This window comes from Falco peregrinus, chromosome 13, assembly GCF_023634155.1.
Source record: "Falco peregrinus isolate bFalPer1 chromosome 13, bFalPer1.pri, whole genome shotgun sequence".
Taxonomy (NCBI): domain Eukaryota; kingdom Metazoa; phylum Chordata; class Aves; order Falconiformes; family Falconidae; genus Falco; species Falco peregrinus.
Window position 1 is genome coordinate 24268573 of NC_073733.1, and position 132281 is coordinate 24400853.

Below are 132281 nucleotides of genomic sequence, written 5' to 3' on the forward strand. Positions count from 1 at the left end.
TTTTTAAGAGAGCGTCATTCATTTCTTTCATACTGGTGAATTTCAAACAGGACTGATGCCACTGGGGCTGCAGTCATCATCATAACTAATTTCCTACAAGGACTACAGTTGTGTTGAGGAATTTCTGAGGCTCTCAGCTTAGAAGAATCGCTTGAAAGGAGGGAACTGCAGAAGAGGAAGAAATAGCATTTGAGATTGTGTTACCTCTTTCCTAACAGTCAGAAACTGAAAAGAAATGGGAGAGTTCCTATCTGGGAGTTTCCAACACAGACTACAACTTCCTACAGTTTTTCTTTTCTGCTGCTAGTTACTTAAATTAAGGAGCATCTCTTCAGGTTGGAGAGACTCCAGCATTAAACAAACGCAGCTTCTCTGAGGGTTTATATTCCCTTTGGTCATCACAGCTCATACAGCAGTTGCAGCTGTCCTGAAATCAGCATGGGCTGGGGGTGAGGGCAATTCTGGAGAGTCAATTAATCTGTTAGAAATGTTGCTCCCCATTCACTTCTTAATTATTTGATTTTTGACTCATTACAACTTTACTTTGCAGGTCTGTGGTGACTTTGGAGTTGGTACATGAGAGGAATAAGGGAGGAATGAGCAGAGCTGGCCAAAGTCACGAGCCACTCACATTCTGGAGAAGTCCTGGGTCTCTTCAAGTTCACGGAAGAGAAAAGAATTTGCATTCAATAAAACAGGAACCATGTGATTCTTCTCTGAAAGAACTCTCCTGCAGCCTGGGCACTTGAAGAACTGCTTGCTCTCTAGCAAGGCTTCCTCTACAAAATTGCCAGTTAATTATTCATCTCCATAAAATGAGCGCCTGGGACTCTCTTCAATGTCTTAAACTAAGAACAGCTGTGACTACATTAGTGGTATTGTAAGTGGCAGTGTTAGCAACAAAAAGGGGGGTTTGGAAAGGTGCAGTACTCTGCCCTCAGCCTTGGAGCTGCTCATCTCGCTGGCTGTGGCTCTGCTACACCAGGCACCATCAGGATACCACTGCGGAGCTGGGCATTAGGGCTGGCAAGGTGTGCTGCCTTAACGTGCTGCTGCTGCTGGCACTGAGGAGATGGTGACTGGAAGAAGGAAGATCACCTGGACAAAGGTGACTTATGTACTTGCTGTCCTGTACAGGTTTCCTTTAGCGCAGTTGAGCTGGAAACTGTTTGCAAGCATAAGACTAGTTGCAATGATGTCCCAGCAGCTCAAACGATGCTGACCAAGGATGAAGCCAAAATCCAGAGAACTGCACCTAACTTCACAGAAGTAGCTTAGAGGTGAAAGCTGTTATTCCTTTCTTTACCTCTAATCCTGCTCCCTTTGAAATGAATAGCATTCTTATTGTCTGTGCTTTCCTAAAATTTCCCAGAATTCAGCCCCACGGAAGACAAAAAATAATAATCTGGCTGGGAACAGGATGTCTTATTTTGTATACTTGAAACAACAACACCTCTAACACTGGCCAAAAAAGATTTTATGTGGCTGACCACTGGCTGGGGTGTATCCAATTTGCACATAAATCTTACCTCCAGAAGGTATTATGAATTTTTAATTATAGACAATCTGAAGCAAAGTAGCTCTGGGTTACATCCAAACTTCTCCCAAACTGGGCAGAGGGTTCTGTGCCTGGCAGACTTGTAAAGCCCTTCAGCCAACTTAACAGGATAATGCTCAAGCAGCCTTGAGAGTCTTGAATGGGAATGGCTATTAGTACAAAGTTATTATTACCAGTAACAGCACCTTAAGTTGCTGAACCTCAGATGCTAGTACAGAATGTCTCCATAATTAAATATCAGCTCTTTCTGAGTCACATTGGAACATTTGCTGTGAGTCAACCTGAAGCAAAAAAACAAGCCCTGCAAACAAAGGATGCCTTTTTATCCCATGATCCATGGCTGTGCCTTGACATGTGTTGGGCAGTACACTTCTGGAGCAAATGAGGAGTAGCTAGAATTGCTGGAACGTAAAGCAGTAATAATCATGGCCAAATTTTCAAGAATGTTGGAAAGTTCCCTATGTGTATGAAACAGAAATCAAAGAAAGTACTTCAGCATAAACATTTGTTTAGGATTTTTATTTGGTTTAGTGCCTTTTTGCTATAGAAAAAACAGGCCAAGTGAAGACAAAACCAGCCCTGAACTTCTAGTTTCCACCTTGGTCAGTCTGTTACTAATTAGCATCTTGGAAAATAATGATTTTTTTTCCTGTTTTCTATGCAGCCAACTTCTCAGAGCTGAAACACAGGGCTTGGAAGGTGTACTGATGTCTGTCTTAAACTCTTTGACAGCAATGAAAACCCTGCCTTCCTGCCACTGAGCCACCTCCTTGCTAGTGTACAATCGTGCCTAATAACACATGCTTGCCAGCAGGTATCTTGTACTTGCCCATATGAGGCATCTTATCCCTGCCTGACTTGATTTTTACTTAAATATTAGAGAAGGAAGAAAATATATATAGGAAGGAGATAAAGCAGCAATCTGTAGGACTGTGAGATACATCGTAAGGTTTACACCTTATCTAAGCTATGGTTTTGCTTCGTAAGTGATCTTTGCCAAGATGCTGCCACCCATCATGACAGGGGGAATCTGCACTTGGGTTTCACTCACCGCGACAAGAAACAGAAGTCTGGGAGTTCAGCACTTTCCCTTATCTCTGTTCTGACACAGCTGCCTAGAGCCCAGAAAAGGGATAAAACAGTTTTTCTAGAGCACATTCCTCACATTAATATGTTGCTAAATTTTATTCTGTTCCTTGAAAACTAGAAACAAAACATGTATTTGTAAACCGATGGCAACTGATGGCATGTTTTGACTAGCTGCAAAACTCAGTAAGTTCTTCTTTAAAACATGATCTTCCTTAAGTAGCAGCAATCTTCTCCTAACAAGTGTAAGGAATCAGTCATTCCCTCCTCTACCAGACCTAGAAGGCTCCTCAGGAGCTGGTCAAACACCAAGCCATGATGGTAGGTGCGGAACCCGGCTTCCCCAAGCCATTTGCTGGTGTCTGATCTCTTTCTAGGAGTCTTTATGTTTTGGAGGGGAATCCTTGGCTTCCTCCGCACATGGCTTTGTTTTGGGTACTTGCATCTGGTAGCTGATGACACTTTGCCAGCAGACGATGGAGTGGGCCACCTCACAGGTGTCTCACGGATGCATGAGCTAAATTAAAATCACTCCTTAGGAGAGGTCTACTTGGAAGCCACGCAAACAAACTGCAATTCATATTTCTAAGGCTCCACCAGCAGCCTCCTTCCCTTCTAAAACTCCTGCAGGCTTTCCCTCAATTAATTCTCTACTTTCTGCCTCTCTGAACTGTGCTCTGCAGTTTTGCCTAATTAGTTTTCACTAATCCTGTTTTGCCACGGACAACTGACTGCTACTGTAACACATAACTAGGGAATGCCAGGGAGGAGCTTACTCAGCAGTAATAAACCAAATTGTTTCTGTATGTCCATAATGTTTTAGCATCCAAATGCCAAATGCAACAGGTAGATGACCTCCTGAAGAGATTCTTTTCTATCACATAAAGCAAATATGAATCTCTCAGAAGCCCAGCTGGGCTCTGACACTCGCAGGATCGTGCCCTGCAGCGGGGAGTTCGTTGTGCTGGGCAGCCCAGTGCAATGAACCCAGCTGACATTTGCTGTCTTTCCATTCCACAGGGTGACATTTATTTTCCATTACCTTAGAACAAAGCATACAGGAATCTGCTGACTCTCCTTCATTCAGTTTGGTAATTTACATATCTTTAGCCTACAGAAAGCTGAGCAACCACCTTCATCTTGCAGTCTAAGGACAGACCCCAGAAAGATGCAGATGAACATACGTCAATCCTCAGGTGGGGTTCATCCAACTTTAAAATTACCTATTTCCATCTCCCCTGAATGGCTCAACCAGCTGTATCTCCAGGCATAACGTCTGGAGCAAGCTTTCGATCATTATTTTGGGTAGAGCATTCAGGTCTATAGCTGGTTTCCTAGGAGGAGCGCACAGGCTGGTGTGTGCAAGATGTGTCTGGGTAGGCTTTAGCATTAGGCTTGATCTTCGTGTAATGGAATAGAAAAATCCACCTCCATGGTTACCTTTGTAGCAGCAAGCATTTCGTACACTTACAGTCTTACTGTCAAGCAGCGTGAAATCTCAGCTGCTGCCAGGCCCTGGAAGTCTGTAGTGCTTGTTAGAACACACGCTTTGCAATCACAGCCCAATTACACAGCAATGCTGCCGCGGCGTCTGGAAATGGCACTGGCTGAGCAGGCAGGCGAGCGCCTCAACAGCCATTGCTGCTTGAACTTTTAAAAGACTTCTCACCAGCAAGGGAAGCTCATAGCTCATTGCAGAGCTCTTAAGAAAAGGAATTATTCTTGACATGCTCTTCTGCAGAGTCACCCGTGGGTTGAAATGGCTGAGAACAAATGGCAGGTTCCCAGGCTGCGCTGAACATTTATAAACGACACTGGTTTCTGCATTAAGTGAAAGTAATCTAAAAGCAAGCACCAGAATAAATATGTATGGCTTCCAGGTGAGCTGATGGTCTTACTGTGTTTGCAAAGCAGTGAGTAACATGTGAGAAAAATGCCTGATTATCCACATTGTACTGTGGAATAGAAAGAAAATGGTCGAGTGAATGAACCTGGGGCTTCATTAATCCAGTCTAGATTTAAAACTTTCCATTTAAGTGACAGCTAGATAAGGTCTGAGAGCTTAGCCATCAAGAGGCAACAAATTGTCTCCATTTCAACTGTGGGAGAGAGAATCTGCATCAGCAATTGTTTCAGAGCTGTTAGAGGAATTAGTCTGGCAGGCAGAAAGTGGTTCTGTTTTACAGAATTCGCTTGACTCCTCAAGAGCTGGGCAATACTCATGGCATACATCACCAGCCCTGGTCTCTCTAACACATGCTTTGATAACTTCCTGGACAGTGTGTGAGCACACGTGCATGCCCTGTGCCATCAGCACCATCATCCCCTCCACTGACCGCAGGCTCTCAGGGTTACAGGAAGGCGTCCAGCTACAAACAGGCACCTAATGCATAATTGAGGGGAGTCTCATTTTCCCTGATTAACAACATACACTTCCCAAATATTTACAAAATCATAGATGTGGCATTGTCATGGCAACACGCTTTTAAAACAAATATGCTATTTTCCCAAGACTTACAATTTAGAGAGAAAAGGCAGGAAAGCTTGACATTACAGATGACCCAAAGAGCCAGTTCAAGGTGCCTGTAGACCATCAGCAGCCCCTGGGAGAGGTGGTCAGCGAGGCAGGACCTGGTGGGTACACAGGGGTGGAAACCACAAAGCAGCACCGAAGCAGTGAGGTTGTGGAGAGTCAGTTAAATAAAGCAGCAGAAAGCAGCCCAAGAGAAAAGCATTACCAGGGAAGCCATACTGGACCGTGCTCACCTCACTGAAGAGCTGACAGAGATCATAGACCAACTGCAGCGGTTGCGTGGCTCAGGAGACAGGTATCTGATGGTTACTGAATTATTGCTCGCAAGACTGACTGAATATAGGCAAAATCTGAAAAGGTGTTTGGTTTGATCAGGTTTGATTTGGGCAAACTGGAATGAGAAGAATTTTAAATCCTGGTTCCATTTCACTGGACTATTCAAAATCTGCCAAATCATGGTGTGGTTTTTGTATCAGCAATACTGATGTTCCCCTGAGTAAAAATGAAATTGCTGTCTGTAACACAGCATGAAATGCCAACATTACCTGTTTAAATTCTTAGAAAATAAAGCAGCTCACAGCAATATAGTCCTGAAGCCTTGCGTAAGCTTTCAAGATGCCAGCTCACTCCTTATAGTCCCCTAGGTTACAGCATGTAGGCTTAACCATCACTTTAACTAGACTGGTGCCCCATGGCATTTCCACCCATTGCATTACCACGGCTGAGCTGCACATTTCAAGACTCCCTTCCCCACAACACTTCCACTTCTGTTGTGAGCCTTGTAGCACCTTGTGAGCCTTGAGTCTTCAGGCTTTCAACACGCCAACTTACCTTGACAGCGATTTATCAGAGTTCCTCAAAGAGGTAAAAGCTGTGGCCTTGTCTCACATACTGAATCAGTGGTGACAGCGGTTGGATGCTATGATGGATTACCAGCCTTTTGGGAATTTGCTGACTAATGAAACGCTGTAATCCGTTTTATCAAACCTTTGTACAGCTTCACCCAAGGGAAATCATGTAACTCGGCTATGGCACCAGCAGCAGATTCCCCAGAAGGTTCCTTATAAAGCAACAGTAAAACCTGGTATTTATTACACCTACAATTCGGAATTTCACAGCAAACCTGCCAGCCTGCAGGTCCCGCTCATTCCAGGGACAGAACAGCACCCATGAGCAAGCCATTCCTGAGCTGTGCCCTGGAGTGTTAACAAAGGCATAGAAGCCATGGCTATGATACCCACAGGTGGTTCATCACACACTCGGCTTCTCAGGCTGGCAATTAGCAACATCAAGGGACCCCAGCTAGTTCTTCCAGCCTGATTCATCATGAAACACCTCCAAGCTGACGAGCTCTAAAGGCTGCAGAGAGAAAACCCAAGAGCTACAAGCTATCCCAACACAAGGCTCGCTGCCAAATCTTTCAGCAGAGCACAGGTGGGCAAGGAGGTGGCAGGAGGGGCGCAGGCTGATGAGGAAGGGGCAGCCCTTGTGCCCAGACAACAGCTTTGCCTTAAAATGTTCCCTGGCACTGCCCCAAAGGCTGTCTTGCTTTTGTGCCAATGGCTGCAGAAAGGGACAAACTCAAGGCCAAGCTGATGTAGGCTCTAGCCCTAGCCTGACCAGCTGACTGCCTCTTTGACCATCAGCAAGTCAGGGATTTGTTCCTCAAGTAATTTTCTGGTATGAAAACAGGCACGTGTGTTCCTCCTGCCTTACGGTTTGTTTAGATAGCCAGCATTTTTAAATAAGATACACGCTTACTCTCTAAGTTTCAGATGACAGGAGGGATTGGGTAAATCTCCAGAAAGGCAAAAAGGCAAGAGATGGGGGGGAGAACTTGTGTCAAGACTTTATAGATCTGTTTTTTTGAATAGTTTCAGTTATACCTTGCAAAAATCACAGGAAACATTCCAGTAGCATCAAAACATCTTTGTAAACTGAAGGGTAATTCCCATTTTCCATCACAAACACCTTTTGAAAGAGAGGTCATAGTTTTGACATAGATCTCCCTCGGGATTTTAGAAATCAGAGCTGGAATGTCTGTTTCCATTTTACTGAAGCAAACCCTTTCAGTCAGGAACTGACTGCATTGTCAGTTGGCTACTTCTGTGAAACAAAGAGATTACAACTTAAAAGCATGCCATGCCTTGAGAAATGGGAAAAGGTCACACTTGCTCAGCTTTACAGGGAGCTGCACACATGAGAGCACGGCAAGAACTTCATGCAGGACAGGAGAGTGCCCAGCAGCCAGGGGGAGGGCGGGGGACAGTGAGGACCCTCCACTCAGGGCCAGTGCAAAAATGAGTGTTTGCCCATCAGCATCTGTGCACAGGTTCACAGACATGATGTGGAACGTCTAGGCCAAGGCCCAGATTAAATGGAACAGCAGCTCTCTACCCAGGAAGGATGATTTCTTTTGCACTGAAAAAAAAGGAAGCAGAAAGGATGCTTTCTGGGGCCCCATGCTGTTTGTGACCTACTGACCTGTATGCTCACAGAGTATTGGTGAGAGAAGGTTGAAGAGTATTTCAGCCTGATGCACCACTAACGAGTTCCTCTAGACCAGCCAGAGCACGGCAGCACTTGCAGTTACATGCAACCCAGCTAACAAGCCAGTGTTTTAAAATCCACCCTGCTGTTACACTTCAGGGTTGAGTTGTTTTTTTCTTTGATGTTTAACAAATTGAGAGTTTTTACATAGGACTAGGTTAGGTTTTGCACAGCCCACCCACACCTCACTATAAGTTGCTCAGCCCACTGCGTCCCAGCCACGGCGATGGCCAAGTTCTGTACAGTGACCGATGGGCAAACACCAAGGCTGGAGTGGCTGAAGCTAGGAGGGGGCCACACTAGTGGCCTCTCCTGGCTGTTACTTGTGACTTAGGACCTTGCAGTATTTTGCACTGACAAGCAGAGAAGGAACCTCCTCACTGACAGCCTGAACCTCCCTCCTGCAGCAAGTGTTCTGGACACGGACTCCGGCACCCCGGAGGGGGGGGGTGGGGGTGGTGGTGCAGGGACACACTGTGCTCTCTTGGCATCCTGAGCTTCGGCCTCTGTTTCTCACAAAGCAAGTCAGCCTGACCGAAAGCAGATGACTGTTCTTTGCTTACCTCTAAAGCGAAAGCTTTTATTTGAAGAAAATAACCTCTAAATATGAAAAATAAGGATCTGACAGGAAGGTCTTCAGGCAGGGTTTTCTGTAAGCTCCTTACAGTGAGATCCCAATACTTCCCACTACATCAACATCCTTCAGCACACAAAGACATCATTTCTTTGTTATTCATGATGACATTGAATAAGAGAACTTTTCTCTCCTGTGCCTGTCAGACATGCTGCCAGCAGCACCACACCTATTTAACTGTCCCTTATGCAACAGGATTTTTGCCCGAACCGTCTCATGATGGACTGAATTACCCCCTTAGTCTTCCTCTAGGACTCATCTGGGGTAGGTGACTGTTCCACCTCTCCAGTCCTTTCCGGGGTTAAAGAACGCAAAATGAAACCTGTCTCTCAAGAACACCAAAGGCTATGAGGTTTACAAAGAACACCTGCTGAGTATTAGATTTACTTTCCCGAAAACAGAAGCAAAATGACGAACTGATTTCAAAGACAGCCTGTCTTTGAATTTTAACACCATAAACACTAATTTCCAGTAATAGCTGTTTCATCAGTCACATGCCCAGTCCTGCTGTCCTCACATTGCCAGAATAGTCTGTGACTAAATTCACCGATTGTTTCTGAGGCTAATGCTTTGGCAAGTTTGGTACTTTGTGTATACGTATTGCCTTATTCCTATATTCCATAAGCTGGAAGCCAGCTTTTACTTCTACTCAGACCCATCCCCTAAATGTGATCTGGCAGATTTCGGCAGCTATTGTGCTTAAATTCCTTTCCCACGGCCGTATATATGCACATAGCTCCAGGCTTATAATCACTCCTGTAAGTCACCGTGCCAAAAAAATTATAAAGCACTGTAAACAGTCCATATGGTAATTATATATTACAAAGCAAGCTGCACGTTAAGCCACGCATTTAATTCAGGACCAAAGACTGTATTACACTTGAAAAACATTCAAATCCTTTTACTGACAATTACCAGTATTGGGGGGGGGGGGGGGAGGGGGTGGGGTTATGGTGTGCCTTAGGTTAATTTGACATTAACTTTTGTGTTTTGAGAAGAAAATCAAGACAGCATTTTATAGTTCCATGGGCACATCCAAAAGGTACCCTGCTTTTGACTTGCACCTCTCTGACACCCACGGCATGAGTGTGAGCATAAAGGAATGTCAGCTGAACACTCGCCCTGCACTGACGTGGAGTAAGGGCGCAATTGTCTGCCTGCTGAAGTAATGCAGAGCTGATTGTGCCCATTACTGAGCAAGATGACAGCACTAATAAAGGGATTTTCATCTCAGCCCCGCTGCAAACATCCAGCTGCTGCCACATAAAGGAGTAACTTGGCTTTGCAGTCACCCAAGACAGCTTGGAAGAGCAGGGGTAACTTTAAGTAGGTGAGTGATCATCTAGGTAAACTTCTGAAAAGTTTATCACATCTAATTGGGGCCTAGGAGGGATGATACTAGAACTGCAGACAGACAGCCCTACCTGAAGTGAATGCAACAGGAAATACTTGCTGCTTCTTACCTTTATCCCATACAAAACCTGGGAGACTAGTTTTTCTATGAAGATAAACATCCAGCAGTGTGTATCACAGTGGGGCGGGCTTTTGGGGGAGGTTTTCTTGTTTCCTATAGCAAGTTACCTAAAAGCACATAATAGATGTATTTTTCTCCTTCTGTCCCTACATAAGCTGAGCCACCCTAATAGATTACCCAAGCAATACTAATCTTTTTCAGTGTGTATTATTGCAAACAATTTATCCTGAACCACCAGAGGATGGAGTTTTACCTCAGCTAGTTTATGTTGCACTAGCAAAAGAAGTGGGAACACTCGCATGATCTGCTGCCTCTGCTCAGCATGGGAGCTTTGCCGTCCCAGCACCTCCCTGGGGAGCAGCAGTGCCAAGACCCCCCTGTCACCTTGCTGCCTTCTGAGCAGGTGATTCCCTGGCAGCCATACGTGCATCAGTGATAAGCACAAACAAGACACCGTGGGATGCTCACAGAAGGCTTCGCTGCCAAACCAAACATTTGTTCACAGGCTCCAGCTCAGAGTCACCAGAACTGTGAAGCATCTCTCCTCCTCCTCATACCCCCACTGGCTGGGAGAGCCAGATTCTGATTAGAGGCAGTTGTGAAGTTGCTGATAAACTGTTCTCTGTCACAGTTTGCTGCCACAGGAAGTTTTAGCAAAATCATCTGATTTATCCAAAGCCTTCCCCTTCAGTTTTCTCAGTCCAGGATGGAGCCGCTTAGCAGAGGACACAGCCCTCAACACAACAGCCACTCAGCTGAGGCCCCTGGAGCGCCCTAGCTACCAACATTGCAGAGACCCAGCCACTGATGCTACACTTGGCCCAAAACAAATTACACTGGAGGAACTTTGGCAGCCTGCTGTTTATGGAATACATGCAAATTTGGAGACCCAGCTCCAGTCCCTGTGCTGCCCTGCCTCAGAGCCAGCGCTGAACCCAAGACCACCATCGCCCAGCTTAGTGCCCTAGCTACTGGCTGGAGAACTGGACAAAGGGTGACTTCCTTCTTTCTGCTTTCTTGGGAGAAAATAAATACATTTACAATAACTCTGTTGTCTCAGCGTGGGCCGAGTACATTCTTTAATCTATGTTTTCACAAGCCAAGGGACACGCACCCCCCTAAAGGTTTCCTGCTAGGTTCTTTCTTCTGATGACATAACTTCTATAATCCACCCAGGACAGGTGAGCTTATAAGTCTCTGGTTTGCAACAGCAGCTGAACCAGGGCTGACAACGAGCAAAGAGTACCCACATTCAGAGCATTCAACAGCCCTCCAGTTCCTCACCAGGCTTAATGAAGTGTAATGAAAGGAAATTAATGAGCTTTGTCCCTATTGCCAAAGGAAAGGACAGCTGTAAATATGCAGGGACCCAATATGAACTGAGCATGATTAAGTACATTATAACTATTGTTCTGAATAAAATGGTGCTGTTATACCCAAATACCCTACAGCAGAGTCCCTTGTCATTACAGCTACTTAACTGGCTCTGCTTTAATTGCCTCTGAAAGCCACTCAGAAATGATTTCTCTTACACCCCTTCAATTTAAAACCAGGAACAGAAATATGTAAGCACTAACCTGCATCCATTTAGATAATGGGGGTTCTGTGGGTGAGCCAGTAAGGCAGATACTTTATAGGGAACCGCTTGGTACTTGGAATGCGGGGTGATGTGAGCACATGGGCACAGCTGCCACTGGAGGATGGCTAGCACAGCCTGCAGGGTGGACTATAGAGCTCTGCAGTTCGGCAGAGGATGCACCACCCACCCCCCCGAATGTGACTCAAGGCCGCAGGCACCAGAAGCCAGACCCCAACCCAAAGGCACCCCCGGGCCAGAGGGGAGGCACTGTGTCCCACCCTCTCCTGGCTGCAAGCTGGCTCCCTCCAGCACCCAGCTCCTCTCCCCCTGTGGACTGTCATTAGCCACAGACAGCTGGCTCAGTAGACATTTATTTATCAGCACAGGCTTCTCCATCTCTAACACCCATGACTCTGAGCTATCTAAAAGGCAAGGGTCCCCTTAGTACAATCCCTCATTACAGCAAGCCACATTCTCAAGCCACACTACCTCACACTCCACAGACTGCAGCTAATTTGCTCCATACTGCTGAATTCCACCTGAACTTCAGCTTTCTCCTTCACTGTTGCCACATTTGCCCAGACAAAACTGCCATTGCACCACGATGGGGGAAGCAGTCCCTGCCTTTTTCTGTCCCAATGGTAAACTCCAGCTCACACAGGACTGCATCCTTGGCTTAGCTCACAGCAATAACACAGCAACAGCTCAGCTCTAGTGATAACTTCAATAAAATTTATTTGAAAGAAAGAGCAAACCACACCACAGATCACCACAGCATCCTTGACCCTGTCGCAGAAGGAGCTGCACAGGTGCTGAGTGAGGTACAGCCCTTCACACACACAGACTGAACTGCAGTGCAGGGAAGTTACGAGGACACTCTGCAGCACTTGGAAAACCTCCTAGCACAAGACACAAGATGTCCAATATCAAAGCACATTGCCTGGGGTGCAGAGAGCAGAAGGATGTGTCACAGCAAGGCTGATGGTGAGGCAACAACAGCCGTTGTCATGGTCCTTGATTGAGCTCTCACACCATGACATGTACAGCCCTGAATTTGTGTCTGTCCTATTACTCATCAAAAACAGCAATTCAAATCTAAAATAACATTTTCTTTTCTGTATTCACAACTGATTCACAAAAATGAGAAGATTATCTTTCCCCTTTAAGATTAATGATTTTAAAGGCTCACAGTTTCTTGGGAGACAATTCCCAACTCTGCTCTAGCAATGGAGCAAGACTGGAATCTGGCCTAAGCTAGTCTGCTGAGAAAGACCAAGTGGAGTTTTTCCTGGAGAGAAGAAAATAGAGTAAGTATCTCCTCTATCTCAGGGAACAGGAGTATTTTTAGAAGGACCTTTTTACTCTTGTTACTTGTCTTCAGACAGTTCAAAGGCTCCTTGGATCTTTCCTGGATGGATTTTTCCTTTACAGGGTGCTGAGGAAGACATATGAAGAGGTCAGTGCTCCAGCCTTCCCTCGTCAACTTCTAGAATTACAGTGTATGACTGAAATGACGCCGCCAAATCTTTGCTGTAGACAGTAATCCAGCCTCTGCTCCAAGCACACAGCCCAAAGTTTGTACATGGCTTTTATAGCTCTGAATTCTTTTTAGACATGAGTTTGAATCCGTCATCCAGGATGGACCTCCGATTGCGTCTTAACTTCTTTTGTCTCTCGAGATAGACAACTACTCCCAGGAGGAAGCAGGCGACCAGCAACAGCACTATTCCTGCAACAGCTAGAGTGATGACTGTGGCCTCAATCTGCCCTGGAGCCAACTTAGCTCCAAAAAGCATGATTTTCTGGGACTCATCCTTATCCTCAGGTAGCAACTCTGAGAAACAAACAAAAAGACAGTTCCAATGAAAGCCAGAAATACCACAACTGAAATGTTCCAAGAAATAAAAAGGGAGTCATAGAAAGACCTAATGCAATGAAAGCAAGTCAAAGGAGACCCAGCCACCATGCAGTAACAGATCCTCATCCCTGAGGTCACACAGAAATTTGAGAATGAATGGTTCTTTCCCTGAGCCATTCCATCCCAGGACCTCACCATGTCTCACAGGTATTCAGCCCAATCAGGAAGGCAAATTGAGGCTGTATGAGGAATCAGTGGCTGGGCTTGGAACAGAATGGAGATGAAAATGTGCATCTGGACCAGAGCTGCTCTGAGCTCCCCACACATGGCTGTTGTCCTAATCATCACTTTTTAGAGTGCACTTGCTCAGTCATGCCAGTGGCGAGTCACTTAAGATCCTGAGCTCTCTTGTATTTCCACACAGAGGCAGCAGCAAGCTCTTGAGAGAAGTGGCTATTTGCACAGGTAACAACTGTTCATCAAGGCTTTTGCCTGGTAAGCATATACAGGTTGATGCCCGAGTGTGGTATAAAACCAAATTATTTAATATTGTCACTACTGCTCCAAGACATTTCCTACTCTTCTTTACACTCATTTTGAGTGACAAAAACATCACAGGGAAGGAAATGACTAAAGTATCAGTAGAGAAAGACTGAAGACTTGTAAGGCTGTCTTTTCATCTGGCCCAAGCTGGCTCTGAAATCAGCTCAGCTGGATTTATTCACAGCAGCTGAAGGAGTTGTGGAAAAAGATGAAAAATCAGAAAATAGATCACCACCATAAACTATTCTGACTTTTACCCCAGAAAACTTTAAAGGGTTCTTATCTATTACTCCCCTTCTCCTTGATGCTGCTCAACCAAGTATCTTCTCACATCTGTTCTTTAAAATATCTGAAAGACCCAGGGCACGTGCTTAGGCTCTTTTCTTGGGGCAAGAACAGACCAGAAGGCAAATGTGCTTGTTTGCATGCTAACTGAGCTCCTTTAACTAGTAATGGTGAATGTTGAAATTCCTTAAACCACAGTCACTGACAGTCCAGGAAGGGAGGACAACTAATCTAAGACGCCCCTTGGGTTTTGAAAGGGAGAAGAAAAGTCTCCTCCTTTGCAATGCCATCCTTTAAAACCCTCTGAATCTCTGCCAGTTTCTAAGCTTGCACTCTCCTCTGAAGATGAATCCTTCCATCCATCCATAGCACATCTAACAGGATGCAAGACCACTAAACTTTTTCATCTAACATGGTCAAACAAGCCCAACAAGTGCAGCTTCCTTATTCTTATCATCAGAGCACAGACATTTGGAGGACAGAAACTAAACTGGAACCCTCCCTGTTATCCATCGGCAGCCAGGCCTCAGACTGACCCGCTGGCCAGCCTGGGAGGGGAGAGGCTGTAAGCAGCATTGATGCTCCTCCCTTCTCCTACAGATCTGAATCACCCTGCTGAGCAGAGATCTCCCTCCCTCCTCCGCCTCACACACACAGACAGTATTTAGCAGGGCAACACACACTGTACCTGCGCTGTAGTGTATGACTTCAGGCTCTGGCTCTGAAAGGAAAGAAAAAGGGGGTGAGAAAGTGTTGGGCTGAACAGGTAAAGTCCAGAACATGGCACATTTGGCAAGGATCAGATCCAGAGGCAGCATTGTTTTCCAGGGTTTGCAGGTTTTCTTTTCTCCTGTCAATGCTTTCACTCTCCACATTACATCAAGAGTGGTTTTGTATTACCTGCTTCAAAAGCAGGCCCACTTCTGCTGCACAACCCTTTATGGCTTTCAAAGAAAAGCACAAAGTCTCTGAGCACGTGGTGGGCTGACGTGGCTGGCAGGGTTGCTCGCTCACCCCTCAGTGGGATGGGGGAGGCAATCAGAAGGGCAAAAGCAAGGAAAAAACGTGTGCGTTGAGCTAAAAACAATTTAATAAGTGAAGGGAAGGGGGAACAAACCCAAAACAAAACCCCCAAAAAACCCAAGTGATGCAAAAGCAATCAGTAGCCACCAGCAGACCAATGCCCAGGGAGTCCCTGAGTGACAGCTACTTTGGAAAAAGTCCCCCCCTATTTTTATTGCTGAGTATGATGTTATATGACATGGAATATCCCTTGGTCAGTTCAGGTCAGCTGTGTCCCTCCCCTGCCTCTTGCCCACCCCAACCCACAAGTGAGAAACATAGACCTTGATGTTGTGCAAGCACTGTTCACCAACAGCTAAACACTGCTATTATCAATTCTGTTTTGGTAACAAATCTAAAATACAGCACCATACGGGCTTCTAAGAAGAAAATTAACTCCATGGCAGCCAAACCCAGCATGGAATGTCACTCACCTCTGAGCAAGTTTCCTGGTGAAATGAGAAGCCTTAGGATGTGCATTTAGATTGCAGGTAATATTCTTTGTAAGAAAAGTTACTAGCTGATGACTGAACATTGTTTCTCAGATACAAGCTAAAATGAAACTCATAATAATAATGTAGGCAAAGTAAACCCCAGAAACCAATTTGTTATTAATTCCAGCTGCAGGTATTACCATATTCAAAGGGAACAACTTCAATTAGTAGTAGTTATCTGCTCAATTAAATGGCTACTTACAGTATGTAAAAGAGGTGTAAGTATGATGCAAACACTCAGAATTTAGCAGCAGTAGTAGAAAGTGCTGTTAGATGTTTTATGGTAGCAATCAGTGACAGCTCCTTACCTGGTCTAGGCAAGACTGTGAAGAGTATCTCCATACCAGCATGAATATGATCAGAGACATGACAGTGAAGCAGCCACGTACCAGGGTTCCCAACCAACATCTCCACCATCTCAAAGGTCCCAGGGAACAGATCCACAACATCTGCTCTGTAGCTTTTCCCATTCTGTCAAAGGGAAGGGAGCCTGTCAGCCTGCAGTGCTCTGTGCATCTTTTCAGAAAGAAAATCCTGTCAGTGTCACTGGAGGCCACTTCAGCACTACTGCAGTTTTTAAAGCTCAAAAAAAAAAAAAAGATTTCAAAGAGCAGCTCCAGGGCTGTAGCTGGGAAAGCAAACACACTCTTGTAATCTCTAATCCTAAAAAGGGTTAATCTAGACAGCACAGTACAGAGGCTCAGTGGGTCAGATTCGGATGTGTAAAATCACATCCCTTTCCTAACTGGGTGAAGGCACTGTAAAGACATTCAAGAATTCAAGTCCATCAGAGTCAGTGGTCAGCCTCTGCTTTATCAGCAGCAGGATATTCTTACCTTGTATATGAAGGTCTCAGCATGAAAATGGACTGTGTGGACATCAACCTCCTGACCCAATCCCAGCAGGTACCAGTTTACCCACTCTCCCTGGAACATGGTCAGCCCAGGCAAGTTCGCATAAAGCCTCCCATTGATCGCTGTGCAGAAAGTAACATACAGGGAGAGTAGAAAAGGCTGTTACTGAAATGGTAAACATGCTGAACCATCTCAGAGGAAGAACATGCAGGGCAAATTAGATGCTACAAAGCTCACACAACACCAGTGCATCAGCAGTCCCCATATGACAGTCCCCCAAAAGTTTGCCAGTCTCTCTCCAGCTCAACTGCTTATCCGCTCTGTTAACAGATAGCAAAAGACTTGCATCCAAGCCATGCTGTAGCTCAGCTCAAATAAATCTCAAAAACTACCCTTTGATGAAAACCTGCAGTCAGTCAGCACAGGTGGTTGCTTCTACAAGTCAAGATGCATAAAACCAGCCTTCTTAGCCCTACAATAGGGAAATACATATCTATATACACATAAACCTTTGAACAATTTCCTTGCTGAACAATCAAAACGGGTAAATCCTGCCAAAGGGCAACCCTGTCATTCTATGTCTCATGCTGGCTGCACTCATTACACTCTGATCACTGATAAAATCACTACATGGCAGGACTTTATTTCACAATTAGCACAGCCAGAAGGAAATGCAGAAAAGGGACTAAACAGTGAGTGAGCTGATTGCAATGGCACATACATGGAAGCTTTCACACTCTGGTGACAACAGAGGGAATAAAGCTGAAAGAGACATGATCTGAGGGCAGCAACACCCGTGTTTTACTCCCATATCTGCCATAGGCACTTCATGTAGCCAAAAACAAGCATTCAACTTCAGCACATTGGTTTTGCTAGCTATAATATTGGTTAACAATTATAACTTCATGGACAAGTACAGCTGGAGATTCTTTATATCACCTGTACAAAACCAGTAGTAATAACAGTACACAACGCATTCTTGTCTCCACAACTGCCAAGGGACTTGTTCTGCTGAGAATATTTAAATAGATCCAGATAATAGTATGGAGAAAAATAATCATAAATAACATATTAATTTAGAAAAGTGTGCTCACCCTCCTATGGTAGAAATAGCTTTTTGGTAATCAGCTAAAACAATTGAGCCATGTATTGCAGCCACATAGTTCAGCCAATTAATTTGAGATCTAACATATTCTAACGGTCCCAACACAAACAGAATGAAATTAATCTGACAAGTTAATTTCACATTTTATTTCTTGCCCTGAGTTACTCAGACACATCCGAGAATAACCTCTCTAATCTGTATCTTGCTATTCCTCCCAACAGGGACAGCCATAACTATTAGCCTTCATTGTAGATCAAAGATTTGTGCTGTATACATGCTGCAATACGGAGAACAGAAGACAGCTTAATTCTGTTTGTGCCACTGACAACAGGAAAGGAGGAGGGCATTCACTAGAAGTCAGGCTCCTGGCTTTTGGGTGAATGACTACTTATAGACATCACAGAGTCAACATCAACTTTGCATAGAGAGTAATGGGTCCTCAGGTACCTAAAAGGCATTACCATGCATTTTGTTGCTTTCCACAAATTTGTCATCCAGCAGGTTGATGTCCTTGTGATTTCCCTTACTGTAATGTTCCACATTCTCCTCCAAGTACCAAGACTTATTTTCATCAAAAACCAGGAAGAGCAGAGCAAACTCCCTCTTTACATCCTTTCTGATCCCATTGGACTGCAGTGCCCCTCTCCGGCAGACCTTCAGGGGTCCAATCAGACCGCTGTACATATCCTAATCAGAATGAAGGAAAAAAATAATCTCTGAGGCAAAGATCTTCTAATCCTCTCTTTTGTATGCAGCTCTTTGCCTTTCAGCAACTGTATTTTCTGTTCCCTGTATCAGCCCTCTTAAAACAAATGGTGCTACTGCGCAAGTATTCTCACTTGAACATCAGCAACCAAAGCACAAGAACAGAGACTATACATGCTTGTATGAATGCAAATCCAAAAGTCATAAATATGAATGGATCTGTGACTGCAAAAACATCTGCAAACATCTGCAACTTGAGATAAAAAGGGAAGGATCTCTGGGTTGAATGTGATTGTTTATTGCAGGATCCTCCAAGGTTGTTTCCCTGTGAAATCAATGCTATGACAACTGATTCTAGCAATGCTCAAATCTTCCTGCTTTATCCGTGGGGCCTAATTTTGGGAATTTTGGATAATTTCTGCCTTTCTAGTTTAGCCCTATGGCTCTCACCAGTAGAAACCATGACTGACTGGGAGATGTTCTCAATATCCTGCAAGTAACTGAAGGAAGGCTATTGTCAATGCAACAGTGGAATTGTTTTATGAAGGCTTGTGTTAGGAAAAAATAAGGACAAACATCCACACAAATCTGGAGGATTTCCTCTCCCATTAGAGTGTCAGACTGCTACCTTTCAGCTGGACCAATCCCTGAATTATATTCAGCTCACATTGTTTTCTGGAGGGCATTAAAAATGGCCTAATTGGGCTTTTCTGGTTCTAACTTCTATTTTACCTTTACTGGGTCCACCGTGGAGTAGTAGATCCAAGGAACACAGGCTGAATCATTTGGCCCTGGACCAGCTCTCTCAGGAACTTCCCATCGGTAGGTCACAATGTTGCCTGTGCGACAGAGAAGCACCACTAACACCAGTGTGATACACACACTTGCCGGTCTGCTGAGCAGCATGCAAAGCAAGACAAAACAAGACCTCGTCTCCAAAGTGCAAATTCAATTCTGCTTGCGTCAGACATTGCATCTTCTTTCCCCAAACACTCAAAGAGCAGGATGGAAGCTCCCCTTTCACAAGCAAAGCAGAGGGGTCACAGGATGCACATACTATCTGGTATCAGCACAACTGTTTTATCTGCCATCTCTGAAGGTGGACCTGACCAAGGAAGTTCCACCTCTTCAGTACAGATGGAGCTTGATGATCTTTCCTCTTTGAGGTATATCTATGATGCTCATTCAATTTGTTTTCAAAATTAATATTTTGCACATTAGCAATACGTGTCAAAGACAGGGCCCAACTGAAAACCTGTTTGTTGCTTAGACAGCCTGTGCAAGTTGAAGGGGACCAAAAATCACAGTCCAGATGCCAATTTCTGTAAAACAGAGCTATGATTTCAGTCAGAATCCTGGCATTCCTCCTATTCTGTACTATTTTCATGCCATTGTGCACATCACAAAAAAAGCATAGGTCCCAAAGAAGAGGGGCAGCTTCCTCCACCATGGGCAGTCAGCCCAGAGCTACCAAGGACTGACTGAGATGTGAACTGCCACCACCTCTCTTCTTCCTGCAGACAGGCCACACTCAGTCAAGGAGAAAAAAGCTGCACACAGAAAAGTTTGTGCTACACTTATCCTAGAAGTCAGAGCCGAGTATGAACTTCCAGGGCTGCCAATTCCCACACAAATGATACCATTAAAACTATGGTGAACCTGAAAGACCAGTTATTGTTAAGTTCCAGTTCTCTACCATAAGAAAACAAGTACTTTAAGCCTACTTAGGGAAACAGTCTAGCTACAGGGTAAAATTAGCTTCATAAGCCCATACAGGCATACAGCTGGAGACCAGTGACTTACCAGGGTTTGCTACTTGCAGCTGTCCTGCCTCTCTCTCCAGCACCCCATGTGCATGAACAGAGTAGGGCCGAGTGGCGTTGTTCTTAAACACAATGTTGAGAATATCTCCTACTTCTGCCCACAGAAAAGGACCTTGAGATAGGAAGAATGTACTCTGAGACAAGCAAAATCCATCAACTTATCTCCTGAGGATATTCCCACCTCTCTCTCAACATCCTCTCACCACAATATATTCCCTTATAATATTTATGATGTTCCCCTCCCTCTTCTGGACCTTATCTCTACCCCACAAAAAGAACTGGAGGACAGTCCCAACTCAAGCAAGTGTTAGAAAACCAGACTGAGTTTCACAATGAGGTAAATGAAGGTTGTTATGCATTTTTAACTGTGCCCAGTACATCTAAGGCTTGATTTCTGAATACCACTATGCTAAACTCCGTATCTTGATCATTCCTTGCTGCTGGTTTCACAAAACACAGTAATATTCAATCTGGTCTGACAGCATCACAAATCGGAGCTGCAGCCTATTTTGAAGAGCATATACTGCCTCAGCCTTGCTGCTTTGCACCATAGTCCTGGGTTCATAACAGAGCTGTGCCTCCACAGACTTCCATCAGTCATCATAATGGGCTCCCCCACTTCCCAAGGCCTGCCTCCTTTTGCCCCAAAAGCATTTCTCTCACAGATTTTCACCTACATCTCTCAGACTGCCCTCTAGAAATCAGCAGTTCTACAGTCAGAGAAATGCAGACGTGAAAAATGCTTTGTCTGAGACAAAAGAAAACTAGTGCAAAGGCAGGCATGAGCAGCCAGCCTTTACTACAAGCTGTGTTCAGGGCTCTCTTCACTGCTGTCTCCAAAGCTGGCAGATGTGGATAGAAGACAGTCCAAGTTTCTCCTCGCTTGCAAACACACCAGATGCCTAATATCTAGGAGGCCTTCAGATTACAGCCCTTAGCCACTGAAGCTCTACAGTCCAAGTCCCACGGCTGTGTGAGTGGAAGATGTACCCTCTGCACGTATCCTTACCTAGTATCCCTAGGTGTTCATCACCATTTATCCTGTCCTTGGGGGTCTGGAAAGTACCGTCGGTGTACTCCCTGTAAACTGCTTTCTTGTACCTGGAGCCAAGCAGTCCGTTCTCATTGCTCAAAAATACATCGGCGTAGCTGAGAAATGCAGAATAGGTGCTGAGATACCCAAAAGCTCATGAGGAATAAACATCTAACTTGTGGCAGGGGTTCACTAGTTGAACGGGTTTCCCAGAGACCTGCCCTGGCTGCACAGGTGGGCACAGTGGTGCTGCAGCTCCATCAGCAGCACCTCCAGCAGGATCATGTGCACCAGGTCACAAGATGGCCAAGATACCCAATAGGCTTCACCAAGGTCTACTGAGAAACTCTGCCAATGGCTTCCCCAGAAGATGGGCACTACCTCTTTGCAGAATGGTTGTGCCGTTCCCTCTCCCAGCTTCGGTCAGGCATGTAGTCCCACACCACCTCCTCTGCCACAATGTAGTATGTCCGCACCCTCTTGTACTGAGGGGCAGGTGCAGGATCCCTTTTTCCACACTTGGAAACGGAATAGTGTTCCCTCATCCCAGCCTGGTAGTGATTGCTTGTCTGGCAGTAGATCTCAAAAATCCCTGAGGGAGGCAGCACAAACAAGGAAATCGGTTACTGTTAAAGGTTCTAGGAAACAGCTGCTTGCCATGCAGCACTTGTGACTTGGCAGGCTTCAGTATGTGTGTTTGTGTATCTATGCGTTTGTTTAGGGAGCTTGGTTGCCACAGGCCAAGATTAAAAGGGGTTGTTAAGAGAAATGAAGCAGGAATAGCACAAAAAAGTCCTACACAAAAACCATCTCTGTAGTCTTTCTTCTGCAATAACCAGCTTGAAACCAATAAAATGATATAACTGTGCTACCACTGCTGAGATGCTGATTAAGTAAAAGATCTAGCCTGCAAATGCTGAAGGGGAGGAGACAACTAGCAGCTGAGTCAGTCCATCACATTGTGTGATGACGACACAGTATTGTGTGCCTGTCCTGCAAACTGGGAAGACTGGGGCCTGTCAAACATGAATCTCTTCAAGCCATGGACAGGGGAATTAAGCTCTGGCAACTGTCTGCTACTTCATTCTAAAATACCTATTTGCATGTTTCTATAGGTCACAAGCAGCAATGTCCATCGGGGCTGTTACTACAAATATTTAATAGAAAGTGTCAGCCGAGAGAATCAGTCTGGGACAGTATCCTTTTATCTCCTGTTCTTCTCCAGAATCAGATGCAAATATAGGAGCTGTGACCTTGTAAATGGGACCAAACAGGATGTTAAAGCACAGCTCACCCAGTGAGAGTTTACACTGTGCTTAAGAATCAGCCACAGGAGCAAATACTACAAAGAGAGACTTTTCCTGCTGCTACATTAGATGTGCAGGCACTTACCATTGTTATCAGGTTGCATGAATGCAGTAGCAAATGTGTGAGGGAACAGGTTTACTGAATCTGTCCGCATCCCATTCATCTGCAGGGTATTTCCCTGAAACACAGCTCCATGAACATCTGCTTCACTGCCCAAGCCCAGAAGGTGCCAGGACACATTGTCTCCTTCACACACATTCAGCCCAGGCAAGTTACCAAACATGAGTCCATTGATAGCTGCAAAGGAGAGAACAATTAACTCTCTGCAGGTAGGCACCAGCCAAGAGATTCATTTTGCGCATACATTTTGACAGGGCAGGCCTGTCAGTGGAGATGCAGCTTGCTTGTAATTCACCCCCGAATATACTCAGAACATGCTTCCTGAGACAGCTGCGCTTCTTGTCCCACATCCATCCCACACCCCAGCCACTGCCCCCAGCCTCACCAGATTTCAGGCCAATACAACACAGCCATTCCAGCTTCCCAGCTCAATCTTTAGGTGAAAAACTGCCCCATGTCCTGCAGGTGCATTCCGGCTATATGCAGAACAGCATCAGGCCATACCATGCATCCTGTTTGATTCCTCGAAGCCATCATCCTTTTTCACAGAAGTCTCTTCCATCCTCAAATAGTACCTTATGTTTGCATTTAAATACCAGCTGAGGTTCTCATCAAACACGCTGAAGAGAAGGTAAAATTCTTTGTCGATCCCTTTCTATAATTACAATGATGGCTGTTAATTTTTAAAATGCACCAGTTAACTATCCTTACAGTTAAATCTATTTTGCCCAGTTCTCATGTTCCCCTTTATCTTAAAACTTGACTCACTGAAGGCCAGGGCTCCATTCTTTTACTCATGTTGAATGTTCCTCTTTTGTTCCATGAGAGGCACCACTTGTGTTTTTTGTTCCATGATATTTCATGAGTAAAGTGATCAAAATCCAGTCAAGGATATGAAATCATTGCCTCCTTCCCTCACCACCCCTACGCTAAGGTGCAGGTTTCACCGCCTGTCCAAGCCAGAGCTGAGATCAGAGCCCAGCCCACGAGACAGGCTGATGACTGTGTTCCACCCTTCTTTCTCCTATCACAGGCCTGGATTGGGAATTTTTTTGTTAGCCTAAATCCTTGAGAATGTTAATTCTCTTAAGAAACACATTCTAAAGCCTGGTGTGTTTCCCACTAGAAGATCACTGGTGCTGTCCAGACTCTTGCTCTGGCATCAGCTTCCTCAGCTGTGCCCAGGATGACAGCCTGCAGTGAGGGCTAAGCCACTCCCAGCCCACAGCACTTGGGTGCACAAGGAGTGGCTGTGCACCTCTCCCAATTAAGCATTCATTAAAAGGGTTGCCTCAAACTGCAGTCAGAATTGCTGCCCCAGGTAATTTTTTCCCCCCATCCTACCTTTACCAACAAGTCTTCCTGTTTTGTTTACATCCTTTCAATATCTGCAAGTGTTTAATTATCACAGCTCCTTCACAGAGTGGCCTGTGTATATTCAGGATCCTCTCTGCTCACATTTCTGCCCTGTGTAACATGCTGATCTCTTCTGCACTCTTAATTTAGCCACATTGTGCCACCACTGTAAGTAAACTCCAGGGAGGTTCTCCTGGCAGCTGTTTTCAGCTGTCAGCCACTCCCTGATCCATACCACAGGCTAGCCAGGATGGCAGCAGGCTGTTTTTCTGCCGCCCACTGTCTTTCACAATAAGGCTCTACTAATCTGTCTTCCACTTCCCCAGCATATTAATTTACTGTCTTCCCTAGACTTACCGCCATGAGTAGACTATCCCTGAGTGAAAGTCCAGGAGGAAGCTCTGGCTGCCCTTCAGATTTCACCTCTCTTTCATCAAAAGCATAAAGACTGACATGCATTTTCACATGCTTTTTTGTAGCCAACTCTGCTTGAAAATGAACTGATCTTGCAGGAGAAATGAGGTTCTCCCAAGCCTCAAAGCACTGTACCACTCAAGCAAACCACCCGTAAGTGAAAATGTCTTTCCAATGTTTTCAAGACTGCATTTAATATTCCAGATGCATCTGAAAGCAGCCTGCTATCCAAGTCTCAGGACAAAAGCAACCTATAAAAGTCACACCCTAGATACGGCTGTTCAGTCAAGTTAGAGTTTTAAAGCTGAGCCCAGAAACCATTTTAAAGGGCAGCCCCTGGGAGCCCAGACCACCAGCCTTCCCCATGAGACCCGCGCACCAGCTGTCCTGATGTTAACCTGCCTCGTGGCTTTGATTCGACTCTCCCATACTCATGCTATCGTACGTTTTTCTCATCAGGTTCCCTAACATTTTCCTGATGCTTCCTTTCTCTACAAGAAAGCAAAGAACCTGATAAAAGTGTGGCGGGAAAACTTTTACCTGTTTGCCGTTGCTGTCCAAAGTGCCGGGCTTGCAGATGACCAGAGGCCCTACTAAGCCCGAACTGGGGTCTTTGATGGGATTTGCAGCTGAGCTGTACATCCAGGTCAAGCAGGGAGGGTCACTGGACGTGGGCCCAACATGCTTCGGCACAGTCCAGCGGTATGTGAAATTGTGTAGTGGTGCAACAGAAACTCCATTCTGGGACAGACCTTTAAAACAGAGGTTGGCATGGTTATTCTCAAGGTCTCTGTGCAAACTTGGTTACATCTTCTCACAAGCTGCATTCATACTGGGCTTTACTTCATTCATGTCACTAGACTACTGGCATCTTTGAAGTGTGATGTGGGTGTGTTTATAAGGCACACGCTGCCCTCAGTAAAATCCCCCAGTGCCATGGCAGAGATGGGCATGGCAATGGGAAATAGCACAGCAGATCCAGCTGCACCTGGCGAGATGAATGTTGGAAGCACATGGAGTGCACAGGGCACATTCCTCTGTTCATGGGGTCTACAAACAGCTAGAAATGGTCTGAGCTTTGTTTTACAATTTTCATCTGAAAAACAGCACCCTCCAGCACGCTCCCTGGGCACTGATTCAGTGGAAGGTCTCCATCAGTGGGGCCTCAGGCAGGCTCATAGGAGCAGTCTGGCTTCCACCCAGCTCCTGAGCACATCCAGTCTTTCCTGGCTGCAGCAGGGGCCATGGAGCTCCTCCACCAGCACGAGCATTGAATCACTCAATAAAAAGGAGCCACAAACCATCATGGTACCGCATCCCTTCCCACGCCTTCCCATAGTACACTCCATGAGGCTGGATGCTGAAAGGCCAGGAGGCTTTGTTAACAAACGTCACCAGGATGGTGTCTCCAACTTCAGCTTTGATCACTGGACCTGCACAAATAGGAGAGAGCACGTCAGCCACAGAGCGACTCCCCAGACGACCAGGCAAACCACCAAAGCCGGGGGGAGCCTAAGACACAGGAGAGGGGGAAGTGCCAGCACTGCCGACAGCCACTCAGCCCTTACAGTGGGAGCAGGGCGCTGAGCAGAATCAACTGAAAGCTTTGGATTTGTGGCAGCAGAGGCTTCAGACCTTCACAGGAGTAACAAAATGGCCAGATGTGCTGAAATGCCCTCAGGAAAGGGCTGTGTCTCTCACAAAGGCTGAGGGGGCCTCAGGTTGAAGGCGTGTGCCTCAGGCAGGCACATAAAGAGGGGTGCAGGATGCCCTAAAGCCCACCACTGTCTGTAGGCCACGGCCGCAGCCAGCCAGAAAGGAGCCATGAGTCTTTAATAAGCCAGTCAGTTCCCACCAGCCTGCAGACCCCCGGGCCCACAGCCCACTCCCAACAGCCATGAGAGGGGATGAGGAAAGCCATGCTGCTGCTTAGCTAAACCAGCAGACCCATGCCTGGATATGCACATCATTTAGGTTGGAAAAGACTTTTGAGATCATCAGGTCCAACCATTAAACCAGCATAGCCAAATCCATCACTAAACCATGTCCCTAGGTGCCTCATCTATGTGTTTAAGCACTTCCAGGGATGGTGATTCCACCCTCTCCGTGGGCAGCCTGTTCCAGTGCTTGACAACCCTTTCAGTGAAGAAATTTCTCCTGATACCCAATCTAAACCTTCCCTGGCGCAACATAAGGCAGTTTCCTCTTGTCCTGTCACTTGTTCCCTGGGAGAAGAGACCAACCCCCAGCCCAGCTCCAGCCCCCTCAGGCAGCTGCAGAGCAATGGGGTCCCCCCCGAGCCCTGTTTCTCCAGGCTGAGCACCTCCAGGGGCTCTCCACCAGACTGTGCCCAGCCCCTTCCCCAGCTCCATGCCCATGGCTGGACACACTCCAGCCCCTCAGTTTCTGTCCTGTAGTGGGGGGGCCCAGAACTGAACCCCACATTCACGGGGTGGCTCCCCCAGTGCCAGGCACAGGGGTATGGTCACTGCCCTCATCCTGCTGGTCACCTATTTTGGATACAAGCCAGGATGCCGTTGGCCTTCTTGGCCACACTCTTGATGTGCCTCCACATGCTCAGGTTCCCCAGTGGAGAGCACCTGAAAGCCACAGGTAACCATGGTGTCCCCCAGCCCTGCACCCCAGCAACTGCTACCTCGGGGCTTAACATCTCTTTTGCCTGGCACCCCAATTCCTCAGGGGAACCCCAAGCTGAGCCCTTTGTTAATGTACCACTCTCCTTCCACTGCAGGAGAGGGATCACCTCTCTGGCCTGGAGCCATGTCCCTCTCAGCTCCAGCAATTAAGACTTAGGGCTGGACTGCTCCTCACAGTTCAGAGGGACCCCATTAGCCCACTGGTCTACCACAGGGCAATCCCACTGCAACTGTTGCACCGATGAGGCTCCCTCTTCTTCTTCCCCATCTCTCCCATCCTGGATGGCCCAAACTCCATCCCCACTGTTCATTAAACACCTTGGGCAACTGATGTAGGCTGTAAAACCAACAGACTGAGAACAAAAGGCAAGCAACCTGCTGGGTGGTTGGTGGCCTGGATGGGCTACCCACAGTGGCTGGTAAGCACACAGGACTTTGGGCAGCACTGCAGCCAGCCACTGCGAGGGAGAGCACAGGGCAGGCTGCAGGGGCGAGCTGCAGGGTGATGGACAGTCAGGTGCCCACAGCTGGTGTGTCTAACAGCCTCATGAAGAAAAACAACAATGCTAACAGCCGACTACCCAGCCTTCCCCACAGTATAGCTTTGTGTAGTTTAGGGCAAGAATGGGCAGCATAAGCCACCAGTGCATGCCCATGCAGCATGGGCTGTCCACACCATGCCACATCACATTCAGCAGCTCCCTGTTCCAGAGCCTCATATCTCTTCTAGACACCCTGACCACTTCACCAAGTCTGCTTTAATCAGCCAGTTCAAATGAATTCATGTAACTCCAACAGATGTAACTTGTTTATCTGACCAGGGGTTTTAATCAATTAATCCTTCAGTGGTTTGTTTGTCAGTAGAAAATACCTATAATTTCTTTCTGCAAAGTCATATCTAAGTTTTCCCTCAGTCACCTGTTTTTCTGTAAGAATGTGGCTATTCCTGGCAACACTAACCCTTTTATCCACCCCGCCCCCCCCCCCCCCCCCCCCCCGACTCCCAAGGTCCAGCAGGATGCTGTCAGCTCCTTATTGTGCTGCATCTCTCCTATGCAAACTCCACCATTTAACTTTTATTTAGCTTCTTATACTTCTTTTTCACTTTTCTCTGCTACTCTCTCCCCCATCTCCCAGTCTGTATTTTACTCCACATGCTCTCTCCCTTCTGTGGCCTCTGCTGGAATAGTTGTTGCTAATTTCTGGTGTTATTAAGTTATTAGTCACTGCTGATGCAGGAAATTGGACCACACCTATATGCCTCTAACATGCACATCACAGCCTTCACACACAATTTGTTTGCCTCTGCAGACTCCCCGTTTTCTTCTTTCATTCTCCTTCACCACCTTCCCTGTTAGCTATAATAAAGCAAGCAGCTGCTTAGAGGATGAAGCTTTCTGTGAGAAAGTGGGGTTTGTTGCATGCCTTGAAGATGTTCAGTCAAAAAGACATAACCAGGGGCTACTACTGGCCATTTAGCTCTATTTACAAATAAGACACTATGTCCCTCAGCCCTTACTACCAACCTCTGAAAACTGCCCTGGCAGAATAGTGGTTCTATGCTACCTTTCCACATCCTCAGTCTGCCCCCTCACCTTTGGGTGTAACTGCTGCAAAACACCTCCTGTGCCACTCACTGCACCACAAAACGAGAGGACAGTTACAGCTGTCTGGCACTCCTGACATTAGCACTGTTCTCACTGACACTGAAAGAGGATTTGTGTTACTGGATGATTCCTACCAAGTATCCCAAGGTGCTTCTCCTCTTCTGATTGCTGCTTTTCCTCACGGAAGCTCTCATCAGTATACTCCACGTACTTTGCCTTCCAATAGACTCCCCCAATTCGGTAAGTGCTACGCTTGAAAAACTGCTCAGCAGGTCTAAATGCAAAAAGCAAATATCAGGTCATTTCTATGAAAATCAGTCCTGTTATTCTCCTGCTCCCTTCCCCACACCCCTCCCCTTCAGCAGTGCCAGCAACATCTCCAAATCAAGCAGCTTTTCAGACAAGGACAGCATCTCTGGTTTGGAAAAAGCACAGCTTGTCTCTGAAGCTTTTTCATCCCACAGGCTCATCGACCCGTGTGTTCCGGGAGCACTTCTGACATGCAGCCCTCTCCCAGCTGAAACAGCCAGGTTTGATGGCACTGGTCTGAACAGCATTTCTATAGAAGATGTGCAAAAGAGGGCACTGAACAACAGTGCAGTAAAGCAAAAGGCAGTGCTTAAACACAGTTCAGAGGCCAGGGGACAACTGCAATCATAACTGAAAGAAAACCCCACACAACAGCTGGAAAGAGAGATTTATTTCCTCTGCTACCACCCTCTCCAAACATACAGACAAATGTAATATGCCTTGCAGGAAAGGAAGTTTAGTTACAAGGCCAGCTCACTGGTCTAAGGAGCTTTCAGTTCTAAGGTCTGCAAGAGAGTTGCTGCATGACTTTCAGTAAATTAACCTCTCTGCATTTCTACTTCCCCATCTGAAAGAGGCATATCCTCTCCCAACAGCTTCCCAGGGAAAGGAATGGAGGGAGAGGAACACCTTTGTTTCAGTTACTCAAAATCTGAATGGGGAAACCACTCACCAAGTACTATCACAACCATCTGACATGTGGGATGGAAGGTTGTCATCCAGGTCACTACGTCTGATTTCCTAGAAATTGCTTGCTGCAGCAAAGCTACACTGAAGAGTATCTGCAGGCTAGCTCTGCCACCCTGTGTCTTCTGCAAGATGTGCTTTCTTAATGGTTCATCAATCATATGGATCTGTTCCTAGCTCAGGCACAGCAAGCAGAAATGAAACGTGGTGACAAGTGTGGCAGCTCATGTTCTACATAAGCTGGGACTCCTGGCATCTGTGGCTGAGACTACAAAACACAGCATGCTTCCACATGAAGTCCCTTGAGGTACCTAGTACTGCTCTTGGTACAGCCTACCTACAACAGCCCATGCTTCCAGAAGCGATCCACCTTCCCATGGAATGTACTCCATGTGAACTGCAGGCATGTATTTTGGCAAGAAAGAAATTCCCTATTTTCCATAGCAGCCCCCCAAATACTGCCCTAGCCCATCAACTGCTGGCTTACCTGCCTGCCTCACTCAGCAGTTTCCCACTGCTTTGGTCGAGCCCTGAAGGTCCATAGTCCCACTGCACTTCCTTTGCAGCTATGTAGTATTTCCGAACTCTCCCTTCCAGGGTGGATGCTGGAGCTTGTCGAGAACAGGGCCGGACTTCATAGAGTGCCCCCATCCCAGCTATCCAAGACATGGCAAAAGACACATGCTTAACACCTCGCAGCCAGTCTGGCTAGGCAATGAACACAGTCCCACCTTCCTTTTCTATCACAGACTGGCTGTTTCTCCTCTGTTGTCTCAAAAGGCACACAGCTGGGAGAAGGGAATTGGGTGGTTTCCCCAGCAAGGAGTTTTTTGCATTAGTGAGCAGAGCCACTTACCTTGCATATTGGATGCTACGGAAGTATGGACAGAAAGCAAACAGAGCCTTCTGCTACTCTCAGATGTACCATACAAGTGCCTCTCAGAGGGACTAGAGCTCTTCAGGCACTGCCTCATCCTAGCTTTCAGCTGTACCAAACTTACTGTCTTCACCACCTATCAACGTGGAACATCACACAATGGTGCAAGTCATCCCCAGTAAGCCTGGCCTGCACATTAATAATCAGTCCACCGCAATTTATAAAGACATATCCCTCCATTCACCTAAGGATGTTTTTAGTGGGAATGCTGCCCAAGGCACTGTCCCCTAACACACTGTACATCACAGGACCACACTGGGGGGGCGGGGGGGGGGGGGGAAGCTGCAGGGTGCAGGACATACTCCAGCCTCTGCCTTACCTTGGATGTGATCATTGATCTGACAGCTCAGTAGCCATCTCCCGGGATTACTGGGGATCATGTCTGCTGTAACAAAAGTGGCTGGGAAGAGGCTGGCCACATCTGTCCTATGGCCTCGAATATTGAGTGTTTCTCCATGGAAGTAGGCTGTATGGACATCAATTTCATTGCCCATCCCAAAGAGATGCCATGAAACATAATCCCCAGCACACATCGTCACCTCAGGGAGGTTCCCAAACACATAACCATTAATAGCTGCAAAATCAAGCAAGTCAAAATCAGAGATTAGAAAAGAGCTTTTCAGAGTACAGATACATTTGGAGGATAGACCTAACCAGAAATCCTCCTTCTCTTGTTCTGGAGAGCCCAGCTCCACAATTCACTCCCAAAATTAAGTGTATTCAAAATCTCCAAGCAACTTAACCAAGTCTCACTCAAGCCAAAGATTTATTGTGGTTTACACTTCTTTCTGGAGTTGTTGCACTGTCCCTGTGACACAGTTTAGCATGTGATCTCAGAGCTTGCTATCTCCCGTTTACCCACACAACAGCAGAATGCACATTTCAAGATACCAGACCACAGACACCCCTGGAGTGTCTGGGCAGAGTCAGCAGCTTCACAAAGGTGACACTGACCATGCATTTTGTTGCTGTCTTGGAATTCCTCATCTTCTTTGTCTACAGAGCCCGGATCTGTGCAGAATGATGCTATGTTCTCATCCAGGTACCAGCTTAGGTTCTCATCCACCACACTGAACATCAGAAAGAAATCAATGTCCACATCCTGGCGCCTCTGAGAACTGCCAGTCAGTATTCCTAGGGTGAAAAAGACAAATGAATACTCACCTATGCAGAAAATCAGACATCAGTCAAGGGCTCAACACACCAATAGAAGAGTCACTCTTACCACACAAGTTAGAGACAGATGCTTTCCCCACCATCCTTAGCACAGCTCACTGCAGAGTTCTAGCAAACTCACTTCTCTAATATATCCCTGCTAATACATTTCTCACTCCCAAGCATTTCTGCTGCTGCATGGATGAACTGCAACACCTTCAGTGTTCTTACTCCTGCTGAAATCAAACAGTCCCCCATTTTTTTTTTTAAATACACAAACTAGGTCTTGGACAAGATTCCTGCTTTTAATATGGATTCAGACAGCTCTCAAATCAAGATGCCTACAAGCCCACCTGCCCAGCCACTAAGGGATAAAGACAACATAACAACCAGAACACAGGTACTGAGGGCTGCATTTTCCCCTGAAGCTGGGAACTGCCCACCAGAGTATCTTATCCTATCCTTGTTCCAAGTCACCACAAAATCTTCACAGTATGAAACTGCAGCCCTCAGCTGCTTTCTATTTGGAGTTTTTACCTTTCTTACATGTAAGTAATGGCCCAATTAATCCAGATGCAATGTCCTTTGGTGCATCAACGTGAGAGTGGTAAATCCAAGTCAAGCAGTTTGGGTCATCAGCAGTTGGGCTGTGATCTTTAGGGACAGTCCAAGTATAAGTGTAACTCCCTCCTGGGAAAACAGCATCATCCTTCTTCTGATCCTGGGGGGACATATCAGGATACAGGGATCCTAGAACAATTGAGCAATCACAACATCCATTCAACAAAAGCAGAGATGCCCACACACGTAATCTTATACTGAGCTGCTCTCACTCAGAGCACTGCACATATACACTTGGGTAGCAAATTTCAAAGTGAGATTCACCATCCCAAGGCTGAAATAGTATTTAATCATCATTCCCTCAAAGAGAAACTGAGGCACAGAGCCATTATAAGGCAACCTGCCCAGTAAATAGTTCAGCACAAAGTCAGAAAGATGATTCCCATTCTGCCTATTGCTACTTTGCCTTCAGCTCTGCAGTGTGCCACAGTCAGCTCTCTACAACTGTCAGCTCTCTTGGGTTGCTTCAAACAGCAGTTCTTTGATCTCATACTTCACCATTCTTGTGAACTCCCTGAAGCTCATCACATTCATGACTTCTACTACAGCACTTCAAAAAATGAATATAGCTCTCTTCCTCCTGCACCTCTCTCCCACTAGCAAGCTTTGGAGGTTCTTCTAAAATCAAGAAATCTGGGCTGTGTACCATATTGCCCAGGTCAGAAGACTACTCCCAGAGCTGTGAACCTGCCAACCCAACATCAGCTGACTTCACTAAACACCTAAATGCAGTTGCTGGAAAGCTTTCGGCTAACCAAGTCTGTGGCTTTACAGTGCATATACTCCTAAGCTCCCATCAAGAAAAAATTGTCTCCTTTATGGCAGTGGCTCATTTACCTTCAGAGTCCTTTTCATAGAAAACACCATGAGGATGGATTGTATACGGTCGACTAGCAAAATTTTTTAAGTGTACTTTAATGGTATCCCCCACTTCTGCTCGGATGATGGGCCCAAGGAACCCCAGCCAGCCAGGTTTGGGAATCTCAGTGGTGTACGTGGAGTCTGTGTATTGCTTATAGACAGATTTCTTGTATGTGCTTCCCACCCTGTCTTTCCCAGGATGGAGGAATGTTGAGGCCCTGCTGTTAAATTCAGAAAAGGGAGAGACACCATGAGTCATACATTATATAAAACAGCTGGTCAATAACACAGTAGAGTGACAACAACACACAGCTTTTCCAGGTAAGCCCAAAGGCTTTGGCAGTACAGAGGACCATCTGTGCTCTACCCTAGCATGCTTTAAGTCATGAACTTTCTCCTCCCACTCCTCTGGCTGCTGTGACACAGGTAGCACAGCCCTCTTGAGAAACAGGCAGTACCAGCCATTAGGCTTGTCTGCCTTCCAAGCATGTGAAACAACAGGGAGACATCAGCATGTTACCACCTTGGGTAACACCTGGGACCACAGCCACAAGTATGGCCAGACACCTGCTGCCACGCACAGCCCCATCCCCAGTTCTCCACAAATAAACAAAGTGCACCCCTGAACTGTGCCATTCCTTGCAAACAAGGAATGGGAAGGATGGTGCCTCCCTGACATTCACATGTGGTTGTCACAGGGAAGACCAAAGCCCTTCTCATGCCAGCTTCAGCCTTCATTAGGCTTTTAGAAACTTACTTCAACACCTTCATGGCATTCACAACTAAATCACAAGAGGCACGGGGCGGGGGGGTGTGTGTGCAGATCTCCTGAGCTCTCTGGCCAGAATTCACAGTCTAAAAGATGATTTTTCACTTAACAGATTCTGAGTTACTTGTAAAATAGCAGACAAGTCAGGCAGGCACGTACCCAGCACATAACCAGCTTCCAGAGTTAAAACCTCATACAGGTACTAAAGTTCAACTCATGAGCGTATTTGCTCTTTATGACTAATTCTTAACAGATAAAGAGATGAATCATGGTCCAGGCATGAGTGGGACCAGCTAAATGAGAGCTGAGGTTACTCCTCCTACTTGCCCATTACTGTCAATCACTGCACAGTAATACAAGTAGCCCTGAAACAGGCAAACTAAGCGCGTACCGCCAGAAGATGAAAAGTGAAGACCAAAATATTAAGCATTGCCCTTGCCATTCAAAATCGCGAAGGGCTGGGCTCTAGCTATACAATCCCTGCAGCCACTATTAGGCAAGAATGCACAGATAATTCATACTTCATTTTATAGATGTGCCTCTTTTTCCATCCCACATAGTCCATTTCTTCCCCCAAAAAAAACTTCAAGCATTTTTACTATCTCTGTCATTCATATCACCATCACAACTTTTTCTTATTGCTAGCAATTTGGTTTCTACAATCATTGTACAAATAAATCTCATTAGCTAATTGTTTGCTGTGACAGAACAGCTTTTAAATTGCTTTTAAGTTTAATAGCCTTGAATTTCATTTCCTTCTCTTCATGTATTATGAGATACAGCAAACAAAACCCAACGGCATTTGTTATCACTGCAGGAGTCAGTGATAACATCTTCATTAATCTTGAATTCTGGGGGGTTTCCTTTTCTGTGAACTAATTTAAGTCTATTCAGCAGCTTCAGAGAACTAACTTTTCCACACTAAATTGACAGACCTTGATGTTTTTCTGTGAACCCTTCCTACTCCTGCTGCGCTGTTTCTGAAAGGTATGTATAAATCCAAGTGTTATTTATTACAAAGAGGTAAATGACTAAGAACAGGTCAAGAAATACAGGTTATTTGCCAGAGAGAAAATTTGGGGGGCAGCAAGTAGGGGTGGCAGGGAGAAGCACAAATGCCTTTAAAAGGCTTTGGAAAGCTATATAAAAACAACCAAACAACAGCCACCAAAGAAAAAGGTTTGGCATTTTGAAACCTAAAACCAAAACCTGTTTTTGTAGTGACTCAAAGTAATTATTGCAGTTTCCAGATTTACTTTTGCAAAAAAAACCCCCACAAAACATTTTTCAAACAACCCCTAAAATTTCCAGCAGAAAATTCCATTTAAACAAAAACAAGCCAGCTCTGTAAAGTCATTTACATCAAGGCAAAAAGTCATCATGCCCCAGGATACACCAGCTAATCACCAGCTGGAACTAAGAAAAATGAAACCCCAGGGCAGTGTATTGCACAATCTGTTCTATTACAGAGCATTGGTACTTCTCTCTCGAGTACAGGCACTGGATGCTCCACTAAACTGACCATTTATTTTCCCACTGATACAGTTCCTATGTTCCTATCGTAAAACAAATTAAATATTAAGCTCAAAGATCAGGCATCTATCAGATCACGTCTCTCACTTGCTTAGATGCCTCAGAATACTTGCATGAAATTACTCACAAAATTCCTATTTTAAGCCAGTACCAGATTCAACTCCGACAGAACTAAACATACAGGTTATGTGCAATGCTCTGGTTAGAGAGTACGTTCTTTCCTGTTGGAGCATAGTTCCAGTCCACCTCATGGATCCCCAGGTAATAGACTCGGGTGACACCTCCAGCAAACAAGGGTCGCAGCACATGGATGTAAAGCAGCAACAACCAAAACAATCCCATCGTAACCTGAAGTGAAGGCACTTTTGGAGGTTACACCTATTTGGGAGAACAGAACAACAAAGGTAATGAAACACAAGTAGAATATGACCAAATGGTTTGAAGGTACTGGACATTCTGAGAGGGTCTGAAGAAATTAGGTAGAAGTCCTATTGGGATCATTATTCAAATATCCAAGAAAGAAATCACTCCCATAACAAAATTAATGCACAAGGTGGGTGAAGATAATGCCTTGCTAATCAGCCCCCAATACAAAACATCCTTATCTCGTAACAGTTTAATTAACCTTTGGTTTTGTCTGTAGTTGTCTTCCAAATGCTTTGCTTCATAGCACTAAGAAGATACTGCTCATTCAGTAAGCTTTCACACCGTAGGAGACAAGGTCAGCAGATTCACAGCAAGCACTATGTTAGCAGAAAAGGCACCTGTACTAAGACCAAAAGGCACTTGGACTAAGTACCTTCCAAACATGCTGTACTATCCTCAGAAGCTATAGTAATAAAGTATTACTTATTCCAGTCATTAAATTGAGAAGTTGAGAGACAGCAACTCTCAACTTGGAAAAACCTTTTTTCCCTCCTTTCTCAAAAAGGGGCTGTAGGGATCTCTCTAAATCCACAATGGTTTTGATCCATCAGCACAGCATAGCCCTGCTCCAGCAGCAAGCCCTTCAGAAGGACCTGTTGCACACCTGAAGCGGCTCAGGCACAGAACAGCCTCCTCCCATGCAGTGCACTACAGAGCAGTGATGATGGCAGTGCTTGCTCTATCCTGCTGCTACACACTGTCTGCTAACCTCACCAACCTCATTCCCCGCTACCGCTGCTCCAGGAACCAGTGCTGTTCAGAGAGGTGAAATACCTGCACAGACCAAACTCCATGCTTTGCGACCTCTTTATTGGCACAGAACGAGTGGGAGAGCTGTGCTCATGATCTTTCGCACACACACACCATACTAGCAAACGGCAGCGGTGAGAGCAATGATGAAAGACAGAGCCAGTGGCACCAGCCCTCAGCCTGAAACCTCCCATCCTGCCAGCACACACCCTGCTGGGAAGGGCCACAGGGATGCTTCCAACTCAGCTGAAGCAGCAGCCTTCTTGTCAACGTAGGTCAAAGTACATAGGAGCAGTTTTCCAGGGAAAGCACACCCAGCACAGCCAGCCTCAGGGACTGGTTGCCGCTGAGCCCTGGGGGTCAGTGCAGGCTAATCTTTATGTTCTCTTACATTGACAGGTTTTGTAAGCAACACCAAATCCTAGAAAAGGACAAAGCTTAGACTTTATACCAAGGGCGAACAGTGAATCTTAAAGTTGGTTGTGAAAACTGCCTACTGAGACAAATTAGATAAATCAGACAAAACCAGAAGTCATGGCAATCTAAATGCCTTGTGAACATGCTCTGGTGTTGAAAAGAAGTCTTTGGGACAGCCTTATGGAGGCTTTACAAAAGTTCCTGTCCGGACCTCAGGCTAGAGGTGGATCACAACATTTCATGTACCTCTGCAGCAATTTTAGGGAACGGCAAAACATCACTCAAGGAAGGCTCAACAGGCTAGACTAATCCCACTCACACATTCTCTTCACAGACTAACGCCATTTAGTTACTCTACTAGTGCAAGATTAAGGAAATCAAGTTTAAATTATTTTCCAAAAAGTCAGTTTTTCTTTGAAATATCACAGAATGGTCAGGGTTGGAAGGGACATCATCAAGAAATATATGGCTTGATTAAGGAAAAAAAGGAAAAAACCCAAACCCCAAACTCTGTACTACATTCGTCCCTGAACCTTAGTACTCTGTAGCAGAATCCTCACTCCCAAGACTCGCCTTTGCCGATTCACTGACAGCACAGGAATTGCGAAAGCAGCGCTGCAGGACGGGGAAGATGCAAATGAGTGAGACACAAGGGACCAACAGGAGACCCCACCTCTGACCACCCCTCCAGGCCCACAAAACCCCTCAGTGCCACCCTCTCAGAACTTAGTTCCTCCCTGTTGGGCTTTTTTAATACATATATATTATTTTTTTTTTACACGGCTTAATAGTTCCTTTGACTAACCAGCTTCCATGTTACCAAGGCAGACAGGCTGAGGGGCGGGTTCTTGCCCGACCCCTGACTCCAGGCGAACCACTGCCCAAGAAAGAGGGGAGCAAAGTGCTGGGGGGGGGGGGGGGGAAAGCACGGCCCCCCACCTGCCCCACCTCACCCGGCCCCCTGCCCGTCCTCCCCCGCACCTGCCCCCCTCCCCTCACCCGGCCCCCTGCCCGTCTTTCCCCTCACTTGCCGAGCGGGGCCGCAGCCGGCGGGCATCCCCGGCGCGGGAGCTGCAGGGCCGGGACGCACAGGTGCCCGGGGGACAAAGTCTGGGCTGCAGAAAGGGCCGGCGCGGCCCCGCCCGCTGCCCCCGCCCCGGTCGCCCCCACTCCAGGGCCCAGCACCGCCCACCCCCCCCGCCCGCCCCGGGCGCCCCCGCTCCAGGGTCCAGCGACCCCGCCCCGGGCGCCCCCGCTCCAGGGCCCGGCGACACCCCAGCCCCAGGCGCCCCAGCCCCAGGCGCCCCCGCTCCAGGGCCCGGCGCCCACCCCCACCGCCCGCGGGGACTGGGCCGCCCCGCCACACACCTGCAGGCCGCGCACACGAAGCCCGGGCCGCGAGACACCCACCAGGGCCTCCCACGGCGCGCGCCTGCCCGGCCTAGCCCCGAGCTCAGCGCCCCGTGGCCTGCCCGGGCGGGGACTCAGCCCCCCGGTACGGTGAGCCCTGGCAGCGCGGGGCAGTGCCGGAGCTGCGGCACGTGGGTGCCGGCACCTACCGACGGGGCGGCTAGGGCGGGACGCGGGCTCTCCCCAGGGACACAGCAGGCGCGGCGTCGCGCGGCGGCCCCTTTAAGGGCGCCCGGCGGTGTCACGGGGCCGCGCTCCCCGGGGAGCACAACAACAGTCACGCTCGCAGTCGCCGGGCCGGGCGGCGAGGGGGCGGGGCCAGGGGTCGTGCACCAATCAGCGGGCTCTCCGCGCCGGAGGCCCCGCCCTGCGTAGCGTCACGATCGCCGCTGCCTGCCCCGCCCGCCCTGGCCCGTTGCACGGGAGCGCGGCCCGGCCCGAGGATGAGGGAAGGGCCGGCGCTGGCCGGTGCGCCTCCGGTGCCCGGCTTCCTGGCCAAGCTCTGGGCGCTGGTGGAGGACCCACAGAGCGACGATGTCATCTGCTGGAGCCGGGTGAGGTGGCCCGCGGGGCCGTGGCCCGGCCGGGCGCTGCTTGCCGGCGGGGCGCGAAGGCGGCCGCGGGGGGCGGCGGGGCCGGCCGGGGTGTGCCGGACGCGCCGGGCCGCAGCGGCGGGGCCGGGCGGGTAGCGCGGGGGGGGCGGCCCCGCTGCGGGGAGCGGGACCTAGGCTGGCGGCAGGGGAGGGCCCTCTGTGTCCGCCCGTCCCCCCCGCAGAGGCCGGGAGCGCGTCGGGTGGCGGCGCGGCCCCCACGCCTGATCGGGCGTTGCAACGGCGCAGCGCGCCCGGGCGTGGAGATGTCAGGTGGCACCCGTTTAGCTCCGGGTGGTGGTGCTCCGTAGGAAAGACAGTGTCAGAGGTAATTAACTTTTAATTTTTGTCTCCTGAGATTGGGAAGAGCGGCCTGGCTGGCCCCGTGAGCTCTCAGGCACAGGACGCTACACGCATTACAGGCTAGTGAGGTGTCCAGCACAAACCCCAAGTTTATTTTTGTCCCCTCTTACTCTTTAACCTGTAGGATTTTCTTCACTTTTTCCAGAGGCTTGGCCTTCACAGGGCTAAAGATGGAAAGAGACGTAGGATTTTTGTTCTCTATGTGAACAGCACAAAAATGATACAGAGACCCGCCTGGTTTCAGGAAGTTTGAACTTGATACTACAGTCAATCTGAGATGGCTTGTGTCACAGTTACCCTCGGTCACCGCTGGGTAGTGCGGTCTGAACTTTTAGTAACTGCAGTGTTGCTCTGTTATTTTTAGTGGTGACATAGTACGTACAATGGAAGAATCTCGTCAGGAGCTGGGCAGACTGATCAAAGCAGATAAAAGCCCTCCGGTGGCATGAATTCCATTGTGCTTGAGCAACATTTAGGTTTCCTGTAGATGAAGAAAGCAGCAGATACACAGGGTTTTAGAACAATATTTCTTTGGATTGAGATCAAAACCTCCAGGCTTTAAAAAAATACCCCATTCAGTAGACGTGTTCCATCCAACCATCTTTTTGGATGCAAACTTTTTAGTACAGTCCCAAGTACTCAGAAGTGCTCACGCAGACAATTCCCTCTGCAGAGTGTTTTGCCTTTCCCTGTTGTAAAAACTGTCCCTGTTGATTTTGATCTTATGAGCAACACCTTAGAAAAACTGTGCTTATTCTCTGACTGTTACTTTTGCTTATTTCCTAGAATGGTGAGAACTTCTGCATTCTGGATGAGCAGAGGTTTGCCAAGGAGCTACTCCCCAAGTACTTCAAACACAACAATATTTCCAGCTTCATACGACAACTTAACATGTGTAAGCATCAGCTGTCCTTACGTATTCTTTCTGCCAAGTTCATTGCTACTTTAAATGAACCAATTGACTTAGTGGGTCTTTCATCCCTGAAAAGTGGAATTCTGGTCTTGAGCTTGCTTTGCAAAAGAGAAGAATGACAGCAGAGCTTGGCTTAGCCTTTTTTTTTCTGTGTTTCAGCTCTGAGTACTTTTGAGCAACAACTGTAAAAATATTGTTTCATGTGCTGGTACCTAAAGCTTGCGTAGAGTTCAGTGCACTCCAGGGGTAGCATTAATGGTAACAACGAACGAATGTTCACCTAGAGGAGCAAAGGCTGTATCTATGCCCATGCATCTAGTATATGAAAAAAATTGCCTAGATCATGCTGTTGCCTGCATTGCTGTGTTGAAACAAGATTAGTCATGCCGATGGATCGAGCTGGACTAAATTTCTCATTGTGTTTTCTGTGGTCAACTTGTGAGCATCATGTAGCATTCTGTATGTAATGTGTACAACTTGTACAGGCAAAGAAACTGGAGTGAGGTAGTAATTCAAAGATACAGTGCAATGTGTGGGGCCACAGCACACAGCAGAAACAGCTGTTTTGCAGCAGACAGCTTGTGGGCTGAGTGAAGGTACAAACTTCATAGAAGATGGCCACCTCATTTAATATTGCAATTCAGAGTAAGGAGGAGGAGTCTCTGTCCTTGCCCACTAGGTTTGCCTAGTCTCTCTAGCTGGTGCCTATTTAGATACTGTCAGACATGATAGAGAAAGCATACATTTAGCCTCTTGACACAGGGTGGATGCTGTTGTTTGTGTCAAGTGTTGAGACTCCATCACTTGAGTGTCAAAGGATAATGCAAACAAACAATTGTCAATTGCCTTGTAGCAAGGATAAACACTAAAATGCAAATATTGCTATGAGAGATGCAATGCGATGGCAGCCTCCTTTTCCTGCTGGACCTATACTAGCTTCAAGTAAAGTTTTCTAATCATAGTGCAGTGAAACTGAAATACATTAACTATGTTACAAACTTGAAGGAGGAGAGGGATGGAGCGGTCTGTCAACTGTATTTTGCGTCTACTCCGTAGTACTTGAAGCAGTGACAGAAACAAAGCCAGCAATGTCTTACTTCATGGAGGCAGTCTGGTGTGGAGAAAGTACTCCGCGTGTGTGCGTTTGCATAGGCTGAGAACTAACTTCTCTTCCTTACTTTATTCTGTAGACCCTGGTGGTACATGACAGCGTTTGTTTTGATATGTGGTTGTCTGGGATTATAGGCACGAAAGGGAAGGTGCGCCATTCCTCTGCTTCCACTGGGACAAAATTGTATTCAGGATGTCTTAATACATCTCACTTCTAACTAACTGTGTTTATTTGGACTTCACTGTCTTGCTTGCAGACATAGCTGACTTCTGCCATGCATGCTGTTCGTACAGCCTGCAAGGTCATTTGATGGCATTGTGCATGTGTTCTCTAGCTGTTGAAGATCAGAGCAGTCAAATCATTCAGCACCACGAAGAAAAGCTACTTTGGCTATTTTTCATAGTTTCTGCTCCCAGTAACTAGTGCTGTAGGTATTTCAGTAGCCTTGAGGTTTTCTTTAGCTATGTGTTTTAACACTCAGCTTTGCACTGAAAGAAATTACTTATTTAATACCTCTCCACAGATGGTTTCAGGAAGGTGATTGCTCTGGAGAATGGTATGATCACAGCAGAGAAGAGCTCAGTCATTGAGTTCCAGCACCCTTTCTTCAAGCAAGGGAAGGCACATTTACTGGAAAACATCAAGCGCAAGGTACAGTCTAAGCATGAATACGTGAATACTTCACTTTGTTATGAAAAGTAGCTTATCAAGAGCATCTCCATGGGTTTCAGACACTTCACAGCCAATAAATTCCATGGGAACCAAGGTTGTGCATCATGATGCAACCCTTTGTAACTCCTTCCTGAGTGCCAGGCTAATCCTTGGTTTGGCCTCCTCCTGCCAGCTCTTAGACAAAACACACCCTGCAGTTATTTAGCAACTAGAGTAGGAACACATTCTTCATAGCTGTCAGATTAGAGCCCTTTTTCCGCAGAGAGTTTAGGTACCCAATTATAGTTTAGCATGGTCTTCCATTCTGCCATCACAGCAGAGTTGGAAAGAGTCACAAAGTAAAAGAAGTAAAAGAAAATACATTCCCTTTTCGTGCTCATTGAAAATTAGCAAGGGCATAGGTAATCAGTTCATTTGGGTGAGTTTGCATAAATTACATTGTTCCTCCAAAACTATGTTGCCACTAAGCTACATTTTTATTAGCGCTTTTCAGTTTTCTTTTGTACATTCAGGACTTGCCTAACCTGTTTCTGCACCGGTATTTACCCTCTGTTGGCACATTACAGCCCATAATATGCTGGCTACCAGGGAAAGAGCATATTGTGATACATCATGTTGACATTTGAACTGCAAAATCTTTTCTTTAGAATGTCATAATGTGGTACCTACATTACCCAAGTTAATAAAAGCACAAGGGTAGGCTTGAGAGTCACAATTGTGTTTTGATTGATTCTTCACTGAGCTGTCTCTGCTCAGAATCACAATTGATTAAATATAGTTGTACAGTTGCTTCTCTGACTCAGGCCTGTGCTCTTCCCAGATGCTGTAATCGCTGACTTGTCTTGGCTTGCACACCTTGCTTGCTGGTATGGGGCTGCCAGCTGATGATGTTGTGCATGGCTCCATGTATCCCAGGAGTGTTGCACTGGGTGGAGTATTCTCGATGGAAAGACAAAAGGACTAACTCTAGTTAGTGCCAAGCACATTCATATGAAACTTTTAAATAGAGTGGTGAAACGTATTCTTTGTTGTGCAGGAAATGTTAGTGATTTTTTTGGAAAATGTGCATTAGTTTTTCTTGCTCTTTTATTGTGTCCTGATTTCAGCTGGGATGGAGTTAATTTTCTTCTCAGTAGCTGGTGCAGTGCTGTGGTTTGGATTGGCTTGAGAACAGCATTGATAGCACACTGATGGTTTTGGTTGTTGCTGGGTAATTAATGTTTATACAAAGTCAAGGACTTTTCAGTTTCTTAGGCATTGCCAGGGAGAAGGCTGGAGGGGCACAAGAAGCTGGGAGGGGACACAGCCAGGACGGTTGATCCCAGCTGGCCAAAGGAATAATTCCATACCTTAGAATGTCATACTCGGTATATAGACTGAGGGGAGTTGGCTGGGCGGGTGGGATTGGTGCAGGGGGAGTGGCTGGGCATTGCTCAGTGAGTGGTGAGCAATTGTGCATCACTTGGGGTTTTTTATCCCTTCCCTTTGGATTTTATTCCTCTCCCCTTCTCCCTCCTTTTCATTATAATTGTCGTTATTATTGGGGATTTCTTTATTTTATTTTAATTTTTAAATTGGTCTTATCTCAACCCTCAAGTTTTACATTCCTTCCTGGTTCTCCTCCCCATCCCTCAGTGGGACCGGGGCAGGAGGGTGGAAGTGAGCAAGCAAGCAGCTGCATGGCACTTAGTTACCAGCTGGGGTTAAACCACGACATACTGTCTGGACTGGAACAGAGTCATAGTTCAGCACTTGCTGTAAACTGGATTTCAAGCCTCTAACAGGACTGCCGGTTTGGATGCAGGACTTCCTTTATGTACTGCCTTTTACTGTTAGCTCTGCTCGCGTGCTTCAGTCTTGACACCCTTATTATCTAGTTAGAGACTCTGAAGACAGCAACTCCTTGCACTTGGGCAGAATGTTTTAGTTTAGCCCTTTTCTTTAGAGGCAGGCTAACTGCATTTGAAATTTCCACCTGCGGTCTGCATCTTTTACGTGTCTTCCCCATGGAGAGGTGGCATGCTGAAGAGAAATCAGATGACCATGAATTTTGTTTGGGATACAGCTCGTGTACCTTAGCATAAGGTATTATCTGCAATGAAACGTCTAAAAATGTAGACAGAGAGGAGAACTGTCAGGCCGTTCAGTCCATCCTTTGTAATACTGGATTATGTGAAGAAGGCAGGTAGTTATTTCTGTGGAGTGATTACATAACAGGTATGTTCTGTTTCATCATGAGGTGATGTGATATTATTTTATAAGACCATAAGTCCATTTCTGGCCATCACGTTCTCCTTTAAAAAAAGGGTCTGTGAGCCTACCTGCAGGGAATTTATCCAGCACTTCAGCAGGCTGATCCTGGATGCTTTCACCTCCCCTTTGGAATTTAATAGAATAATAAGAAAAACCATAGCAAGCAGTAGGTTGGCTGGGATGTCTGGTGGGTTTCTGGTGCAGCTCTGTGTGGTCAGTTACGGCCAGTATTTGGCTAAATGTTTTTTAAAATTTTGCCCACAAACCTGGGCATGTCATTCAGACGTATGATGCACCAGACCTGTCTTTTTCAAAATCCTGAGTTGTGCGTTAGCCATCAGTGCCACCACTTCAGAGAGAGTTGCTGAAGGAATTGGAAGATTTTTAATATGGAAGTGTGGAGAGGAGAGGGTGAGCTTTGTGCTTTCTGATGACTCTTTCACCATCGTCTGAGGAGGTGGCGTTCATGGATTCTTCTTGGGCAGAGAAGCAGTTTGGACTCATGACTTTCTGGAGACAAGTCTACATAATTTTGGAATGTCACTGAGCAGAGAGGTAATAAAGGAAACACTAATATGTGAATCTGCAATTCAGGTGGTGTGGGACAAATTTTCAAATCGAGTAGGATGCATCTAATTAGACACCTCCTCCTCGCTCCCCCAGTAACTTAATGGAAATTTATTACTCTTGTGATGGCAGATTTACCCACACGTAAAAGGAATATGACCATCTTGGTCTTGCTCCACTATCAAGGCTAAATGCCATTGTTTTTAGCTGGTGTCTTAGTGTTCGACACAGAGGGCAAGCTGTCACCAGACCTGTCAGAGAACCCCCTAAGGAAGGCTGTTTTCAGTCAGCAGTAGGTTTTTATCGTGAATTAAAACAGTGAATCTGCTGTCTACATGTACAAAGTGCTAATCTCACGTTTTCATTGACATTTTGTTTTTTCACACGTTGTAGGACTGTCCTAAGGACTGCTGTCTATAGCAATTGCAGTGTCTTGTGATCCATAAAAGCAATAGCGTTACCTAGTCTTTTAGTAGAGCTTGTACCTGTTCTTCTACAGACTAAGAACACTGGTCCTGCAGAAAGGAGTATGCAAGGCAACGTTTGTAGTAAAACATCTATAACCTGGTCCCATTTTAGGTATCTGCAGTAAGAACTGAGGACCTCAAGGTCTGTACGGAGGATTTGCACAAAGTACTCTCTGAAGTCCAGGAAATGAGAGAGCAGCAGAACAACATGGATGTCAGATTGGCTAACATGAAGAGGTAGACTCTGAGGCACTTACACGTTGAATGTTGCTTATATCTAATGGAACTTGACTGTAAATGTGGGTTTCATTTGAACTGGACTTTTTTTTTTTTCCTAAGAATCACTATTCCACCCCACAAAACATTCTGAATCTTGTTTGTGTTTATAATGCAGTTACAGACCAGAGATTAAGACTGGGAGTTTGTTGACTATCTTGAGATTTCATTTTGGTTGCTGTCACCTGTGGTAGATTTTTAGGGCTATCAAAGCATTTCCTTTTCTAAACACAAAACAGGGTGATGTAGATGCAGTGAGGGAGAATTAAGTCTTTGGTTTTCTTTCTATTTGGAAGTGTATTTTGCACATCGTCATCTCTGTTCCCTCAGATCCTTTTTGAACTGGCACTGGTAATTCATTCAGATCATTGGTATGCAAGCAAGTATCAACCAAAGTTCAGGAGATACTATCACGCCATACCCTCTGTTCCTTTAAAAAAAAAAACAACCAACCAACAAAAAAAATACCCAAACCCTTCAAACACAAAGTGTGAAACTGTTCTGAGGTGGTCTGTTACATGCAGCCTGTTTCCAAACACCAGGTCTTTATTCTAAGGCTTTGAGGCTTTGAAGGAGTACCTCAGATGAAGATTGTTGGTGGAGCAGTGGAGGATGAGAATGTCCTTATTAGTGACTGTTTGGTCCTGCCTGATGGAAAATGGAGTTAATTTAACACAGAGTTTATAGTAGTGGATCAGATTAACTGATTGTTAGTTATCCATGGAAGGAATGTTGCCATTGGTCCTGCAAGGTGCTGTGAAAGTTTGAAAGGTGTAAAACTAAAGCATATGAAGTAAACTCTGTTCATCCTCTGTCTTCTGATTTATTCTGCATTGCAGAGAAAATAAGGCCCTGTGGAAAGAAGTGGCAGTTCTAAGGCAGAAGCACAGTCAACAACAGAAGCTGCTGTCTAAGGTACCATTGCAGCATCTTCAGTGCTACCATCCTTATTCCTGCCTCTGTGATACCTGATGGCATTCTTTGCTTATGTAGAATGACAAATGACACAGAGCTGAACAGGCTATATTAATACAGCATACATAAAATGTTCACAGTTCCTGAGTGTCCTAGAAGTAGCACGGCAAAGAACCATGAGCAGAGTACTAAGGAAAAGTCATAGTAAAAAGGATTTCAGTGGGTTTGAATTCTCAGTGAATCTTATCTGGAGAGAAATCGGTAAATCAAGCTGACCTCGAGTAAATGTGGGGCTGGAGGGCAGAGCATAGCAACCGGAGCCTAAAACAAAAGATGGCAGGGACATGGAATGGAGTCTGTGAAAGATCTTGGATCAAGACAGACTTAGACCGCTCAAGAAGTCAACTTGGAACCCAGAAACTATAGGAATTTCTGTACTGGAACAAATTTTCTCTGGTTTAACCCTCAGCTCTTTCTGGTCTGGAATCCTCTAGTGACTTGAGGTGTTGTATTACATTTTTTTAAAAACCAAAACTGTCCAAGTGGGTTTATCTTTCAATGATATTTGTAACTATCATTTTGGGGTTTAAGACATGAATACAAATGGATTTTTAATTTACCTATTAACTTCAGTCACATAACTGCATAATTTTGTAGTAAAATATGAATTAATAATTTAATGTTAGGATTACTGTGCTGACCACTTACTATTTTTTTGTTTTTCCTTTTTAGATTCTTCAATTTATACTAAGTTTGATGCGAGGAAATTATATTGTTGGGGTCAAAAGAAAGAGGTAATTACTGGATAGGTCACAAAACAGCATCAGATGTGAATTAGAGGTATAAATCAGCTTCTGGAAGCAAGATAATTTTCTTAAAGTGGATGAAGAACATTTTTATCACTTGTATATTCACACTTGAGAAAGCTGATGGAAGTGGAATAAAGCATGGAATAAAGATTTCCTCTTTTTTGTCACTAAAAAAATGGGGGGAAAGAGAATATATACACACTTTAAATTTTGAAGGGCACAATTGTCAGAAATGGTAACTCTTTCAAAATGTTCAAACGTGACTTACTCAAAAGAAAAAGCGTGTTTAGAATGCAGCCTGCCTGCAGTAAACTTTACTGAAAAACATTTCCAAACGCCAGTTTTCTTAGAAGTAGGAGAATGATGGCTCTTACCCTTGCTGCATGTATTTGACATAGCTACAGCTTTTGACTGTGCAACCATATACTAAAGCCGTGTTTTATCTTAGGTCTCTAACAGATGCCGCAGGTGCTTCACCTTCCAAATACAGCCGTCAGTATGTTCGCATACCCGTGGAGAGTGGCCAAGCAGTAAGTCTTCCCGGGGAAAGAGACAGTGGGTTGGACAGGGTGATGTACAGTGGTCTCAAAGTCTCCCTTGTAACTATTAATACCCTAATCTTATAATCCAGTGCACTCCATTTTGAAATGGGCAGCTTTATTAAGCATTGCTCTGTCTGTGAAATCATGCAAATCACTGCAGCTCATCAAAGATGAAATTGAACAGGAAAGAGAACCTGCGAGAAGAATGGAGCTTCAACATCAAAAAAAGTCAGACCTTTTGGTTTACTTACTGTTTGCTGTATCCTGCAGATGGGTTTTTCTGAACATAATGCAGATGATGAGGATGGAAATGGTACTGGTCTCATCATTCGAGATATCACTGATACCCTGGAAAATGCCACCGATGGTCTCCTTGCTGTGGCACACACAAGTGACAGAGCCAGGTACGTTCAAAGGACGTGGAAGTATTTATGCCCGAGTTGTTAACCAGGTGGTTATATTAGTGTAAGTGATCTGTGTGAATTCTGGGAAACAGCCTATTTGCACATGACAGGTCTGTTTGTAGGCTGTCTTTTTTTACAGCATATAGCATTGGTCATGGTCAGCGGAGCTTTTTAAGAGCTTGTGTCTCTTCAGGAGTGCCTGAAGGCCTGTCAGGCTGATTGGTGCTTGAAGTTCAATTTGCTGAGGCTTTTCTGTCTATTCAACAAGTAAGCACATATTTTTTCACCAAACAGGGACCTGGAAGCATATATGGGTTACTAATAAACAATCTAAAATGTATATGGGTTGCTAATAAACAAATCAAGATGTTTTGTCTCCAGTTTCAGTACTACTGTCTCTAATACTATGCTAAGCATATCTGAAGGGGAGGCATTCTTTTGTGTGGCATCATATTCTTGTGAAAACCCATTTAGTTGTTAACATTTAGAGTGAAATATGGACCAGTTCAGGATCTTTTATTTCCAGAGACACAAGGTTAGGAGTTTCCTCCAACCTGATTTCCATATGCAATTTCACTGCTTTTGGTCTGGCAAAATGGGGTCTTTTGCTCTGTTACATGCTATCTGTATAACCTGTAACAAGAGATGCTTCATCTGCCTTTAGGAAGGCACTTCTTTTTCTAGAGATGAGTTGGTTGTTTAAACTCTTGACTGGCTTGACCTTATTAGGTATTAAGATTTGAGATACTAAACTTGAAATGAGTAGTAATACGTTGATGAATTCTCCTGTGTGTTGTTTCTCTTTGGGTCGTCTTTCAGAGAGACACAGGCAGCTCTGGATCCTGGCTTACCTATTTGTCAAGTGTTGCAGTCAAATGAGTTAAATTGTGCAGAACCTATTCCACCAGTTCACATAAATGATGTCAGCAAATCCAGTGAGATAGGAAATGTTGCTGTGGAACTCCATACTCCACAACCTAATGCTCCAGAAGACCCTGTGTCAGTGATTGACTCCATCTTGAATGAGAACAATTCTGGAAACCAAAACGATCCTGTACTGGACAGGTAGTAACTTGTTTCTGGAAACTGTTATGCTGTCATCATCTCGTGGGACCCTGTCAAGGTTTTAGAGGATGCGTTCAGCAAAATATAGGGAATTAGCTTTTTTAATGGCATTGATGAACTGAATTTTCTGCCCCTTCATTAGTAAATCTTGAAAAAGACAAGTGTTAGCATCAAAAGCGGGGCAAGCTCATCTGTCACATCTCTGAGTGAGCATGCCAGACTTGGGATACATCAGTCTGAGGACTGGTGGGGTCAGTCTGTCACAGCAGCCCTTGTAATGCTAACTGCTGGCACTGCCATGTGCTGCCAAGCCACAGATCCAGGGGAGTGACTTCAGGAGGACCCTGTGCACTGCTTTGTTTCTGAGAGCTGAATATGGATTTGTATCAGTGGTAGTGGCCCCTGAGCTTTATCAGTGCCGTCATTTCTGTGGCTGCAGCATGAGCTGGATCAAGGAACAAAATTAAGTTCTTCCTCCTGATAGCTCTTCTGCTGTGGTTAACTTCAGGTGGGAAGTACGGAGATGATGTGTCACAGCACTTGGCGTAATCTGCAGGCCCTGTGGTACCTTACCTCGCTGGCATCGCAGCATGTGAGCGATGCCTTGGAACTGTCTGTTGCTCATAGCAGGGTGTTCCAGTATCAGAGGTGGCTTGCAGCACAGCGAGAAGCTCAGTACTGGTGCCACGCATGAAGCTTCCTTACAATTTAATTCACTGTCCCTTGCATCCTGCCCACCGTCCTTGAAAATGGTGTACAATTTGGCAACAATCTGATGTTTCAAAATCGGTAGTGTTCATTCAGATTTGAAATATTTCCAGCCCTTTGCTTATCATTTATTGCCCCCAGGTGAAAGCCATCAGACCTTAGTTTAAACAGATACTGTTATATAGGCTGGGATCTGAAAACATTCAAAAGATATTAAAAAGAAGGAGGAAGTAGGCATGGAAGGAGGAACTGCTTTTCGATATGATAGCTATTATTACACTTGTTGTTCAGATAGTCTTCCTTGTACCTGTCCTTCAAAGATTTGGACTGTGCTACAGGAATGCAGTTTCATTCATTTACATTAAGCTATTCTGTGTTGTTAGCAACCTGCTTTGTGGGGCAAAAGAAGGTCATGACTGCCAACTGTTTCTTACAGTACTATATGATTTTGTCTTTTTAGAGAAGAAATTCAGGATTTTCTTAATTGCATTGATGCCAGCCTTGAAGAGCTTCAAGCAATGTTATCTGGGAAGCAGTATAACTTTGGTTCTGAAGCTTTCAGTGATGTGAGTGTTTCCGCAATTTTTTTCTGATTTCTGAAAAATACTGATGAGGTTGCATCGTGACATTTTACTGGTTTATTCCATGTTGTCAATGGGCAAAATGCGGGGAAATCCCGAAAAGCAAATCGTTATGGATGGAATGGTACGTAGTCATTCTAGATATCTAACAATGTACAAGGTAACATTGAGAGCCCTTTTCAGTTCATAAAGTATTTCTGTTCTACATAACTCAAGGGTGGGGGGAGGAAAAAATTTGATCCACTTCTTCTCAAGCCTTGTCACATATCATCACATCCTGATTATGTGTTTGATTATGCATTATGATATGGAATGTGTGGTGGGTTGACCTTGGCTGGATGCCAGGTGACCACCAAGCAGTTCTATCACTCCCCTCAGCAGAATGAGGAGGAGAATATCAGATGGGGAAAAAAAACCCTGTGGGTCAAGATAAAGGCAGTTTAATGAAGCAATAGCAAAAAGTTGCACACGTGGAACAAAAGATGTTATTCTCTACTTCCCCTCAGCAGGCAATTTTCAGCCACTTTCCAAGCAGCAGAGCTTCAGTACCTGTAGCGGTTGCTCCAGAAGACAAACGTCGTAAATAACAAATACCCGCCGCTCCCTTGCTCCTCCATTCTCTTAGCTTTTATTTCTAAGCAGATATCATGTGGTATGGAATGTCCCTTTGGTCACTTTTGGTCAGCTGTCCTGGCTATGCCCACTCCCAGATCTTCCCCCCGCCAGCCTACTGGTGGGGGGGAAGATCGGAGAGACAGCCCACAGTGCTGTGCAGCACTGCTCAGCCATGTAGCCAAAGCCCTGGTGTGTTCTCCTTTCTAGCTACCAATACAAGCACAGCACTGTGAGGGTGCTTTGGGGCTCAGCCATACCCAATACAGAATGAAACTGAGCCATATACCTGGCATCACTGGGAAATATGGTGTCCTTTTCTCCTGTGACCTCAGTTTACTGCCACTGGATGAAAGGATCTTGCTGTAGGCCTGTGGAGGAGCCTTCCCTGGGCTTGAGTGGATGGAGTGGTGTGCTGGATCCTGCTGTCCTTTCAGGAGCTCTCAGAAGTTTTGTTTTAAGGGCCTTATTATATGACATATGGTCTGTTTTTATTTTCAGACACTTAATCCTGAGCTGCCAGCCCTGGATATGAACTTGATGGAAACTTCCTCTGGTATGGAAAATGTAAGAGTAAGATTTGCTTCTATGATAGGGAGTGTTAATACGATATTGAGAGCTGAGTTGTGACTGATGCAGTTTGAGGGGAGGGACTGGATTGATGGCACGGGGTGAAACTGCCATTTTATCTAGTCATGCTGACTTAATGTTTTCTGTTATCACAGCTGGCATATATGACTTTAAGAGAGTTCTCAAGGTAACCTCAAGTCTTACGTTCCTAGCTGCAGTAATACACACTCAGTGGGCTGATTTAAACTGCCACTTCACTTTGGATAATGTGTTCTTTGCTTTCTGGATAAAACCGAGAACATAAGGAAGAGGGAAACAAACTAGTGTCTGTTTGACCAACTGTCTATGTTGAGGATTTCTTTTACTCCTGTTACTTCTGTACTTTCTGTTTAGAATGAGGAGGCTAGAAAATCTTGTCGTCTTTTGGTGTAAGCGTGTGAGAACAGCTTCTTGGCTTGTTTCTCCTAGCCTCAGGGATTCCCATGATGTCTTTCAGCCAAGTAATAACTAGGTCTGGGGTTACAGTTCAGATGAGATTGTGTGTCTTTAGTCTGTCTGAAGACCGAAGGAAAAGTTCTAAATGAAAAATATAATGCAATATACTGTATTTATTCCGAACACAGCTGTTTGAAATTTCCTCAGAGGACATACAAAAGTTCAGTGCAAATTTATTTCTCCTGGTCTGGTTCCTAAAATTGACTCATGTTTTAAAAAAGCCTTGCAAGTGTCATTTATTTTGTAGTCCTGAAATAATACTTCAACTAGGACTTCCCAGTCATAAGAGCTTAGACTACAACTGGGGTTAAATGCAGCTGTGTTCAAGCAGTGCTTGCAAAATTTAACACATGATTTCATCAATATAATTATTCCAACAAGACAGACTTTAATAAAAGCTTCTGGTTTGGGAGGTAAAATTGATATTTCCTAGTCAGAAGCTTGTTTGGCTTTAGTAAGTTAAGTTTGTATTTCACTGTGCCACCTTCTGAGAGCTGCTGCTTGCTGGCCCTCATGTGCAACAGTGGGCTCATTGGTCAGCTGTTGCGTTTCTCTTCCCTCCTCCTTTTACCTTTAATTTTGTTAACCAATCGGTGAAGACTTGGATTTTGTTGTTATTGTTGTTAAGCATTCTGTCTTATTCTCTGTCCGTTTTGCTTCAGATTGCAAACTTGGCAGAGAGCACCGAAGATCTGGGAGCAAGTGAGAGAGAAACAGCAGGAAGCAAAGGTGAGCAAGAAGGAACACTGAGAGCTGTGACGGCTCCAAACTCTTCCAAAACTGTGTTTTGAAATGGAATTTTTGTAGCCTGTGTATGGTTTATCTCCTTCTTTGGTCTGGACTTAAAATTTTTGTGAAGGCTGGGATGTTTCTCTGATCTTGGTGAAGCTGTGCCTCAGTCTTAAGAGGCCCCATCCTATGCCCCACGTTGGTGTTAACCACTTCATTTCTGTTATACGTGACAGAGTGCCACAATAGGGAGCAGAATTGCAAACATCCGTGTGGAAGTATCTCTCCTATACGGGCTGCAGCCCCCACACATGCAGTGCTACTCATTACTACTTCAGTGTTGCCATTGCACGCCATGTGTATTAGGGGCTTGGAGTGTGCTTCAGGTACTGATCTTAACCAACGCAGGAGCCTTCACTCCACTCTTGTAGCTGTGGAGGTAGTCTGTCAGAGCTCAGCTGTATGGTTTACTTTAGCAAACCAAGTTTTGAAGCAGCCTCTCCAGTTTTCCATGTCTTGAATAGAAGCCTTCACTTATGTGACACAGGAGCCTGGAGTTTAAACTGTTTGTTTTCCCTTAGATATGCAGCTGATACAGTACAGGGCCAATCCTCTGCTTTCATTATTTGAAGAAGTACCTTCAAGTGAAGCTGCGGGGAAGACAGAGGATCTGAAAGACCTGCTGCTGCCCTCCCTGGAGGAGAAAACTGCTGTTCATTCTCCATCAGGTAGTGGAACTGTCTTGCCACTAGCAGCTCCAGTAAGCCAGGCTGAGCCTCTGGACACTCTGGGAATGGGTGATCCACCTCTCCTCTCAGAAGATGGGAATGGAGAATATAAACTGTTTCCACTCTTGCTCCTCAGTCCTGTTGCTAACTTCATAGAAGACGCTTCTGAGATAGAAACTTCTTGAACTTACGTAACATCTGTAACTGGCTTAGTGAGGTGACACAGACAACAAAGAAATGGATCCACGAGAAGTTTGACTTCCCTCCTTACCTGCTTCCTGGGTGCCATATTCTGTATAGGCAAAAGAAAGTTCTCTTTCTACAAGCAAAGAGCACATCTGGAAAAACTGAGAACAAGCTCAAAGCAAGAGCTGGTGAGAATGAAGGCACTGGGCAGGAGGAAGAACAACCTCCCTGTAAATGTACCGCTATGTGTTCTGTAACTTTTTATCCGATATCCTTATTGCAAGAGGAAATCTGTTTGTATCCTGTTGGTAAAGTTTGGCTGGGTTTTTTTGTTGAATTTTTGGTTTGGGATTTTTTTTTAATTAGCTGGATAGTAATGTGGTGTGTAATATTTTAAACATGGGGTTTACTCTTTCTGAGAGCCTGTTTCAGTAGGTGGCTTGTCTACTGTTTGGAATTAAGATATTTTTTAAAAAATGTTGGTTTTAATTTGAGATTTCTTTTTTGATAGTTTATGGCTGCAATTGTTTGCATCTGCTTAGATCACTTTCGTAATCCTAGATTTGCTCCTAGGTACAGGGAACATTTTTCCTATGGAAAATTACAGTTTAACTGTGGAATATTACTTTTTAACATGCTAACACACATCCATTGCCATGGATTGTAGGTGTTGTGGTAGGAAGTGTTTGCCACCCTGCATAATGCTGATTTTTCATGCACATTGCATGGCAGTTCTTCTAGGATAACTTGCACCTAACTCACAGGTCACGTGTCCTCAGAAATTTTGAGTAGAACTGATTCGTGTCTAGCGAAGTCTAGCAGCTGCCCTTAAAATGAGAGGGGGGTAAAAAGAAAAGGAGTCATGGGGTAACTTGCATCGACATTTAAGATTTCTCTTCTGCTTGCAGTAGCTGCTTGTCTATCTGACTATATATGAACACCGGACTTCTTGCTGCATTTTCTGCTTGTGGAATGTTAAAGCTACATTAACCAGATGCATTTGAGTCCTTTGACAGTGAATTACAAAAACTAGTGCTTGTTTAATCAAAAAAATCTTTCCCTAAAATCCCTTTCTACACTGTTTTCCTAACTTCTTTGCGCAACTGTAATGTAGACATCAGGCCCTGGTGTCAGTGGAATAGCAAGTTCTCCTTCACTGATCCCCAGTTCGTAGCCCACACCAACCTGAAATTTGCTGTAGGGATACAAAGCTGCTGGGGCTAGAAGAGGCCTGGAGGCAGGTAGAAAACCCATTATGTAATATCACATGATATTTCTACCAGTGCAATTACTTGAAATTTTTTTCAGTTTTAGGAATGCAGGCTACCTATGGGCTTTGTTCTCTCCAAAGTGTCTGAACTAATAAGTTTGGAGTTCTTTTGTATTCAAGAATCCAAGGTAATTTGATATTCTGAAGCCTGTTAGGTAACGCATGTTATCTATGCTGGCCTTAGTTAGATTTGTGCTTCATTGTCAAATCTTCTGCTTGCAGAGGAGGATCTTGCTACGGTGTGTGTATGTGTAATGCCTCCCCACTGTCACTTTATTCCCATGCTTGTATAACTATTCTTTACCTTGTTACCCTTCATGTTTGTATCTTTTGAATTACCTTTTGTCAAGTATGTCTTATTCTAGCTTTTTCCAGTCTTTCTTTTGCTTATTTCTTGAGACAAAAGGGCTGAATAGTCTCAAGTTTTTGTGAGTTAGAGAGGGGGAAATTAGTGAATTGCATCTCTGTCTTGGGTTCTGGTTTTGTTTTGATTTATTTTTTAATATCTTGCCAAAGGCTTCAATTTTGCCAGCAGTGCAACAGTAACTAAAACAGACTCTTCTGTGCTGTTTTGACAGCACAGTGCAGACAAGTTCTTTGAAAGACTGATCTTCTCTAACTCTTGACTTCCTGCACAGGTTAGACTGAAGTGTAGTTCCTGTTAAGGATTACTGTCGTGTTCTTGCATCATCGAGTCCTCTGATCTCAGTGCATCTCACCATCAGATATTTGATCGGATTGCATAATAGTTTTTTAATACACTTTCTCTCTTAAGAGGTTAAGTAACCAAGGCTTAAGAAAGCTGCAAATAAAAACTTGTGCATCTGAGTCTGGTCCATGAAGTGTTTATTTATGCAGGTTTCCTAAGAAAGATTGCAGTGGAAAGGGGAAAGCTGACATGCTGAAGTAATTAAACTCAAGAATTGCAAAACCCTTACTGTGTTTCTTGTATGTTCTTTTTGTGTGACTTCCTGTGTGTGCCAATACTTCCCAAACCTGTTTACTGGATTTGCTAGAAAGGAGAGCTTTAATGCTCTCTGGGGATCTACTCAGAGGAGTAGAGCTATCCTCTGAGTAATATAAGCAGTATATGTAAACACAAATAAACTGAAGCAAAAGGAAGAGTAAGAGGAAAGACAGGATGGAAACGATGAGGACCAAGTGAATGGAAACTGGATGCCCAGACATGCATTGCCAAGGTGCAGGAACCATTGGTGCCCTTTAACAACCTGGCGCAGGCAGCAAGGCTAGTCCTGGAGGATGAAATGGCATTAAGTTGGTAAGAGTCCAGAAGTTTGGGGGATACTCAGTTCCTCTGTTACCTGTTGAAAAAAAGCTTTTCATTAGTAGTTACTTTTGTTCCCAGAGCTGGAGTATTTTCCTTCATAAAAGCACCCAGTATACTCGTCTTCTTCCCCCCCACATCTCCATTTCTCCATCTCCCCCTCGCTTCTCTATAATAGACAGATAAACTTCACCTTGGAGCTTAAACGAGTAGTTGGTGTATTTATGCATGGACACTTGCCATCTTCTCTTTCCTCTCCTTTAAAAGGAAGGTGTTAGCACCTTAAGATCACGTATCATACAGCGTTAACTTACATTTGCTAGGTTACAGCTGTTAAGGTTGGTTATCAGACAGGTCTGAGTGCCTTCTAATACTTATCTATGCCTTCTTCCCTTAGCATTACCTCTATGCTGATTTCTAGATTTATTCTGTTACTTACGCGTTTGTTTAAAAAAAGAAAAAATTAAAACCAATGACTGTTCTAGACCCATTGCCCTAGTTTCTCTGGGATTTTGCCAGTTAGTTTCAACCATGATCTGCAGTTCTCCAAGGGTGTGACCTCACACAGAGATGGTGTGAAAGGTTGTCCAGGGTCCCCACAGCTCGTTCATAACCTGTGGTCCCACATTGCAACCACGTGGATCCCAGCCTTGGCCTTGCACCTGCTGCCTCTTCTCGCTGCTGGGGCACCTGTCCCAGCTCTCCCAGTCTCGGCCTTGTGCCGCCCTGCCCGGTCCGAGCTGCCCAGCGTGCTTTGCAAAGCATGTAGTAACAACCAACTACCTTGTAAATTCTGCTGCGGTTTATATCACGCTTTCCTTTTCCTTGGAAAATCCTTCATGCTTATGAAATATAAACAAGCTGGTATTGCAGCTGGGGTGGGGCACCCAGGTTGCTCTTTCCCAGCGCTCCGGCTGGCAGGATGGTGACTGAGCCCAAAGGCGGCACAAGGGCCCCCACACCTGCCAGAGGGGCACCCACCTGCCCACACAGCGCTGCCCTGTCCCAAAAAGCCATTTCTCACCGGGGCTCTGCCAGCTGTGCCAGATGTAGTGCAGCCCTGCCAGTGTTCTTCCTAGATGCCAGCAAGAAAGGCCCTCAGCTCCATAAGGTATTGATGAGAACAACATTCACTGGAGGCAACATGAGAGGGAAACCGGGAACAGCACAGATAATCTTAGCGTCACACAGATCTCTGCTCGGAGGCTAACAGGCTCTGTGGGCTGTAGGGTGGAGCTTTTTGTAGGGTTTTCCTAGAGCTAAACCACTCTATTCATCATTTCCACTGCCAAGAAGAAGGATGATTATATATATTTCATATGCTATATTTTCTACATATATATATATTATAAAATATATATATACTATATGTCAAGATAACTTGATCTTAAAGGTCTTTTCCAACCTAAATGATTCTATGGCTCTGTACGGATGTGGCCAGGGCAGCAGCCAGCAGCTATGGACAGGCTCCTCCGTTGCACACCTGCGGCGCAGCACAGCCCCAGTGGTGGGCAGAGCCAGGGGCTCGTAACCCCCTGATGTACAGCAACCTGCTGGTTAGGACTACTATGCCACTGCAACTTGATGCGTAACAAGTCTGTGCTACCCGTGACCATAATTGCTTCACTGTAATGCAAGTTTCCTTCCTCCTCAGCACCAACGCACATAGCTGCCACTTTTACTTCTTGGTTTTAGTGTCCCGTGTCTGGAGAAGGAAAGGTTCCTTTCCCTTGACTGCCACATGCTGAGAATTTACAGAACACACCCAGACATGACAAGCACAGCGTGAGAAAGTGAAAACTGCCCCTCACATGCTCCTTTCATAATTGTTTTTCATACTGCCCCAGACTAGCCCTCCCCACACAGACCATGTCAGCCTAGCCATCAATTTTTTTATCTCATATTGCTGTGTGCTTCCTAACACAGAGCTTTCCAGAGTACAAGAAAAACTTACATTCTCTCCTGAACTGTATGATGCCACCTCCTCCAGCCCATGCCCAAAATGGTTTGCTCTCTCCTAAAACAAGATTGCAGTTTTGAAAAGCAGCATCTGTGTTACCATGGTTTCCCAAGGCAGATACAGGAGATTGCTGCCAAGGGCATCTTAGCGTACAGGTGTCTGTGCTTGCATCTTATAAAGGACAACAGATTTCTCCTGCCACTGTCCCCCCCATCCAAAAACGTAAAGGTAAATGTAAATATAAGTACATAACTATACATATCTCTTTTTTTTTTCTCAAGCAGTTTGAGCTCTAGCTTCCTGGTTGGTCCGCACCCTGCTAGCGGCAGGTTCCCTTATGACTTAGTCCGAGACAATTTAGGCTTCTGGCCACCTGTCCAGCCAGCCACGTTCCCCAGGAAGGGGTTTCATTAACTTGAACTTAACATCTTCTTTTACCTTCCTTTTTTGAACCAAGTAGTATGTGAACACTGCAGCCTGCACAAGCTTTTCCTGCTTCTCCCCGTACCAGCCACCGTAGGTCAGAGCTGCATCTCACGGAAAATTTCTGATGAAGGAATACAGGGCTACAAAGGGGAGGCATGTGAAACCAGGTCCCAAAATCTCTGAATCCCTGTTGAACCTTTTTCTCAGCTTTATCAAGTAGGGTATTTTCTGAAGCATTTAGACCTTATGCACATTAGATGTCCTCTTTAATTACAGGTACAACTGCAAATGTAGTAGATGGTAAGAAATTAATTCAACAGATGATTCCCTAGGTCATGACTGATAAACAACTGCAAGGATACAAAGATTTTCTAACCAAATAAAGGCATGAAAATTGTGTGTAGTAAAATCACCAGCTTCAGGAAAATAGAGATCAGAATGTTATAACCTGAAAAGAACCAAATTCAAATTCATACCAATAACACTGTCATAATTACATCAATCCTAATAACAAGTAGTCAAAAAAAAAAATCAGACCTATATGCATATACGCTTTTAAGCACCATTGTTTTGCAGAATGAACTATCAATTACTCCAAGGTAAGGATACATGTAAAAGCAAGCAATCACAACGACAGCAAAGACCTCAAAAGAAAAGGAACAAGATAATATCAGAGCTCCCAGAGCTGTATACACAAATCTCCTGGTTTTAATGTTAAATTACATAACAACCTAGTGAAGCTTCCTACAAATAACAATGTGGGTAGAGCCATCTGTAAGCCATATATAGGACTATAAGAAATACTTTTTTCCCTACATTGCCACTACTTCCGAATCAGGTACACAGCTTTGATTGCTCTGGTATCCTGTACATGCTTCTACAGGTGCAAACATTGTCTGTTACTGAAGGAGGGTTGTAATTTAGAACATGGCCTAGAATTTTGTTGACTGCATTTAATTGTTCTGGTTACTTGCATTTGAAGACTGGATATTGAATTTGGATGTAACAAGAGCACAGGGCTCATATCAATTGAGCTGAATACAATGAAGGAGAAGACATTTCTGTCGTTAGAGCAGAAAGAAAATTAGGAGCTGCAGAAGACAGAAAAAGGCATGTAAAATCCCTTGAAGATAATGTTTCGGTAGAGAGCAGATACTTCCAGACAGGTCTAGTGCTCAATTACTTAATAATACAGATTAATTATAACTAATATTACCCTTAATAATATAACATCTCATTACAGTTAAGAAGTCACAATTTCATCGTCTCAAAGGCTTTCTGTTTTAGTAACTTCCTTTTTTTCTCTCTAGGCATACAATTCTTTACTTGCCTCCAAAGCAGTCTACAGGGAGATGCAGGTGCATATGGCCCTAATCCATGCTCTTAATTGAATGCAATTAACCAATTCAACCAAGCAGCTAAATTGCCACATGGGAAAGGAGGGCTGATCTGTGACATACAGGGGGATGGTCAAATCTGGTGCCTGCAGCTCTTGGAAATTTTATTTTTTTTTTCCTTCCAGATTTGTATACATAAATTTCCCACCTCTTAAATGGGGTGTAATAATATAGGATATTTTTGTCTCATGCTGTTAATGCAGCTATTTAGGGTGTTTCATTAATCTTAATTTAAAATACAGTGGTGAGCTTCACAGAAAAGCTGGTAAGAAAATGAATAGTAAGGACCTTGGTTGTTTAGTTCCTTAAAGTGTACTCTTTCAGACCTTCTTGTATGTAACAGGCATGTTAAAACTTATTATTTAGAGTAAAAAGAAACAAAGGAAATGTTTTTTTTTTAAAGTGGAATTAAAAAAATGAAGGGGGGGAAGCATACTCAGGAGGAAATATGAAATAGAGTTGAAGTAATTCTTAAACTTTCCTCTTTTTTACCCTCCCTTAGGACTTCTGCCCACACCTCTGACAGTCATTGCCAAGACACTTTTTTTTTTTTTTTTTTTTTTTTTTTTTTTTTTTTTCTGAAAAAGAGGAACGAAAGACCATCAACAGCTGTCCTGGCTTCTCGATGACAAAGTGAGCAAAGAAAGGGAGGTGTTCCTGATTTACCCCTGACTTTGAGAGAACAGGGCTGTCCTGCTTGAGCAGGACAAGGCGCAGCACTGGGGAGGATGCGAGTGCTGGTAAGAGCAGCTCTGCTTCTGAGTCCTCTTCTTGTCTGCAACGGTGAGTCTTGGGGAAGGCATCCTGCCCCGGCAGCTCCTCCCAGGCACGGGTCTGCCTGCCTGTGGGCGGTTGTGCGTGGGGGGCTCTGTGTTGGGAACGGGGCTGTAGGAGGAAGGCCAACATCTTTGCATGCTGATGGCTCCATGCTAGGTTGTCGCAAATCCAGTGGCTGCGGTGTGCAATGGTGTGTGAAGGCTGTGGAGATGCTGCCCACCTACTTCAAGTGAGGGCTGTTTCACAGAGCACTGCAAGCAGCCCAGCACAAAGGGTCTGGGTAGTTCTTGTGTTCCCAGGAACAGGGAGGTTTGCAAACCAGGAGAAAAGGGTAAAGAAGTGTCTGTGGAGGTGTAGGTTTAGCCCCAAGAGTGACAAAAATGTACTGGGACAAAGGTGATGGACCTAATTTTTACAGGAAAATTTAGCTACTTTGATCCATTGCCTAAGTTCCTTAAATTCAGTTTAGTCTGAAACAGCAGTTTCTTTCAGAAGAACAAACGGGCAGGAGAGGAGAGAAAACTGTTCATACGGTGATTTGCTGTTGACATGCAGCGCTTGCAAGGAAAGCCCCAGGCGTGGTGTGAGGTGGCGGCAGGCACTGTGCAGCTCGGGATCCAGGCAAACTCCTCCTGCAGGTCCCAGTCATCTGCTAACCGTGGCCCCTGCTCTGCCCACATCTGCTTGCTAGCAGGTACACGCCAGGCAGAGCAGGTGCCAGGCTGAGCAGGTGCCACGCTGCACACATGGCACATGTCAGTGGCCCTGGCAGTCTGCTGCCTCCCACCTGTTTTCCTCGTGCCACATTGCCTTCTTGTTAGCTTATCCCTGGTCACGCCACCCCTCACACCTACGCTGGCTGCCCATGCTCTGGCTTTGGTGGATTCCACTTGCTGATGCTCTCACCAACACTTCATCACCCAGGAGCTGCCTTCACCATGATTGCTTTGTTTTCTGTAAATTTTCTTTCTTCGTTCTTCCTGCAGCTTTTCTGGACCTGACTGGCCCCAGTGAGGTCAAAGGTGTATGGAAGGGGTCTGCCACCTTGCCGTGTACCTATGTGCCTGTGAAGGGCTTTGTGCAGCAAACCCTCAAGTGGACTGTGGTACATGACCACAGCTCCAGCACAGTCTTTTGGAGGGATGGCTCTGATGACAACATTCTCCTGTCCAAGTACAGGGGCAGGGTCAGCGTTCCGAGGGACACCCCAGGGAACGTGTCTCTCCACATCCAGAACCTGCAGATCTCTGACAGGGGAACCTACGCTTGCCGGGTCACCTGGAGAGCCAGCAACAACAGCCTGATAGCAAAAGAGATCACCACTGAAGTGGAGGTTGTTAAAGGTAAACCCGAGAGGGAAGCTGCGCAGGGGTGGAAGGCTTGGCTCGGGAAGGCTTTTAGGGATTGCACAGATCAGGTAGGCAGTGACCACCCGCCTTAAATGCAGAAGCATTTTGCTGAGTGGCACCAGGCTCCATCAAGAAGCAGCAAATAGGTCAGAGGGAGAAATTCTGCCCAGGGTGCTGCACCCTGAGGTTCAGGAGCTGGGTGAGGATTTGTGGCCTCTTGCTCACCAGTTTCTCCCTGGCTCTACTGGTACTTGATGGCTCAGCGTTTCCAAGGGGGACAAGCGAGAGGGGAAGTCCCTGGGATATTGCATTGCTTTTCTTTGACTACACTTCATCAGCACAAGCCCGGTCTCCCTCTCCCTGGGCAGTGGTGATTTATAAAGGAATGGAGAGGGCATCAACACAGCAGAGCAAGCCTCCATGCAGGAGGTGCAATGGGTGGCATAGCTGGTACAGGCACGGGTGAACTGAGCTTAATGTGCGCAGAGAGGCAACACAAGAGCCGTGCCCCTCTTCCTCCTGGGAAAGCGCTGAGAGCTAGAGCCAGAGCTGCCGTGGCAGGGGGACCTTGCCCAGCCAGCCAGGGCCAGCGTGACCTGGGCCCTGTCTGCTTTGTCTTCCAGTTGCTGTGACCAAGCCCGTCATCAGGGCGGGTGAGCTGGGGCTGGCAGTGCCGGCAGGAGCCAGGACCAGCCTGACCTGTGTGGCCGACGGGTCCCCCCCCATCAGCTACCGCTGGTTCAGGAGCACCCCGGGAGGGAAAGCCCTGCTCCTGAGCAGCCAGGCTGAGCTGGCGTGGGACAGCCTGCAGCCCTCCGACGCCGGGAAGTACTACTGTGAGGCAGAGAACAGGGCTGGAGCCAGGGCAGTGCAGCAGAGCGACACCGTTGAGCTGACAGTGAGAGGTGAGTCCCCAGAGCCACAGCTCGATGAGAACATCTGGAGTCCTTCCATACTGGAATGGAACAACGTTCCTGCTTCCTTTCCCTGAAAGAAGAAAACACAAAAAGCTTTTGCTTTCGGTACTCTAAAGCACTTCTCACCACTGGCTCCGATTTTTCTATCCTTTATTATATCCTGTATTGTTTCCCTCCTCCTCTTTAGAGGAACTGCTCTTTTCTCATGCAAAAGAGGTTTTAAATACAAACTGCGTATTCATTCCTCTTTGGCTTTTTTGAAGTTCTTGCTGGCTGTGTAATGCTGCCTCTTGCAGTTTAGCAAGTTTAGACGAGGAATCAGCACTTCATTTGGAGTACGAGAAACACATGGGTGGTAATTCAGCAGTTGAAAAAAATAAAACCAGCCTTTGTTTTTTATAACTGGCTACGTATTTCAGGAAAACACACTGCACTTCAGACACACTCTATGTTCTGATGTATCCATCTGCAAGGTGGTACATGATGGATGCCTTGTGGGAGACTTGCTCCTTTCATTGGCTGGTAACTTGGTCATCAGTGCCATGAAGCCTGTGGCCGCAGAGCCAAGCACAGATCCCTCAGGTGACCTTTGAAAAAGGCAAAGCCTGCTGAGCTCCCAGGGGCACTAAGGCAAGGGCTGAACAACACATTGTTTTTCACAGCAGTTGCACATAGGAGCGTACAGCAGGGAACAAGATTTAACGATGGCCGTCCTTGTTAATGCTGCTAGCATGCAGACCCTGCCTGTCCTCTGGGTAGTGGCTGCTCCCTTATGGTCTTATCCCACCGGTGGGGAAGTTCTGTATTGTAGCAGCATCGTAAACACGGTCGTACTCCAATGTGAGCCTCTCTTGTTCTCCTTGCAGATCTGCCCACCACAACAGTGGCCCCTCAGAGCGATGTGGGAACCTCGGGAAGACATCACTCCAGCACAGGTCAGGGCAACGGCAGCCATGGCTGACAGCAAGGACAAGGGTTCAGGGGAGGATTTGACACTGACGGATTTTGTGGCTGGGGAATACAGTCTTGACAATATTGTGGTTTAGTCCATACATCACAGCTCTTAATCCAGAAGTTTCTGAACGTAGAACATCCTCCTTTGCTCAATCTCCAGTCCACAGAGGGCTTTTGGCTTGCCCTTACAGAGGTCGTGTCTCTGTACAAGGCTCTGTATGTGTCTTAGGGCTCCTAGAAACACCATTTCCTAACCTGTAGACCATATAGGATGTTCCTGGTTCTGGTTTTGGTTTTTCTGGTTGGGTTTTTTTAGGGCTTCTCTGCTTGTTTTCTGGCCTTGAATGAAAGCTGCTGAAGTGGGAGGCAGAGCTAGTATTGCTAGCAGCACATCCAAGTGATGTAAAAGCTGCCTCAGACCTGACTGGAAATAGTCTGCCTTACCAGGGACGGTTGTTTTGAGGGAGGGCTTGTGATTTCCAGTTTGGTTTTGTGCTATGTGGGAATTCAGACCTGTGCTAGAGTAGGGCTGCTTGTGGAAACTGTATTTTTGGGTTATGTTTAATGTTAATTTGTAGTGCCTCACCAATCAGACAGCAGGCTGTGGGAATCAGCGTCAACTAGCAGAAGCTGAGAGAAGATGTTGACAATTGTTGACTATTGTTACAGAAAAAAACCAAACAGAGCTGGTGTTTGGAGGTACCTCAGGAATCCCTTGGACATCACTGGGCTCCACTGTTGTCACAGGTGTGTGTGTATAGACGTACACGCATTGGATGCATACGTATATGTGTATATATAGTTTGTGTGTACATAGATACTATATATGGTATATAGACACTACATACTATCTATTGTGTATATACAATACTATATATACTCTATATATTATAGTATATATATTGTATTAATTTCTAGAGTTTGCATATTTTTGCTGCCTTGTAATTACCATTCTTTGTTGATCCTACAGCTGTAATCCCAGATCTCCTGGTGCTAAAATGCACAGTGAGCCTTTCACTCCTGTTTGTTTTGCAGATCTGCCCGTAACAGTAGCAACTTCTTGGAAAGGTGTGGGAAATTCAGAAAAGAATTCTACAACTCAGAGTAAGTGGAGAGCAAAAGAAAGTGAAGAACAAGATTAGGGACCCAAATGGCTGCTCAGCACTTTCAGCCTCAAAATTAGTTTTCTGCCTTTTGGCTGCAAACTGTATTGATGGCTGTTCCCAAGGGACCTAGGTGATTCATGGTGGCTCTTTAAAAGACCCTGGATGTTTTTATGTGGGTGGGAAAAAACCAAAGCTTTCATAGTTGGAGCATACGGAGTTGTTGCTGTGTTCCCGAACGGTAGTCACCTTTGATCTTTTCTTTGAGTGTCCAAGCTGGAACAGCAGAAAAGCCTCTGTGTGCAACTCAAACAGATGATCTCTGCCTCCTCTCACTTTGCAGTGCTGTGGTAGGTTTAAACATGTTCCAAATACAGCTGAACAGTGTCCTTTATTGAAAAGCTGAGACCCTTTATTTCATGTGTAGTGCAACTACTGCGCCCAGCTCGCAGCTGCAACTAACCTCAGTGTTAAGAGGCTCGGTGGGCTGTCCTCCTGGCCGCAGCCCCTGGGCGAGATGCACGTGCGGTACATCTGGTCGGGTCACACAGCTGTGCCTGTGCAGAGCCCTGTGAGCAAGGTGCTGTTCAGATGGGGATGAGCAGGAACAGGCACACGTGCTCCCACCCTGCATGCCTGCAACAGGGCTGGCTGCTGTTGTCCTTGGAAGTGGTCAGCATCACGCAGCTGCTGCCACCCTGACCTGGGAGGGCTTCTCTGTTCAAAAGTCTTCTGCTCTGTGTTGTTCTAGATGTCCAGAGGACTCACCTGCCCCTGTACCTGGTCATCCTGATTGCTGTGGTCTGCAGTGCTGTTGTTTTCCTTGTCATCTTTCTTATCATTTGCATTAGAAAGCCCAAAGATGGTGAGTAAAATGTTCTGGAAAACTTAAGTATGTTGTGCCTGCCCAGCTTGGTCTGACTATTGGTTCAACTGTAAACTTTGAGGGGTCTGGGGGCAGGGGCTGGCACTGTGCTCCCAGCTGCTGGGAGCAGCTCTGGCTCCCATGCCACACAGGCAGTTGAGCAAAACATGCCTGGATCAGAGCAGGTGGGGGAAGGTCTGAAAAGGCAGAGAAGCCCCTTTTCCTCAGGGAAAGCCAGTGGCAGCAGCTGGGGAGCTCTGCCAGGTGCTAGCTGGTGAGGATGCCGCAGGTGGGATGGGCTGGGGTAGCAAGGCAGGCTCTGCAGTGCCGCTGCCTCGGGGGATGTCCCTGACCCCCCACCCCCCACCCCCACCCCCCCCCCGGGCCATCCAATGGCACTCAGCTGCAGCCGTGCCACCCTTGCTCTGCCATGGTTCCTTGGGGACAGTTACTTCCCAATGGTCCTCATGGGCATCCTGTGGCTCTCAAACTTGCTTGCTCCACTGAGTTTGTTGATCATATTGTTTAAGGTATCTGGTATGAGTTAATCTTGTCCTGCTGCTTTAAAACACCTGTTTGCACCAGCTGCTGTTTAGTATTTCTGCTTAGTTAGTACCTGGTGGAAAAGAGGCCATCATTAATTCTCCCTACTCAATATGAATTGATTTCCTTTCTAGTCTTCAGACGTAGGACATATTTACTGAATACTTCTGTCTCCTCTGCACTAACAGCAGGTGACTCTTGACAAATGCTCTCTTAGAGCCCCTGTCCCACCAGCAGCACTTGGCTGGGTACAGAGAACATGGGGAGGGGCTGGGGTTTGGCATTTTTAATACTGATGGCTGTCATTTTCTCCTTGGCCCTTTGTTCCTTTAAATCATTAATAATTATTGGCAAATATGCCTCTTGCCTTTTTTCTAAAGGAATTGGGAATAACCTCAAAATTGTTCTTTATTGAGCTTCTAGCAAATAGGAAAATTGTTGGAACTGGCAACTTCCAGTTTCTAAACTCAGCTTTACCTTTGACCTTAGGCCAGTTATTTTGATCCAGTTGTGCTACAGCTGGGATATGGATTGTTTTAATTTTCTTGGGCTGAATCCTGGGAATAGGAGTCACCATCCACCTAACGTGATACCCAAGGTTCCTATTTTCATTCTGTCTTCAGAGGTCACTTTTTTATATCAAGAGGAGATATAGGAGAAATTCCTTTTTGAGAATATAAACGCAAATTATTGATACACATTTCTGATTATTCTTTTCCAGCTCGGGTCTATGAAGTAAAATTGTGAGTATAACCCTTTATCTAACATGCTGATGAGTCTTTGGGGACTGTATCACAGCGGGGCAGGGGGAACCGAACGGTGCTACTCAGCAGTCAAGATGAAAAGCCTCTTAAGCAGTATGGAAGAAGAGGTTCAAAGTTAGCTCAGTAGTGCATCGTACTGATGGTCTGGTGGCTTTCCACATCAACACATAATGTGAGGAAGAAAGATCTTTTCCTTTGCAATATTAGTATCATAAAAATGAGCAAGAGCTGTTCAGTAACTTCTCAGCCCAATGAGACCTATTGAAGATCATTGCCAAGGTTAAATTCCCAGTGTTTTTTCAAATTCAAAGAACAGGAATTTCCCTTCTGGAGAGCTAAGGCTCCTGATGCACAGATTATACTCTGACTTATCCCTGAAATATCCTTATTTGAACTTGTCTCTTTTAATCATAGCTGTGGCAGGAAGTTATAGCTATTTCTAAACTCAGGTTTCAGCATACGGATCTACTTGTAACCTATGGAAGCTACACTGAAAAGCTTCCAGAAAAGAATCCAGTCGAAAAGTACCTAGATAAAAATTAAAGTGCTGATGACTTGAATGCCATGGCAGAACATGCTAGCAGCATTTGCCCAGGGGCTGTGCTTTCCAGTTTACAAAGCAACATTTTAAGTTAACAGTTGAACCCTGAGCAACCAAAGGAATGGCATGGTAGCATTTGTCCTCAGAGGATTTACCTTCATTTTAAAGATACTAGACATCATAAGCCACATGGTGGATGTGGGCTGCATTCAGCTCACCATTTGCCATGCCTCCACCACTTTAAGTATAGATATATAGAGATGGGTATTTACCTTGCAAAGAGTAGCTGTCTCGTTGTGCCATTTCAAGAAATGGTGGCAATCCTTGTGTTGCTTACACACCTTCTTCTGCCTCTGAAACTCTCCCCGGGTTGGAGGCGATGCTGCTATAATGCTCAAGGTTCTCCTGCCACCTGGAAGCAAAGGACAAGGTTCTCTCCTTCAGAATACTCTCACTATCCAGTGGCCCAGGTTTATGTGGGTTAGAATCAGACCAAAATCTTGCTCTAAATCTTGATGGTTGGGAGATGCTTTGTCTGCTCTGGTTGCAACTTGTCTTTCATTTTGTATTTTAATTTCAGCCATAACTCGAGAGCAGCAGCTTCTTCAGGGTGTGAAAGTACAGGTCATTATGAGGAACCCATCTCCTGCACTGAAAACAACTATGTGATGGAGCCTGTGAAAAACCAAGGATCTGAAGAAATAAATACAAAAGAGAATGAATATGTCTGTGTTGAAAATACCCAGGAATCTGAATATGAAGTAGGGGATGCTGTATGAGAACCAACAGTGCTCTACAAGTAGCAGTCCTGGAGTTTACCTTCATCCAGGCAAAATTTACCTTCCTATTCACCTTTGCCTCTGAAAAATAGGTTGGACAAGCAGGTTTTGCTCCTCCATGATTTGTGGAGCCTTAACAATCTTTGCAGTGAAAATGCAAACCTCTTTAGGAAGTTCAGTTACAGACCACTGTATCAAACTTCTGATTTTGCTTTTCTTTGTTCCCCTTCACCACCTCTGTAGAAGAACACCCTTTGAAAGCTAGGGTATGCAGGTCCCAGGTCAAAAGCACTGTACTAAAGCTGTGGCTTTATATGACTAGAAGGGTCCATGTTCACAGCCTTCATGTGGTGGGAGCAGAACTGGCACCAGCACCAAGAGCTGCTGAGTGTCTCCATCATCGTTGGGTAAGAAGCACAGCACAAGGCTGGCCTGGGAGCTGGCGTTTTTCCTCCCATCTGCCTCAAGTGCTGTGTAAGTGGTAGAATGTCCTTTCAAATGTGAAACAGCCCTTAGAGAAACACTGAAAGACAGATTAAAGCCAGGATCAAACCAAGAACCTGACCACACCAGCAGCAGCAGCACAAAAAAGACTGTCCCGTGCACCCACTGTGCTGCGCTGTCCATGCCTGGCTGCAGCTCATGTTAAGGTGTGGGCACACTGCGGTTCTGGTGCTGCATGGCTTGGGTGACTGACTGCAACATGGCACACTCCTTGAGTTCACCTTCTCTATTCTCTTTTTAATGCATGTTTAATATTTGAAAGAAATCAGATACTTTCCCATAAGTTTGTGGATAGGATTGTTTACACATGCCTAAATAATTTTGATATATAAGTATTTTTGTACCATTGGCTCATCTTTAAAATGCCAGCAAGCACTCACAATTACAGCTCCTTAGTAGATACTCATGAAGGTACTTTCCTCCTGGCTTCAAAGGCCTGAAAAGTAAATGGGGAGCTGAAAAGCTTTGTTATTCATAATTTGTACTACACTGAGTAAATCTAAAACATGGATACTTCAGAGTTATGGAAGAACCTTTTTATAATGAATGACAGGGCAAGGCCATGTCCAATTAAAAGCCATGTGGACAGATGTAAAACAAAACAAGGGGTGAGAGGGAAATTGGTGACACAGCTACAGGATCAGTGGGGCCCCAGACTTGCCCTTCACCCTCAGGAAAGATGTGCATCTGCAGTTCTTTGCAAGCATCAGCTCAAAATTCACCAGTGTTCAGAAGGAGTGCTGGGTGCTATTTGGAAAGGCAATGCAATAGAAAGCAGGATTGCAGCACTGTAAAAACCTGTGGAATGCTTCTACCTGATGTATGCTTGTAGGACTCTCATCTTGAAAGGGTTTGACATAGCTAGAGAAGTTAATGAGAATGACAATAAAGGATGATTAGTGACCTGAAACCACTTCAGTGCAAATGCATTATAATCTCTCAGCTTGGGGGGAAGGCGGGGAGAAGAATGAGGCTAAATAAGCAAAGCATAGTCATCATGGCCAGCATGGAGAAGATGAATAGGGTCTATTTGTTTACAGTTTCTCCAAAGAGAAAAGGAAGCAGACATTAGCTAAAGTTAACTGGTAGCACTTTTAAAGGGGGTGGAAAAGTACTTCTTTTATGCAATACAGAAATAAGCATGCTCTGAAAACCCAAAGTACACAGAGGTCCTAGAAGAAATTAGAGGACTGAAAAGTACAACAGTTCATCGCAATTCACAGACTGCCTGGCACGCTTCACAGGTACTTATCAGTGCCCTTGTACTTTCTCTCTGAATTTCCTGTATGACAAGTTTTATTTCTCTTTATTAAGAATATATTTAAAAATCACGGGCTGGGAGAACTTTGATTTCCAAAAGGAAAGGGAACAATGAGCAGCTTTTGTTGGTGATGATGTCTTGGTAAAAATTGTCAATATGCACATGCAGCTTATTGCAAACATGGAGAGGCAAATGAAAATCATTAAACTTCAGGACTGCAAAGTTAGTAGATTTTCTCATACTTCTCTATTTTGCCTATACAAGGTGTGTGTGTGTGCATGTGAATGTCTGCATGTGCCCAGGAATTATGCTTTTAGGAGCATATTAGGTCCCTCTACTTGAAAGCAGAGGAATTATTGTGAATCTGATGGAGTCTGGGATACATTGTGAACGCTGTGTCAGATGATGTGTGTAGGCTGTAGTCAGAAATGCAAGAGCTGCTACTAGTCCATTGTGAGGTTCAGAGCTAATGAAATAAGACATTCAGGATGTGAAAGAAAATTACTTCTACTATGAAGAGTGTAAAAAGCCAGTGAAGTCTGTTGGTCTTCCTTTCTAAGCAGGAAGGTGAGTAGGGAAGGAGAACTGTTGCAATAGTATTGCAAGTCACACAGTTATCACAAAAAGGGTTTTCCAGAGAACAACAGGAAAATCATGACTGGATGGTGTGTTAATGTGATGACAAATTGTCAGTGTTGCAATTTTATGGGAAACTGTCATATTTTCTTAATCTTTCAATTCTACATGAGGTTGCAGTTTTTGCAGCCCTGCAATAATATTCTTTAGAATGAGGTTTCAAAAGTGCGTGTGTGCATGTGCTTGGTAGGGAGGAAATGGGAAGGGAATGTCACTGTTACTGGAAATCAGCCCACCTGCCTAAGCTCCATTCCAGAAACAAACATATTTCAGTGGAAATATAGAACTTCATTGCTATATGGAGCAACTGGAAAGCGGAGATACACCAAAGTCAAGCAACAGGCTGAACATCTGAGCAAAGAGGAGGGCATGCCATGTGCTGCTTGGCAACTGCAGAGAAAAGAGCTTGTCCTTTCTGTAAGCGGTGTTATGGGTACAGCCATCCAGACTGGTAGGCTTGGCTCCTCGGAGGAGAGCTGAGCTCTGCATGGACAGAAGGACGCCAATGCATGAGCTCTTCCCTCCCTGCCTGTATTTCCACCACTGGTGGCCTTGACCTAGCCAGGAAAGACCATCTGTGCTGTACTAGGCTGAGGCAGTTATTTTAAGCGGCATCACCCCTGCTATCAACTCTTTTGGGAATTAGCTTGCTTTTCCTTCTCCTTTCATCCTTGTTTTCAGAGAGGTGTTGTGGATTTGGCACAAGATACCAAAGCACCACTAAAGGCTCTGGGGAAGTCAAAGTGCTGGACGGAGAGACCCAGCGTGCACGCTGGGTGTGTTTGCTCAGGTGGGAGTGCAGTGACGCTCGATATGCTCAGAATACCCCAACATGACTGCCACAGCTACCCAAACGGGGCTTGGCTTGGGCTGCCTGAGACAGCTCGCAGTGCTGTGTCTGCAGTGGCGTGATGTGGCCAGAGCGCCAGACCAAGAAGAAGAGAGCACTGAGGCAAGATAGAGGTATGGAGCCAAAGGGCCTTCCAGGAAAGGGCAGGCTGGCCACAGCGCGGGCTGAGCACATCAGGTATGCTCACTGTTGGCACCCTATGGATGACGGCTGTCAGGTATCCCACAGCTGTGCCACAAAATAAAAAAAAAAAATCAATTCCAGTTGCATTGCAAAGCTGCAGGCAATGTAGCCATACAAACATGGATAAACAGCAGGTTTATACTGGCTGGACAACCACAACCAGGAGCTGGTGATGTTAAATAAAACTGTTTTAAGGCACACAGTAAAAGACAAGCTCATAAAACTGAAAAGAAATCCACAAAATAGGTTCCTTGTGTGTTTTGTGTCTGCATGCGCTGTTGGCCAGCTGGGCAATGCAGGAGAGGGCCTGGAGCCTAACCACCGCAGTGCGGGGCACCGCTGGGGGAAAAGGGCAGTCGCTGCGCACCTTATGCAGCACACCAATGGCATCCTGTAGCATGCCAGGAAGGCGAGCCGAGGTTAAGGCAGATCTTCCTAGACCAGCACTTGTGTTTACCAAATCCAGAGCTCAACCATCCTTCGTGGGCCACTGAAGGGGGAAATGGGAAGCTTGCAAGGAGCAAGCATTGTGACAGCAGTGAGGCTACCAAACACGGCAATAGCTAGCGTGCATGATGACTGCAGGTAAAGGTAAAACCTGTATTGCTTTAACAGCTGAATTTGTGAAGCCTATCTGTGGCACCAAGTAGGAAATGAGTGCTCAGGTGAGATCCTGTATGTGGGTCCCTTTCTTAGTGCTAGGAAGTATTTACAAGGAGCTGGCCAGAATAATGGGTAACTGAGAAAAGATGTCGTTGACCTGGGAATTCCTGGGAAGAGACGTTAATTTACAGAAACAGAACTTGTGTATCACATTTCTATCGCACAGGTCTTGCAGGAGATGTTCATTTACACTAAGCTTCTGTTTCTTTAGGTGGACCAAAGGTCACGTTTCCAATACTGTCTGTACAATTATCTGGTATATGTGAAGAGAATTGTGGTGTACATGACTGCAGCAGCTCATACAATTAGCTTTTGTGGGACATCCAAAAAGGGCTTAGTAAACCACAGTCTGTTTAGTCAGATCTCTGAGCTGGCTATGGCTGGACCAAATCAGAATATCTTAAGTCTTGCAGTAAAAACTGCCTTTTTTTTGAGTGCAGATGGTTCAAAAAGAGCACTTTTGAGACATTTCTTCTTCAGATACCTACTTTTTGGTCGTTTGCTGAAAGCTTAGTACTGAATTTCACACCCTTGCAGACTAAAAATCTTATTCCATTGCCAGGAAGACTGTAGCAAACTTCTCTAGCCTCTGGCAGACTATGTCAAAACATGAGTGTAAGATGCAAGCTCTGCAGAGTTGGTCCCTATGACTAGGGTCTGAGGTCCCATCTGCACTCCTTTTCAGGGAAACAGGGACTTTACTGTGCCACCTCTAGCCTGTGATGCAGTAGCAGAGACTGCGGAACAGAGAGCTATACTGGCTGCTTTGCCTGAGTTGTGATACTTGAAGAAATTATGCTTGAAAGCGTGTCATGTCCAGTATGTGGAAGGAAGGTGGGTACCTGCTGGGGGGGAAGGCTGCAGGGTGCTTTGTCAACCTGGCACTGCAAGGGGGAAAGTGACGGACTCAATCCAAAGCAGAGACACTGAAATAAATAGAATTAATTATAATAAAACAGGTAACTAGCCACAACGCCTGGGATATTAAAGTTTTTTTCTTCATGTGTTCAGATGCAAAACTATGAGGAGTTCCTCTGGTAAGAAAGAAATGGGCTGACTGTGACTCAGGGAGGAGAAAACTAGCAGCCTCTCTGTCCCAGGGGGAGAAAGATGTCATGCATATCATGTTTGAGGAACTACAGTTCTTCACGTTTTAGCTAAATAGTTATTTTTTCATCCTGTATAATTACAGCTTCAGGAAGTGTTGCATTTCTGGTTCGGAAAGCAGCCCGATCAGCAGTTTTAGCTTTGGTTTTCAGCTCGTTCCAGGGCACGTTCCCCAAAATCCAGCTCCTTTTAAAAATCTTTCACATGTGATAGAAGCTTGTCCCAGCAAATTATCTTGAATCATGGGCCAGGGTGTGCAAAAGGTTGGGTTTAAATCATATCTCTGAAAATGGACTCGTATTTACTCTTTCAGTGACATTGCTTGAACTGCGCCTTCTCCATAGCCCCGGCAGGTCTAACTGCATCTGTAGCTGCACTGCAATAGGGCACCGTTTCTGGGCAGGTGGTAGAAAATGGAGCTTTTGCAGGGAAATTCCTATCACAGTAAAGAGCAGGATGTTGGGGTTTTTAATACTTCTTCTCTGGACATTTTCTGTTAAAACAGAAAAAAGCAGTAGAAGTGGCATCCGAAGTTTTGTGGTCTAAAAGGCTCAGACTGTTTGGCAAAGAAACTAGTGCTGGTTGTCTTCCTTGCTCAGGTCACAGAGTGACCTGCTCAGAAGGTGAACCAGGCTGCACTCAGGGAGTCTGCTGCTGCTGAAGCTGGTACATGCGTGTGGTGGAAAAGCTGAAGGAGCTGAAGACATGAAGGAAATGGAATTGAGCATCAACAGGTTGGTCCCTGCCTCATAATCCTGCACGGTGCTAGGTGAGTCAGTGCACTCGGACCTGTGCTTTTCCATCTCTGGATGCCCAGTTTTGAGCTCTTATGGTACAATGGAGATGGATGCTGAGCCCCTGAGCACTTTGAGCTCTTATGGTACAATGGAGATGGATGCTGAGCCCCTGAGCACTCTGCTGAGCAATACCATCACACACACGTCAGATGAAACTGAATTCATGCTTTACAAGCGTACTCAGGTTTGCTTCTCCTTGCTACCAAGCGCTTGACTGTGTAGTCATCATAAAGCTCTTTCACTGTGAAGTGAATGTAAATGTGGAAGAAAAGAAATTAAAAAAGAAACACACAATCATGAGCATCTGTTCAACATCTTCGTCAGCAACATGGACACAGGGATTGAGTGCACCCTTGGCAAGTTTGCCAGCGACACCCAGCTGTGTGGCGCAGCTGACACGCTGGGGGGAATGGATGCCATCCGGAGGGACCTTCACAGGCTTGAGAGGTGGGCCCATGGGAACCTCATGCAGTTCAGCAAGGCCAGGTGCAAGGTCCTGCATGTGGATCGGGGCAATCCTAAGCACAGATACAAGTTAGGCAGAGAATGGATTGAAAGCAGCCCTGACGAGAAGGACTGGAGGGTATTGGCTGATGAGAAGCTCAACATGACCCAGCGATGTGTGCGTGCAGCCCAGAGCCAACCGTACCCTGGGCTGCATCCCCAGCAGCATGGCCAACAGGTTGAGGGAGGTGATTCTTCCCCTCTACTCCACTCTCATGAGACCCCACCTGCAGTAGTGTGTGCAGCTCTGGAGCCCACCGGCACAAGTAGGTCATGGACCTGTCAGAGCAGGTCCAGAAGAGGCCACAAAGATGATCAGAGGGCTGGAGCACCTCTCCTATGGAGACTGGCTAGGAAAGGTGGGGCTGTTCAGCCTGGAGCAGAGCAGGCTCTGGGGGAGACCTTGTGGCACCTTCCAGTACCTCAAGGGGCCGACAAGAAAGCTGGGGAGGGGCTTTGTACGGGGGGGTGCAGTGACAGGGCGGGGGGGAATGGCTCTAAGCTGACCGAGGGCAGACTCAGGGCAGATACTGGGAAGAAATTCTTCCCCGTGAGGGCGGCGCTGGCAGAGGCTGCCCAGAGCAGCTGTGGGTGCCCCATCCCTGGGGGTGCTCAGGGCCAGGCTGGACGGGGCTGGGGGCAACCTGGGCTGGGGGGAGGTGTCCCTGCCCATGGCAGGGAGGTGGAACACAATGATCTGTATGGTTCCTTCCAATCCAAACCATTCTGTGATTTTATGAATAATAATAAAAAAGAGCACTAGTCAGAAAAGTCAAGAGGATGGTAAGAGAAGTGGGTGGGGACAGGGGAACATGCAATGGAACTGGAAAGATCCTTATAGTCTTTGTCCATCCTTCACTCTTCACCTAACTCAGCAGTGAAATGGACTCGTGATATTTCAGAAAGAGGATCTGACATGACAAAGGACAGAAGAAAGGGAAGTGTTCTTCACTTGCATTCTGGTCCCAGGAGTGTGGGGGTCTCTCACAAATTGCAGGGAAAGGAGGACAGGCCTGCAGCTCTGGGAGAATGGGAGAAGTTGTGCGGATAGTGGTGTTTGTGATGGCTTTCATCAGCTGCAATGGTGAGTAAATGCTTCAATGCATAGGAACAAAAATCAGAGTACTAAGAGGATAGGGAAAATCTTTTGAATTACAGTGTCTTAATTTTTAAAAATTGTCAAGTGTAGGAAGTTTTAGTTTCTTGTATGAAAAAATAGAGCCTAAGGATTTGCAGGAGTCTCCCTTGGTATCAGATATGACAAGGTGCTTTTAAGAGTGGGGGCAAATGGGGCAGTATTGGGCAAAAGCTCAGCTTCCACACCCCAAAGCAAGAGCAAAACATGATTGCTGAGGACCCTTGGAAAGCACTTGCTCGGTGTGTTAGCTTCCGAAACAGTCTTTGTGAAGCTGGAATATACATTCTTCTGGAATTTCATAATGCATCACCATTGTTCTGCTACCGTGGTCCTGGGAAGAAGAGCTGTAATTGTGCAACAAGGTGCAGGCACACACATGATCCCCCTTGGTCTCTCCTGATCTTATGACTCTCTAGGCACACCAGGAGAGGTGATGCTGGAATCTTTGCTTCAATTCATATGCCCATGAGGCATATGTGCCACTCCTAGGGCACATATGACACTGACACTGGAAGAGAAAGGTTTTGGGAAACAGGAGAAAGGTGCTTTAACAAGCTGTATACAGAAGCACAGAATTGCTCCTGACATTTAGAAAACTGGGTTGAAGTACTTTCCCCACTTATCATAAAAAAGGCAGCTTTGCAGATTTCTGGGATCTGCCTCTCAAGTGACTTATTGTGAGTTAATGCAGCTGAACATAATCAGCCTTTCTGGGGAGGATGGGAAAGGGGGAGCGGGATAAGGGGGTATGGGTAGAGGTGAGCCAAGTCCAGCTAAATTCAGGTAACCTGCTATTTACATGAGGCGCTTCCCAGAGGAGCTGTGGTCTCAGTGGGCCGGCAGCTGGAGGCATTGCAAGAATGAGCCAGGTACCACAAAATCCATCCCCTCTTCTCCTGCACCCACTTGAGTGCCTGGCAGGGTTCTTATCTGGTTGAAGCAGGTAGGATCCAAATAGGTCAGATCTGAAGTTTTCTAAGGCTAAAGAAAAAAGTTTGGGTTTGGTCCACCGTTCCTGTTCCAGGTCCAGTACTTCAAAGTACATTCCTAAAGGCTCCTGCCTGCATGGTACTTCCAGGCCACCAGGACAGCTGGTGCTGGCAAACTAGGAAGGAAGAGGCTCATTCATTTTAGAAAATGGGCCAGAATATGACAGTTCAATTTTTTTCTTTTCCGTTATCATGCATTATACATAATTTAAATAAATCCCTCTGATCAGTCTCTAATGTAGCCCTTCAGGTTTTTGTCTGGTCCAGCTCTATTTCCCTCTGTTGGGAGAATTCATATTGTTTGTCTGGAAGGCTACATCCTAGTTTAAGAAGTGTCACTGGGAGGAAATACTTTTAAAAATGCTGTCTCAGAGATTTTTATTTTGTTGAGTTTCTCCCACTCCTTCCAATCAGCTTTCCCTTGGAATCATCCCCACTAACGTTGAAACTGGTCATATACAGAGTGCAGCTGCTCCACAGGGAATCAGTGCACACTGGCAGCTATTTCAAGGCACATAGCAAGGCAAAATAATATTGGAGAAATGTTTAAACAAAATTATGTCCAGATGAATACACTGAACAGCAAACATACTTGAACTTGAGTGCACCAAATGCCTTGAGGTTATTTCTGAGCAGCTTCCTAAGTAGCTTCCACCCTTCTTAGTTTTTCTTGATGGGAGCTTGTGAAAAGAAGAGGAGGAGCAATGGAAAACCTTTAAAAATTGATATATCAAGGAGTTGCATTTGACTGGCATGTGAGATTTGAAAAATGGAGCTGTGCCTGCTCTATGTCAGCCAGTAAAGGAAAACCAAGGCTCCATGTCAGAAATAATCTTCCACCATACTCAGCCCCAGCTGTCCCCTTAGCCGCCCCTGCAGACCCAGGTCCATAGATGCTCGCCTGCCTTTCTCCTTGGCACTTCCAGTCAGCTCTAGGACAGGCTGTTGCACAGAGAAGTGCTGCTGGGTCCTGTGAGCACCAGGGAAGTTGCACTAAAAAATAGTGACATTAATGAATGCAAACATGTTGCATTCACTGTTAATTGCAGTGAAGCAGTAAACTTGCTTTGTTCATCCTTCCTCCCATATAGAAGGTAGAAGCCAACATTGCAAGTGGTGTTAGAGCATCCCGTGTCAGTTGCTGTTTGACTCACCATGTGCAAGCGGGAGCAGAAAGCCAAGAAGCAGAGGTAGGGTGTAAAGGCTGGGGCTAGAGAGCAGGAATAAGAGACAGAATATAAGACTATAGCTGTGATGTTGCCACCAGGAGTAGGATTTGTGCTTCTCTGTACCAAGAAGGAATTAAGAACTGGCAAGTGTTCAGAAAGAAACAATAAAAATGGCCATGAGGTTGAAGCAACTGTTCACTTCCCTGTGCTCAGTGAGTGGGGACAGGCCCTGGTTTAGCTGGTTGTGGTCTACAGGACATCTAAGACATGGCTGTGTGCTGTGGCTTCCACTGCCCGCTCATCCTATCTATTCTAAGGACATTCTCCTCCTGCATTCTTATTTCTTCCTTTTAACTGTTGTTCCCTGCAGCCCTCCTGGATCTGTCTGGTGTCCCCCAGGTCAAGGGCACGTGGATGGCAACCACCACTTTACCGTGTGCATACATGCCCTCAGAAGGTTTCACACAGCAAATGCTCAGCTGGAGCATAGAGCGAGACCATAGGACCTCTACCATCTTTCGGAGGGACGATTCTGGTGACCACATCCTGTTGGCTCAGTTCCGAGACCGGGTCAGCGTCCCAAAGCACAGCCCAGGGAACGCCTCACTCCTAATTGAGAACCTCGAAATGCCTGACAGTGGACACTACACCTGTAAAGTCATCTGGAGGTCTGAAAACAACAGCTTGGTAACAAAGGAGGTGACCACTGTGGTTAAAGTAGTCAAAGGTAAATCCTGCCACAAAGCCCTGCTCTTGTGTAGCCAGTCTAATCCACAGAGCACATTGAAGCAGCTGCTGGTGGGAACAGACTTTCACACCATAATGTCTACCTACATCCAGGCTGGAAGTGAGGCATTCTCCTCCCTCCAGCCCCTCTTCTCCACTCACAGAGGCATAGGGGCAGGCTGAGGAGGGGGGATCGGTCAGTATACACCACAGTCTGGATCTACCAATGGGCCACTTGAACCTGTGGTGCTTGAGAGAACATCCAGCTCTGGTTTTGGTTCTGTGCAGGAGCCAGCATCCCTGTGGTTCTTGTAGCAAGAGGGACAGCAAGTGGGTGTTGTACTAACCAAATCTGCCTTCTCCCCATCCCGAGCATCTTCAGCAGGTGCTAGAAATAATTTTCTGCAAGGGGGCAGCCACATGACAGAACAGGACTTGTGTGATACAACAGTAGCAATGGCAGTATAGCTGGTGTAAACCTGGCTTTAGGCAAGAGTAAACTGAGCTTAATGTGCGCAGAGAGGCAACACAAGAGCCGTGCCCCTCTTCCTCCTGGGAAAGCGCTGAGAGCTAGAGCCAGAGCTGCCGTGGCAGGGGGACCTTGCCCAGCCAGCCAGGGCCAGCGTGACCTGGGCCCTGTCTGCTTTGTCTTCCAGTTGCTGTGACCAAGCCCGTCATCAGGGCGGGTGAGCTGGGGCTGGCAGTGCCGGCAGGAGCCAGGACCAGCCTGACCTGTGTGGCCGACGGGTCCCCCCCCATCAGCTACCGCTGGTTCAGGAGCACCCCGGGAGGGAAAGCCCTGCTCCTGAGCAGCCAGGCTGAGCTGGCGTGGGACAGCCTGCAGCCCTCCGACGCCGGGAAGTACTACTGTGAGGCAGAGAACAGGGCTGGAGCCAGGGCAGTGCAGCAGAGCGACACCGTTGAGCTGACAGTGAGAGGTGAGTCCCCAGAGCAGAGCTCCTCATCTCCACTGCAGGGAGTTTCCTCTTTTACAGCAGGATCAGACATGCTAAATATGAATGGTGTCTCAATTGCCCCAAGAGGAAACCACAGGGGCTGGCATCCTCCCTGCTTCAGAGGGTGCCTGGTCATGGCAGGGGTCAGGAAAATGTCCCCTGTGTCCCTCCAGGGCCAAAGCTGTGCAGTATGGGAGCCTGACTCCTGCACTGGGCATGTCTTGCTCTCATTTGGCTTGTACTGTAGACAGGGAGTGGGGGAAACAGCCTGATGACCTGACTCTCCTGCAGGGTCCCCAGTCACACAGCAGCCCAGTGCTGGGACTGACAGGCACGCCAGACCCCCGCTCACCCCTCGAGGCAGTGGGACCCAGCAAGTGCCCACAGGTGAGTGACCTGGGCTGCAAGGAAGGGCTGCTTTCACCCTGGCACTCTGTGAGTGACAAAGAAGGTGAATGAGGCAAATCCACTTGATGTTCCTTTTGGGCTGTAGATCCTTTCTGCTTGTGGGAGAGACAGGCCACCCTGTGCCCCAGATGCAGGTGCTTGCCTGTGGGTAGCTGGGTTGGAGCTCCCCAGGATGGCAGCAGAGCCAGTGCTAGAGGGACCACAGCCTGGGAAACTGGGGGATGAACAGCTTCAGCCCACCTGGGGCAAGAAGCCTGGTGTGGGGCTTCATGTGTCAGGCAGCCTTAAGGTGCAGCTGCTGACAGTAAAGCCCCCCAGACCAAGAAGTCACCGTAGGAGACATATAGTCCTGTGGATGCCTGGATGTGTCCAAGCAGGACAAAGCCGAAGCCATGCCATAGCCAGCCACAAGTGGTGGTGCCTAGAGCTCTTATGCACCAGGGCTGCCAGGGACCCACGGGCTGATGGCCGGGGAGGTGGGGAGGCCAGTGCCACGTGCTGCCCGCATGACTGCCGGCGGGCCACACATCAGGGATGAAAATCCGGCTGGTGGCTCCAAGAGCAGGTCCGGCAGGTGTTCTTAACGCGCACCTCAGGCGCGGCAGCTTGCAAGAATCAACGTGTGGCGCGCTCCTCAGAAGAGGACAGGCAGCTCAGGACAGCCGCCACGTCCAGGCTGGGCCGGGCAGCGGGCCGGGCCCGCCAGCCAGCGGAGGGGGCTGCCTACCCCAGCCCGGGAGGGTCCCGCTGCGCTGAGCCTTAGCTCTGGCAGGCCTTCCTGCCGCCACGCCGGGCTCCGGGAGGGATGCCGTGCCGGAGGGGCCTCCCACTGCCGCAGGAGAGTGGGGTGCGCTGGACACGGCCGGGTTGGCCGACGCGTCTGCAGGCCCAGCCTTGCCGGCAGCCGCTGCCGCGGGGAAGCCACCCCCGCCCCGCCCGGCCTCGGGTTTTCCCCGGGCGAGGGCTGCCCTGCTGGTTGCGCGCCCACGGGCCTGCCCGAGCGCGGTCGTGGCCCGGCATTTTGCCTCCCCTTTCAGACCGAAAGGGGCTGAGAACACCGGCCCCGGCCTCGGCTTACAGCCGCGGGCAAGCGCGGCCCGAGGCGCTGCGCAGGTCCCCGCCCGAAGTTCGAGGGGTGGGGGTGGGGGTGGCTCCCCCACGCCCGCCGCTCACAGCGCTTCCCCCGCCCGCAGGGACCCCCCAGACCGCGCCCGCCGCGCCCCTGTACGCGCTGCCGGCCGCGCTGGGCGGGGCCGCGCTGGGGGCGCTGATGGCCGCGCTGCTGCGCCGCAGGCCCGGCAAGAAGGGTGAGCGGCCGGGGGACGAGGCGGGACGGGACGGGACGAGCCGGGGCCGGGCGGCGGTGGGGGCCCGGGCCGGGTCAGGGCCGGAGGGCGGTGGGGGGCCGGGCCGGGCCGGGCTGGGGCCGGAGGGCGGTGGCGGGAGCGGCGGGAAGCCCGGCCCGAGGCGGGACGGGGGCGGGGGTGGGGGTGGCCCTCGTCCGAGGGGACGGGGCGGGACGGCGCGGTGCTCGCCTCGGCTCCATCCCCAACCCCGGCAGCCACATCCTATTCCCATCGGCCCCAGTTGGTCCCTTCCCCAGAGAGGCAGGGTGGGAGGGTTATTCCTGAAGGTGGGAATACCTGGAAGCAGCTGGTTTTTTTCTGTGACACATAAAACATATTGATGCACATCTTTGATTCTTCTTTTGTTTTCCCAGAACCTCTCTATGAAGTTGCTTTGTGAGTACAGATTTTCATGTGGATCGTTAAGAAGACTTTGAGGGCATCATACTGATGTCTCCAAAAAGCCTCTTTGCTCAGTGAAAAACCAAATATTTCTTTGACTTGCAGAAGGAGGATCTGAATACTTGGCAGTCCATTTAGTTAGCAGCATGAGGGCATTAATATTTTAATGCATGAGGTAGCAAGAGTCCACTCTTTGATATGTTAGAATGAGGGAAAGGTATTCAGGGTCCTTCGATCCTGCCTCATAGATGCCATGGGAAAACCGTTCTCTGTAGTAAATTCCCACTGTTATTTCACAAAGAAAAAAAAAATTCACAAAAAAATTGTCAGCTTTTCCCTCAAGCTCAGTTCCTTCTATACATGCCTTTCCCTTTAAGAAACATGTCCCAGTGCTTATCCAAGTGTTTTTGTATTTTGTGCAATTCCTGTTTGTTTACAATGATACAAACATACCTTCTGCCTTGTCACAATCTCAGCCTTTAATCCCTTCATGCTACTTTTCTATTCAGAGAAATACCTGTGCCATCTGTAGTCTCACACATTGCCATTTTCCCAGTTACTACTGGTAGTTACTTCCTAAAGGCTAGGCCATCTGCTGGTAACTCTTGAGTATAATACAGTAATGCTATGTGAGTTTATGGTACATAAACAGTGTTTACATACATGTACATGTGTACATAGTACATAGCAGTGTTAACTGTTTGTTGCCTCTTCTTGTGTGTGTAATTCTTTTAATGTTACTTTCTATTGTCTTTCAGAGCCTCCCAGGCCCTCACTAGATTAATATAAATTTTGCTGTTCCACGGATTATGTGGTAGATCTTGTCTTTGGCTAAGGTGTAAATCAAATGACTTCTGATGTAGTCATCCTTCTCAATAGTGTCTCTCTGTTGTTTCAGCTGCAGCACTGCAGATGTCATGAGATTGGAGACTGATGTGGAAGTCCCTGTTAAGTGCCTACACAAGAAGACAAATTGTAAGACTGAAACATTCAATGATACTTTCACTGTGAAAGATGACAGCCACAACAGCGTATACATCAGGAAGAATCCTGAGTATGAGAACCTTGTGAGTGCAATGGAATCAGAATATGAAACAGAAAGAATTTAGTAGAGTACCAGCTTTTCCTCATGAGCAGCCGTGCAGGGCTGCAGATACTCAATGGTAAACTTTACCAAAGGAAAATCTTCTTCCTGTCTGCCTCCTGCTGTGATAAATGTACCAGTCTCACTGCTTTCCTTAACCTAGGGGAACTACATAATCTCGGGCTTTGGCAAATGAAGCTCATTGGTGCGGAAACCCTCAGCCAGGTGATTATCAACCTACTTTTACAGAGCAAATAATTTCTGAGCCTGAAGGGCCAAGGTGAGGAAGAGAGGATCTGAAGGAGTGGAAACACTTTGGCCTGCAAATTGAGGTGTAGCTGGGTGCAGTGCTGCTAGCCAGTAACACTGGTAAGGTGTACTTTCCAGTGCATGTTCCCCTGTTAGGACATCCCAGACTGCAAGGAGCTGAGGAGCCGGGGATTGTGCTGGAAATGGATGCCGTCTGGCTTTTCACGTTCAACAATTACTGGTTGTACATCCTGCTTGTCCTTGAGTCTTTTTTATTAGAGCATAATAAAGGGACTGCAGAGGGGGGGAGTGATGTCCCAGGAATGCAATTTTTGCTATCAGACTGGAGCTCATTGCTTAGAGGAAGAGGAAATGGCCCTGTGGGTGATGAGCCTCCTAACTGCCACCCTCTGGTTTTCTCCCGGAAAAGCAGAATTGGTGTTGAAGGAAATGCTAGAATTTTCCTTTTACCGTGTGGGGACCAAACGCATAATAAAAGAGAGAAATCTGAGGCACGTGGAATAATGATGGAGCGAGGGACCTCCCTGGACACAACAGACTGATGTTGATTCACTCTGTGGGACTTGAATCAATCTGTCTTGATTACAACAGAGATATTAACTCTGACCTATGTTATGGGAATGCTGTGAGTGCTCATGTTTGTACCTTGAAATACACTTGAAAAGTGCTCAATTAGTGCAATGTGTTTTCTTTTCCAGGGCAAATACAAAAGGCTTCAAAGGATTTTGTTGCATATGAATTCTGACTTCCTTGGTATTTCACCATGCAGTGCCATCATTTTTCTGTTGCTTGCAAATTTGTCCTTTTTCTCAGTCTTCTGATTTAATTCTGCAGAACAGGCAAGAGTACAGTCATGGCCATGGTTTGACTTGGAAGTTTGACTTGGGTTTCCCTTTTAAAGAGGAGAGGACAGGAGGGGGGTGTCAAGTCAGCCCACACTGGACTCCTCGCGTGACTATACCTCACCGCATCCCCCAAAGCCAGTTGCTGGGGTCATGGTGCTGCCTCCACATGCAAAGCCACAAACCTGCAGCTGCCTACTACTGCAGTGAGAGACCAGTAAGTCACAGTGCTCCAAACTGTGCCAACGTCAGGCTGAGGCCTGGAGTCAATGGAAAAAACTCGTTTCAGTGTGTTAGAAGCATCAGTGCTTGAGCTGGGCACTTTTAAGGCATGACGGTTTGCCATTAGCACCTTTCTTCCAGATGCTTCAGCTAGTTCTAGTTGTTTAGGCATTTATCACAGGAGGATGTAAAGTGTTAGGCTACTAAATTGCTGTCAGAGGTTGGGAGGACTCTGGGGGTGCTTAGTACTTCACTTCCAGCGGAAGGCTAAATTATGCTCAAAAGCTTGGGAAGAGAGGTCATCTAAACGATATTACAAACTTGCCTGTGATTTAGCTCAGGCGGTAAAATCTTTCACTTTAATTTCATGCCATTGCTCAACACATTGGTTTGCTCTAACAAGCAGTTACTTAAAAAAATGCTCTGCATCTCCCTATATACTGGCTCTCCGAGACTCAAATCAAATATTCTCTTTCAAGTAAAAACTAGCTCTGTGGCCAGCCTGGGCAACAGCTGAGCACACTGCGGTCACAGCCTCGTGGGAAGGCAATGGCTGTGCTGGCTCCACAGGGCTGGTGGGAGCACACAAAGCCTTATGAGTGCACTGCTACCCCAGCAAGTTAGCACCCTGACTGAATCTGATCCCTGGGAGCCACGGTGAGGAAAGGTAGCTCTGCATGCTGGAAAACCATTTCCTATCCACTTTTTGAGCACAGGGAAGCTAGGAGGATAAGACACAGAGCAAGGCAGAAGACTTAACTGAGACACAGGAGTTTCCTTGCTCCTGACAGACATTTCCTACACACATCTTCCATGCCAAGGCCAGGCCAGAAGTTGCTGCAAAGCACAGTGACTGTGGCTTTGGAAACACCGTGGCAGTGAATGCGCAAGCACTGCTGGGAGGAGGGCAGAGCAGGTCCCACACCACTGCTGTATGGAGTCCACATGCAAGCCCAGGCAGTTCTGGAGGGCCAAAGGGGTGGGCAGCCAGGTGGGTAGTGCAGAGCTGTTGTGATGCTGCTCTGGGCATGCATTCACTGTTCTGCTTCTGCTGGAGCACGTCTGAAGGACCACAGCTCCTGCCTTAGCCCAGGAGAGCAGGAGGAGGGGGTACATGCTGCCGCAGGAGGAGGTGGCTGGGACCCCAGCAGCCTTACAGAAGGGAGAGAGGAGGCGGCTAATCCTCCAGGAGCAATGAGAGGTGCTTTGCGGACAGAGAGGCAAGAGACTGGGTCCAGCTCCATTAGTGGACTGGAGCAACTGCAGGGAAGAAATACTTCTGCTCAGCTGAAGCACGTCAGGGCTCAGAGTGAGACACCAACTCTCAAAAAGGGTGCCTGAAGCTGAGGGAGCCCGCTGTAAGGTAGAAGTGAGGAAGTGCTGCAGATGTGTGCTCAAGACATGGGCGTGGGGGCAGGGGGAGCATTATCATCCTCCTCTTCCACTGCTTGCAGGCTTTGGAGCTATTTGGCCAGTGTGTCTTCTAGATCAGCCATACTGCTGTTCCTGACTGCTCTAGAATAATGAGACCAGCTTAAAAACAAGAAGTCTACATGCCCTGCATTAGGTTTAAGGTTATTCTTGGGATGTGCATTTTGGCTTCCTCTTTTTTGCCAGGTGGTTCCTGAGCTACAAGGCCATGCTTTGCATTTCCAAGGTCTTAATCTCAAGGAAGAGGGCTGAACTGTACTGTCTGTAATGCAAACCCCATCACTTTCATTAACCCTGCCTTGCCGAGGAGTCCCGAGGCTGTGAGGCCAGTGCTAGTGGGGTGCAGGCTTTGCTGTGGGGTGTGCAGTCTGTCACCACTGCTTAAACCCACTGTAGGGCATTCCTGGCTCTCTGGCAAAAATAAAACAGAAGAAAAGTTCCTTTTTATAAAAGCAGCAAGGCTGCGTGCCTTCAGCTGCAGTGCATTTCCTGCAATATTCTCTGTTACTCAGCAGCCTGGTTTGCTTCCTCATTGTTAACCATTGGCATCTTGCATGTGCTGGGATGCTGCTGCTGTGCCCTGCCTTCCGTGTCTGCCAGACCTCCAGGCAGCTTGGCAGGCAGGGCAAGGGCAGGGACAGGGATGCCACTTGGCTTTAGCAAAGTAAATTTATAGGAAGAATTACTGCCTTTTATTAAATCAATCAGTCCAGCTGGGGGAGCATGGGGAAGCAGATGAGCTCTGGGTCCTGCAAGCCCTCCTTCTTGGCACTGACTTGGACCCACACGGCTTTCATCTCTGCCGCCACGGATCTTCCCTTCCCAGGCCAGCAGCCTAATACCAGGTTCATGTTGTTCTTTGTGGCCTGAGTGCTGGGAAGAAGAGCCTAGCTTTTGTGTTCAGTGCTCTGAGTTACAATGACTCTTCTTCAGGACACTAGGTGATTATCAGGCAAGATCAGAGAGAAAAGTCTCCTGGCTGTGTTTTGAAGTTTTCATAAACACAGCAGTGGACGTGCAGGGGCGGTTGTGCTGCAGTGGCAGGCTTCCCAGGGGAGGCAGGCAGCAGCTGAGTGGGCCTGCCTGTCCTTACAAGGTCCATGGCAGTGCCAGGCCCCCAGCTCCAAGCACTGGTCTCCCACCTTGTGTATTGGTGCTGTGCTCCCAGCCTGGGCCGGCTGCCTCATGGAGAGCAGAACTGCCCCCTGACCAAGGGCGAGAGGGGCCGGGACCCTGTGAAATGTGTGTGAGGGTCTTTTGTGCTTTACACCTGGGGTGAGGTAGTTCACCCCATGCTGCAGCGTGTTGGCACTCCAAGAAGCTGGCCTTGGAGACGCCAGGCTGGAGCTGCTGCACCAGCGGTCTCAGTGGTGGTGCAGAACATAAGAAATTAGGGGAATGGGGAGCTGCGGCTGTGCTCATGCAGGGCAGAAGTGTGCAGTGGGAAGCTGATGCTGTGTGGGAAGGGAGCTGAAAAATTCTCACCTTTAGATACTCACAACCTGTCTGGACATGATCCTGTGCAGCCTGCTCTAGGAGAACCTGCTTTAGCAGGGGGTTGGACTAGATGGTCTCCAAAGGTCCCTTCCAACTCCAAACATTTTGTGATTCTGTCATTCCCCATCCTCACCTCAGCAGATCCAGCCCCAAAACACAGGGCATGGTGCTCTTTTTTTGTCCCCCCCAAGCGCCGTCCTCATTCATTTTAATCATCCTAGTGCTTTATGCAATATTTCCTGCCATTGTAAGGTCCCAGCTCCAACTTCCCTCATTGACTGTGTAACACCATGATTTTTCCAATTTTTGATTCCTCCCAGCACTGACCTGCTCTGAGGAGGTCTGGGCAGCTTCCTCAGAAGGCCTGGTGCCTGGGAGAAGCTGCAGAGGAAGAAGGCAACAGGAGTTAAGAAAGGAGCAGCAGATGCTCCAGCTGGAGCAGACCCTATGTGCTTCATGTTGTCACTGCCTTTCATTTGGGCAACAAAATGTCTTTGGTCATAAGCAGCAGAAAAATGGAAACACAAAAAACTTCTTTTCTGAAGAAGGTTTGCTGAGGTTGTTGTTTCTCCCTGTATAACAGGTGTGTGATTATTTTTTATTTCTATTTTTGGCACATTTTGTAGTAAAACCTGTTGTAAACAGAATATTTTTCTTCTGAAAGTCATTGAGGGGTTTGCAGTGTTGCATCACCACCAGACAAGAAAACTTCTCCTTTCCTTGTGCTGGTCACTTACCCAGGGACATGACTCATCTGCTGAATGCCAACTCTGCTCCAGCACAGAAGGGAAACCTCAGCTTCTGCTCTGAAACTACACTGCCTCCAAAAAACCTGCACTATTTCTAGTGGCCAGCACAATGTCATGGGACTTGCAGATCTCCTTGCCTCAGAGCAACTGAAGTGCACGCAGCGCAGCAAAGGGGACCTGTTGCCTTTTACACTTGCCGAGTTTGCCCTGGCCATCGGAGCTCTTTTGCACTTGCCGCTCTCAGCAGGGAGAAGGGAGAGGAAGTCTCAGAGAAATCTGACCCACTGTAATTTGGCATTCTTGTAAGAGAGGAAGGGATTAACTTTCTTCCCCTTCTCCCCAGCCATCTTGAAGGAACTGCGGGCTGGGGAGGTACCTAAAAAGCAGAGAGACAAACTCTACTGAAAGCAAAAACTGGAAATGCATGAGAAAACAATGACGGAGAGCAGAAGAGAACGCTTGGCTAGCTGTGATGCAGAAAGGTTTAGGTCTGTTGAAACCTTGAGGTCTGTGATGACAGCAAGGGCTGGAGTTGACACAGCTGCCTGCTACATTAAGGATCCACTGGGGACAAAACAAACCCTGAAATAAAAGATGTTGTTCTCTTTTGAAGCTGACCTCAGTGATAAAGATCAGGGTGATGTCTGTGAGTCATGAGTAGGTGCTTGAGAGAGACCACGGGAGTGTGAGTCATAAGCAGCAGGACTATGTTTGTCCAGAAGTGCACAATAAGCCCTACTGATAGGACCTATTAAAAAAGCAGAACACAATTTGCTTAGGCAATGATACATATTTATTGGTCCCAGCTTTGTACAAACTCCCAACTTCTTCAAAATATTTGGCAAGAAATAGTTGCAACATAAAACCTGCAAGCTTAGTATTAAAGTTTATCAATAGTCTCAAGTCTTGCAAAATTTGCTGGTGATTCCGTCCTAAACTAAGTCAGTGAGGTCTTGGGATTTTTTTCTTAGTTTCTGAGTTTCCAGTGTTAAATCCTTTTGGAGCTGGATTTGTCAAACTGAGCTGGGCACCCTGACTCTGTCCTTTTCCCCACCCTGAGATATCTCAAGCTGCAGATCTGATATGCTGCAAGTCAGTTATTAAAAATGCTTACCCATCATTAGATCTTCAAGTGGGGTAATTTAGAGGGAATTGCTTTAACTAAATAGCAGAAATGCAAGAAAAGCAATAGGCAACCTTACTACTGTAAGTGCTGACTAGAATAACCATCAAAAAACAAAGAGTCTTCTCCAAACAACAAGGCTCTGAGAAGTGATGGACTCCATGGCCTAATTTAAAAACAGATTGAGCAAACACGTATTTTTAGCTGGCTGATGGGGTAGAGGGAAGTTAATCAGCAGCCCCATTAGTTTGTACTACAACTTCAAATAAATTAAAAAAAGATTCCTACATGTCCAGAGAAAAGATTCTGGATTATGGATAATGCTGTCCTTACCCATGATGTTGTGATTATAGTTGCCAGAATCCTTGTCAACTGAGTAGGATTATTAATTAACAGCAGGGTAGTTAATGCTGTGGAAGAGAACAGCATCGTCTTTGGCTGCAAAGAATAGGGAGCCAGGGCCCAATTCTCTGCCTTCGCAGCTGTACCAGCAACACCTCCGTACAGATTTGCAGGGAGGAGTGCCCCAAGAGGCGCTTCCGAAATTGGGCTGGAAGGGAAACCTGGCAGCACAGGATCAGAGCCAAGCATCCAGTAACAATGGGATGGGTTGTTCAATACCTTGCTGGGTTTATGGAGAGGAGTAGAATGCAGATAGGAAGGCTCCCACCTGAGTGGGAGGAAGGAGATGGTCCCCTTGGTGTGCCGCCATGTCGCTCAGCAAATGCCTCACTTGGGGTATTTGACAAACTGACACTGCACACTGAGTGTCGAACTCAGCTTGTCAAATACACGCAGTGCTGCACTGCAGCTCCCGGTGCCCATCACAGAGGTCTTCACTGGGCTGCTGTCCTGGGCAAATGAAGAGGGAAAAGAAGGGCTGAAGCTGTTGTTAACATCAGAGGCTTTTGCCAGTTAGCAAAAAACATCATTATCCCTCCCCTATTTCCCTTTCCAACACTTTTCTTTGGGCAAGAGACAGACACCCACGCAGGCAGACACTGCCTTCTGCTGAGGAAAATGTCCACTATATTAATACAAAGACTGAGGCTCTGCATAGCTGAAAATGAAGCTGAGAGCTGCAGACTAATCTTCTGCCTCAGCTATAAGGCCTACATTGGTAGCTTGAAATATTGACAAAACATCCCTGCAAACACTCAGCCATGCTGTTTGGGTACAACGTCATGAAGACCAATGTCTCTCTAGATGCACAAAGTCTAGACAAAGCCCCAGAGAACGTACTGCAGGGGAGCGATTTTTGCATTGGGCAGAGATAAGGGTATGATAATTTCACAGACTTTTCACAGCTTTCATTTTTAACCTCCTAAATTTAAACAAGTTGTTCAGGTTTCTCACATTTAATTCCTTCTGTTTGGGTCCCTATGGCCATTTTGCATTTAAGTGGTCATATATGCCCAAGTGTCCTTGTATCATAAGGTACTTCAGCTAAATGCCTAATTCTAGATATGTAAATATTTCAGTTGTAACCAGACACAGATCCCAAAGCACATGGGATGGGGCCTCTGTATTTAACGCAGGTTGGTAGCCCCGTGCATGCCAAAGACAAAACTTCTATTGGCAGGAATAGGCTCAGGGTTTTCTCTCTTACTGTACCACCAATAGCTAAAATCAGTAGGGTTTTTTGGGTTTGGTTTTTTTTTATCTAGACCTGAGATCTGAAAAGGCACTTCTTCAAGCCTGTCTGAAAGAGATGTACAACTCTGGCCCCGGGCATACACATTAGCTCTGCTGGAGGCAAGGTCAGCGGCCACCTCTGGCCCAAAGTCCAGTGCCATATGTGTTCGCTGTTGCAAACCAACAAACAAAAAAGCAACCATAGCAGCCTCTGGTCCCCACAAACTTCAGTCCCCATCTCTGCCTGCCCACAGGCAGCTCTGCTGCTAGGCAGGATTGCTGCAAGGGTCGTGGTGCCAAATAAAAAACAAACTCCACATAGGGAAACAATTCTTCAAGAATAACATGAAACTTTCTCTTCTGTTGTCAAACTAACCCCCTTCTGCCTCATTTCCAGCAGACAGAAGAAACCTCTCCTGCAATAAATGGAGCTTTCCACCCCCATATGCTGACTTAATTGAGCCTTTAGGGATGAACACACACACACACATCTTTTGCACAAAGACCAGAAGATGCTGTTGGTTCCCTATTCTTTTAACCAGGGTGTGCATTAAATGCACTTTAAAAAAATTAAATAACAAAATATACACAACAGAAGATATTTTTAAGTATTACTGTGTTCTGTGTTCTGACCATTCAGAATTTCAGTCTAAAAACAGATTTGAAATTCTGATGCTGTGCAACTCTCTCGGAAAAATTCATCACTGCTCCTAAGCTGCACCTGTTCTATATAACACTATTTTAATGTAATTCATATTCTCTGCAGCCAGGCCCAGACAAAGCTGAGTTTTAAGCATGGTGCTTTTAGCTTCCTTCCCAGTTCCCTGATTTTAATTTCATGTGACCAGCAGCAACAGTTTGTGAGAAAGCAGCTGTGCTAATATTAGTATCAAAATGAAAAACTAAAATGAGTATGTCAATTATATTTTGGAAGGTGGACCATTAAAGACACAAAAGTAGAATTCAGCTGAAGTATATTAACAGCATCATACAGTGGGCAATTTATTAACCCTTTTCCGTCTGTAACTTCTGGGAGGATCACAGGATCCGATCTAATATTACACACATATGAATACACCTGGAAAGGGCAAGATTTTTCACGTGAAAGCACAAAATGAAAAATGGTAGCCTAAAACATGAATTCTTTATATGTGCTCTGAAACCAGCAGAAAGTGAAATAAGATTTAACAGCAAGGGAACAGCTACAGCTTTAAATATAAAATCAGTTTCTAGACTGGGTTACTACAAAGGCTTTGCAATTCTTACATTCCCCCTGCCCTCCACACTACAGCCTTTGGTGAGATGTAGATAATGAACAGTTCTTTGTTCTGGCTCCCTAATTCAGAATGAATTTCAACAGTGGTTGTAGATAAAGGAAGTATGCTGCAATGGATAAAAGTAGCATGTGTATTTCATGAGCATTAGAAAACAGCGCTAATAAACTGATTTAAGGTCAGCCTAGCAAAAGACATACTGGTTTGAGCACAGTTAAAACTGATTTCTGTTATCCCTCAAGCTCTTGCACCACTGTAGTAACACTCTGCAGCATGAAGCAGTGTGGGCAAAGGGATGCCAAGCTGTCTTCAGGGACCTGGGCCTTCCCAGCGTTTTGTCACCTGTGTGCAAATGTTTTAATATAGCCAAGGCTCTGGGTTAACATTTCTTAATCCAAAATACGCTGATCTGGTTTTAGCAGCAGACCCATCATAAAGACACTTGGGTCCTTGCCTCAAGTTTATCAGTGCAGTTCGTCAAAATTACTCTCCTTCCACATTGAATTCTGTTGTACCATGAAAAGTAAAAGTTTTTTTTTAACAAGCTCTGAATGGTTTGCATAGTTGTTGCTGATGTTAATAAAGCAGGGATGCGCTTTCTCTGCCTGAAAACAATTTTCAGTGAGAGACACCACACACTACTGAGAGCACAGGGGGGAAATTAAAATGAACCTGTCATCCCCAAAAGGGCCCTCAGCCATATCAAAGTGTGATGAGGAGGCCAGACAAAGAAAGGCTAAGTGAGCTTTTCAGCTGGTATCAATGACCAGCCTTCTCTCAGCTTCACTGCTGCTTTCTAACAGTGGAAGATGTGGTCTCGGGGCAGGGGAGGGGGGATGGGGGGATGGGCGGGGAGAAGAGAGCGCTGCTTCTGCAATTGCAGCTCAAAATAATCGCCTGGTGTGGCTTTCTGAGGGGAAAAACAGCCACTTGAAATGTTGCTGTGAGCAATAGATAAGAGGAAGGTACACAGTGGAGATAATTCTAACAGCAGATGGGAATGGAGCTTGCTACCCCAACCTCACAATGATAGTATCTGATCCAAATGGATTTGTCATTGTCAGAGCTTCTGGTTTCAGGCCGAAGTGGGTATTTCCAAGTAAGAGCTCAGTGTTATAAAACAGACTGAGCAATCAACTGTGTACTCTGAGAGGAAAACAGAATTTCTTCCTGCATTCTTCAGTCAGTCCCTTATCACAAGTGTCACAAAAAATCCCTCTCCGAGCTGCATGTCATCTTCCAGATACCTGACAGGGCTGTCAGACTGCTCTGCATCTTGCAATGAAAATAAATGTAAAGTAAAATTATTGGATAGACTTGACTCTAAACTTAGTAACAGCATGCATAAGAGTGTGGCTCTTATGCATGCTCAGTAACAATGCCCCAAGATGCAGGCTGCACCCATTTCAAGACATGCACTTAGTATGCGGTATTTGAACTGGAATCAAGGTCATCTCTGTTTTCCATTTTGTGAAACCCAAATCGCAGCCTGGATTGAAAGCAAGAATCCCCACAGATCTGGGGGCAGCAGGGTCTGCTGAACCCCTGCCCATCAGTAACCTTGTGGCGTGCTTCTCCTGGGAGCCTGAAGCCTTCATTATAACAAAGCCAAACTCAGATGAGCTTTGCTCATGGCAGACTCCCACTGCATGCCGTCCTGCATGGGATCTTCCTGTGCTCCCAGCTCTGCAGCTGCTCCCACTGCTGGGAGCTTTGCCTGATAAATGTTGGAATAGTTGGCTCAGTAAGGTCAATCTCGTCTATCAGGCAGGCTCCAGCAAAGCCTGGAGCTGCAGCCCAAAGGGCTTGCTTCATCACAGGCAAGCCGGGCCGTATACCCAAGCATAGTTCTCTGTAGCACATCTGCTGACTTGGATGAGACAGTTAACAGTACAAAAACAGAGCAAGAGGCCAAATGGTGCAGCCAGCTAATTAGTAACTCCTGCTCTCTAGCTGGCAGGTGTCAAAGCAGCTCCGTGGCTTTGCTGCAGGGAGCAACTCCAAGCTGAGGATGCTATCGCTGCCAACGAGGCCACGCTCTGTTTCCCAAGAGGGATCATGCAGGCGAAGACAAAGCCTTCTCATGGCACGCAAACCACTTGCTCCCTAGCAGGAGCTGTGCAACAGCAGTGCAGGGCAACAGATTTTGTGACACCCTTGTCCCTGCCCTCATTAAAACCAGGAGGTGTCAGGCAGGAGGTGATGCCCTCTCCCTCTGGCTCTAGAGTGACTGGGAGGTCCCTTGCCACCTCACCCCAGGCATCCAGCTGTCTTTGGGCTGCAGTTTACTGGGCAATGTGCTGAGCAACTGCCCCAACCTAAGGAAAGCTCCTGGGAAATGGGATTTGGCAAGTACAGCAGTCGTCCCAGCTTTGGAGGGGATCTAGGTGAGAGAAACCCTGAAATGCTCCAGCAAGGTCTGTCCCCAGGCAGCTGCAGGAAGCATAAAACCAGCCATGTGTCCCCACTGCCACCATCCAAACTACCCTGTCAACCCGACAACCCTGCAGCCCTGCATACAATGATATTTTTTTCCTTGCTTTTGTCACAAGGCTGAAAGCAACCCCTCCTTGCTCAGCCCAAGCTGGACATCCCTTCTGCCTAGCCCTTGCTGCAGAATAAACTTCTACTCTACCTTGTCCTACAAGTCCCAACTTCCTCTTCAAATCTGCTCCAAAAAGTGAAAAACATAATTCAGCGCTTTCCTTCACAGAGAAATATGCATTGCTTCGAACAAGAAACCACACGGTTTCATACCTTGTACCTGAACATCCCCCTCCATGCCCTCCTGCCACTGGCATCTCGGCACCGGGGTGGGCTGCCCTCCCCTCCGCCCTGCGCCACAAGGACATGCCAGTGCCAATGCCATGCTGCTGCCCTTGTTTCATATGGTCTCCAGCAGCACATGGAGCTGCCCCGCTCCTGACACAGGGCTTGGGCCCCAAATCCCAAGGAGATTTCCCCAGAGTGCCCAGGAGCAAAGCATTCCCTCCCAGCATGCAGCCACTTGCAGCAAAACCCTGCCCCGTGGGAGCACCCGGAGGATGGGGCAGTGCCGCTGGGTGAGCTGCTGGGAGCAAGCACAGCCATGCTGGCAGCAGATGCACCGCTGAGGCCGGGGACATTCAAAAGACAGATCCAGCCTCCAGGCCTGGGCCGACTGTGCGGGACAGAGGGGCAAAGCACGAGCCATGGCCCCGGCTGCACCACAGCGGGGGGTGCAGAGCCCATTGCACATGCAAGGTGCTGTTCCGGCAGCCGGCAAACACTTCAGGGAGGAAGTCATGGATTTCGGCAGCAGCTGTGGGAACAGCTCACGAGGCCAGGAACCAGAAACACTGCAGCTGGCACCTCATGGTTCGCCCAAAAGCACCCAGAAAGGGCCTAATAGACCCCCCATTACCTGGAGGTCACTGGCCACATGCCGTCCCACAGCTCCCGTACTCACCTGCGCCCTGCAGCCCCCACCCTAGTGCACCAGACTCTGCTCCCATGGCTGCTCACACCCCCCATGCCTGAAGGTGCTCGGTGAACCCTCGTCCACTGTCCTGAAGCCAGAGAGACAACACGAAAAGGAGCTGCAGAGCACACTTGCACCCAGCTGGGACACCGTCTCTCCCTAGCAAAAGCCTCCTCCGTCCCACAACTTCCCCTGCTCTTTGTGCGCTGTCTCATTGATGAGTAATTTAGATCAAAATCTCCCCACTGCCAGCAGCTCATCTGCAGCACGTGCGTGCATGCAAGCTGGAGGAGGGAAACAAGCATGTGCATCCCAGTACCGAGCAGGGCTACATACACACCACTATCAATTGTTATTCATCCTCATCAATGAATCATGGTTCAGAGGGTGGCACTCCCTGGCTGGGGCCCATGGTGCTGCATCCCTTAGCCTTCCCTCACCAAAGCACACCCGGCCCAGCACCACCACTCTTACCCTGAAGGGAGACACCAAAAAGCACTTTGGCTCAGGCAGATGCACTCCCAGTGCCAAGGGGAGACAGTCCAAACCCAAGCAGGCATCAGACCCCCCAAGGCTCAATGTGTTCATGGAGTGGGAGCACAGCTTTCTGCATTGCCAGGAACACGGACACCCCGTGGGTTTTGGTGTCCCAACCCCCGTGGTCTTTTGGGACTTCCAGGGGGACAAGCCTTTTGAGGTGGCCCCCAAAGGAGCGATCCTCCCCCATCCCAGCCACCCCTTCCACTGGGAGCTGGCACCTACCATGCTGAGCCAGACTGGCCCATGGTGCGGGGCTGGCGCAGGGCTGGCACGGTGCAGGGCTGACAGTGGGGTCATGCAGGAGCAGTGCGGTGGGGGTGCAGCCCAGGCACACAGCTCGTTTTTGAAGGGGCTGCTCCTCCTTCGAGAGGAAGCTGCAAATGGGGAAGATAAGGCTGAGGTTAGATAACAGGAAATGTCTGGATGCAAGTGACAACAGGGCCAGGTTGTGAAAGCAGCTCTCCCCATCCTGCCACCAGGCACAAAGCTCATGAGTGGGACGAGAGGTGGCGGGGGGAGGGCAAGCACCTTGCACCTTCGCCCCACACAGCCATGCCACCGCTTGGGCCATGGGGAACTGGTGGCCATGCTTCTGGCACCCCAAGCTGGAGGTGGTGCGGGGCAGGCTGCCAGGGAAGCCATCCCAAGGCTGGCCACCCCATGGCCACACAGCCTGCAGCAGGCGGGCCCTTGTGCTCACGGCTGCGGAGGAGCCATGGGGAGGGTTGCAGCAGAGGGCTGCGGAGGCAGAGACTGCTGGAAAGGCTTCAGCTTGAGACAGGCTCATGGCTGTGCCCAGAGGGATCTCTTACCCCTCCATCTGCATCAAGGAGGGAAGCAGGGCTCTGCTCACAGTGGGGAGCCGATTCCAGCCACTGCAGGTGGATTTGCTCCCAAAGCTTCCCCACGGCGCTCATCTCCCTTTTGAACACAGGCTGGGGTGCAGGCTGCAATGCTTCAGCTCCTCTGCTCCCTGGCACTCACGTGGGCGGGCAGGCCTCACTTTCCCGGTCGCGGTACCCAGCGGAGGCACCAGCTCTGGCCCGCTGCCGCCAGCCCCTCCGCACGCCTGCCAGCACCAGCCCAGGCCCCGTCCCAGGGCAGCTCGCCAACCACAGCGCCTGTGCAGAAAAGTAGATACCAGTGTTTTGGGTTAGTTATAACCAAAGCAAGTTCCACCGTTTCTCACCTCCTGCCCCCCTGGACTGCCCACCACACAAGGCACTCTAAGGCATGGAGCCATCGTCACAGGGTGGCTTCCATCTCACCTGGCTGGCCCAGGGCTGGCCACCAGCGCAGGGGCAGGGGCCAGCAGGCTCTCTGCGCTCAAGCCAGCAGCACAGCTAGCAGTGTGAAAGCCAAACCGATTCAAGGGAAACCATGAATTTTAGAGAGTCTTTCCTCGTCTCTCCACACCAGTATAGTTTATAGCATATTTCGTAAGGCCAGGGCTCAAAAATATGTGACTCTGCGCCTGCATTATCACAAGCACATTTGCCATCAGCTAGCCATGCCAGTGCGACAAAGACTTTGGGATCCTTCTCATAGGATCAGTTTTCTCGCTCCCAGCACTTGGCTGCTGCCCTTTCTTTCCAGTTTTTGCCTCTCAGGTTTTCCTTTCCTAGCCTCCCCACCACTGTCCAGCTCTGCAGCCAAACTGCATGGAGATCCTCCCGTGCTTGCTGCCGGGGCCTGCATTAATCCAGCAGCTTTCAGTTATGTTATCAGCATGCTTGGGCTGCAGCCACGTATTTTATTATTTTCCTGCAGCTCTGTCCAAACACCTGATCTGGAAAACACTTACTTATGCCTCCAAGTAACTATGCACACTGAGCTCCCTGGGAGTGCTCACAAGCTACTCCGATGCCTGCATGCAGGCACTAGTGAGGCCAGCCTTTCTGCTCAAAGTAAAACCTGGCCCTTCTGCCCAAGGGATAGCTAGATAATGAGGAATACGGTTACTGTCCAGTTCCCCTTTCATCCGCCTGTGTTTTAAAATATACAATAAAAGAGGAAGGGAAAGGTCTGGGTGGTTTGGTTTTGTTTTTGCTTTGGTTTTAGATAGGGGAAAGAAGTAGGTTTGTTCATGTAGTCTGCGCAGATTTTTTCTAGGCTTTCTTTTTCACTCTCTCTTTTTCCTACTTGTACCCAAACAGCTTTGAAATGGGTGACCTTCCAGGCCAAGGCCTACAGAAAGCAAAAAGGGCAGATACTTTATTGCCATTCTTTGTGGGGATGCAGCACAAAGAGAGTGCTGAGAAAAAATGCTTGATCGCTCTGATTGGAACATAAGTCAGTCTGAATTTTAAAAAAAGTGAGTGACTGAGACCATCCAAAGCAAACAGCACTACATTTTGTGATCTCTAAAAGCTCAGACCTAAATTCAGATCCAAAATCCTCGGTCCATATCCATCTCTAGCAGAGATCTTCCCAGCTGTCTTCTCAAACAGAAGCAGTTAACTATGCATCTCCCTTCAAATCTTCTGCTCACATAGCAGAAAGTTAACTAATCACTCCTTTTTGCTAGTTTCTATACCAACTTTGCAGCACGATACCACAGTTTATTTCTGACCTTACTCACATGTCATTTACATATATGGGACACCCTCCCTTGCACTTTAGTGGGACTCGTGCTGACGTGCAACAGTGTGGATCAGAACTGACTCAGGGCTCCAGGCAAAGAGACAAACTCAGGACTAGGTATATGCATGCAAAACGTATAGACTATTCAAATGGTTTCATCAGGAGAACAAGAGCTGTGTTGACATATTCCTCCACAAATTAAATAGCCCTGAACAAACTGCAATGCTCAGAGAAAGACAGGCTTCATCTTCACAGCAAACATCCCCATACTGCTCTAAAGTTAACTGGCAAAATGCACTGCATTTGTTACCCAGGAGGTCAGAGCAGATAAACAAAATGATCTTTTTTGGCCACTGCATCTCAAAAATGAACTGTGAAAAGCATCAAACTTGGATGTCCAAATGCAGGGTATTAAATCTGTAGATAGGCTGGTAGGTAAAAACAGCCCTCTGGCAAAGGATGTGGATCCCTGGACTCCAAACTTCAGACTCCTGCAGATCAGGTCCTTCGGATCTCGGGAGGTTAGGAGACTCTTACAAGTTTGGTGATTTTATCCTGCTCATTTTTGTGCCATCTGGCCACACTTGGTAGCAAGCCTTGCGAACCTGGGATCTGACTTGCCTGGAGAAATGCTCTTTGGATATTTCATGCTCCCTTTGGGTGGACGCACAAATTATTACTGACTTTACATGTCCAGGGCAAGAAACAGACTAATAAAAAAACCCAAACAAAATAGTAATGAAACTGAAGTAGTGTGAAAAATAGCAAGACCCTTGCATACCCAACAAAAAGGCCTGAGGATGTCTGCAAACCAAACCTCCCATTAGAAGCTGAGTTTCATTCCTGTTGACCTATACCAGATCCCCTGCCTGCATCCCATGGCACTACCAAAATCAGCTGGCTTAAAGCTCATTTATGTATGCCAGCATGAGCTTCAATCAATGAAGACTTTCTTGCCAACATGCCACCACAAACCTGAGACTCATTAGCCAGGACAGCAACAGATCAAGTGTCTCCCTCCAGGCAGGACACCCTGCCTGGCACTGTGCGGAACAGCTGCACAGTCCTGCAAGCCAGCATTGATGTCCCAGGAGGATGGTTCACAGCAAGGCCGATTTCCTCTTTTGCAGATGTCAACACACTACCCCAGTCTGTGTAACAGCCTTGCAATTGCACTCAACATTTCCTAATCCAGCTAGTTTTTCGGTACATTTGCAGCATGTAGCTCTGTGGCTTGCTCTAGGAAGAGGAAGAAAGGAGGCAGAGCAGCTGGGGCGATTACAGGCTGCCAATAAATACCGTCTCAGAGGCTTCTGCATACTGTTCCCTAAACCGCAAAATTTTCTTGGAAAACAACTTGAAAAAAAGTGGCTAAAATGAGTCACACGGTCCATTTGATTAGCATGCAGCAAGTTCTCCCACACTGTAGCTTCAAGTTCTGGTACTCTTTACCTGCCATGGAGTAAGGCATGAAGGATTAGCAGGTTTGTACTGGACACAGGCAGACTGGGGCTGGTTCTGCATTGGTGCTGCTCTGCACTGATTAACCCCTACAGGTTTAGCCAAGGCCATGTGAACACAGGGTTCGGTCCAATGGTCAGCATACCGTCACAGGATGCCAGGAGATTTTGCCTTGGGACAGTTTGTTGCACAAATATCTTCAAAGCCAACATACTCCTCTTGATGAAGTAATTAAAGCTACATGTTACCCAGTGAGGCCTGGTTCCAGTCGTCAGTGACTGTCTTTCATTTCAGTGTGCTCAGTCAACCCAGTTCTGCCATCAGTTTTGAAGCCACTTTATGAAGAGACGCAAATACAAATTATTCATACATCAAATTTAAAAATAACAAAACCCTCTCAGCTTCTCCTCTCAGGTGAAGAATGTCATTTACTCCTGTGCTGTTAACTGTTCTAAGTATCATTTTCAAATTATTTTCCTCCATCCCTGGGTCCTGGAGAGCTTACAGACTAAATCTCAAATGGCCAGTTGCTGCCAGGCTTTCATCTGAGCTGTCTCTGAACAGCAGTTGCTGAGTTACCCTGCAGCACGATGTCAGTGCCCCAGGCTCAAAAAGCCATCAGTGAATCCTTCAGCAGTCAGCTCTAAACACCACCCCTGGCAATTTGTCCAGATGTCGCTGAACTCTGACACTTCTCAGCATTACAGGTGCTGCTTGGGCAAAGCTGAGGGGTCCAGTGTGAGCCTAGCATGAATGCACACAAGGGAAACACAGTACAGAGAGGGTCTTTCACATGAGTGACCATCATGGAGTGAGGGGAGGAGGAAACAGGAGACAAGGAGCAGTCCTGAGCCTTATATCTGGAAGTACTCATGGTGCTGGGTTTTCCAGGGACCAAGATGGGGCAAGTGTTGCCACGGTTCCTCCCCTCCAGAAAATGGTTAATGAAGCCACAGCTTATCAATAGGCACTAAAAAAACCTACAATGATGCAGGAAAAAATTACAACTATTCCTTGAAGGCTGAGCTGTGCATGGAGGAACTCACTGGGGAGATCCTCCCGCAACCCTGGCCTTTAACACCTGCAGCTGGGCACTGGGGAGGAACCTCCTCAGCCAGCAAGCTAGGTCTGGGACATTGCATCCTCACCTCCAGTCTGCCTGCGGGCACAAGACTCCATCACTGGGCTGCCTGCTTGCCAGTTCCTTCAGCAAAATGCACACTCAGCTGAACCCCGCCTCACTGGCTAACCCGGGCTTTCAGTGGCGTGAACACCTTGTTTCGATTTCCGTTCCCTACCTCATTCAGAGGAGAAAAAAACAAATCAACATACCACTTGGTCGTCCCAGTTCTGCTGTTAGTGATCTCTCCCTCCCTTCCTGCCCCTTTTCAGGCGGGCACACAGCGGTGAGAGTCAGAGGCTGGACTCCAGCAAACGGAGGATGTTTCTGTTTGCGGTTGATTATGCATTTGTCACTTTTATTTTAGACCTCTGGTTAAGAAAAAAAAAGAGAGTGAGAGAAAAAGAAAGACACAAACCAGAAAGCTCAAAGCTGTTTTCCAGATGGACAGTGAAAGATAAGAAAATCCTACTAACTGCCACAGCCACTGAATGACCCAAAAGACATCCTGTACAGCACACACTATTAATAATAATAGTATACAATGAATAATAGTAGTGCTAATACTGTAATTCTAAAGCAGTAAAATAGCACCAGCTAGCTTGGATTCATTCTTCTTTCATCTTAATTAGCACATTCAGATGTTTATACGAGTGGAAGAAAATCAGACTTCCTTTTGTTTTCCCCAAGTCTGCCATCCCCATTCTGCCAAGACCAGTTCTCCGTTCACAGGTGCCGAGCAAGAATCACAACCTTGCCTAGATGTTTTGCCTCAATATAAACTCATATTACAGCCATCTATCTCCTTAATTCCAGCACATCATTGAAAAATAAAGCCACATTTTCCCATATTTACTCCCTCAAAGGACTATCTCTTCTTTTGCAGTAATCTTGTTATGTGGCCAGGCAAAAAGTAAAGTCTTACTCTGGGTGTCAAAGATCGATAAACTTTATCACTTAAAGAAATTAGGAGCTATGGAGCTGCACTTATTCACTGCTGATGTCAATACAGTTACTCCATACCCATTATCCCTGAGAACAGAATCCAGCCCTGGAATATTAGAAAGACAGTCACAGATTTACTTCTTTTTTTTTAACATCAAACATTTTTAACAGGCCTTTAAGTTGTCAGACAGGATTGTGTTGATTCTTTTTTACAGACAAGGAAGGCAGAGAGCGAGGGTGCTTCTTAATTGTTGTCTTTTACTGAACATGCTAAATTACTTCTCTCTGCATATCACTTCTGGAAACCTCACATTAGCCAAGTTTCTCTGTTGCCCGTTTCTGGAGATTTTATTAAATTAACATCCTGGGTACAAAGCACTGCCAATTGCTACCTGGCAGAGCAAGCAAAGGCCTGTGCTAAACTCACACACTCCTGCTCTGCAACTACCGTCTCTGAGCTACAGCAGGCTCTCTCCTGCATGGGGATGCATCAGGAAAACTGCTTTGTAGGGTGGTCTTCTGAGGTGGTGGTCTCAGCCTGCTCCCTTCGCACTGCTCAAGGGGCTGGCACATTCAATTGGCAAAGTCAGGGAGGAAAAACACATCAGGCCTTTTAAGCTCAGAGATACTGCTTCTGAAAGGCTCCCAAGTCACAGATAACTGGAAACTGGGACTGCACTAGAGAGATACCAGTTGCCCTGTTCTTCCATCCTTCCCTGGGCATCTGCCGCTGGTGAACCCCAAGCGATAGGGTGTTGGGTTGGCTGGCCCCTTGTCTGACCCTAGGCAGATATTCTGCTCTTCAGTTAAGCCTCAGAAACAACTGCAGAAACAACGTGGGACCCCCAGCACCAGGCACACCTATAGTACCAAAATGGTGTGTTTATCAGACCCATGCTTCTGCGGGCAGCCACCACAGCATCACCGAGATGTTAGCATTTGCCATTCTCTGACCCTTTGCTTGGGCTTCTGGGAGAAGGCAGAAGGGCAGCTTATCACTCACCCCACTTTTAGGACACAGAGGGAATTTCAACACCACTGCCTTGCTTGCAGAGTCATTCTCATAGGGAAGTATGTGACCACCGGGCTCCAGCTCAGAGCTAAGCATGCTGTGTTGCTCAACAGTGACAGTTGGGTTTACATCAGCCATCACCCTCTGTGGCAATGAAGTGCTTCCCCACGACCAGAGCTGCCCTTCAGCTGCAGAAACCATCATAACAGAACAAAAGGGGGGTTTTCTGGACAACACACATCTGTCTCTCTCAGCCCGTGGAGGTATTACACTGCTGAGCCTCCCTGTCACCATTGCACCAAACCTCTCCTGTTTGCACACAGATGATCTTTGTGGCCATTGTCCCCAAACCGCACTCTCACAGCAGGATCACCTGTTTCATCAGACCCCTTCCCAGTGGGAACAAGAAAAGGCCAAACACAGTTGTGTGGGTTGGTACAATTGCCAACAAGTTTTGTAAAAGTGGGAGCCCTGTTTTTCGTAAGCATTGCCTTGACTGCACAATGATTCTCACCCTTCCCTGAAGGAAAACTACACTTTGAAAGAAGATCACAGTCCTCATAGCCTGGGCAGCTCTTTCTCTTCTTCTGAGGCTGTTAAGAGAGTAGTCATTAAACCATATGCCTCCACACTATAGCTGAACTGGGATGGACCCACCAAACAGACCAGAGTATCTCCAACACCCAGTATCTCTTTCCAGCACGTCCTCCCTCTTGTGATGGAGCTTTTGAGACATTCCAGGGTACCTTCCAGCCCAGTGAAATTCCATCAGCACACCTCTTCCCACTACAGTGCCATACTGCCTGAGGCGGTGAGGCGGGCTGGAATGCAGCATGTAGTAATTGGGGATTTCTCCTCCTTGCCCAGAGCAGCTGAGTTGCTTGACATCCCTTATTCAGGTATGAATCAGAGACTCCTTCAGGCAAGAGCATGGAAAAATAAGGGAAGAATTTTTAATGAACCTGGTGGCTTAATCTTATCCCAGGATGTGAGTGCTAATAGGCTTTGAAAACCCTCAGTCTGAAGAGTTCAAATATATAAACAACTGTCTCTTTTCAAAGCAGTTTATGGAACATGCACAAATCCAACAAGGCACATAAAAATTGTATTTTAAGCAGCACCCCAGCCTTATCCAGACAGCGAACTTACACCCGGCACCAAGAGAGACAAGAAATTGCCCATCAGAGCGTGCTGCCTGAGCAGGGTGTCAGTGCCGGGCACCGATGCCCCAGCCAAGCGCGGTGCCATGCCGGTGGGCAGCAGTGCCAGCCAGCTCCAGGCTGCCCGCGCCGCTGCACCTGGCCTTGATGCTCCCATGGCTTCCTGTACAGGCTGCATAAATATAAATATTGAATCTTAAAACTGGAGCAGACAGGGTAAATTTTAGGCAGTGTAATTCTTCTAAGCAGGTAAATTCCTGGCCTGCTGGGTAGATTTGCACGATGTGGTGTTCTCAGGCAAGGGCAGAGCTGCCCAGGCTGCGCTGTTTGGGGGAACCTCAACACCGAGTTCAGCAGGGCCCCGAGTATTTAAGCACCGCTCTGCTGTGCAGTGCTTCTGTGCGCTATATTAAGGTTTTGCTGAAGGATTTGCAACTTTCTGGTAGACACAAAGCCAAATTTAGAGTGACTGATGTGAGGAAGGGGAAAGAATCGTGGTCAGGCACATGCTGTGCCCCCAGGCACTGCTCCAGCTGCTCGGGCCTGGCCCCTGCAAGGACAGGATTAGCCTTGGTCTGGGGGTGCAGGGGGGCAGCCTGCTGCGGCACCATGGCTGTCACCGCTGCACCACACATGGGGCCCTCAGCAGCCTCGCTTCGGCTGCCACCTGTCCCTGGAGGAGCCAGCGGGACCCCGCGGCCAGAGCCCACACACGGGCCCAGCCCGGGGAGGCGGCCAGCCCTGCCCCGAGCCCCCCAAGAGCCGCGGAGGGGTGCCCAGGGAGAGCGCGGTCCCGGCGGGCTGGAGGACGGGCCCGCGGGGAGCAGCCCCTGCCCGGGCCCGCAACCTCGGCCTCGCCGGGCACCGCCGCCGCGTAGCGGGGGCCACAGCTTCCCCCGGTCCCGGGGCCGGGCCGGGCTCGCCCCCCGCTGCCAAACCGCGGCCCGGCGCCGCCGGGCCCGGCGGGCACCGACGGCCGCGGCGGCTCTGCCAGCCCGGCGGGACCCCCGGCTCCGGCCTCCCTCCGAGCCCCCGGGGCCCCGTTCTCCCTCCCACCGCCGCCGGGTGTCGCCTCCGCCCCGGCGGTCTCGGCCCCGCCAGCGCCGAGGCCGTAGGCCGAGGCCCAGGCGGGGGAGCCGCCCCCGCCCAGGCATGCCGGGGGTCCCGGGCCGCCCACGCCCCGCTGGCAAGGACCCCGTTTCCATGACGAGTGGTGCTGTGGAAGCTGCCTGGGAACATTCTTTGCAATCCTGGGCTTACAGTCTCTCCAGGGAAAGAGCCGCTGGTCCGAAACATACAAGGACAACTTTTCAGTCCAAGGGCTGGATTTTATTTTTAAAGCCCATGTACACGTAACGCAAATAAAGGTTTGTGCCTGCTTGCAAGCCCAGGAGCCTGGGTGGTGGAGCCGCAGCAGGGACATTTTCCCAGGCATCTGCCCGCAGTCCCCTGAATAGCTGCAGCTGAAGCAAAAGCAGCACCACAGAATCCTCTGCCCTGAGAATCGCCTTCCTGCCAGTCTGAATGCCACCCCTGATGTCATTATGTCACCTACGCTGTCCCGCTGGACCCGATTAAGGAAAGAAAACAAGGAAGGGTCTGCTAATCACAGTAATGGCAACAACCTGGTTCTTGTCAATCTCCAAACCATCACAGCTGCCACCTACCTCCCCCAGCCTCATGCCACCCCTTCTCCCTAGAGCCAGGGTGCTTCCAGTGGCTGCCGACAGCAGTGCGGCTGGGGCCGGGGGCCCGGCACACCATGGGCCCGCATGGGTGGGCGCCTTGCGCGGAGGCCGGCAGCTGGGGGCTCCCCCAGCAGAAGAGTGGGGTGAGCTGCCTGCTCGTTTTAGCAAGCACTGCCTCTGGCTCACGCTGGCAGGAGCAATGGATCGCATGCTTTATAGTCTGGAGACGGAGAAATTGAGAGGACAGTAGGGGAGGAAACAGAAACATTTCTGCTTCTTCTAGCAGACAGGTAAATGCAAGCACTGCATCCAGGGAAGGTCACCGGAGGTGGTCTTGCGTTACCAGCTTCGTGCTTAGCCTCCGTGCTGCCACCTTCGCTGTCCCTTGCGGCATGAGGCCAGTGGGAGATTCTCGCAGGGGGCCAGCAGGGAGCGTGCAAGGCAGAATAAGGACAGTGAGAGGTCGGGGCTTTCTGTGAGTCATTCTCCAGCCCTGTTTTCAGCCATGTCTTTTTAATTGTAAGTCAAAATTTTTCTCTGAAGCCTACTGCTGCCTGTCATACCCCAGATATTAGAATACTTGCCCTGAACAGGACTGCAGCACCCTCTCCTGTACATCCCTCCTCCAAACCTCCATCTTTTATACTACCTGGGTGGAGGCAGGCAGTTTTAATTGACTTTAATACTATCACGGGACAGACCCACAACATAGATTCATTGTCACATTAGACTTTATACCTTGAAAGGAATGCCTTCCCCTTTCTCTTAGCAATTCATCCACCCTGTGTTTCACACTCTTCAAGGCAGGGGTGGTACTTGTTACAATCACTCTGCTGAACTGTAATGCGATACAATGTATTTATATATGTATTTGTATGAGAGATCAGGTCCTATAAACAGGGAGGGGGGAAGGCAATGTCTGCCTCGGAGGACCTGCAGACTACGAAGCACAGACAGAACTGAGAAGGTGGCAATCAACATGATTGAATTACCAGCTGCAGGATCACATGAGTGGTCCTCGGGCTGAACCCCTGAACTGTTGATGACAGCTTCAGGCTTCCACGGTAAAGTGCATCTTAAATATAGTGATGATTTGAAATTGCTTAGTTCCTAATTAACAGGTATTACTCCTACTGTTGCCCCCGTCTGATGCCAGGCACCTAATTTCACTTCCCAAGCTAAAAGCCTAGCTCCCTTGCTAGGCACATCACTGATGTAGAAATGTAGATCCCATTTTGCCTAGAAGTGCCTCCAGAAGATACACTATAACTGCTGTTTACTCTGAGCTGGCCTCTGGAAAGAGCTCCCCCCCTGCATGGGCCAGAGACCACCAAGCCTTCCAACTTCAGCTCCATTAGAGATGCCTGCATTAAGCAGCATAACTAGTCTCCTTCTGATTCCTCTTTAAAAGATTCTGAACTGTCCAGATCATGTTTGGGTGGCTCTTTCTTGGGCCCCTTTGAGAGCTTGTGCAAAACATCTCTAGAAATACGCTTTGCATGACTCCAAAGGTGGTCTATACCCCCCATCTGTCATTGCCTTAATGGAAGACATGTGCAGGAATCCCCGTATGATTTTTACACCCCAAGACCTGGAGATGCACTCTTGGCCTTCCCAACTTATATTAGGGGTCAGAAGCAAGACAGCAAATAGACAGCCTGCATGAGACCAGGTTCAGAAGCCATTCTGCAGTGGCAAAGTAGCCCTCCAGCACACAGAGGCAGAGCAGCTTTGACTGTCAAGGCACAGACATCAGCTCTACCACCTTTCCTCCACTGGCATAGCTTTGCGTCCTTCAGCCTGACCCTCGCAAGGTTCTTTCTCCCTATCTGGCAGTTACAGTCCCACAAGTTTTGCAGGTGTTTCCAGCTGGCATGAGCACTGTAAGAAGTTTCATGCTACTAATGCCTCAAGATAGGGAAAACTTGAGGAACAAAAGGGATAGGTGGGTGAAAGACCGTGCCACACAGCCAGCACTTGGGCGTGTGGATGCAGCTTCAGCTGTGGTGTGAGTGAGTACTCGCCACTGGAATGTCCCGGAGGAAAGGGGCTGGTGGCTGTGCTGGGGCTGAGAGTATGCAAAGCGAGGTGGGGAACCGAGCTGACCCACAGGCCGCTCACATCCTGAGGAAGCGGAGCCAGCCCCAGGGAGAGCAGTGCCAGCATTTGGCTCTAGAAGTGCAAGCAGGTTGGGTTTGGCTGGACTGCAGAGAGTGATGGCAACCGCAAATCACAGTGGAGCAGGGGCAAAAAAAAGGAGACATTATTAATCTGCAAGGGCATCTGCGCTGAATCATCAGGAGTGTCTGCACTTCACAGCAGAGATCAGAGTTCCCATGAGCGTGTGGGGAGGGAGAGCACAGGGTAATGCGGACAAAATGGCAGTGCTTGTTCTGTAAGCTGCTGGCTGTGCCGATGTGCCTCACTCCTGCAGCAGAGCTAGAACTCCCCTGCCGATCTGTGCAGGGCTCTGGCTCCCATTCCTGGGGTCCCATGGGGTTTCCTGCTCACAGCTACACAGAGGTCATTTATCCCCTTTTAGTAGCTCCCACATCACACTGTCACTGGTGCAATTTGTCTGTGAAAATGTGTTTCACAATATCATTTTCTCAGGGACTGAAACATTTTGTTTCTCTGTTTAGGGCCACCTTCTTTCACTTTAATCAATCTTTTGGAGATTAATAAAAATATCTATGCATACTGAGTGGGGCATGGTCCTCCTCGTATTTCCTTTCATTTATCAGATAAAGTGAAAGGGTTCCTCCGTTTCTTTCCATATGTAACATTTCTGACTGGCAAAAACATGGGAAGAATAAAATAAATGCATATTTCAGAATCTTTTTTTCTTTCAGCTGTTGGTTCTTAGCCTGTTGCATCAGGTTCCCATGAGAAAAATAAAAAACAAGGACTTACTGCATATGACCTGAGAGTCTGGGGTTCTTTGTCTTTTAAACCTTTTAAACCTTTATACAGATACACAGACTCACACACACACACACAGAGTGTGGCCATAGCTTAAAAGCAAGCTTGTCTTCTCCTAATTTTTCAGCTCACATAAAGAAAGATCAGAAGCATTTTACTTCTGACAAAATCCTGGCTTTAGTGTCTCTTCAGCTTGCCACACGCTGAAAAGGTTTGACAGGTTGGATCGTACCTGCTACTTTCAGTGTGCTCCTGCCAGGCAGAACTGGCCATCAGGCTCGGTGCTAACGCGCAGCAGAGACACACACAGGGGCTGAGGCAGATGCCATGTCCCAAGAGGGCTTTAGTCCACCAGGGCCCAGGAGGCCAGAGAGGCTGGGAGCTGTGGCAGCCACGGGGGATGCTGCTGGGACAGCCTCACCACCACTGCCCAGAGCCCAGCCTGCTGCCACTGCCGGCAAACTGTTCTCCCGCCCATCCAGTTAGAAAAGAGGTCCCAGGGAACACAGCGGTGCAAACTCTTTCTATCAGGGTGAACATGAAAGACAAGTGCCCCTAAAACCTTCTGCATTTCAACTGGGCCTGTTTTCAATGTATTAGCAATAAAGTCTGCCAAGGTGCGGCCAAGGCTGCAGTGGCACAATGGGACCACTTCCCATTTTCTTTCATTCCTGGCTGGCCCTCGTCAGGCTTTAAAGGAGAGGTTTTCTGCCAGAAGAAAAGCCCCCTCCCTCCTAACCCACGGCCTGCAGTGCAGTGCTGCCCCGGGGTGCCCCGGCTGCCCAGACCCGAGCAGACAGACCGGGTGCCCGCCGTGGGATGTGGGCCAGCACTGGCCATGTGCCAGCCGTACGCCGGCAGCTCAGAGTGGGGGAAGGCAGCACCTCCCCATGCAGCAACCACGCATGCCTGCAGCACAGGGCTGCTGGCACAGAGCAGGGCACAGCCCTTCCCCATCGCATCCTTCCCACCGGGACCAGACTTGGTTCCTGTGAGGAGCACCTCGGCACTGAAGAGAACAGGCCATTCCCTGAGCACCAGGGTCAGGCAGCACGGCTTTGCTTGTGCCCACGTTGTGAAGCTCTTGGTCCTTGGTCTCCAACATGTGGAGGTCTTATGATCCTAAGGCATAAGCCTTAATTTTTCATGCAAGTTTTTTCTAGTTCAGAGCACACAAAAGAGCACCCATCCTGTGCTGCAATCCATCAGAGCAGTGTTTTCATAGCATGACACTGTACGCTTGACCATGCTGCCTATTGGCGGTGGTTCCTGATTTATGATATCATCCAAACAATGTTCAGGCATCGTTTTGGAGAGTATTATTAGCAAAAGCTAAAATAGTGCCAGGGTGTGAGCTAATAATTAAGCAGTACAGTCAATCACTGTCCGGTACTTAAGCTGTCAAGCTGGCAATGTTTTGTTCAGCAGCACAGGCTTAGCCTGGGAATCAACTGAAGCTGGAGGGACATGATCTGGGAAGTATGTAGTTTATACACTGCTCTGCCAGCTGGGACAACCTGGGGCCTTCCTACACTGTTCTTTGTTTCTTCTTTTTCAGTGACCATCAGCTGCTATACCATGACTGAAGCACTGTAATATTTATATCCTTGTCTAAATCATCACAAAATCAGTTCTACTGCGACAGTTGTTTTGAAACAAAAGAGCAAGAACATGAGTGATGAAGTATTGCACACTGTGTGATGCAGCAGTGGGATGCGGTGGACACACTAGGTCTGTGCAGCAAGCAGAGGATTGCCACCTGGAGAGCAGGAGGAGGCTTTTCTCCAAGGAGAGTGACAGCATTTGAGCATCACAGGTGGCATCAGTGGTGCCATGCTGAGGTACTGTGGATACTAAAGCAACAGGGATCAGGGCTGCATGCAATGATTATATGGTTTTGAAGGGCTGCCTTGGTTATTCTTCAAATGCACAGCAAGATACTTTGCTCCCACTATTAGTAGGGAACACAAATACCATGGGTAAAGCATTGGGATTGGGAAGAAATCATTGCTGATTGTTCCTAAAATCGAGGGTGGTCCATACCTGGTGCAAAAGTAGTTAAAAACATTTCATGGTTGTTAAGCTAAAAGAAAAAGCATTTAAGAACAAAGACTTTTAATGTGTTATTAGAATCTTTTAAACAGCTAATTTTCATCTCCTGAGTGCAGCAGGAATTACTCACAGTCAGTAATTTATGCAATACAGTTCAACCTCTGCAAGATCCCTGTTCTGCTCCCCACGACCCCCCCCCCCCCCCTTTTTTTTTCTGTTTGACTCGATATTTAAAACTATTGGATTGTTCCAGGTTAGAGCACGCCCACCGTGTGCAGTCATTTCGCAGGCAGGTCCCAGCTGAGATGCACTGGTCAGCACTTGACCTTCCTGGTGGCTACACCTGGCTCATAGGGGGTGCTCATAGGGGGTGAGTCTGTTCCCAGTGAGATGGCCATTACCAAGGGACTGCCCTTTCTGCTGCTGTTTCCTAATTTATTATTTGTTCTCAGCCAGCCTTGACATTAGTTCACATTTTCTAATATATTTCTACCAGTCAGTAGTGGAAAGTGAGGGCAGAAGAAAGTCAAACTGCTTCATTTTCAAAAAGGGAGAGTACGAAGAGCTGCCTGCCCTCCCTGGCATCTGTTTCAAACCTTACATCTCAGGTGGGAAGATTCATACTAGGGAAAAGGCATTTTGGCCCAGCATAAGTTGGTTCTCTGCAGCACATTCCCAAACTGCATACCAAGCCCAGATTAACGTGATTTAAGTGGCAGGGCTTCCATCCCCTCACCTTGGGAAATGCTGCCAGGGTTCTACAGATCTTGCTACTAGGACATTTTTTAACTGGGTTGCAATTGTAAATGTCCTTTACACAGTTTCATCCCATTGGTTTCAAATACAAGCTAAAATTAAAAGGAATGACATGAAATAAAGCCAAGGGAAATGCATTAAGTCATGTTTGCAGAGCACATTGAGAGAACAGGACAAAATGTCCTTGGGAGGACAAAAAAATTGATCATTAATAACACATCTCACTGTGTAGACACCAAAGAAGTTTTACAACTGCTGTGAAGTTGATGTGTATTCACCTTCCAGTGCAGATCTGCAAAGTGAGCGCAGGGATCAAGGCAGCTCAAGGTACGAGATTACAGGGTGTGTGTCTAGATACTGTGACACACCAAGCAGCCCTGAGTCCTGCAACCGTATACTCAGAAGGTCATCTCCAGTGCCAGGCACCCACACAGGAAGCTTCTGGATCTGCTGCCTTGCTGGATACACACAGCAAGTGGGTAACTCTTAGGAGTGGGGCTCAAACTCAAGAAAAGTGCGTTAATCTGACAAACCTTGTTTAATTGTATGAGCTTTAAACAGTATGGAGGGCATTGTATTGGTCACTTATTTGAAAACGGATTACTGTTCTCAACCCTGTGTAGAAGATCTGAGTCCAGCAACCTCTGACAGTAGCTTTGATCATTCCACATATATTTGGCGAACAAAAGAGAGTTTTAAACTTTTATACTTTTAGGTAACACATTGGAGTCCTAATGGCAGCAACATGTATAATGAATGAGGTCACCAGAACTAATATTATTACAACAAATTCCACAGGAATTAATCACATTTGAGCCATAATGATAACAGAGTGGTGGTTAGTGAATTATCTCTCAAGCCTTCCAGCTCATAGGCCAGTTTCTTGGGGTGGGGCAGGGACTATTTTCTTTCAAAAGAAAGCAAGCTTTTCTTTCGAAAGAAGCAGACTTATTTAGTCCGATTCAGGTTTATTTGAGGTAGTGTTTTGTAGTGGTTTCCCCTCCCTTCCATGCAAAATACTGTCAGGACCATAGGAAAGTTCCCCCACCAACCTTCTGGCTTTGAGATAAATGTAATCTCTTTGTAAAAACACACACTTAATAGCTTACATCAGCCTGGTGCTGGATGGGGTGTTTGCTGTAAATGACACCACTTCGCTGCCATACCAAGGCTAAAACACAATGAAAGAAGCATCTTGGTGAACACCCATCTTAATTTTTGTTCTTCAACAGCTGGAAACCCAAGTGAAAGGTTTTTATTTGTCCTTGCACCAAAAGAAGTTTGTGAGATCTCCAGATAAAGATTTTCCTTCATTAATAGTCAACATAGATGAGCATTTATCAATAAACAGAAACTCTTATGACCATGAGAGGGAAAACCCACACAGGCAGATCTGCTCTGCTTGCATGGCTTTGTGTGTGAGATGGGTGGGTCTGGTAACGGAGCTGACCTCCAGCATGCCTACCCTCCCTGCTGCTGGGTGTCTGACGGGCTTTTACCAAAGGAACAAGAGAAATAAAGAGAATGAGAACTTGGACCAAGCTCCGGGATATCAAAGCAGTTGTTAGTTGAAACATGCATCACAATGAAGGTCGAAGTCAGGTTAGTGGCAGTGGGTTATCCACGGGCTATTTTTCTCAGTCTGGTCATCCCAGAATAGCTGCTGTGCTTCAGTTTCCAACACAAAAGCTGTCTCTGTTGCTCACATGTAGTAAGCAGGAACCCAGCAGGAAAGAGTGAAGATTCCACAAAAATTCTGCCTTTTCCTGTATTACTGGCTGTGCTGATGCTCTCTCTGCTCAGCTCTTGTTTTACTCCTGGGCACCCATCCAGATTCACCCTCTGGCAGGAGACAAAAAGTGCCGTTCGTAGACTGAAAATTGGAACTTCAGTCTTGAGAGACCATTTGGCTGACAGATGTTTTTGCTCATCTGTCTCCATCATCATTTTTTTCTCCTACTAATTCCTATCCTTGGAAGTGCGTGGCACTAGTGCAAAGATGGGAGGGGGAAAACCCACAAAAAAAAGACATTTTAAAAGCATTGGGACATGAATTCTTCATCAAACACTGTAGGTCCATTTGCGCCTGGAGGGATGCGCCTATACCTCTGGGTCTGGATTGGAGTCTGCCTGCAATGAATTTTTAATGCAAATCAAAGTGCAGATGTTACACAATGCCTCCCAACTCCCGTTTCACAGAACAGGGAGCGTCAGCAGTCCAACGGTTCACAGAAATGTCATCTTAGAAAATCTGCAAAGTTGAGCTGCAATGAGTAGGGACACCTCTGCCCATGCAGAGCTTGTTGCCAGTGTCAAGGCCTTTGACTTCAGACAGCGATCTTAACAAGGGATGTGTTCAAGCAGGAGGTCGGTGAAGTATTGGGTAAAACTCAGGAGGAATTCTGCTTTCTTAATTCCTTGAGAGGATCTTAGTTTTGCCCTTCAGTGAGTCCCTGATGGATTAAACTATCCCACAAAAACAGAGGACAAAGCTCAGTATGTTTTGTCTTTTGAAACTGCCTTCACACATCCCTTCACAAAACCACCTTACACCCTGACAGCTCTTTGACTGCCCATGTGCCCTATCCTCCGCTGCTTCTCCCTGCCTCTAACCAAGTGCACCCTCCTGGAGGAAAGACTGGCCATATCACTGCTGAGATAAAGGGAGCTGCTCGCAAGAGATGTGCAATAACTCCTGAAGCTGTGCTTATAAAGCAGTTAAGGAACAAAGGTGGTGTGTTGATAGCAAAGGTGTAGCCCCTGCAGTCCCGTGCTGGGATGAGCATATAAGTGATATGAAAGTAAGTGATATCTTACTTTCTCTGCAAGACTTTTGACTGTAGCTACAGCTTTGCTGCAGCCCATCACCTGCTCAAGTAAAGCCAAAATCAGCATAACCAGCCAGTATCTGCTTGGCTGATTATATGAATTTTTTATGAAATAGATGAGTGTTTGTCAGGTCCTGCTCTGCTGCACAGGTATAATCATGTACCTATACCACAGCTAAGCAGAAACCATTACCTGCAGTTTGGTGCAGAAACCACACCCACTGGAGCTGGACTGTGACTTATTCAGTCGTCCCCATCAACATGAAACCACAACGTCAGGATGTAGCTGTACTTCAAAACTTGCTGCTACCATTTACTGGGATGGGTAGTAAAGCAAGAGAGAGTGGTTTAGGATACAGAGTCACCTTCACCAAGGACTACTGAAAGCTTGGAAGATAAGCAGGTCCTCTGAGCCTTTGATATTGAGTAAATTCAGGAGCAGGTTAGGTAAGCAATTGCTCATCACACCAAAAAGTGGAAACTCCTTTGCTGTTTAGAATAAATGATAATTCATGAAAAGCTGTGTTACAGCTCTGCCTTCTGTGAAAGATGGTTTACTTTTTTGTGTATGACTGGCTTCTCTACATGAGACATGAGGCTGAGTCTTGACCAGGGATGGAGCAGGGCATGAAAATGAAGGGGTTGGGGTTTAGTTTGTCAGGCTGTGTTTCTAGGCCCTGAGGACCTCCTCCAGATCTCATGCCCTGTCCCCCCTGTCCCCCCCCTCCAGCTCTGACACGTACCAAGGCCCCAAGGTCTGCAAAGGGCACTGGGATATGTAGGGCTTCTCAAGAGAAAGTGAATACTTTGAGCTGTTGTTTTTCTTCCTACCTCCCCAAACAACCAGTGGCACAGGATGGGGGTCCTCCAGCTTCTGCAAGAATCAAGATAATTTTCAATGGTGTTTCAAAACAATGCCTTTTAAGGAGAAGAAACCTATGCCAGCAAGTGGTGTACATGCGTCAGCCACCCAAGAGCCTGAAGCGGTTTCCACTGTGTGGATCTACAGAGCCACTGTGGAGCTGCCACAGAAGCTAATGCTAGCAAGTCTGGGGCAAGAGAGCCAAAACCCAGCAGAGCTCACACTACATTTTAGCTTAACCTAACACTATGTCTTTGGATGTGTGAGCCACCATCCAGCTCCATGTAATGCGCCCACTGCAAAAAACAGGCAAGATATGAGAGGGGCATCTTTACTCTTTTGAAAAGGCTTAATGGTCTAAATAAAAGCGTGAGAAAAGAAGGAAAAGAGATGTCTACACCTGCAGTGCGATGCCAGTGACCCAGCGAGGTCCCCTCTCCCTGCTGGTCCCCAAGGAGCCTCCCCAGCAGGCTGTGACAGGCAGGCACCAATGCAAACAGCACATCTTCGTTGAGACAGGAAAACTGTAGCCCCTCACACAAATGGCCAGAAGTGTTAAGGTTTTGCTGCTGTTCCCAAGGTGAGCGTGGCAATTCGAACCAACGGAGAGAGTGACAGAGACAGAGGCCACCCCTTCCTCCTGCCGGGGTGCTGGGCAGCCAGAGTCCCAGGCTCCCTGCTGCCCTTGCAGCAAACCCCAGGGAGAGGTTTGTCTGTCAGGGGGGCCCTGAGCAGACATCTCTGCCTGGATGGAGAGGGGAAAGGGAAGAGGAGGGAGAGGCTGGGACAGTGCACGGCCCCGGCAGCCCCACGAGGCTCAGGCTGCCCTGCTGCTGGGCTGCGCACAGGCTCCCTGCCAGGGTCCTGTGAGGGGACGGAGATGAGCAGTGGAAACAGGAAATATTCACAGCAGCGAATTCCCCTGCTCTGAGACAGGGAAATTGTTCCATTTAGGACCTGTCATTTATTTTTAACATGGGCTCTTGGACTCACATGCTGTTGTTACTGATCTTACAAAAGGAGGGTGGAGGGGTTTCCTTGCAGCGAGGCATCTGTGTTGCACTGGGCACAGGACGGGCTTGGGAGGTTTCTGATTCCAGGAATGTGACTTTTTATAGATCCTAATTCAGGAAATAAAATGATGTGGCTGACTTCTACACTGTGATACACATGCCATGCAGCCCTTGCACACTAGGGAAAGAATAACCAAAGAGGCACAGAGGCAGCAAAGGCACACACTTGGAGACATGAATACCAGGGAGAAATTACATATTTTGGTTGGAAGTCTACAGCTGAGAGGAACATGAAAGCTGTGCCAAGGGGACATTAAGCTAATTAGTAACCTGACAAGTAAAACATCCTTATAGTGAGATATAAGCTCCCAAGAGAAATGGCAAAAGCCTTTGTATTTTGCTTGTGCATTTTTTACACTGTTGCAACGCCTAATCAATTTTAAATCCATCTCTCAGGCCCTTCTATCCTATACTAGAGAAGTCCCTGGAGCATATTTTTAGAGGATACTGTACTTGTACTAAAACTAATTAAAACACCAGTGGAGGCAAAAGGCTGAAAATCTAAGTGTTGTGTACAGTTTTTTTCAGGGTTGAAAACAGTGGCCTCAGAGAAGTGATGCGTGCTTGCGCTTATCCACACAAGTGCACAGCATGAAGGAAAAACACATAAAAAGACAAAAATAGTGCTTTAGATTGGTTTGGGGTGGCCACACGGCTCCATGCCACCTTCTCTTGAGCTTGTATGCAAATTGTTGAAGCAGCTTATCAACTTTAATATGCTCAGGGAGCTTGACGAAATCAGACCACTCTAATCATCACCTTCTTTCAGCCTACTTTAATGATGAGTTAATTGTCCATGATGAGACTTTGATTTTCTTGGAATGCCTTAGTCCTGTGTAATTTTCAGGTTCTGGCTCATTCACAGGCACTTTCATGAATAACTGCAGTCCTAGAGCAATAAAGGAAGGCAGTCCCAGAAGGGAAACTGAGCTACTTATTTTCTATGTGTGCATGAGGTACCTGTCAATTTGGTTCTTTCAGCCTTTAACCAGCTTTTATCTGCCCCCATGAAAGTCCATCCAACAAGGCCGACACCCGTTTTCTCTTGAAACTGTACCTCTACATGGGATTTTTTTACTCAAGCAATGATGCAGATGAACGGAAAATAATCATGGAGCCAACAGTTTTCAACACTGAGCAAAGCTGCTGCTGCTGCTGGAAACTAAATTGGACAGCTGGAGGCTTTGGGGCTTTGCAGCAAGGACTCTTTAAAATAGGAATGTGTAAAGACTTCCCTGTGGTTTGGCACACGGGCAGCATTCCATAAATGTATCACAAAAATTAAATATAGAAAAGACCTGCTGATAGGTCTAATCCATTTTGCTTGGATAGTACAGAATTGGTTCCTAAGGGGACAGCTTGCATTGTTTGCTTGAGAAAAGTTTAAAATTTCCTAGGTGATGATGCTTCTACCAGTTCTTTTCAAGAAACAACAGCCTAACACACCTCAGTGTCAAGAAATTTTTTCTGAGATTCTTCCTACATTTTTTCATTTTTGCAACATACAGCTCTTAGATATGTCCTACTAGACTGTTATAATTTCCTTTCCACCTGAGTGCCTATACTTTCAAATTTTCCTGGTGTGCTGCATGAACTAGGCAGACGACTGAGCTATACATATCATGATCTCCCAGTTCAATCCTTTTTTATACCTTCACATAAGTTTTTCCTTTAAAAAAACCTAATCAGTAATTTTTTCTTTTCTAGATCCTCCCTGGTTAGATCACTGCTTTTTCAGCAAAATGGTAACACGGATGGATGAAAGTCTTACGAGCACAGGACACAGCATATGCTGTTCAGCATTTGCCTTCCTTAGGGTGGGTGTGCTGTAGGAGTTTTTCATGGGATGTAATACTCTATATGTTTCTGAGCTGTCAATAATTTTGGCATTTATTTTATCTTTGACCACAAGTGCAGTTTTTAGTATTGGAAAGTATGCCAAGGCTTTAGCAACCAGAGCACAAGCTCCTCTTCAGTACTTGTTTTGTTCAAGTTCAATGCATAATGTAGGTCTCATCTTGCTGTTTGTGGAAAGCTTGCTCACAGCACTTGGCCTTTCTTTAATTTGGCATGGTGGAAAAAAGTTAGCACCATAGCTCTGGAACGAGGTGTGTTGGCAGAGGTGCTAGGTCTGGGGCTAGAAATGGAGCCATAGTTAAGTGCCACAGTTGAAGAGAGCAGGTGAGCCAGGACCTGAGATTACAATACCATTGACCAGGACCAAGTTCATCAGTGGGGCTTACAGGCAAGATAGCGTGGCACCGTGTAAACACAGCTGTGTGAGCAGTTAGGACTGCAGTCAGAACAGGAATGGGTTAAGAATGGCTTTGGTGGAGAGCACTTGGAAATTTTTACCTTTCAGTGGAAGACTTTCTGAGACCTCAAAGACATTCTGATTCATCTATTTTTTGGAGACAGAGCACTGGTCCAGCTTCTCACTTGTACAATGAAGCCTGAGATGTACTCCATTCTTTGCTAGGTGCTATGATCTGCAAATGAAAGGTGCTATTTAATTTGGTAAATCAAATCCGATTTGCATGTATTTAAATAGAATGCAAAAATGCAATTTTTGAGAAAATAATTTTAATATTAAAAACACCACTAAAGGAAGTCTGTTGCCTTTTGTTCCCTCACCAAACATGAGTGGAACAGTGAAAGTGATTATTCTGTTCCACTCCAGTCTGGTGCTGCTGTCTGATGATGAGTGCTAAAATACTGTACAGTGAATTTAGATGAATTTGCCTGATGGGGGCAGTTTCTACATCTTCTGAGAATAAACTTTGTGCTCTCCCAAATTCTTCATGACTGGCATCCCCTTTCCATGGACAGTTTGAAAGAAGGAACAAACAGGAATAAAGCAGGACTCATGGGACTGCAGTTCAGTGCAGCCCTAACACCCAAATATTCAGGTGCATGAGAAGTGACAAGCCCAAGACTGACTGCAGCCAAGAATGTATATATTGAGTCTGCTTAACATTTTCCGTGCCTTCTTTCCTGATTTGTTTAGCTTTATTATGTGTACGGGAGAGTCTGAGTCTTCTCCAGTAGGGCTCATGTCACTTCACTAGAAGTTTATAAACATTTTGACAGTTCTTATACAATTAAGGTTGGTTTTATATTCATAAAGTGAAAAACACTTATATGTACTTTCAAGTGCTAAAGATTTATTAATTTTCCTTTGCATTTCCTAGAAATATAGTAGCAATTCCTAATCTGACCAGATTGCTTTGAATTTTGGATTTTGCTCTAGAACAAAGTGTTTTTCTGTGACAGAGATATTAAAACTGGATCAACCCTAAGCTAGAAAATCACATGCTCAACTTCTACCTTGATCTGTTAACATAAGTCTTTCCATCAGGAAAACAGTCCAAAATCATAGCTGCTATTGTATTCTCTCATTTCTGAGGGGTTTTTATTATACTTTTCTGTTTATTTATGGTTTTGATGAATGAAATCATAGTGAAAAATGATTAATTCAACCAGAGAAGTAACTGTAGCCTCTGCAGACTGCATAATTTCCTATCACTCCTAGAAATGCTCCCACCATGCTCCAAGCTCAGGAAACCTTGCTGGGGCATTCACCAGAAAGATCAGCACTGGGCACTTCCCAGCAGCAAGGTATGCAGGGCAAACGGTTGAGGATAGATGTGCCAGCTGCCCACAGACTGGTGGCCATAGTTCCTTCTTCCAGATGAAGCAGTGAATAACCTCCTAGCTCATTTTTTGAGACTGATAGTGATGTGAATCATCCTTTGAGAAGACAGGTGCTATTTCCTCCAAGTGGCAGGTGAGGAAATGGGCAGAGTAGTAAATTCTCCAAGGTCAGGTGCCAACCACTGGCAGGAGCTAGAGAAGAACCCAGGGCCCCTCTCTCTGTCAGGTAACCGGTGAAGATAAGGCAGTGCAATGTGCACCTCATGCCTTTGCTGCCTGAAGCCTTGCCCTCTCACGCTGCGTGCCATTGTTAACATCAACACATTGTCAGCAGCCCCAGGCAGCCTGGAAATGGACAATTTCTTCAGGAGGGATTTGCAGAACTGGCTCCAGTAAAACACGTTTCTCATGCATATTTTGGAGCACATAAGAAACCGCCATCAGAGAGTGGGTACCTTGTCCTCAGAAGCATATCAGTGCTGACAGCGTAACTGCAGGGTGGTTCAGCAAGAATGGGATCCTACGGTGAATAAGCCACTCTGGGCACTCTCTGCTGGGAGAGAGCCTGGATATGGCCTTCACAATCTTTCTGGAGTTGTTGAGAGAGCAAAACCAGGAGACAAAAGCTGGGTCCAGCAGCAGTTTGCTGTTTCCCACTTCTGCTCCCCTAGCACCATCCGGCTCACATCCTCTTGCTGCAGCCCCTGCTCCATGTCGTTCTCCAAGTCCCTGTTTCCTTCCATTGTTCCCCTGCAACTCCTTGGGCAATACCATCTCCTTTCCCAGCCTCATATGCAGTCTCAGCCATCCAGCGTGAACCAAGGGTTGGGATTTAAACAACAGAACAGAATAAATATTTGCTTCTCTTCAGAAGCTTCCCCCTTTCCAGAGCCCCCACACCCATGCACACACTGCAGTAAGATGTCCTCTCCCGCCCATCGACTCAGGGATGGAGAGTGGGAGGGTTTCAGAGAGATTCTTGTGTTGTCTTGTCCCATGAACAAGTTGCTGTCCTGCTAGAGCCACCAGTGCAGCCCAGCTCAGTGCTGAGCTCCTGGGCTCTGCTACCCCTCTCCTCACCATTTCCTTCCAAGCATTAGGTGTGAGCTGTGTTTGCCAAGGTGCTGAGCACCTCCAGCCAAAGTCTTAAAGGCCAAATGGAAGCCAAAGTCCTTAGAGTTTATTCCTCTTTTCTCCTCTGTTTTCCTCCTTTATCAGCGAACCTGTTTGCCAGTGAAGACAGGCAGAAGGAATCAACAATCCTGAGCGAACTAGGAATGCTTGTTCAGACCAAATGTCCCCAGTATTTCCAGCAACAAAAGCCATCTGTATCCAATGTATTTATCCAGAAAAACTGAAAAACTGAGAGAAGACAAAATATGGTAATTTTTTATTCTTTAATAGTTTGATTTCAAGCTACCTAAGGTTAATTTGAAAAAACAAAAGCATACAGTGGGGTTTTTGTTTGTTTTTAATGGTAAACAAACCAGAAGAAAAACAAATTTTGTTTGGCTTGGTTTCATTTCACTTCTGAAGTGATTTGGCCTTGCTGCAAAAAAGTAAGAAAACAGAAACAAGTGTTATTGATTTTGGTAATTTGTCATGGGAGCTACAAAAATCCATTGCAAAGATTGTTTTATTCCTAACTAATATCTGTTAACTGTATGGTGTCCCACAATGACTCCATAAAATCCCTGGGAATATGGACAGCAGAAGAGCTGCTCGTTCTATGCAAACACCAAAGTGGTGAGGAAGGGTGGCAACATGACCACCCTGCCCCAAACTCGGTCACATTGCTCACTAGCCCCAATGCTCCAGCCTGCCTGATAAGCATACTCCGTGCCCCATGTGTCCCAAGACTTGCAGAGGGATGGACTCATATTTCCTGATAGTGCAATGGGCCTCACTGTTCAAGGAGGGACGATGGCAATCATTTATATGTGGGCATTTCTGCATCTTTGTAGAAATCTTCTGGGGATTTCTAGCTTCCTGGAGAGCTCTCAAGGCTGGTCCACCTTTGGAAGCATGCAGGACAACGGTGTTAGAGGATGAGATTAAAATTGTGGAACTCTTCCAGGCTGTTTTACAGGGCGAGCGAGGTCACAGGCAAGTTAGCAAGTTGTTGGAATGAGATCGGGACTGTTTCTAAACATCTATCATGGTCCTTCAAGGGGTTTTTACCACCCCAGTAAGCGACCATCGAAAGCAGGAGCCTCTTGAGGGAAACACTTTGATCCTGCTTTGGGCAATCCGGGCCCCAGTGATGCCTCAAAGGTTTAGACATCTCTGCAAAGCTCCTCCACCCAGTTCAAACCACTGTGACTAACTCTCCTGCATACAGCCCATTTCCTCAAACAGCAATCACAGGCTGCAGACAGCAGACAAAAACTTCCCACAGGAGACTGGCCATGCCCGGGTGATGTCCTCAACACAACTGGCTCCCTGCAGCATGGCAGAGGCAGCGTTAACATGGGTGTGATACCCTGCCGAGGAATTCCAGTGTTACTAAGTAATTATTTGTAATAACTCAGAGTAACAATTTCCATATGTAGGACCCAAAAACAAGAACTACAGGTCAGGAGATGCCTTCTCGAGCTTGTTAGATGAGAGCTGGATTTCCATCTCCCCTAAAATAAGATCTATCCAGTTTTCTATTCTGATCTCCACCACCCCACCAAAATAAAATCAGCTGAAGACAGATATGTCAGTGAGCAGAGCTGGAATTTTCACTAGAGGTTTGAGGCGGGGAGGAGTTGGCATGGACAAAACTCTCAACACCGTGATCATATTTTACTGATTAAGAAGCCCAGACAGATGCACCTTTCACTTCCAGTTTAGATGAAAACCTTGACTGTCTCCTCCAGGATGGTGAGTTTCATGTTCAGGCTTTTTCAGGACTGTCCAGAATGTGGAAATTCATAAACAGAGTGAAACCGGGTGGACGGACACAAACTAAGAAAGTGGGACTGAGGGCTGACTAAGAACTTCCCTCCAAAGAGGCCTGTGTGCTTCCCTGCACAGAGGAATGGGATTTTCCCTTACCCATCCCTCAGAGATCTCCTTTGTCCAGCTGGGCAGAAAAAGCCAGGGAGGTGAGGGTTAATGCCAACGAGGTTATTTAGCTGAAAGGTGTCTTTTCTTTCTCCTCCACCGCGGTTCCACCCCCACCCCCACCCGCCCACCCCCCCCCCACTCACACACACAGAGTCTGGCACACACACACATCCTGAAGCAAGAGGAAAGGAATTCCCTGTGCAGCCAGACAGCAGGACATGGGCCAGGACCTCTGGTGACACCACAAGCTGGTGCGTCCTTCTCCTGTCATGCTGCTGCGCCAGTACCACCTTCAGCCCTCCCCAGTCGCACTGAGAGCCAGGTCACTGGCTCCACGCGCAAATGTTTTTCTGTTCCGCGGTCCACAACATCATCCAGGCTGTAGCCAGCACAAATCCTCTGGCTCCCGGCCAGACCATGGGGTTTTCCCCCTCCCCCCCGCGGTTCTCTCTGCCAAAGCAAATCGACTTCTGACACCTTCCCTTATGCTTTCATCCTTTAAAGGGTGGAAAGCTGAAAGCCTGGCTTCGCTGCATTCGCTTCCATGCCTTCTCTGTACTCTCCTGCTGGGATATTAAATAAGCTCTTTTAGGGAGGAGCAGGCACCTGGGTCACTGGTAGGTAGCTGCTTGCAGGCAGGGCAGCACGCAGTGTGCATGGGCACACGTGTGTGTCACTGTGCTGAGGACCACAGCTGTGTGCGTGGCAGGAGTGCCTTCCCCCAGCCCACGGAAAGCAGCTCTTCCCTGGGCTGTGCCCCCAGCTTCCTTCGCAGCCACCCCCGGCACCCCAGCTCCCTGGGCTCTAGCCACCCTGCTCTGTGAAGTGGGGGTGACAGTCCTTGCCTCCTTCTCCAATGTTTGCTAAAAGGTGTTCCTTGGGGACTAGGTGTGACAAGCAGTGCCTAAAACTGACAATAAGCAATATTTTGATAATTATTTAGCATTTATTTCTGTAAGAATCCATCCCTGCTGCTTCTGTAGCAAAACAGATCTTGGAAAGCCATTCTAGAAGAATCCATTAATCATATTGAACCAGCACAGGACCAAAATATTTCCATTCTCTGCCTTTAAGCCTTCCTGATGCTTTTTTTAATGTTGCATCCTTGTCATCTCAAAAACACTTGGAAATTCTTAGAAATATGAATCTATCTTAAGACTCAAACTGTCCAAAAACACACAGTGTGGGACTGCTCAGGCCTCCCAGTTTGATCCTGGCAAGTCTTTGCAGTGCCAGATCAGCAATTCTTCCAACAGCTGGGAAAAAAATCCTGTTCAGGACCCTTTTACCCACCAGTAAAAGGCATTGAGCTGGGAGGAACAGCGTGGGTAAGTGCGCATTGACTGCACACCCCAGCTCAGCTCCGGAAGGGAGACCTGTTCTGTACTGGGCTGAATTCCCAGGCAAGGACTCTGGGGCCAAAGTCTGTACCAATAAGCTGTCATCAAAGGTGCTGATGTTGCTGCCTTAGGACTTGCAAAGGTATCATGTGGTTGGGATGAACCAAAGGCCTGCGTCACAAATGTCAGTCAAATGATTGACTTCATTCTGACTTGCTGTGTTTATACTTTTTGCTCCAATGATGATATTTTCCACTAGAATGTTGTCACATTCCAGCCATTTCACATGCCCATAAAAAGATCATTTTAGCCTTTCAACTCATTAACCCTCTAGAATGTAAGCTGGCTGAATTCACAGAGTTAAGGGAAATAAAGGATGCTTTTTATCCCAGCCACCACTTACCTCTCTCTCCTGAAATAGGCTGCTGGACAGCTGTGAAATTACTTTTTCATGGGCCACCATGCCAGCAGTTTTCCAGCTGGAATCAATGACAGCTTGGAAATAAATTGCTGACTGTTTAGAGCAAGAGGATAAGGACACACAGCCCAGTTCTGAGCAAGAAAAACAACAGAAACCACCACCAGCAGCCATCACACCACATACCTCTCGCGTCCATGCACTTCTCGCAGCCTCCCTGACTGTTCATGGGGTTGCACATCTTGTTCTGCAGGTGCAGAACAGAAATTGGCCATCTCAGTGCCATCTCAGAAGTTATCCAAAAAAGGATGAGATTTTGGCTGTTGAGCAAGGAATGATCAAGGCTTTTAGCATGTGGAAGGCTTTGGACGTGCAAGAAGGCCCTTGCAATAAGGAATCACCCAAGTCATTTAGTGACCCAGAGGGACATGTATGTCTCTTTCTGTCTTGCGGACTACACTTGATTAGAAAATCTGTTGTAGGCTTGTACATAGCTTGCAAACCAGCAGCCCTATTACCACTCACCTGATGCTCCATAACGGTGGTTGTTACTGACTGAAGTTCAGGCTTAATGAATTTGTGATGAGTGTGCTGGGCAGAGATGGCTCCGTCAGCAGGTTCATGCAGTGAATCTGCACATGCAAGAGCAGAATGTAGCAGGCCAGTTGACATTGGAAAACATCTGGTGGTGGAGTGGGGCTTCAGAGACCATCCTTAGGTAATCACGTATGTGAGTTGTTAGAGGCATTGCAGCATGCATGTTACAACTCATTAGGCACTAGCTCTTACAATGCTTCCTGCAAAAACTCCTGCAGTACCCTAATGACTACTGGGAGTAGTCTGACGCCGCAAAACATCTGGACCACAAGAAAGGCAGAGAGCATCAATGGTGTCACCCCAAGAGTACACTGACCATTGCACCTGTATTCTGAGAATCATTCACCAGCAGTGCAAACTTTCCCAGTTGGAAAAAAAACACTGGCTCTTGGAAGAGATGAAGGATGCCTGTTAAGCAGCTATTGCTGCTAATGCTAAACATGTTCATTCCCAGGAGAACGTTTTCAACATCTTGAATGGCAAATGAGTGGTAAGAAAGGCTTTTGCCAAAACATTTGGACTTTGAACATTTTTAAGGATTAATTTTTCTCAGCGCTGTCTTCTTTTAGTGTTGTTTCTTTAGCTTCTAAACCAGTAGCATTGAATCTCACTGTGGCCTTTCATGGAGGACAGAAGAACTCAAAAGGAAATAAACATATCCCAAGATCTTAGCCCTGTGCTATATATGGACATGATCATTAAGGTTTGTTCCATAGTCCACATTTTCAGTCTTCAACACATGAGAAGACATGTTCTGACATATTCTTCCACTGTAATTGCTTCACGAGTTCCAGGAAGAGCATTAGCATCTTCAGAGCTTATATAGTAATACATTACAAGTAACAAATTCCCTTTGTAAAATTGTAATGATAACCCACATCATATCAAATGTCACACTACCTGTATTATGGGTACAGGCCAAGTAAGACTCTCTAGAAAGTTTTGCCTTTATATGTGCTTGCTTTGTGATCTTTATCTGTCCCTGAATTTAAATATGGAAAAGTGCCATTCACTGCATAAATAAGCTTCACTAGCTGTTTGCCATTTCCAAATGGTTTGCTTATCTATGGTGACGTGTCCATATCTGGTTCAGATTTGAGGACCATATGGCTTTTTCTTAGGTGACTGACCAGCAATGGCCTTCCCACCCAACCCCTGTACCGCATCAGTTAATGTGGACCTGTGTCTCATGGTAGCAGCAAGAACTAGGTTCTAGGAGGAAGGTGGCTTAAGTCTGCATATGCTATCTTCCCTCCAGGGTCTGCATGGTTTCCAGTTCTTGTGCCTGGGCTTTTTGTGACATCCAGCTGTGATGGGCATGAATACAGACCTTGACTGACAAAGCCACATCGGCAATAACTGTGGAACCAATTGCACTTGCAAAGATGCATCAGTTTCACCACGCCAGCAATATACTGTAGTACAGGCTACTCTTGGAGCACTTAGTAAAGATGATCAGGCTTCTCATGGAGATTAAATGCTCTGAAATTGTAGTACATCATAAAACATGGCCAAAAGCTATAAACTGAATATTCTCTCTTCATGGGCCTTACTCCCAGGGGAAGTTCAGTAAGACCTAGATGAAAAAAAACAGCAGAGAACTATTTCATGCAGAGACACCTACCAGGCATCCCACAGAGGGTCTTTTTTGAGTGGCAAAAGGGATCTAGTCCATTGTTCCTTAGAGACCTCAAATGTATTCTTAGCTTTGTTTTGTGGTAAAACAAAGCTTTTACTATAAACCCAAGGATATGTTATTTTTTTCTTAAGCTTTGGAAAAGTTTCAGCCAACCTTTTCTGAAGTTTTGTCATTTTAAGGTAATGAAGTTTCTACAGATTTTAAAAAACATGAGGCCCTGGGTTGAACAGGGAGATCTTAATGCTGTTTTCATTTCAGAAAAGAATATAATCTAGTTCATCCCTTATTTGACATAATAGAAAACATAGCAGATTGTGACTGAAAGAGAAACAAGAATTCTTGCCCTGTGGGTTATGGATCTTACTGTCCTCTTAAAAAAAAAAAAAAAGTATTTATGACAATACGTTACAATCTCAGACAAGACCTTGTGCTGACAAGCAGATACCTTCTTCTGCTTCCTTCACTTTAGCAGAAACGTAATCCGCTTCATATACTCTAGCCAAACTCATGTTCTTGATCATATACAGTTCACAGCAATTTTTCCAAAAAGAATAAGAAAAGGATTTTCTGTGAGCTGAATGAACTCTGCCTCTTCTCCTCCTCCTCTTTCTCTTGTGTGAGATTATGAGGGACAATGTCTTGCTTTGTGCATATGTGAAATTTAATACTGTGGTATTATAAGAATCCAATCAGTAATAAACAGATTAATAATAAAGCTGATGTCAAAACCAGATGGGATCAGCTGACAATTTGTTTAGCTAACAAGGGCACAAAGGACCAAGTCCAATGTCTAGTGGATGGCAGCTGTGAACTTATATGCAGCCCAATGAACTTGACCTTAGCCAGCGAACCCATTAGCTTTGCCTTAACTGTAACCAAGATGCACAAGACCAGATCTAGTGCACAGATGACTAGAAGAGCACTCTGTGACAGATGAGTGCAAGAAAAGTGCTTTGCCAGAATCTGTTCTTCCTTTGTTTGTGGTGCAACTTGTTTTATTACCAAAGCAGGAACTTGTAAGACATTCCTTTGCTATTCCACTGCTATGGTGAGGACATCTCATCCCAGTTTCTTACAAGTTCAGGGCCTGGAGGTAAAAGTGCCGCAAAACATCAGAATGTGCCATCTGGCTTTGGAAACTGGGAAACAGAGAGCTTATAAATACACAGGGGCCTCCATGTGTTCCTGGGACCACATAGCAAGAAGACAGAGAAACTCAAACTTATATGTCTCCCCTCCTTCCTTTGCATATGCTTCAGTCAGGATGTTTGTACAAGAAGAAAGTCAGTTGAACAATAAAACCCGTATGTCAGATGTTGAAGGGAAGTCTGAAGTTGAACATGCCGAAAGAAAAGATTGAGACCAGTTCATCCTTATGATAAGATTACCCACAAATATGCACATCACAACATCCTTGTTAGGGGACCAAACTGACAATAGGACCAGTGTGGCACTTCATATGTAGAACTATTCACCCAAGAGTTGCAAAGCACTTTACAACAAAGACTAAATATATCTTTATGTGAGGTGGGAAGGGCTGTAAAGAGATAGTTTTGCTTATTTTGAGTATGAAAAACACATTATTCCATTCCAACAGAGAAGGCTCTAATTCACCTGGAAATAGTGCTTTTAATGAATTTTAATGGAATTATACCCGGTCAGACTCCAAGGCCAGTGGACTTGCATGTCTTCACACTTAAAAAGAGAGTTCCTGTGACCCTCTGTAGTTACATTTTGATACTAAAGAAGATATAAAAAAATGGATACAGGAGTCCCCACTTTATTAAGCATTTCATTTTTTATTTCAAAGCGGAACACCTTTCAAAGGTGTTTCAAAAGCAAAGCTGAGAGGTCCTCTTGGGTAAGGGATAAACCGATAGCCCCAGGGAGGTGTTTTTGAAGACTGAGTTGAAACCCAGAGCCAGAGGGAGCTTTATCTGAAGATGGAGCTACTCCATGACCAACTCCAGACCTTCACAAAGATGTGACTGTGAAGAATTGGGCAAAAAAGCTCATAAGAGTTAAAAGCTCTGCTGTGGGTTCTTGAAATTTTCCTGCTGTTACTATGGTCAGAAATGCTGCAAGAGCAACTTTTCTTAACATTCTTTGTTCAGGGCTACATTTATTCACCCCTCAAATAATGGAGTGGGAAGGAAAGTGTTGTGGACCGAGTCTGGTGAGGCAAAAGTTGAAATGAGATCTAGGCACTGGGAGGTTTTACATCAGAATACTTGATTTTCATCAATTTTTTATCAGATTCATTAGTTTTGGGTGGACAAATGTTGGCCTCTCATCTGTCTGTGTGGGAAAAGTCCTTGCTTGCAAGGTTTCTTTTAACATGTAACCCAAAAGTAATTAAGTTCGTAATTAACTGAACTTTGAACAAAGTTCTGGCAATGACAGTCCCTGGCAAAGAGAGTTGGCAGTCCTAACTGGACTGGGGGTGTCAGGCACTTCCAGAAAACAGCATCAAGCACCTCTCAAAGTTCATGACCACTGCTCCTGCTCCTTCTGCCCTCCCCACCATCAACCAGCCCCTTTTCATCTTTCATTGCTGTAGGCAGCTCAAAGAGATGTTAATGTCCCAGAACTGATCCTGGAGCCAAGTTTCTCTATTAAAACCATCTCCAGGCAACAATCAGGTTTGCCACATGCCTGTTGTCCTCATCATTCTCAGGCAGTCACAGCATATCAAGGATCGGGGCTGGTTTTATTCCACGCCTTTTGCTCCCGCTGCTGCTGTCCCCAAGTTCAGGAAGGGCTGTAAACAATGAAGGGAAGATGAAGGGGTGGGGGGTGCATCTTTTTTATCTCATCTGGCAGTTAGTCCCTTGCCAAATGTACCAAGCCAAATGAGGGGAAGAGGCTGATGAGACAGACATGTGGTGTCTTCAAATTCTGCGGCTTCCCTGCTGCATTTATTTATCTTCTGTATTTCTATAGCAAGCTTGAGTGAGTGACTATGTCCCTGGATGAGGAGTTAGCAGCATGGGCTGTTACACTCCCAGCCTTGGCACTAACTGCCAGAGGGTTTTGGCTCCCGCGCTACCCTTTGCCTGTGTTTTCATAGTCTCTTTAAATTGGCATAAGCTGACTTCACTGCCAGAAGTGGCAGTCTTGACACAAGTTTCCATGGTGCTGCCACTGGGGGATCTTACTCCAACACAACCCAGCAAAAAAGCATACATATTTTACCCTGAGATCAGGCCTGTAAATGGCTGTGTAAGCCAGCTCACAGTGACTGTGCTACCAGGGCATCTCTTGGTCTTACCACGCTAGAGTCTGAACACTTTGGGCTAGGGAGTGTCTCACTAACTGTGTATATAGCCCCTGACACGATGAAGCACTGATTTCTACACGTCCTTGGACCCTGTACAGCATCACTCACCCTTCAGTGGTAAGGTGCACCTTGATAATAACATACATCAACACTAAAGGTAAAGCAAGGACCATAAGATCTTAAGTGCTTTGTAACATGTTCACTTGGACTCTATGTGGAGCTGGCACTGCAGAGGTGAGGTCTGAGGTCACTAGGGATGAGGAGGAGTAAGGGAAAACACGGCTTTGCTGTGAGAGGGCTGATGAGCTGTGTTATAAATTGTGGTCCCCAATTTGTGTTTGGCTGTTCATGAGTGGACAGTGGTGGAGAGCCAAAAGTGTTCCCATCTGATAGCTGGCACAGGAGCTCTTCATGGGAGACTCCTGAGGAAAGAGCTCAGAGACACTGCTGGATCTCCCTGTTAGTCCAGTACAGTCCTGTAAGATGCACCTTATCATGATACAGAAATGCTCTGTGCCCCCAGATCTGCTTTTCTAAGGAAGAGATGGTATATACAGGCAGCATCCTGCTTATGATCTTATTTCTGAGGGGTTTTTTTTGTCATCTAGCACCCCCTAGGATTTGCTTTTGGGGGTCAGTTCCTTGGCTTACACAAGCTGGTGTTGTATCTTTGACTGCACTGAAGCTGTTCTGCCTGTGACCTGTGTAACACAAGCTGGTGGTCTCAGATGGTCTCCCTCACCACTGGTCCTCTCCAGCCCTTTTGCCACCACCCTTAACATGGAGAACAAGTATTCTACCACCCATGAAGATGCTCCCATGTTGTTCTGTTCCCCTCCATGCTCACGCATTTTTGCAGACAAGATGAATGTCACAGGAAAGCGTGGGCTGGAAATCTCATCGTTGAAGCTGCCGGTGCCAGATTTGTCCTGGCAAAGAAGAGGGGGGCTTTGTGAACATTTTCACAGTCCTTGGGCTTTGTGAACATTTTCACAGTCCTTGAGCAGCAAAGGACATCTCACCACCACACCTCCCAAGCTTGAATGTGCCTCTTCCTCTGGGTGCACAGGCA

At 46.8% G+C, this 132281-nt stretch overlaps 4 protein-coding genes across 13 annotated transcripts; 3 read left to right on the forward strand and 1 right to left on the reverse strand.

The window, feature by feature from the left end:
* Positions 1–12126: 12126 nt before the first annotated feature.
* HEPH (hephaestin) lies at positions 12127–38799 on the reverse strand. 6 transcript variants are annotated; one of them, XM_055817777.1, is made up of 21 exons: positions 38663–38796; positions 35692–35888; positions 33185–33426; positions 32264–32476; positions 31526–31705; positions 30891–31145; positions 30122–30290; positions 28773–28912; positions 25676–25807; positions 24915–25126; positions 23109–23259; positions 22569–22781; positions 21558–21768; positions 21153–21292; positions 20124–20255; positions 19053–19159; positions 18077–18302; positions 16493–16632; positions 15965–16127; positions 14789–14821; positions 12127–13248 (listed from the first exon to the last, which is right to left on the reverse strand). In XM_055817777.1, exons 2-21 carry the CDS (start codon positions 35850–35852, stop codon positions 13004–13006), a joined length of 3465 nt encoding a protein of 1154 aa, XP_055673752.1. In that variant the 5' UTR covers positions 35853–35888; positions 38663–38796; the 3' UTR covers positions 12127–13003. The 6 variants fall into 6 exon arrangements, with proteins under 6 accessions (XP_055673752.1, XP_055673749.1, XP_055673751.1 ...); XM_055817774.1 differs by having other exon boundaries at positions 33185–33429; XM_055817776.1 differs by having other exon boundaries at positions 33185–33429; positions 38472–38758.
* An 88-nt stretch (positions 38800–38887) lies between these two features.
* On the forward strand, positions 38888–56167 carry LOC101915364 (heat shock factor protein 3). 3 transcript variants are annotated; one of them, XM_055817781.1, is made up of 13 exons: positions 38889–39067; positions 40253–40361; positions 42014–42141; positions 45562–45686; positions 46565–46640; positions 47373–47434; positions 47898–47979; positions 48262–48395; positions 49215–49460; positions 50629–50734; positions 51863–51928; positions 53089–53155; positions 53737–56167. In XM_055817781.1, the coding sequence occupies exons 1-13, from the start codon at positions 38957–38959 to the stop codon at positions 54066–54068; spliced, it is 1644 nt and encodes a 547-aa protein (XP_055673756.1). In that variant the 5' UTR covers positions 38889–38956; the 3' UTR covers positions 54069–56167. The 3 variants fall into 3 exon arrangements, with proteins under 3 accessions (XP_055673758.1, XP_055673757.1, XP_055673756.1); XM_055817783.1 differs by lacking the exon at positions 49215–49460 and having other exon boundaries at positions 38888–39067; XM_055817782.1 differs by lacking the exons at positions 45562–45686; positions 46565–46640 and having other exon boundaries at positions 38888–39067.
* A 4867-nt stretch (positions 56168–61034) lies between these two features.
* Positions 61035–70990, forward strand: LOC101917083 (V-set and immunoglobulin domain-containing protein 4-like). Of its 2 annotated transcripts, XM_013296325.3 has the most exons (9): positions 61035–61190; positions 62171–62527; positions 63157–63438; positions 64317–64385; positions 65074–65151; positions 65440–65508; positions 66259–66372; positions 67637–67658; positions 68801–70990. In XM_013296325.3, the coding sequence occupies exons 1-9, from the start codon at positions 61136–61138 to the stop codon at positions 68997–68999; spliced, it is 1245 nt and encodes a 414-aa protein (XP_013151779.1). In that variant the 5' UTR covers positions 61035–61135; the 3' UTR covers positions 69000–70990. The 2 variants fall into 2 exon arrangements, with proteins under 2 accessions (XP_013151779.1, XP_027637246.1); XM_027781445.2 differs by lacking the exon at positions 65074–65151.
* A 5359-nt stretch (positions 70991–76349) lies between these two features.
* Positions 76350–84662, forward strand: LOC101916908 (V-set and immunoglobulin domain-containing protein 4-like). Of its 2 annotated transcripts, XM_055818172.1 has the most exons (7): positions 76350–76588; positions 79171–79527; positions 80183–80464; positions 80774–80869; positions 82084–82197; positions 82611–82632; positions 83537–84662. In XM_055818172.1, exons 1-7 carry the CDS (start codon positions 76534–76536, stop codon positions 83745–83747), a joined length of 1137 nt encoding a protein of 378 aa, XP_055674147.1. In that variant the 5' UTR covers positions 76350–76533; the 3' UTR covers positions 83748–84662. The 2 variants fall into 2 exon arrangements, with proteins under 2 accessions (XP_055674147.1, XP_055674148.1); XM_055818173.1 differs by lacking the exon at positions 82084–82197 and having other exon boundaries at positions 76352–76588.
* The last annotated feature ends 47619 nt before the right edge of the window (positions 84663–132281 follow it).

Bases quoted from the DNA above. Each gene is read 5' to 3' on its own strand.
- HEPH (XM_055817774.1), bottom strand. From the start codon at position 35,852: ATGGGATTGTTTTGGTTGTTGCTGCTTTACATCCATGTGCTGCGACCC. The intron at 21,293-21,557 runs GTAGTGCCCATC...TGCATTTCTCAG, and splicing joins CACAACCATTCTGCAAAGAG to CTACGCCGATGTATTTTTGA. The intron at 18,303-19,052 runs GTAAAATAGAAG...CATTCTGATTAG, and splicing joins CCACGGTGGACCCAGTAAAG to GATATGTACAGCGGTCTGAT.
- LOC101915364 (XM_055817781.1), top strand. From the start codon at position 38,957: ATGAGGGAAGGGCCGGCGCTGGCCGGTGCGCCTCCGGTGCCCGGCTTC. The intron at 48,396-49,214 runs GTACGTTCAAAG...GTCGTCTTTCAG, and splicing joins CACACAAGTGACAGAGCCAG to AGAGACACAGGCAGCTCTGG. The intron at 53,156-53,736 runs GTGAGCAAGAAG...GTTTTCCCTTAG, and splicing joins AGAAACAGCAGGAAGCAAAG to ATATGCAGCTGATACAGTAC.
- LOC101917083 (XM_013296325.3), top strand. From the start codon at position 61,136: ATGCGAGTGCTGGTAAGAGCAGCTCTGCTTCTGAGTCCTCTTCTTGTC. The intron at 62,528-63,156 runs GTAAACCCGAGA...TTTGTCTTCCAG, and splicing joins TGAAGTGGAGGTTGTTAAAG to TTGCTGTGACCAAGCCCGTC. The intron at 63,439-64,316 runs GTGAGTCCCCAG...TTCTCCTTGCAG, and splicing joins CGTTGAGCTGACAGTGAGAG to ATCTGCCCACCACAACAGTG.
- LOC101916908 (XM_055818172.1), top strand. From the start codon at position 76,534: ATGGGAGAAGTTGTGCGGATAGTGGTGTTTGTGATGGCTTTCATCAGC. The intron at 76,589-79,170 runs GTGAGTAAATGC...TGTTCCCTGCAG, and splicing joins GGCTTTCATCAGCTGCAATG to CCCTCCTGGATCTGTCTGGT. The intron at 80,870-82,083 runs GTGAGTGACCTG...CCCCGCCCGCAG, and splicing joins GACCCAGCAAGTGCCCACAG to GGACCCCCCAGACCGCGCCC.